Raw genomic sequence first — 144,179 nt, 5'->3', positions numbered from 1 at the left:
ACCTGGAGGTTAAAATGACTGAAAGCCGCTTCCGGATATCATGCAGACGCCCCAGTTCTATCCCCAAATTACAGCTCGTGTAGCTGCCGCGAATGACGCCCCGATGTAGAGCCACCTGTCGGCCTGGAACACTGACGTGAGCCTATAAATCTTGTTCACCCTGAAGGCCTTTGCAAGCGACATTTTTGCAGGTGCATTTCACGCCTAAGAACACGATCATTCCCGGATGCTGGCATATACGGAGCTAGGCTTCCTGTCCGTACCGATGACAATCCAGTTGTACTTGTGGAGGGTTTTAAACGGAAATAGCATGGCTCAATGAAATTTCCCATCTGGCCTCCGCGGTAGGGCGGGTGGAGTTTTGGTCGGTGTTTACACTGTCAGTCAAATGCCTACACCCTGGGAGGGAAACAAATAGCCACACATTTGTCTACTAGAATAAGCACAAGGTCTTCTGGTTTTGACTCGCTGTGGGTTGGACGAATGACATGCATTCTGAGGAATTCAACGGGGAATTAAACGGAGCTGGCCGTCATCAGCTCCGTGACCGGCCATCGGTGCCCCCCCCTCCCTTATCCAACTGCACGTCACCGTTCATATGAACCGTTCCTTCCGGCCACCGCCAGTGGTGAACGGGCTAAAAGAGACGCGACATCCGGCTCCGTCCCTTGGCAGCTGCGGCAGCAACGGGGCCACACATCTGAAGCTGCTTGTCCGACATTTGCAGGTTGGAGGCAATGCTATTGTATTTTTCTTTACGTCTGCTTTTGTTGGTGCTGCTGCTGCCACTGTGTTTGTGCTATGAGTACCGAAAGAATGCAGACGGGACATAGAAAGGGAGTTCAGAAAAGAGCACAGGGAACTTAAAAATCGCATGTACGTCTTCAACAAGTCGTTTCAAGAAATGAAGGCAGCATTAAAAGTGTCCGATGCAGAAAACGCTGAAACCAAGGCCCAAAATGCGCTCTCACCGCGGAGTGCTCCGCGCTTCGCAGTCAGGTGCTCGAAAATGAACATAAGATTCTGCAGCTGGAGCAGTACTCAAGATTCACAAACATCGAGATCAAAGGTGTACCATTCATTGAAGGAAGAAGCCTACCTGCCCTCCTGCGTAAGGTGGTATCAGCCTTAGGCGAGCCGATCGTAGAAACCGATATAGATGCCTGCCACCGCGTACCAACGCAAGACGACACAGTCAGCAACATAGTGGTTCAGTTCCGGAGTAGATCCAAGCAAGACATCTTCCTCGAGAAATCAAGGAAAAACCGGGTTTCGACAAATGATCTCGATTTTACGCACCCTTCTCCAGTGCTTCTGAATGAGCACCGTTGTCCTGACCTGAAAAGGTTGCTGGGTATGACTGTGGCACAAAAGAAGGAAAAGAGCTGACGCTTTGTATGCACCAAAGGTGGCAAAATCTTTGCAAGAAAAACCGAATCCTCGCTCACGTTGAAGGTGACACGTGTCAGCGACGTCGAAAAAATGGAAGGATTGCAATCATTCTATTTGAAACTACGACAGCTCGTCATGACAGCCGCTTATCTGACGCCACTCTAAGTGGGCAGTTCACATGTGCAAAATCAGACCACGATGTCTTTTATTCATATTAACGCACAATCGGCAAGAAATAAAGAGGATGAAATTCTTGCACTGCTTGCCACCTTTGCTTTTGAGCATGACATTATTATGATAACTGAAACGTGGCACGAAACCGATCTCGATGCACTGAGGCCTCCCGGTACACAACCTATCATCTTGGGGAACAGCGCGAACTAACAGGGACACAAAAAGAAAGAAGTGGACAAGACTAGCGCTGACTTTCAACACGGAGTTGAAAGTCAGCGCTAGTCTTGTCCACTTCTTTCTTTTTGTGTCGCTGTTAGTTCGCGCAGTTCCCGAAGATGCAAGTACACCAACTCGCCCAACTCGCCACCCTGCTACACAACCTATTTCATCAATCGTTCTTTTGAAAGGGGGGGCGCTGTACTGTAAAGGGAAGGTGAAGCGGCTTTAGAATTAAAAGAAAAGGTGACTAGGAGCAAGTACACATTGAATAGTCTATGTGCAAAATATTTTCGCAATGCATGCAATAGAAGCGGCGCAATGCGCAAGCAAAAGTGGCGCGATGCCCCGCCCCCATCTCGCCGCCCGATGCCGGAAGACCGAAGAGTGCGGGCGAAAACCGGCTGAAAAACGTCATACCTGGACTTCCGGCCGGATCAGCCGCCTCTGCCATGCTCTTTTCGCCGTGTTTCCTTGTGAATAATACTTGTTGTTGCTCTGGATGATAGCACTTATTTGTACAATTTTCGTGTTCAAAAAGTCTGCTCGAACGCCAAACGAGGCATACGTTATCATGCCGCATTCCTAAGCAGAGTAATGCCACGCCGGGATGCTTGATAACATACAGAAGCAACAGCCCAGGTGGCTGTGCTTTATGACTGAGGATATACGACACTACGTTAAATACTTTGTAAACCGCTCCAATGCGGTTTTTTTTTTTATTCGACGGACGTGAATGTTCACATTAGATTCTAGATTTAGGAAGGATGGGGAGTACTGCTGTACTTTGGCCGGAGATGTTTTGTTCCGTTCCAGAAACAAAGTCACATTTGTTCAGCAAATACCTGTTTCGTTAAACTCGTCGGTTTTCTTTCCCTATGGGCTCCGAACAGTGTTCAAAAAAACAATTTTTTGCGAAACTAAAACAAGGGGCAATCCTGCTGGAAGGTCTTTCCCGGCTAAGAGGTAAAATGTATTCCTATAAAGTAACAGAACCAAGACCACCACATTAGTTATTTTGCAAGTATACATGCCACGATAAGGTGCTGTTTGCCTGGAATTAAAAAAAAACACCCCTCCGAAGCACCACCGTGCCATAATTTGTGTTGACTGCGGGGGCCTAATCCTTTGCCCAAGATTCCGTGTGCCTGCATATTATAACCTGGCAAGCACTTGTTGTCGCTGAACCTCAACTGTGTTCCGGTGATAGTCGGTGATATATATAACGATGAGACTTCACAAATTAGGAGCGAAGAGTAAATATGCGGCCTCTGTCCGACTAGCGCGGTAAATGCTTAAATCTAGAAATGATGAAACAGGCCAACGATTCATTAGGCATTACTTTAGGCAATGGTGATTGTTGCCTAAAGTAACGTAACTACAACGTAAATGCCTTGTAGGACTGGTCTGTTAATTATAACGAGGTGGCCGTAATATTATAGCAGAATGCGCAACTCACAAGCGAAAATCAAGCCCTACTACAGCCAATAATGCTGAACAGGCACCAGTATCCTAAAGTGTTTTCAGAATAAATGCCTGTCAAGCAGTAGGACGCCACTCATCGAAGTGCAGCTAGCGATCGCTGAGGCGGCGAAGCGCGGCTGCCGAAATGGCGCGCGCGCGTGTGGGTCTGTGTATGGGGATGAGTAACGGGGCTGGGGTGGGTGACAACGAACAAGGGAAATGCGGAAGCAGGGTCCGCTTGTTGGTTTATGCATGTACCGGCAATATATGCCTCGCATATACGTTTACAGCGCATGACCGCTATTCTTTCGCACAGTGAATGTACGTGCTTTTCGCTGGTACATTGTTTATAAAACGCCGCTTAATCTTCGGCATAAATGGTTTTGTATATAGTAACAAACAGTTCAGGCAGTGCCTAATATTAACATATGGTACAGAAACCCTTATGCTGGTTGCCTAATTCAGAAATATTTTGACGGAACCCTCTAGCCGAAGCCACAGTCACTGAATTGGGGTTCACCGTCGTGTAAAGCAAGTTTAAGCTGCAAGATAATTGAACCGAGATTTCTGCGCACGTTAAAGATCCCCAGGTGGTCAAAATTAATCCGGAGCCCTCCACTACGGCGCGCCTCATCGCCTGCGTTGCGTCGGCGCATTAAACCCTACAATCAATCAAGATAATTGAACCAACAGCATGGGAAGCTATAAAATAAACTTCCAGTCATGTGCGAACATTAAACTGGAAGCTAAATTGCTGAAAAGGCAACCGTGCGATCGTTCCCAATCCTTCCGACAACCCCCGCGGCCGAAGGGTGTCCTCCTTTGACGTCATGACGGGCGCAACCAATCAGGAGCGTCAAAAGACGAAAATCGCGCGTCTTGCAAACGGGACCGCGCGTATTGCAAGATAAATGCCGGTTGGATTTATGTAAGATAAAATTCAGTGTGATATTCGGAATCAGCGCGCAGGAAACTATATACACGTTTCTTTGACTCAATTTGTTTGGAATGCGCTTCAGCTTCCCTTGAACGGCAAAAAACAACTCTCGTTGCCACTTGGTTGCGTCGCATTCTTATGTCACTTGCGATTACGAAGTGCGTACTGTAAAATCTAGGGACACTCTGTTTCGCGTTGTGCTCCGACCACCGGGAAGCAATGTATCAAATTTTCTGTCTTTTTTCGATAGCTACTTACGTTGGGTGAACGAAAGTCATTTCAATCTAATCTTAGGCAGAAACTTGAATATCGATTTCCTCAAAATTTCTAATACACAACGACACCTCCACGTCTGTTTGGCATCGAATGGATTTGTTAATGCTATTCAAGCACCTATTTGCATCCAAAACAGCTCCTCGACTTTACTTGATGTTTTTATCAGCAATATTCACGAATGTATTTCTTTTTCTGATGTTCTTAACGTACATATTAGTGATCATCTCCCTATTGTTCTTCTGCTATCTACCCCTCCTTCTATACATAAAGTGCCAGATGGTCGTGTGATTACTCGTGACATTAGCAGCTCGAACTTAGACAGGTTTCGTGACGCGATATCTCCAGTCCAGTGGTCAGATATCATGCGCACCACGGACACTGATACGGCTTACGATTATTTTCATGAAAAGTTCAAAATAGTATACTATAATTGCTTCCCGTACAAATCTTTCAACTGCGTACACAAAGGCAAGAAACCGTGAAATACAAAAGAGTGTTTGAAGGAAATCCGCATAAAAAATAGATTGCACAAGGAATTTATTCAAAACAAAGACAACGAAAAGCGCAAACAGTTCAAAGTGCGAAGAAACAAACTTAATGGCCTCCTGCGTTACGAAAAAAAGGCGATACATGCACAATTTATTCAGTCCTGGTGTCATGAAAAGATCAGATATTGCTTGGAAGAACATTAACTCTGTTTTGAATTGTAATAGAAATGGCCATGACACAATACACGGGGTTATCCGGAATAATAAAATCTTAACAAATGCCGAGCTAGAAAACGCTTTTAACGATTAGTTCATATCAGTATACAAGAGTGCTCAAAACCCCAATTATGAAACTTCATGAAAGAAAGCACCTGTGATTGGGCCTTCTTGGCCCCCGTCACATTAAACGAAATTGTGAGCGCTTTTCTTTCTATGAAGAATAGTGGTAGCCCTGACGTTGATGGCTTAGAAATCCGACCGATTAAGTAGTTCTAGACCTTATTTCACCGGTGTTGCAGCATTTGTTTAACCTCCTTTTTAATGCCGGTACTTTTCCAATAAAACTTAAAATGGCTAAAGTTATCGTTTTGAACAAGGAAAGCGACAAAAACGAATTCACAAATTATAGGCCGATCGCGATACTTCCTATATTTTCAAAAGGCCTAGAGGAGCTTATACACACTCCCATGATTTCATTCCATGATAGGCACAAAATAATAGCCACTGCACAATTTGGATTCGTTAAAAGTATTTCCACTGAGACTGCCCTTCTAGCGCCAAAAGACGCAATTCCTAACTCCTTTGAGCAACAGTTGTACACACTAGGAATATTAATCGATTACTCAAAGGCGTTGGACTGCATTGATTATGTAACTTTGCTAAAAAAGCTCAGCCGCTACGGCTTTCGTGGTACCTTTTTACAGTTACTAACCTCCTACCTTAGCAATTTCCAGCAGAAAGTGATAATAATAATCATAGTTCCTGTTTCAAGCCTGTTTGTGCAGGAGTACCGCAAGGAAGCATCTTAGGACCCCATTTATTTTGCATATATATTATTGATTTGGTCAATAGTGATAGCTCTGCTAATATTAAAGTGTATGCCGATGACACAACCGTGCTTCTTAGCGCGAAAAACTAAAGTGATGTGTTTCACATGTCCAATAAACTGCTTGATAAACTGTCACGCTGGATCCGAGTGAATTCATTGACAATTAATGCAAATAAAACTAAAGCAGTACTGTTTAGAACAAGAAACCGTACAGTTCCCTGCCAGCACACGTTGAAACTAGGTAATTCCGTAATTGAAATTGTACCTACGGTGAAATGTCTTGGAGTAGTGTTTGAGCAACACATGTCGTAGAATGCTCATGTTGACCTCGTGTTATCAAACCTTCCTCGCATTACTAGTGTTCTTTCCAAACTTAGGTTTTGTTTGCCCAATAGTGTGAAGCTTGTACTATATCGGGCCATGTATCTGTCGCATCTCCAGTATTTTCACTTAGTATGGGGCACCACAACTCAAGCGAATATTGCTAAACTTTCCAAGGTACAAGAAAGGCAGTTCGCATCATTATGAATGCAGCATACGATAGTCATACAGCCTCATTTTTTGAAGATTTGAAGTCAGTACCAGTGACACATTTCTGTAAATCCTTGCTGCTCAAACGCTACCACACCAATGTAAAAAGAAATAACAACGCACTATGCAGTATTTTCAAACTTCAGTTTAAAATGTACTCGTGAAATATTCGCCGAGTCGACCGCTGGCAAATACCGATGAACCGAACGAATTACGGTGAACAAACGCTACGTTATCAGTTGTCATTTCATTAGAATAATGTACAATGTATATAGGACTGTTCATGTATCATCCGTTTTAAGTATGGGAATTTTATTATGTACCGTGTGTGTTAATTTTATGATGTGTTGAATGTCTGAATTTTATGAAGTACCATTACTACTAATCAACCAGGTGTTACATTAGGGCGAATTTATATGTCTGTTCTGGTTGCATCTGCTTTGTATAGGGGCCGTGGACCCTGTCAAGCGTTTTCTGAGGTTTTTTGTTCACGGTCCTCAGCACTTCGTGTTGGAATAAACTGATTGATTGTTTGATCGATTGATTGATTCATTTATTGAATTGTTACGTAGGATCGCGCAAGAGCACGTATTGGAGCAGAAACAAGAAAACAATGGCGGCAGGGGGCGTTGGCGCCATAGGTTTGAGCTTTCCGAGTAGCTGCAAATTCCTCTTGTTGGAATTTGCAGCTGTTATTGGAATTCCTCTATCAAATTCCTGTTGTTGCAATTTCACTTGGCAGCAGCATCTGTTGCAAGAAGGCCACTCCGTAACTGCACGCTTTTGAATCCGCAGAACATACAGCTTCAAGGCAGCGCACCACGTGAACCATTGTGACGATCAAGCGCACGAGGCTGCGTTGTCTTCGGCCAACGCTTGTCCAACGCTCACATCACCCTGCCCCACGCCACGGTCCACTATCTGCAAGCCGGCCAGCCGCAACCAGGCGCTGCGGGCAGCAGCATGTAAGTCCCGGTGATCTGCGCAGTGTTTTACTTGGAAGTAGCATCTGTGCAAGAAGGCTACTCCGTAACTGTGTGCTTTTAAATCCGCAGGTTAGTGTTTAGTTATATTTTGTGTTTTTTCTCGTCATTGTTTCCGAACGTTTTCTGCGGCCAGGATTTGTACATTGTATTTACGATTAAGACTACTAACGCAGAGTTGGCACGTGAGGTTGAGTTCCTTCGTAAGGAGGTGGAAGGAATGAAATAGAGCCTTAGTGTGTTTAACAAAATTTGTGAAGCCATGAAAACTGAACAGACTCGTGTAACCTCGGAAAACAAAGCACTGAAAAAAGAAAATGAGCAAGTATCGAAGATATTTCGCGAGACTGAGAAATACTCACGTGTCAATAACATTGAGATAAAAGTAGTTCCGTGTACCAAAAATAAGGACTGCACTGCAATCTTGCCAGCAATCGGTGAACAAATCGCGTGCCCTGTCACAAGTGCTCACATCCACGTTGTTTAACAAGCGTTTATTCGCTCAGGCGCTCGATCGGAAAAAGGAAGAGTAAGGAAAATTACTCTGGACCTTAAACTGCCGTATCAAGGCAAGAAAGGATGAGGACAGCCGAGTGCATGTCATCACCAGCGTCCACGACCTGGGCGTCATTCACTGAACCTAATGTTCTTGCAGCTCTGTGATCCGATGATAAATGGCCTGTGACTGCCCTGGTGAGCTTAAATCCCTGCCTAACGAAACCCTAGCAACTCATAAGTCGTTCATTCACTTTAATGCCCGCAGTATTTCAAAACATTTTGACATCATCGACTTCTTTACAACTGTATATCATTGCGTCTCTGTTCGTGTGTTTTTCAGAACCATGGCTAAGTACCACCGATACAAATTTATATGGTATTCCCCGTTAGAATTCTGAATTTAGCTTCCGCGAAAACAGTCGCTTTGGCGGTTCTGCAATATTCATCCTTGATAAATACTCACACATTTAACGCAAGGTCCTTTCATTCCATTCTGCTAACGTCGAGTCTGTGTGGTTAGAATTCGATCAATCCTTTCTGAAAACAAACAACCAAAGTGCAATAGTCAGCACATTATATAGACCACCATCGTCCAACTACAGCGATTTCTGCTTACAACTTCAAGAGATTTTAGACAAGCTAACCAGTTAAAACAAAACATTTTGCTATTTGGTGATTTCAATACTGATACCACCGATCCAACTAGCTCTGGTTGTTCTAGCTATGTAAACTGCTACACAGGTTATGGTCTTGAGTCACTTATAACGGTACCCACAAGATGTTCGCTAGCCGGCTCACAAACAGTATAGACCACGTACTGTCTAATTTAAAATCCGAATATTGTGCAGGTATTGTTAGTGTTTCAATAACTGATCATTATCCTACGTTTCTACTTTCGAAGTGGATCAGATCAGAGCAGACGAACAAGCAGAATAAGCATTCTTTCGATAACGGGAAGTTTATAAAGGCTATTGCGAACACAGAATGGCCACCCGTTCTTCCGAGTTAAACCCAATTATTGTCTTTGGAAAGTTCACATTTCTAAGACAAAGTTCGTACGAAGTTGCAACTTCTACCACTCATACCACGCGCTTGTACTCTGCACCAAGAAATCCATGGATAACCCGGGCCCTTTTGCGTAGTATCAATAAAAGACACAACCTGCATAAGACATTAAAGCATCAATCCTTCAACCTAACACTAAGGACACGTTTCATAATTATTCTAGCATGCTTAACAAGCTCCTAAAAAAGGTGAAGATGGCTTATTTCGAAAGTGAAATCCTGAATTGTGAAGGCAATACTAGGAAAACTTGGAACTAATCAAGACTTTTTAATCAGCCTGCATCACAGCACTCTGTATCAAAAATTCCTACACAGGCCGGTACGCTGGCTCACTCAACTGACATCGCCAATGAATTTAATCGATCTTCTATTGGTATAACGTGATGTCCTCATAAACCTCTGGTACAGCATATACGGGCCCCTATTCACTCGTACACTCGTTTTACCTCTTCCCGCCTCACACGCAAGAAGTTATCACTACTGTTTTCAGCCTAAAAACGACGGGGCCCGGACTTGATGGAATACACCCTTTAAAAATGAAGCTTGTAGCCCATTACATTGCACCCGCTTTATCTCACCTTTTGTAAACGGTTTATTCAAATTTGGCACATTTCCAGTTGCCCTGAAGCTCGGTAGGGTAACTCCAGTCTTCAAAAAAGCAAACCCTAAAAGAGCCGCAAACTATCGTCCAGTCTGTGTACTGCCGTTTTTTAGCAAAATAAGCGAAAAATATTTGTAGCTCAGTTGTTAAGGCATTTCAATACATTTAATATTCTAACACCGCATCAGCATGGCTTCCGCCCGGTGTATTCTACTGTACTAGCATTAATATCTCTTACCGACAATATAAAACGCCGAATCGATGCAGGTGACAATGTTGGAGCAGTGTTCATTGATTTCACAAAAGTGTTCGATACCATTTCTCAAAATAAACTTTGCCAAAAACTTGAAAATATTGGAATCCGTGGTCCGGCCTTATCATTACTTCGCAGCTACGTAACTAACGGATCTCAAGTCGTCGAAATTAATGATTCCCTTTCAGAACAACTCAGTATTAATTAAGGGGATTGCCTCAGGGTTATAATATGGGCCCAATATTATTTTTAATACATATAAATAACCTGCAAGAATGTCTATGTGCTAGTAATTGCTTGCTATATGCTGATGACACAACCATCTATGCTTACAATAAATCGGCAAACGCTATAGTTGATCAATTATATTATGATGAAAGCCACCTATGCCACTGGTGCGCACAAAAGAAAATTTGCATAAATCCAACAAAGACCCATTTTCTAATATTTCATTCGCAGCTTCGCACAATTGCACTAACATCCCCGTTACTGCTACAAAACCATTTCATTCATCCCTCATCAGATGTGATGTTCCTAGGCTTGCTGATGGACCAACACCTAAAATTCAATTAGCACCCTAAACTTCAATCTAAAAAAATCGGATATGAGCTAACGGTACTTATCAAATCACGTCGCTATTTTCCGCGGTACACTATGATCTCTATCACTCTTTTATCATAGCCATTTGCAATACTGCGTGTCTACATGGGGTAACACATACGCCACTCATCTTGCGCATGTCACCCGCGGAGTCACGCTACAGCACTTTCGGAAGAGAACTCCTTGCAATGTACATGGATGTACGTCACTTCAGGCACTTCTTGGAGGGACGAGAGTTCCATATCCAGACAAACCACAAACCTCTGACCTTCGCCATCCGGTCGAACTCCACCAAATCTTCACCCCGTGAAACCCGCCGCCTTTTGTCGCGGAATTAACAACGGACATACGGCACGTGGAAGGGCAGAACAACGCTGCCGCGGATGCACTCTCACATGTCACCACAATCTCCAGTTCCCACAACTCGGCTGACATGGATTTTATCGTACTCGCATCAGCGCAACAAGATGACGCCGAATTATAGCCCTTCGAAAACAACCCGGCGCGCTGCACCTTTCTGAAGTACCCATCCAATCGTGTGCTGTCCCGGTGCTTTGCGATGTTTCCACGCAAACCCCGCGTCCACTCGTCCCGGTGAATTTCCGACGCGTTGTTTTCGATGCCTTCCATAGGTTCTCACACCCTGGAATACGAGCCACGCCACATCTGCTGACGCAGTGTTTCGTTTGGCCGGCCATCAAGAAGGACGTGCGCGACTGGACGCGCTGCGGTCTCGTATGCCAGCGGTCAAAAGTTAACCGGCACACTAGACCTCTCTCGGCTTGTTTACGGCACCAACTGAGCGTTTCGACAAGGTGAACGTAGACATTTTGGGGCCCTGGCCTCCTTCAAAAGGCAACACTTACCTACTAACTTGCGTGGATTGGTTCACGCGTTGGCCCGAGGCGTTCCCTCTTCCCGACATCCGTAGTGAAACCATCGCCAACGCCTTCGTTGCCGGCTAGGTTTCCCGCTACGGTGTCCCATCAAATATCACCTCCGACGGAGGTCGTCAGTTCGAGTCGGCACTCTTCAAGAACCTTCTGACCCTTCTTGGCACTTCCCGCATTCGGACCACAGCGTACCACCCCGATGTCAACGGGCGTGTTTAGTGTTTTCACCGCTCCCTCAAGACTGCACTCACGGCACAGCCGGACGCTACCCATTGGTCCGCCTCTTTTTCGTTGGTTCTGCTGAGTCTTCGGGCTACTTTGAAGCAGGATCTAGACTGCACGTCCGGAGAGATGGTCTTTGGTGCGTCGCTCCGCCTGCCGCGAGAGATTTTCACTGATTCTGAATCATCGCCGTGCCCTGGTCCGACCGACTACGTGACCAAACTACGAGGTTCCTTTCGCTCACTTTGTGCGCCCGCACCACGCTGTCAACAGCGTACGGATGCCCATGTTCTTAGCGAGCTGACAACGTCACCCTACGTTTTTGTCCGCCGTGACACCGTGCGCAAACCACTTCAGCGCCCGTATGATGGACCCTACCGCGTCATCCACAATGCTGATAAGCATTTGACCGTGGATTTGAATGGCATACACGACACTATTTCAGTTGATCGCCTCAAACCAGCGTTCATTGAAGAGCCGCTCCGTACACTAGACCAATCCACAATACTAAGTGCGGATCACCCTCCCCAGCCACCCCAGTCGCAACAGAAAACAAAACGCACACTACGACCTCCAAAAGTATCCTTCCAGCTTACCCCACGGCTCCGCCACTAGAGGAGGGGGCCATCCTGTAGCAGCATCAACGCAGCGAGGACGACGAAGCACCACTCTGGGGATCACTGCGTGAGCCTCGTGGCGGGAGCAGTCAGTGCTCCCGGGAACTCTGAGCGTTCGGCCAGGCATACCTGCTACTGGCCCGTCAGCTGCTGACGTGTTCCTAATATACGTGTTCTGTGGGGCGGCGTTTCAAATGCAGAGCATTTGTATAACTCACGATGTCACCCGTGCGTCGGCGTCCGCAGCAGCCAGCCTCCCCCTACACTATAAAAAGAAATAACAGTTACCGGTGCCTGGTTTCGATCCAACGACCCTGCGGGCGGAAGGCAAGGTACATGGTGCTCTACCCACTGCGCCACAAAGCCGACACAGAATGAAAGGCTACGAACGCGCCTTATATCCTTGACTCATTCAAAGTACGTCAAGAAGCTGCTGATACAACGCATTCACTACCTGTGGGCGGAACGCGAGGTACATGGTGCTCTTCCCACTGCTCCACAAAACCGACACAGAATCAAAGGCTACGAACGCGCCTTATATCCTTGACTCATTCAAACTACGTCGTCAGCGGCGTGCGTTGGCGACTCAGCGGCGTGCTAGCGGCGTGATAGCTGCGTGGTGTACACGGGATAGCACCAACCCCCCAAACACTAAACGTTAACGAAATACACCCACCCCCTATGCGACGCATTTACTCGAGTCCCCCTCGCGGGGAGATGGGCGCATTTTTATTTCCTTGTGTTGCCACAGTTAAACCCTCTCTAGCCTCCCGTGTAGAAGAAAGTGATCAGCGCCATCTACTAATTACTCGGTAAACTCTGTACACGCACATGTTCTTCGTTCACGGGATCAGGCGCCGTCCGCTGGTTGGTTGCCACTGTAGAGTTTCTTCTCGCTGTCAGACTATGCGGCAAAAGATGCTTCCAATGCACCCGCAGTTTTTTTACCAGAACGGGAAAACGCCCAACTACGAGAAGCGACAAGCAAGGTTTGAAATTTTTGATGAATGGAGTAAAAGCAGGTTATCTTTTTGTGCTCTCGAAATATCTATGCTGTTATAAAATCGCAGGAATAGAGTGCTCCCTGGTACATAAGCATAATCCCTGGTAACTGGGAGGCTAGTCTTGATAGGTGCAAGAACGCTGTGACGGCTCATTGGGACATAAACAGCGCTTTCAAATCAGTTGGCCCCAAGTTACAACGACTGACCAACGCCACTTTCAGCCGTTAATTCCTATAATCTGTAAAGCACCTGACGACGGCGGAGGTCAGGCCACCGATACAGGAGTGGGACAAATCTCTTGGCACACACAGGCTTCCTCAGAAATTGAACTTGGCAACGTTCAACGCAGGAATTTTTTGTAGCAATGGAGCTTGCAGTACTATTAGAGGAGCTCTCGGACATTAGATCGGATATCACAAGGTTAAGCCAGGATGGAAGAGGAGAAGGCTTCTTAGAGTTGAGTAGCGGGAAAATTGTGTGCTATGCAGGACCTCAAAAAAATAGCATGGGGTGCTATTTTTTACACGCAGGAAGATAGCAGGAACCGCGGAAGATTTCTTGTACTCGAGTACTACCAAGACAGCCGGAGTCATTCTGATGAAGCTAAACCTGCAATACAGGTTCAACTTTGTGCAAGCCTATGCACCAACGCCTTGCTACAATCATGAGACCTCAGGGTGTTTCTACGAAGACGTCGAATCAGAAATAAAGAAGACATCGAGTTCAGGCTTGACATGAGAGTTAACACAAAAGTTGGTGCCAAAGAGTAGAAAGAAGGCCAGCAGAAAACTTCGTAATCGGCTTTTGCGACAGTCGAGTAGATAGCCTGGCTGTATTTGAGGTGAGAAACAATCTCATGTAAATGAAGGCATTCTTCTGGAAATTAAGAGATAGAAAATGAACCCTGAAAGGTCCTATAAAAAAACTAAGAACGGAAGTTAAATAATTTTAAGTGATAACTCAGTTATTGTAAAGGCCGTTGAGGTGAGACTTGGAACAGTGATTTGGAGGTGGTTCGTTGGAGCCTAATTATGAATGTCAAAAAGAAAGAGCGAAACAAGATAAAATTAGAAACGCATTGCGGAGTGAGTTAGAGCCAGGGTGTAGCAGCTTAAAATACCCATTCGGTTCGAGCACAGGAACGAAACGATAACACAACACTTAACAAGGACTTTAGCGGACAAATCAGCAGGTTTGAGAGAAGCCGCATGTCGAATGCAAACTGAAAACTAGTACAGAAAATGAAAGCACCGATTGCGAAGGTTAACAACATCAGATTCTCCAGTACGATTGATCAAAAAAATTTGCCACGCTGTCTAAATTGATGAGCCAAAAAAATGGGCGACATTCCTCCGTTAAAGGCAGTGATCAAGGAAAGTCTGGAGAGAGCAGGAAACCCAAAAATAAATTAAAAGAATTTAACTCTGGGTTAAGCCACAATGTAAGCTCCAAAGGACAAAGAGGGCAGCATTACTCACAGCATAGTCGATATAACGAAAGCATCGGAACGATTCTACGCCGTGATATACGCCAGTTACGCTAGACAGGTGAAGCCACTGAGCCTACACGTCTAGCTAGCCATGTCGCGCTACTAGCTAAATGGGTAGTGTAAAAGGCACTCATGGCGATAAAAAAAGGATATATTACAGGCTAGGAGGGTATGAACAGGGATCTCTAAGGAAGGTAGAAAATATTGTACCAGAAAAACTTGTTATCCATTTCTATCATTCTTCAGGACTCCAGATGTGCCAATCATCTCGAAATATGCCAACATAATTCTCACTCACATGAACCGAGATTCCCAAAATCTGAAGAAGTGCAGACCCAGAAGCCCACTCCCCGTTTTATACGAGCTTTTTCGAAGATAATAGTTACCCGCAAAAAAACGCCTAGATTTCAATGAGCCCAGGGAAGAGGATAGCTTTAGAAAAAGATATGCAACGATATATTACATTCATGACCCCCATCAAGTAATAGAAACATCCCAAGAGTATAACGAACCCGTTTTTGTGGAATTTATAGACTATGCAAAAGCAGTTCATTCAACAGACAATGCAGCATTTCTGGAAGCGTTAAACTGTGAATACAGGAGAAAAACATAAAACTCCTAGACGGCATGTATAATAAATATACTAGCAGTGTAATCTTTCAAAACCAATAAAAAAGTTCCCATTTAGAAAGGGAGTACGAGCGAGAGATATGATCCGGCCAAAATTATTTGCAGAGTCTCTGGAGCGGGCACCTACTATGAAAATATAGAAGTACGGATAAACGGTGAATACGTCTACGCAAATCAACGTGAACTCTTTTGAAGCAAGAAACGCGTTGAACAGGTGTGTCAGCAGACCTACGCTTCCGGCCTACTTGTGTCTGGCTACGTTTTTTGTTCGGTGATATTTACTGTGCACGTTCAAAGGCTCAGGTGCACTGCATTCAATTGTGGCATCTGTTAGTAACACAGCTTTCTTTATGATGCTTCCTAAGGGGTTTGTGTGGAGGTTTATTGACACTGCAAAGAATGCATGCACGCGCAGCGCCACAACAAGTTGGGTGCTTTGGTCCTCTCCGCTGAGGCCAGCGAGCGCCAGCCTTATGTTCTGAGAAGAAAACAGGAACTGCAGCCTCGAGACCCATAATTAGGTGTTAAATAGCTTTCGCAATAACAATAATTGCTTCTCATGTTACCAGTTGCAATAAATGGAATGACGAATGTAGATAATGCCTCCTATCGAGAACTTCTCATGTTCACCGTTATTGTGGGAAGCTCAAGATGTCAATGATCAGACAGCGAGCCATATTTGTGCATTGTTCGGAACCCTTGTAGAAAAACCATCAGGTTCAACATAAGTCTCAACAAACAGTTAGTTGCAGCACAAAACCACTTGATTACCCACGCTAAAAAGGCCGTCGTGTTTTTCTGTGTTTTTCTGCATCTCACGATGTAGCGGAAGCGAAAACGTAAGAAGCAGTGGTGCTTTAGGCGGTGTTAAATCAGACAACACGGGCTTGTTACGCGTGTTTTGTGATTCTGTTTGGGCTATGCAGTCGTTATAACATTAGGCTCACACGTTCCAGATTTGCTTTTAGCGCCGGCCCATTGTTACTTGTTTTGTGACTTGTTTTCTGCGTTTGTGAGCTCGCCTCAGTACTCGCAAGTTCATGGAAGTCGTACTTTGCATACAAGAATTTATGGAGTCAAGAAGTGTTCCTTGTGCTCTGGCGAACACGTCAACTGGTGTTCTCATGGTGCGGAAACCTGCAGTAGTGCTCCTAGGAGTGTGGACCACGTCACCTCCCGTCCGAGCTTATATAAGTTTTGCCACAGGGATATGGCGGTAGCAAGTCTTGTAAGCATGGGTGGAGAGAGCATGGGTGGAGAGCATGAGAAGCCTAGAGAGTTTTGGGGCTCGTTCTGCACCATGCAGCGACTTTTGCATAGACTCTTAGTTTTATCGTTTTCCATGACACTTGATATTTTTTTTTTGTTTAATCACAGTGTGGCAAACAAACCAGCTTATAATAAATGGTACAAGCCAAGCGGTTATAAGCACAATCGCTATGCTCATCAGTATGTTGCCCCTGCGTGTGTAAAAAAATTGTAAGCCGGTCTTCAAGATACATGCCTTTATCATTATTTCGTGTATGAAGAAATATTGGTTGTTATACTGCTATATTATCTGGATAGAACTCAAACACATCGTTCTATATAGCAACAAAGGTTTTCCTTCATGGCGTAGGTTCTACCCGAGCTATGCTCCGGTGCAGAGGTTGGCGACAAAAAGTTCTGCAAACACTGATGCCTCCCCTACAGTTAGGTCGTCCGCATGGCGTAGCAAGACCGGAGCAAAGGCCCGGATAACATCGCCGTCATCATAAACTTTACCCTCCCTCTCTCCTTTGCAGAAAGCATGGAAGAGTAAACCTGAGGACAGCGTTCGGTAAATTACGTTGCCGCAGTTCTGCACAGAGGCTTTCGAGCCTTTCATCGTCATCCAGAAACCAACTGACTAAAGGAAAAAAGTGTTATGCCGCTTCGCCTAAAGAGATTCATTACCGGAAATCAACTGACAAGTTCAACGCACTTAAAACATGACGCATGCAAAACATTTCGGATGCAGCTGTGCTGGTTACCTTAAACCTTAGTCATACTCGCGCTATTCTGCCGCTTACCGTGAACCCTTTACGACATAAAATATTTGTTCAATAAATGATTAGATAGTAAATTAAAGCAATTAAACCTAATTATCGGCCAATAGCAGTATGTCTCAGACAACCATTCTATAGTTGTGACAACGAATCTATCAAAGTCGAGAGACCAGCCTGAAAGGACACACACTTGCACAAGCTTCTTACGAATCTGCGTTGTATTTGCTTTAATGAGCGCGTGTACCTCATTTTGAAAGTCCACGCGGCACTCCTTTTGCTTGAAACATGAAGAGTTCCAATTGCCACTCTTCCCCATATGTTACAAGTTTCCGTGAAAAACAAAATTCTCGTCTTTTGTTAGATATTTCAGATATTTCAGGAAATCTGGCGCCGCCATGGATGCCAGAAGCTTACACGCTGTATTTCTACCGCTTCTTCAGGTGGTGACTGCCTTTCATCGGACCTACAACGCAACGTGTTTTCTTGTCGATGACGTCAGCTATGCGGATTGCACGTACCCGGCCTCCATCGATGCCTGGTTTCGTCAAGCGCCAATGGACTTATCAGCGCTGCCAGCTGTCGACGAGTTTGCTTGTTGGCAACCACGCCCATCGGAAGACAGAAAACTACTTAGGATACTCCTCCTGCCAGCCACTTCGGGATCTGGCGCCGCCCTGGATACCAGAAGCTTACACGCTGTACTTCTAAAGCTTCTGCAGGTGGTGAAAGCCTTTCATCGGACCTACAACGCAACGTGTCTTCTTGTCGATGACGTCAGCTATGCGGATTGCACGTACCCGGCCTCCATCGCGTGGCCTCCGCGATTTGCTGCCGGCGGCGCGCCGTTGCTCCGGTCGTCCCATTCGGCGCGGAAGCAAGGGGAGCGGTGTAATTTGGCTAACTCCTACACACGCCGCGAGGCGGCGCTGTTAGCCTAAGGTTGAAGCCAGGCTCGTCTGGCCTACGCTGCCTGCGCTTTGAGTTGTAAATCAGCCTTCGCTGTCGCGTCTTCGGGATAGAAAACTTGAATTTATGGCCTATGTATTTTGACTCGATCCCACAAGTACAAAGTTGTTTAACGTACGTTTAACACCCAGGATTGCCTTTGCACGCAGCTTTAGTGGTCGTTTGCTTCAAAGGCGAATGCCGAGAAGGGTTCTGTCATCTCGGGCAGAGTGAATGCCAGCGTGCTTTTTTCGCTGTTACATCATTTTCGCGCGATATCGCTGCGCGAAAATATGCTTTTTTTGCCTTTTAAGTTGTTTCGAACGCTCTGGGTATCCGTTGTGTGTGTGTGTGTGTGCGTGTGCGTGTGCGTGTGCGTGTGCGTGTGTGTGCGTGCGTGCGTGCGTGCGCGTGTGCGTGTGTGTGTGTGTGTGTGTGTGTGTGTGTGTGTGTGTGTGTGTGTGTGTGTGTGTGTGTGTGTGTGTGTGTGTGTGCGTGCGTGCGTGCGTGCGTGCGCGAAAACAACGTAATACCGATAAGTTCTCGTGTATTGTTTATAGGCAGGCGACTACGATAGTCAAATAATGTGTTAGGCTTCCACGGGTACGAATCAATCATATTTTTGTGCTTTATTTAATATGCTTAGGGGTTTCAAGTACCTACTGCAATCACGCTACCAAATTATTGGCCGTGAGTGAAGAAGTCATTATATTCCGCGATGCCTTTCATATAGCTATCGACTCTACATACGTATTTTTTCGAAAGACTGTTTCTGAATTTCTAGATTTGCTAATTTGTGGTCATGACATATTAAGGGCATTATTTTTTTCGGTGAGCAGTTAAGCTGATCACTAATATCTGTATGCACAACATCGGCTGTAAGTAAGTTGTTCGGGATATTAGTGAATAAACACATCAAGTGGAGAACTATAACAATCGTAACTCGGGTAAAGATTTTTATTACATTACTTAGACCACGTCCATTTATGGTAGACTGGAAGTCTCTCTGTACGTTTGTATATGCAAGCATGCATGCCAATAAACGGCACCAGCACGTTTACCCTGCCTATTGCGGAAGAAATACCGATAGCCATTTGGACAGTATACACTTCAGATGCTGAAATATACGACGTCTCTGTTAATAGTATCGCGGTAAAAGTTACGCCAAACGTTTCAAGTAGTGTTGCCATGTCATCTACTTTATCTGTCAAATACCGCACGTTTAAAGGAGAAAAAAGGAAACGACATAGGGGGTATTTTCGTGTTTACTAATGGTTGGATTTCGGTCGGTTGAATTCCCATAATTTGGTTCTTGCTTGGAACGCACGGAATATGCGTTCCGTGCGTTCCAAACAACATGTACGAGATTTTTAGAAACAAAACCGGAAAACGTGTTGTGTTTTGGAACCATGCGTGACTACAAAAAAGAATACTGCTGTGCAATGAATTCACTTATGCATCACCCCGGGCATAGTCTACGTCAAAAATTCAAAGCACCAGTAACTACCCTTGGCACCAGTAACTACTACTACCTTTCACCTGCATTGGTGTGCCGTAACTTGTTTATTAAACGTCGCACACAGGCTGCGAAGGCCGAGTTTTCGTGCTCTGCACCCGCCCGCGCCAGCGAAAACGACCTTAGGCTACGCGCGCCGCGGTGCGGCGGAAAACGGCGACACAGCCTCATCGGAATTACGCTCTCTCCGGGCGATTGGAACGGCCGGAGCAACGGCGCGCCGCCGGTAGCCGATCGCGGAGGCCACGTCCATCGATGCCTGGTTTCGTCAAGCGCCACTGGACTTATCAGCGCTGCCAGCTGTCGCCGAGTTTGCTTGTTGGCAACCACGCCCATCGGAAGACTGAAAACTACTTAAGCTACTCCTCCTGCCAGCCACTTCGGGATCTGGCGCCGCCCTGGATGCCAGAAGCTTACACGCTGTACTTCTACAGCTTCTGCAGGTGGTGACAGCCTTTCATCGGACCTACAACGCAACGTGTCTTCTTGTCGATTACGTTAGCTATGCGGATTGCATGTGCCCGGCCTCCATCGATGCCTGGTTTCGTCAAGTGCCACTCGACTTATCAGCGCTGCCAGCTGTCGACGACTTTGCTTGTTTGCAACCACGCCCATCGGAAGACGGAAAACTACTTCAGCTACTCCTCCTGCCAGCCACTTCGGGGTCTGGCACCGCCATGGATACCAATGCTTACACGCTGTATTTCTACAGCTTCTTCAGGTGGTGACTGCCTTTTATCGAACCTACAACGCAACGTGTCTTCTTGTCGATGACGTCAGCTATGCGGATTGCATGTGCCCGGCCTCCATCGATGCCTGGTTTCGTCAAGCACCACTGGACTTATCAGCGCTGCCAGCTGTCGACGACTTTGCTTGTTGGCAACCACGCCCATCAGAACACGGAAAACTACTTAAGCTACTCCTCCTGCCAGCCACCTCGGGGTCTGGCGCCGCCATGGATGCCAGAAGCTTAGACGCTGTATTGCTACACGTTGGTTATTCATACCGTACTGTAAGGGGTAAAACGTTAAAAAAACTGGCGTCAGATCCCATTCGTCGTGTGCGTATGTTTGCTCTGCACCTAATAAGTTGTATCTGCTGTTTTTGTGAATGCACTGCGGTCATTATAAAAACGTGTTTAACCTGCTGTGGTGATATCGAGGGAAACCCTGGACCTCTCTCAGCCGAGCAGGAACAGAAAATGTTTGAGGCTACCATGCAGATACCGTCATTGGTTCAAACGCAGACAGACATTCTTAAAGAAATTCGTTCGCTTCGGTACGATCAGCAGGTGATTGAATCGTTCGCTTCGGTCTGACCAGCAGGGGATTGAATCAAAAGTAACCGAACTTGCTGCCAAAGTGGAACGCGCAGAAGCATGCGTCTTGTCTGTACCGCCCTTAAAAGAGGCAGTTGAAAATATTTCCACACGTGTCGAAACAACCATTTCATCACTGGCGGCATTGCGCGATAGCCAAGGTGATTTAGATATCCGATCGCACCGAAACAACTTTATAATTTAGGGCCTTCTGGACACTCTAAAGGAATCTTAGGCAGAATCGGAACAAAAAGTAGTTTCCTTTTTTTCTGCTAAACTAGATTTCTCAGTCAGTGAAACATCCATTGAAAGATTTGATTGTGGGGTTTAACGCGCCGACGCAACTCAGGCGATGAGGCGCGCCGTAGTGGAGGGCTCCGGAATAATTTTGACCACCTGGGTATCTTTAACATGCGCCGAAATCTCGTACACACGAGCGTTTTTGCTTTTCGCCTCCATCAGAAAAACGGCCGCCGCGGCCGGGAATCGAATCCATTGAAAGAGCGCACCGATTGGGGAAGTACCAAGCGGAATCAACACGGCCACTGATTGTCAAGTTCTTGTCACTCAAAGATAAACAACGAGTGCTTGTGCTGCTTCAAAGCTGAAGGAAAGAAATGTTTCTATTGGCCAAGATTATTAAAAAAAATGTCAGAATTGCTCGCAAGAAATTGGCTCAGTTTGCCCGAGACCGCGGTGGTTCTTTTAAATTGAACTTCAATAATCTAACTATGTGTCATGAAGCGTTTATCTATGACAATAAGAGTGATTGAGTAATCAGGGCGGGCCAATAGCCATCACGGAATGCTCCCGAAAAGCGATTGCGCCAAATGAACGACTTGAAGGTTATCGTCATCAATTGTCGCAGTATTAAAATAAAAAAAGAGCAGTTTGATTCGCTGTTAGACCTGGTTACCCCTGACGTAATGATTGGTACTGAATCTTGGTTGGACAGCACTATAACTAACAACGAGATATTCCCGTCAAATTACACAGTGTACCGCAAGGACCGTAACTTGCGCGGCGGTGGTGTTTTCGTCATGGTTCACAGCAGTCTGAATTGTAGTCGTATTGAGGTTGAAAGTTAATCATGTGAGACAGCCTGGTGCAAGGTCATCCTAGCTAATGGCATTTCGATAGCATTTGGGTCGTTTCACAGACCCCCTGGTTCCAATACTCCTCAATCTATATTCGAGTTAAATAATATACTACTGCCCTTAGATGCAACGCATTTCGTTCTTGGAGGAGATTTTAACTTACCCAACATTAGCTGGCTCTCTCTCCATCCGAAAATAACTACTTCGTCACCTATTTACTCTGCATTTCGTGAAATGATTAATGCACATTCCCTGTTCCAATTTGTACAAACTCCCACGAGAATAGCCCCCAAATGCGCAAATGTGCTAGATTTGGTGTTTTGTTCTGATCGCACTCTAATTAGTTCTGTTGATTTATTACCTGGTGTAAGCGACCATGAAATTATTCTTGCACACCTATAATATGTTTTAACGCGTTGCCATGTTCGTCCTTCGAGACAGGAGTTCCAATATGATACAGCGGATTATGTCTCACTATCACAGGAGCTTGATGAATTCCTGCCTTTTTTCAAACAACACATTTCTTCTCTTGACGCAGAATCTACATAGAATTTGTTGAAAACCAAACTTTTATCTCTCACGAAGTCATTCGTTCCGTTTCGTGTAATCACATCTAAGCGTCAAGCCGATAAACCTTGGATCACCAGAAATATTCGCGCATTGATAAATAAACGACACCGCCTGTATCATGGTTACTGCACATCGCGGAATCCTAACCTTTTCAGCGAGATGAAGGAATTCAGTAAAAATATAGCAAAAGAAATGCGCAAGGCCGAAGGTGCGTATCTAGAAGCAAGGGGCGAAAAATTAAAAACTAGCCCAAAAGAAGTATGGAAGTACGTCAGAACCAAGCGAACTGCGAAGGATACTATTCCAGATATTATAGATGACCATAACTAGGCCAGTAACCTCAAAAGAAAGGCTGAACAGTTCAATAGCTATTGTGAATCTGTTTTCGTACAGTCGATCCCCCCATCCAGAGGCGTAAAAACTGTTTTGAACTTTCCACAAATGAGTGATATATCCTTTTGCGGACAGGTAATAATAACGCTACTACAAAAAGTGAATGTGAAGTCAGCACCCGGCCCCGATCACATTTCGAATTATGTAATAAAGAACTGTGCTGCATCACTTGCCCCTTTTCTAGCGATTATCCTTCACAAGTCCTTTTATTCCGGTGCTTTACCAGGTGACTGTAAAAGTGCAAATGTAGTTCTTATATTCAAAAGCGGCAATAATACACAGACTCGAAACCACAGACATATCTCACTAACTAGTGTTTCATGCAAAGTACTAGAGCACATCATTTACTCTAACCCAATGGCCCATCTACAAAAAAACAATTTTTTCACCCCAGCACAGCATGGCTTTAGGAGAGGTCTCTCATGCGACACTCAATTGGTAGAGTTTTCTCATGATATAGCTCTGTCGATTAATAATGGCAAACAGGTCACTGTATTTTCTTAGACTTACAAAAGGCCTTCGACTCGGTAGCACACAATCTATTACTCGGAAAACTGTCTGCACTTAATATTCCTACGGCTCTTTTAAGGTGGATTTAGGCTTACCTTACGGAGCGAAAACAGTGTGTTGTTCTTAACGGGACGACTTTATCACATAAAACAGTCTTGTCAGGTGTTCCGAAAGGATCGGTACTCGGGCCTCTTCTTTTTTTGATATTTATCAATGATATAGGCGAATGAGTATCAAGCCGTCTCAGATTGTATGCCGATGACTGTTGTATTTACCATGAAATTAATACTTTGAATGACAGTGTACATTTACAAAGTGACATTGACAAAATACTACTGTGGGGAATATGACGTAGAATATGACGCTGAATTTTTATAAATCTAACATTGTTCAGTTTTCTACAGAACGACCTATTTTAGATACTACATACTCTCTTGATGGCGAAAGTCTCACGATTGTATCCAGGTAGAAGTATTTAGGTGTTTTATGCAAAAATGACCTTTCCTGGAATGACCATATTGATAATATAGCAGCGAAGGCTAGTCGGGTCCTCAACATCCTAAAGACAAACTTCAAGCAAGCTCCTCCTAAGTTAAAGGAAATTCTTTACTTTTCAAATGTTGGCACTATATTAGAAAATGGATGTTCCGCTTGGGACCCCGGTACAAAGACATGTATTGCCGTATTAGAGCGCATTCAAAATCGTGCAGCACGATTTGTGTCATCATACTGTGATTTCAGAAAAAGCCCTTCCGACATACGGGACAAACTGGGATGGCCGCTTTTACAGGAAAGACGGAAATACATGCGCCTGAAACTATTCCACAAAATTTTAACGGTGCAACAGGCTTAAGGAAAGAAACATATATGCTAGATCCTCCCTATAGATCTGCCCGCGTAGACCATTCCGCGAAGGCAAGAAAATATAGGTGTCGGATCAACCTCTATAAACATTCTTTTTTCGCAAGGACAGCCCATGATTGGAATAGTCTCCTGGAGGAAGTTGTATTGTCGTTGCCAACTTCCTTTGATAAAGCCCTCGGAGAATTCTTGTTTAAGTAGGTTTTACGTGACATATGTGTAACATTTCAGCTGTAGCTAACCATTTGCAACTTGTGTCAACCTCTTATAGTTGTGCTTTTTACTGTCTTTCTTGAATGTTATTTATGTTGAATGTGTTACCTCTTATTTTATTATTACGTTCTATTACTTTTTCATGTTGTACAACCTGTATCAACACCTTAGCGATGTGTTGTTTATTCTTATTTACCTTTAGAGTGTTGATGTTATCTTTTCTTCTTACATTGTTTGTTGCTTTTCATGTGGGATTATAACACCTGTATCTTTTGATGTATGTTTCCCCCCTACAATAATGCCCAGTTGGCCGCTGTAGGTATCTGAATAAATAAAAACAATAAATGAAAACAAAAACCCCTTCCCTTCCTCCCTCTCCTTCTCCACAGCATAGGCACATCGCCTCTTCCTCTGTTTCTCCTACTTAAAATCTCCGTGGTCCTTTCTACGATGAATAAAGTGCATCCGCTCACTCTCTGTTTCATGGTAATAATCCGCCCTCTCCATTCTTTTTCCCATTCTTTGCACCTCATCTGCAGGTAGGTAGGGAAATTTGGTTCTCAAAATTGGACAAACTGGTAGACAGATGCCGAAATACAAAAAAAGCTGGTTCTAATCCACGCTGTGCAAGTGATTGGAAAGCAAAGCTTTAAACTACCCCGACAACAATTGCCCTTGCGACGCCACTTGAATTCCCGCACGTGGCTCTACAAACAGTCAAACCAGAAATTCTGCCTTCCGTTAGCCAGAATTCGCAGGGGCGGGGCCCCGAGCGCAGAAGCGTCGGCCACGGCCGGGCTAGAGCGGCGGACGCCACCGCTGTAGCCCGGACGTGCGTCGGCAAATAGAAAACGTTGATGAGCGTCATTCCAAGGGGGAGTGAGTGGAACCTAGTCATCGTGATGTGCCACCTCGGGGCTACACCACCGCGACACACAAGCGCAGACACCTAAAACCTTAAGCATGTGAGCTTAAGGCCCAACCACATGCAGCGTATTTTCGGCGTCGCGCGAGCGTCAGCGTCGTTCGGCGTCAACGCGTGGGCCCGCAGGAGAGGGCGAGTAACCGCGTGGGACCGGCGAAATCACGCGCCGGCGTGCGCGCTCGACGCTTCTTTCGGCGTCTAGCACGAGATTGAACAGTCGCCGGTATTTGTTGCGCAAAGACTTCCATTTTTTCTGCACAGTTTCTGCGGCACAAACACACAAAAACAATGACGACTTGTTACAATAACTTTGCGCACAGGCTGCAGCGCATCTGACAAGTGCCTTACCTCCGTCCCCAACACCTGGCTCCACGGCTGCTGCCACTTCATCCCACAAAGTCTGTTTGCGGGGTTTGTTCTTGTTATCTTTGTGTTTCGCCTGCCATAGAGCGGGGCGGGCTTCGACTGCAGTTATTAATGCCTCAGCGTCGATGTTCGGCAGACGGACTGGCACAGCGGCTTCGTCTCAGCAAGACGGACTGGCAGAACCGGAAACTGGCACCAGCGCCGCTTCCGCCGCTCGCGCCGATATCTGGCGAGCGTAGATATCGGCGTCGCCCGAGCGTCAGCCCGCGTCGCCATTCATTTTGGTGCGCGCGCTGACGCTCGTCGACACCGAACGACGCTGACGCTCGCGCGACGCCGAAAATACGCTGCATGTGGTTGGGCCTTTAGTGATTCCTATTCATGCCAAATAAAACTAGTTAGTTTAGTAAGTTTGGGAATTGCAGGAAAGATGAGGAAATTTTTATAGTTTCTATTTCCGAGAACCAGTTGCTCCTTTTGCCTTCTCTTAAAACACACCCGAATCGGTATTCAACAATTAAGAAAACGGAGTCCCATTCGTGTCAACCACTGCGCAAAAGGTAGCGCTTCTCTAGCAGCCAGATATCTGTATGACATCTCTACATTTTGTTTTTCTGCCCTGCAAAGTAATCCTTAACGTATCTTTGCCGAACGATACTCAATTCTGTCGGGTCTGGGTTGCCCAGAAGGTGCTGTTGAACATGGTAGTCAAGCCGTGAGAAGGAACTGCACATGGGATGGGAAGCTGCGCCAAAACAGGCCGAAAACAATCGTGTCTAAAGCAGACGACAAAGCCATACCGCCGACGCGCCCGCCCGCGAGCAGGCCCCTCCGCTGGGGGAACGCGGGGTAAATTCGGTGCGCCTTCTATCGTGTGCTCCATGAGTGAACCCCCCCCCTCTCTCGTGCAAGCCTCCGCGGCGTTAGGGGTTCATTGTCTCACACGCCGCGAAAGAACCGCTGGCTGGTGGAAGTAGAAAGCTGTGCTTCATAAGTTGGTTGAGTAACCTGAGTGTCGCAATTGCTGAAATTATACTAGAAATGTCCGAAACGTTCTGATTCTCCTTTGGCGGTGGACATACCCCCGACACGAGCTTCATAGCGTGGCTACAACAGCATTCTCTGGGGACTGGTCTTCCCTAGAACGTTGAAAGACTGGCAAGTGAATAGGGCACAGGATTGCTTAGGCTGCCTGAGGATGCGCCCCAATTGCTATGCTTCTGAAAAAAATTGAAAGTCGTTCCAGTATGGTGAATGGGAATGGTTGCGCTCGAGCGGCAGGGCAGCTTGAATAATCTCGTTTATCCTATAGAGATTCATTATTTTAACGGCCCAGTTCTAATACGTCCACCATGGATGACGGACAACGAAGGTCTTCCTCTTTCGTGCCATCATCTGGGAGCAAAAATATATGGGCGGAAGTTGAGCCTGGCATCTTTTACGCTGTAGGTCGCCATGAGGCTCAATACGTTGAATATCGCGTAGGTTAAACTCTTTGACACATCAACTAGCTCAAACAATTGCGAGGCGGTAGATTTTACAGAGGCGCTACACTCCCTAATAGGATTTCATCACCAACGACCGTTAGCACGAAGACGTTTTCTAGGCAAAAAAATGTAGACAAGGCCAGGCAAGGACATCCAGCCGTTCTCTTTATTCACATATTTTGTCTGGAGAACGTTTGCGTGCCTCATGATGGTTTATGCCAGAGGACGAAGTACCTCGGACCAATAGGTCCGTACGATTTGGTAAACCCGTGCATGCCGGAACCGATGAGCATATGCGCTAGCATCGTCCCCTCAATCTTGTCCTCTGAGCATCCCGTGCAGCTTACCCTTGGCAGCCTAAAGATTGAAGCTGTCAGAAGCCGCTGCAATTAGCATCGCCAATGAATTCAGCCTCGTCTAGTTTCGAGTAGTGGCAGTAGTCGCATATCCGGAGAGTGGTGTAACAAATGAGAAGAAAACGGTTGCAGACAACTCACCTTGGACGCTTGCATTCATTCTGTAAATTTCTCTGTAAACATTCAGTAGCATTCATTCTGTAAACTTACTTGACAGGCTTCACTCCGACAGGCGCAATTTCATTGGTCACACACCTGATCTTTCACGCTAATTTAACATTTGCAGAATCTAGTGTAGGCTCCAGATAAACGCCGAAACCCTCACAGGGTAATTGAAGAATTGAACTTCGCAAGGTATGCTCCTCCTTTATGGCGACAGGTCTGCATTCGAAATGCCGCCCAAGTATGTGCACTTTATTCTGTACCAGCCCGCTCTCTGCGTGAAGTTTGTTTCGTGAACTGCATTGTAAACGTTGTCTGTGGTCTAGGGTAACAACGTACCGGTGAGCAAGGATAGAAGCATGCTGGCAGCTCTCGTAATCATTTTGTTGGCTTTTGTGAGATCCTGGAAGTATTTATAAGGTCCCAACGATATGCCAACACCGGTGTCGCAGCTGTCGGCGTGCTGGTGTTTTCGAAAGACATTGCTGCAATCGAATACAGGTTTTCTTCTGGGCGCTTTTTTATCAATAAAAAAAGGTGCTAACAACATCACGAGCGTTCTGAATGGGCTTCGACATTACATCTGGAGTTTTCAACCGTCGTAATGTTAAACATTTTAATAGTGACAAGTCCAGGTGATAGGTGTCTGATGCCCGATTCGGCTAACAACGAGGCGTTTTCTAGCATCCCGTCTAACGTTTTCTGTGACGGAGATGCACCGCCTTTGCTGCTCTAAATGTGAGCTCTTTTTCTTCGTTTTAGCTTGACAAATCTTCTGTACTAAGCAGTAGGAACTCAAGAAATGTTACCATTATATTAATGTTTCATACACACTGTAGTAAAATTCGGTATATTGTGCCGTGTAATAAACTCATCGATGGGTTTTATTTTACAAACAATGTTTGATACTATCCTCCTCTTCTGAGGATTATTGCTTACCCACGGTTGATTTCTTACGCTTCACCACTTATTTGTTCAGAAAACCTCCACAAATGCCAGATTAACAGCTGTTATGGCCACGCTAGCGCTGACATTTTCCTTGGTTGCGCTGTTTTCACAGCTATGCTTGTGCATAACAATCCACGTCATGGCACACGGCAATCATAGAAGCAAGAATATTGGCCTGCTTACATGGCATGAACGGTAAAGCTGCAAGAGTTTCACTGGAATGTCACACCACCTGCGCTTCCAGCTTGATGTCGTACTTACGTGGCAGGCGATGCTGAGACGACGGTGAAACCGGCTGTGCACCAGATATCGAAGCCTTTTCTATACCGGTACACGACGCCAGGTAGTCCGAAGCCGTAAAAAAAAAAAAAAAAAGGCGACTTCCCTTCGTGTGCTTTAAAACCAACAAGAAAGCGCGCTCCTAGAGCGCGCTTTATTGGCCAGCATTTGTTCCCGTTTGTTGTGTTTTATTTCTCTAGATGGCAACCCTTTGTTAGAAAGTCATGTCTCCCGTGAGAACTTTCCATTTTTGGCCATTTGCTGCTCCCAACGCCGTGTTTTCCGCCTTGTTGGGCACGTACGCCTCTCGCAGTAAAATGGCCACTTCACTGTGTCCCCATTAAGAAGAACCGAAAACACAGCTGCTGCATTATACGTCACTATGGTAGCAGCAGCTGCGCAGTAACACCTGGGTCGGGAAAAACACTTTTGCTGGATGTATCATAGCACATCGAACTACAGTGTTTCAAAAGGGCTGGTCGTAACCGTGTGAGTCCCTAGCAATGCTTTCAGAAGAGGAAACTGTGGCAACAATACTGCGCTAAACCATGTACGTAATGTTCAGTTTGAGCTTTTTTGCACATCCCGCTAACTCGCGGATCAAAAGTACACAGAACACTTTAACCTAAAGCTTAGATTTTCACAATATCATCATGTAAAATACAGTGTGTTCATGCTCCGTACAGCGTTCTTGTAGGGCAACGAGATAAGGTTCGCGTATGCACGACCTAATGTATCTAAAACGTCATACCCGCACCAATCCGTTCGGCAGTATAGGCGCACTAAACGGAGTCAGGATTCTGCCGCAAATTATACGAAAGCTGAAGCGCTTGTATACATGGCAATGTTTGTTACCTAAACTTAGCCGATTTTTACAAAAGCAAACAACATAACTTAAACTTTACTCATAGTTCATATATTGTGCCCCTTCGCTGAGCCAGGACACGATGTAACGCCGAGTAATAAATGCAAGGAAGAGGATTTGAGTGTAAGTCTAGCAGTAAACAATCCCCGGTAGCGAGGTGCGCCTCCGCACAGAACAAAGGTTATTAAATTAGCATCATTAGCATCATGGCTCAGTGGCTCAAATCTTGTGCGGCTGAGCCTAATGACGCGTGTTAGTTCCCAGCCCCGACGGCCGCTTTCCGGATGGAGGGAAAATCAAAAATGCCCCTTTGTCAAGATTTGTGCCGATGTAAAGACCCCCCCAAATGTGCAAAGTCATCTAGAGCACTCCCCTACAGCACTCCGCCTTACAGGCATTGTGCAGCTTAGGCGCGCTGAACCGGGATAGTATTACTAAGTAATGGTCGTGTTCCAGCGGTTTTAGCACCTGAAGTTGTGTAATCAGGATTGATAACGCTAACATACAATTTTGTTTACGGCTTCCAACCCGTAGGCACTTCACCCACATAAAATTCGTGCACGCCACCTCCAGCTTCTGCACGTATTCTAAACCCTCGCCAGGTGTAACATATCCACAGGGTAGCACGCAGAAGGGGAATTGCCCTGATTTTAGGCTGTCATAGAAAAGTTGCCGGAAAGTAGCTAGAAAACTCAGACTGCTTAACATGTTTTCTTAAATATCTGCATTTGTGTTTACCAGTTTGCGATAAAATTGGTATATTGATTATCGGGACCCAGCTGTCTTTTCAATGAACAGAGCTGGCCGCTTTATCATGGCCCCATTTATGACCCATGTAAACACCATCTCTTGCGCCACAACCTCAGTTGTCGTCTCCAATTTCGTCAAATATCAGTTATATTGTTCATGTGATAGATGCCCACGCGAGAGATTAGCCGCGAAATTGAGCCAGCGATGACGACAGCGGCGATGACAGGGAATAGAAGCCGCGGGTGAGTGATCGCGGAAGCTCGAGGACGACGGCTGGAAGCCAAGCAGCGGAACAGGGCGCGGTTTAGTGGAAATGACCACGAGGCATGCCTGGTCCTCGGGCCACCTTGAACGATGCCGTCGATACCCTCCACCAAGGCTCGAGGTCACATCTCGGCACCGTAATCGTGGTGCTGGTGCGCCTGAACAGGACCGTCGCTACCCTTCGCCACGGCCCCACATCACATCTCAGCACAAGTTGCTGGTGCGCTAACTGCTGACGCTCCGTTCTTGCTGTTGGGTGCGGCCGTTCCTAGATTAGCATGACTGCGCTCGATGCTTACATGGACTACAGGCTTCGTCGCCATCTGTCTACTCGTCTGGGCTGCTAGAAACGTATCCCATCGGAGCGTCATGACATTTCCTTATTGGTCACTTCGATTAGTTCTTTGACTTTTCCATCTGCCAGACTGTGTTTAACTTTTCCGGTAGTCTATTATGGTCATGTCCTGTGCTTGTGCTTCATCCTATTAAATATAGTCTTCAGCGTGTTAATCAACGTTCTTCTCTGCCTGCATGGTCCATGGCCCATTCATAATAGTTCACTTTGATGCAAGAAGCCAAGCAAATATATTGATGTCTTGTACCTTCAATGTTATTTACCCATCAATTATTGGCATGGGTGCGACTCTGTATGCAGACGAAGAAAATTTTGTATGGTTCCCTTCTGATAACATTAGTTGCCACAATAGGCTGGCAGTCATAATAGTGGAATTCAAAATTATTTTGTTAAATTGAGACGTTCGTAAAATCGGGACTGTCAATTTGCAAGCAGTTGATTCCATACTTTGACGCGATATCAAAACGGAGGCACATCAGAAAGCTACTATGACATCGTAATTGCAGCGGCAGCGGCGATTGCCTGCCAAAAACTTGGCAATGCGATAAACGTCCGTGGTGAAAATATTAAGCCACACGGCGATACCACTGAAGATGTCGGACCCCAGCAGACGCGCGAAACACTGCGTCTTGAAGTGCAGAGGTGCGCTGCCTGACACGAAACGTAGGACAGGGTTAATACCACAAAAACATACAAGGTGAGGCGCAAACTATCAACTATGTCAAGATGCTAACTATGTCAAGATGCTAAAACACCAACTAGCCCACTCCCAAGCCTTGCTGAAACACTGCGCTTTTTGTTGACCCAAATCCCAGCTAAGCGGAGAGTCCTTGGGTCCCATAACCATGACCCATGTACACAGGGCTTCCTCCAACTTAACGTGGGGGGTGATCGTGGGGTTACTTATTCCGCGCAATTCTAGACGTAGAGGAATGGATGATGGCGGCATAGGCCTTTGAGACTGTGTGAATCGTGCTGTGCGGGACGCCGTGGTCTGTGGCAAGGGTACTGCTAAGTTTTGGTCGTAGAGCTCCGTAGATGCAAAACCATATTCTTCGTTATTTTTCTTACGTGGCGCAATAGACTTCGCGGCATTCTGAACAAACAGATGCGAAATTACCCCCTTTTAAGTTTGCCTATCTCTAGAAATACTTGGGTAATGCAGCTGAACAAATTTAGGTAATTCGAGCTTATAAAAGCATTGAGCCATATAGGCATTTGCAGGGGAATCCGAATTAGTTCTTTAAATAAAGAAATTCATAAGATAGGTTTACATTAGATTGCGTTCTGAACGTATATACATTAAAATATATATATATATATATATATATATATATATATATATATATATATATATATATATATATATATATATATATATATATATATATATATATATATATATATATAAATCTAGAGAAAGATAAACTCACAAAGCGCGCAGAGATAGTATAAGTAAAGAGTCGGATACACAGCAAGAACAATAACAAACAATGTTTACTTACGTAGCGGCAATGGGACTTGCCTTCATCAGAGTAAAGTTACATGATTAAAGTTACATGATTACATGATTACATAATCATGTAACTTTACTCTGATGAAGGCAAGTCCCATTGCCGCTACGTAAGTAAACATTGTTTGTTATTGTTCTTGCTGTGTATCCGACTCTTTACTTATATATATATATATATATATATATATATATATATATATATATATATATATATATATATTGTAAGGAAGACCATCGCCAACACCATACTCGTTTAAATAATGTGGGAGCGTGGACAGCACTGGTCATTCGCAATACGTGGGTATGTGACACAGAAGCCACACATGGAAGAGGCACCAACTCGTGGATGTCCCATCGCCATCGCTGGGACGAAGAAGAAGTCTCGTCTCGTTGGCTCTCCGTCTCGACTTGCTGGTCAGCGCGACTTGGTGCTTCGGTGCTACCGCTGCTGCTGGTGCGGCTGAAGAATAAAGCCTGAAAACCCTCTTATAGTTTTGGTGGAGGTGCAACGATCTTCGTTCTCATACGCTGGAGCTCCGCAACCGGACACTCGACCCTCCCAGCATGTCTCGCAACGATGACCCCCGGCCTGCCCAAACACCTATCGTCTGCGCGGGTGCAATTCGTGAGCGGGACCCTCCCTCATTCAACGGCACCGACGAGAAAGACGCAGAGGACTGGCTTGCTACTTTTGAAAGAGTGAGTACCCATAACCACTGGGACGACCGCCTCAAGCTGAATAATGTCGAATTTTCCTTGACTGGGCTCGCAGAGCAATGGTTCTGGAACAACGCGGCACGTCTTAAAACGTGGCCTGAGTTTAAAGACGACTTCATAAAATCATTCGGTCGCCCCGCTGCTCGAAAACTCCTCTCAGAGCAGCGTTTGCGTGAGCGGGCACAGAAAAGGGGTGAAAACTTCACTTCTTACATTGAGGATGTTGTCGCCCTGTGCCGTAAGATTGACAGTGCCATGCCCGAACCAGAAAGGATAAAACACATTCTGAAAGGCATAGACGACGATGCCTCCCATATGCTGTTGGCGAAAAACCCCCAAACTGTGGCCGAGGTCGTTACTATTTGTCAGAGTTACGACGAGTTGCGGAAGCAAAGGGCTCTCACTCGGCGACCCCTCGCAGAAAATCAGTTTGTCTCCAGCTTGGCCGCTGATGACGGCGACGGTACCTTGTTTCAACGGATCCAGCAGTTTGTGCGAGAGGAAGTGGCTCGGCAGTTGTCCATCATCAACTATGTGCCCGAGCAAAAATCTTCTCTCAGCCCTGAACTCAGGACCGTTATCCAGCAGCAAGTCGCTGACTCCCTCCCAGCTGCACTGCCGTCAAGCCCCGTTGTTGCCCCTGTGCCCTATGCCGCCACCATACCCCAAGCTCCAGCGACTTCAACCCTGCCTTATGCAGACTCTATGCACCCCGTGACGATGGCCGCTCCAATACACTTTGCCGACTCTATCCCTCAACGACCTTACGCTGAAGTCGCTGCCAGGTACATGCCTCGGAGCCCCGTCGTTTTCCCCACCACCCGGCCTTTACGTCCGCCGGTGTTGTCTGGTCCCTCGCTCACCAACCCTTGGAGGACGCTGGACAATCGCCCAATTTGCTTTGCCTGTAGGGCTCCTGGACACGTGGCACGCTATTGCCGCCGCGCCGCGGTGACAGGACGCAACCCTGCCGCAGCTTCTTCCTACGCCCATTCCCCACTCATGCAGGAGTATTCGCCGATGACGTCTATGCCGCCCGATAGTCGTGACTTCGGAAGCCATCGGTCTTCATCTCCGCGACGCCGCTCACTATCTCCCATGCGTCGTCGTCCTGTTCCAACGGAAGCGGAAAACTAGGCGCCGCAGTTCCGGAGGCAAGAACTGCGCCGTCGTCGATCTGCCCAAGGCCTCCGCCCTCTCCCGCAACCGTCATTCATATTACCATAGATGGCGCTGAAGTCCTAGCCCTTGTCGATACTGGAGCCGCCGTTTCTGTCATGGACGCCAAACTTTGCCGCCGCTTGAAGAAGGTTAGGACGCCGCATCTTGGATTCTCATTACGGACTGCTACGGCTCATCCCATTGATCCAACTGGCATGTGCACTGCCCGTGTCGTTATTCGGGACGTCATGTATGCTGTTCAGTTCGTTGTCCTGCCTTCCTGTTCCCACGATGTCATACTGGGGTGGGACTTCCTTTCTGAACATAGAGCTGTCATCGACTGTGGCCGTGCCGAAGTAGAGCTCTTCCCGTTCATGGATCATACCACCGGTGAACCGCCCGCTCCTTCTGCCATCAAACTGGTCCTCACGGAAGAAGTTAGCATTCCTCCTCATTCTGCCGTGCTAGCTTCTTTATCCTGCCCACTTCTGTCCAATGCGACAGTACTCTTTACGCCTTCTGATCTGTTTCACCAGCGACGTTGTCTTCGGCTTCCTTTCTCCCTGCTTCCCATTCGTAACTGCCAAACTACACTTCTCCTTTCCAACTACGGGTCGTGTCCGTGCACCTTGCAACGCGGAGAGTGCGTCGGCTATGTCGAGACCGTTCATTCTGTTGTCGCTGTCGCTGTGCCCGACGATTCAACCCCGCTTGAAATCAGTGGGCTGTGTGCTCCTTCAGGAGCAAAATCCTCCCCGTCTGCAGACGTCTTCCTTCGCGCCATTGATGCCGACCTTTCACCGTCCCAACGAGACCAGCTTCTCGCACTGCTGAACCGATTTCGGACGTCTTTTGATTCTGTCCAGACTGCTCTGGGACGTACCACCACAGTCGAACACACCATCGATACCGGTGGTCACGCACCCTTACGGCAACGTCCCTACCGTGTCTCCCCCACTGAACGCCGCGTAATCGATGAACAAGTCGAGGACATGCTCCAACGCGGTGTGATTCGACCCTCCACCAGTCCATGGGCATCGCCGGTAGTACTTGTCAAGAAGAAGGACGGCTCTATTCGGTTTTGCGTCGATTACCGCCGGCTCAACAAGATAACTTGCAAAGACGTATATCCGTTGCCGCGAATTGATGACGCCCTTGATTGTCTACAAGGCGCAGAGTTCTTTTCCTCCATTGATTTACGCTCGGGTTATTGGCAGGTTCCCATGGCAGAGGCTGATCGCGCAAAAACGGCTTTTATTACACCTGACGGCCTGTAGGAGTTTAACGTTATGCCGTTTGGCCTCTGCAATGCGCCTGCAACCTTCGAGCGGATGATGGATAATATTCTCCGTGGACTCAAATGGCAGACGTGCCTTTGTTACCTCGATGATATTGTGATCTTCTCTCCCAATTTTTCGACGCATCTGATTCGACTTGAGCAGATTTTGACGTGCTTGACGACCGCAGGCCTTCAGCTCAACCTGAAGAAGTGCCGTTTTGCTGCCCGAGAGCTTACTATCCTTGGCCACGTTGTCTCTAAAGCTGGTGTCCTGCCTGATCCTGCCAAGTTACGTGCTGTGGCGGAATTTCCCAAGCCGACAACTGTGAAGGCCCTCCGCAGCTTCATTGGGCTGTGTTCATACTTTCGCCGATTCGTTCGCAACTTTGCATCTCTCGTCGCGCCTTTGACAAAGCTCCTCAGCAAAGAAGGCGGCATCTGTGAGTGGTCCACGGCCTGCGACGACGCATTTACTAAACTGCGCCATCTCCTCACATCTCCGCCAATCCTGCGCCATTTCGATCCTGAGGCCCCTACCGAAATTCACACGGACGCGAGCGGGGTTGGTTTGGGGGCAGTTCTCGCTCAGCGCAAGGCAGGATATGACGAGTATGTCGTTGCTTATGCAAGTCCCACGCTAACAAAGGCCGAGACAAATTATTCTGTGACCGAGAGAGAATGCCTGGCCGTTATTTGGGCACTTGCGAAGTTCCGCCCGTACCTATACGGGCGTCCTGTCCATGTTGTCACAGATCACCACGCGCTTTGTTGGTTGTCCTCGCTCAAAGATCCTTCTGGGCGGCTAGCGCGCTGGGATTTGCGGTTACAGGAGTATGACATTCGCGTCACGTATCGCTCAGGCCGGCGGCACAATGATGCTGATGCCCTTTCGCGCTCCCCGCTGCCTCATGACAGCGACCGGGTCTCGAGCTCGGACTGCTACGTGTCGCCATTGGAGATCCACTCTATGTCGTCCGAGCAAAAGAAAGACCCTTGGATTTCCTCCATGTTGGACTTTCTGTCTGGCTCATCAACGAACCCTGCATCTCGGACACTACGCCGGCAAGCGTCGCACTTTGCCCTTCGCGACGGACTGCTTTTCCGTCGCAACTACCAACCCGAAGGTCGCAAGTGGCTCTTAGTAATTCCGCGCCACCTACGCTCTGAAATGTGTGCCTATTTTCACGAAGAGCCACATTGCGCCCATGCTGGTGTCCCCAAAACATACCAGAGTTTGCGCTTGCGGTACTACTGGCGAGGCATGTACCGCTTCGTTCGTCAATACGTCCGTTCGTGTGTTCGATGCCAACGCCGAAAATATCCTCCCCGCCAAGGAACTGGGCCTTTGCAGCCCTTACCGTGTCCAGCAAGACCATTCGACCGTGTAGGAATCGACCTTTATGGACCTGTTCCTTGCACTGCAGATGGCAACCGATGGGTCGTTGTTGCTGTCGACTACTTGACCCGGTACGCCGAGACTGCCGCCCTGCCTGCTGCTACCGCACGCGAAGTAGCCTCCTTCCTACTTCGGCGCTTCATTTTACGGCATGGGGCGCCGCGTGAACTCCTCAGTGATCGAGGAAGGGTTTTTCTGTCTGAAGTCATAGAGGCCCTTCTTAAGTCCTGCCGCACGATCCATCGCACCACCACGGCGTATCACCCTCAGACCAATGGACTGACCGAACGTTTCAACCGCACTCTGAGTGACATGCTTGCTATGTACGTCGCGGCGGACCATTCCGACTGGGACGCAGTACTACCATTCGTGACCTACGCATACAACACCGCCACGCAGGCCACGACCGGCTTCTCTCCGTTTTTTCTTTTGTATGGCCGTGAGCCTTCATGCACACTGGACACCATACTTCACTATCGGCCCGATGAGTCAGAGTGCACACCCATCTCCGACGTTGCCAAGCAGGCCGAAGAGTGTCGTCAGTTGGCCCGATCGTTAACTACGGAAGATCAGCAGCGTCAGAAGTCGCACCACGACGAAACGACTCCCGCTCCTACCTACTCACCAGGGTCGCTTGTCTGGCTGTGGGTTCCAGTGTCTACGCCAGGCTTGAGCAGTAAACTTCTTTCGCGCTACCAGGGTCCCTACCGCATCGTCAAGCGGACGTCTCCAGTAAATTATGTGGTTGAGCCTCTCACTCCGTCGCCCGATCAGTGTTGCCGCGGCAAAGATATAGTCCATGTTCAGCGCCTCAAGCCTTATATTGACCCCGTCGTAGTTTCATCTCCCTGAGTCGCCAGGATGGCTCTTTCGTTCCCGGGGGCAATTGTAAGGAAGACCATCGCCAACACCATACTCGTTTAAATAATGTGGGAGCGTGGACAGCACTGGTCATTCGCAATACGTGGGTATGTGACACAGAAGCCACACATGGAAGAGGCACCAACTCGTGGATGTCCCATCGCCATCGCTGGGACGAAGAAGAAGTCTCGTCTCGTTGGCTCTCCGTCTCGACTTGCTGGTCAGCGCGACTTGGTGCTTCGGTGCTACCGCTGCTGCTGGTGCGGCTGAAGAATAAAGCCTGAAAACCCTCTTATAGTATATATATATATATATATATATATATAGCGTATAAGAAGGGGTAATGAGGGGATCGTTGAATAATACAGAAATAAGGGTAGGCACTCAAAAAGCGAAGAAAATCAAAGGCAGAATGTGGTAGGTCATTTTGATATCGTTGAACCATACATATGTTTCGAAAGAAAGTGTAGAAAAACATGCCCGCCGGGTGGCATCCAAACCCACGACCTACAGAATACGCGTCTGGTGCGATTACCACTACGCTACCGGCGGGACTGTGCTCCCCTGCTCTTTCTCGCGTATTTATGTTAAGGTAATTGTTTCCTGTGTTTAGGGTGGTGGCCAACACCCCTGCGGCCACTCGGGGTGAAGGGGACCTTCCTTTTAACCCCCCTGGCCTTGGCTCGAACGTCTACGACACGTTCATAACAGTCGACTAGCGTTGAACCCTCTTAAGCAACCTGTGGCAGCACTACTGCAAGAACCGAGACCATCGGTGAAACCCTCATAACCGAGGAAAACCCGTAACCAGGCCCGTGCCGAGAAACCCCCACACAAGCGCCTTTCTACATAAAAATTCATTGTTTGCACTGACGACGTGGCTGCTTTTCACTCCGAAAGAAGTGTTGCCTCTCCAGTTTTAAAATTAAACTGTCACCAATATAAAAAATCGCTTAAAAGCTGTCACAGCATCGAAGTGCAAATTATTCACTGGAAAAGAAATTGTAATGTCAACGACTGATTCAAAACCATTTAGTGTTACTCTCCCTGATTACACAAAGCAGAACCCGATGTATCCAAGTGATCACTGGCACTATTTGCGGGTCCACCTAAAATTTAGCGTAAAGTATAACTGTTTTACTTCTTCTATAAAAATGGTCTACATTTTTCGGACGAAATGAAAACTCGTCTTTATTTCTTTTTAGACGTGGTAAAGGGTAACTGTCTTATTACTTGTATAAAAATGGTCAACAGATGTCGGAACGAAATCAAAACACGTCTTTATTTCTTTTTCGACATATGATCACAACGCAATGCTCTTCTATTCACTCTCACTTCACATACTACGTTACGCCTTACACCAATGCTTACTAAACTCACTCTTGCCCCTCTCCAAACCATAGACAACAATGATAGGCAATTATAAAATGCTGTTCCTTTTACACAAGTGCGTACTCACCTGCAGGAAAATGCACCAGTTTTGCTTTCGGAAATCTTGTCAAGCACATCCTCAGTATGTTTTTCGTTCCGTTCATTTTTTGAGGTATTTTGTAGGATACTTGTCTTATAAACCAAAATATTAGTATATTTTCAATAATAGAAATTTTAATTTGCCTAAAACAGAAATAGTCTCGGCAGGCAGACAGTTCATTTATCATCACATATTATTTGGAACTGGCTAAGAAAGTTTAAATAATAAATAGATACCTTCCATTTGTTCAAACGCATTCAATATCTTACATAATGTACAGTAATGCGTCCCTAACTCCAACTCAGATACCTTTAAATATTGGCTAAATCGGAATTTTTTTTTCGCCGTGCATGTACCTCCGTCAGGCGCTATATCTTTACACTCCCCTTGCCCCCCCCCCCCCAAATATCTCGAAACGTTTTGTCGGGGGAAGTTGGATACCTCGAAATGTCGACAGAGATGACACAAGGTAGAGCCCGCCACACGAAGCTGATAAGTTCTCATTTCGAAGGCTTAGCACCCAATACGCGCCGAACGCAACCGTAAGCGGCACATTCACGTAGAGTGCACGCTGTACCAGACAGATTTAACTGTTCTACCGGATTGATGACTGACACATCCATTTTGGAGATAGCTTTGCAGGACGCAGTTTATCATGCGGACGATGTAGAAGCGACGGCAACGGTAAAATAAGAAACAATGCGGCTACATCGGAAAATGTAGTTTGTGCAGGTGGTGGTCAACAATTTATGCGATGCGTTGAGCAGCTCGAGAGGCTTTTCTAGTTCTAGATGTGGACTCCAAACAAGCGCGAGTCACGTAGTTCTTTCGCCGCAATAATAACAGTTACTTTTTTCTTGCGAATTATTTTAGCTTCATTTCAAAAGCTCTCCTGTGACGTAAAGCTAGCTCTTCTGTGGTGCATAGCTCTTGTTAGCAGCAGTACTAGCTCGTATTTTGGTGACCTGGCGACACATTTGTGGCATTTCGCTCAGCTCGAAACTACGCTTATCTCAAAAATTTCAGAGAAGTTTATTACTTCAACTTAACGAGGGATTGCTGCATTTCAAATAATCAATGTGGGTGTCACTAGTCATGATGACATCGTAGATACACTCGTTTTAAGCATCTTACCTTCCAGTTTATTTGTATAAGTAAAAATTATTTAGGCCCGTAATCTTTTTATCGCTTGTTTTTTTATTATAACTTAATATTCACTAAAATGGCTTGGTGGGGCAGCATGGAGGGGTTAGAGCGCACCAAGGCGATGACACACAAGGAAAAAACAGGACCAGCGCTGAACTACAATTGATTTGTTATTCCGCTATGAAAGACACAAACCAAGACAGATCCAGTAAGAAGGCCCAACATAAATGACGGAAATACTTATCTCACGGCCTGTCTTCTAGGCTCGCTGCTCCAGATACCGTTTTTCTTTTTCTGAAAGCGCAGCAGATGGCACGCTGACGCATTTTTCGTCAAGACTGTCAGTCTCGAGTGCCTCGATAAGCTCTCGCTTATGCCTGTCCTTTGCTCGGTGGTTGCTATAGAGAAACAACAGGCATACGCGACATGTTATCCAGGCACTCGAGATTGAACGTCTTGATGAAAACTGCGTCAGCATGCCACCTTTTGCGCTCCCAGAAAACGAAAAGCAGAAGATGGGGCAACGAGGGTGCGAGATGGGTGTTTACGTCATATGTTGGGCCTTCTTTTAATGCAGAGCATTTCAGTAACTCACGATGTCACCCGCGTTGACGTCCGTCGTAGTCCGCACCGTCGTTGTCCGCACCCCTCCCTACACTATATGAAAAAATACTATCCCGCACCTGGTTTCGATCCCTCGACCGTGCGGGCGGAACGCAATGTACATGGTGCTCTACCCACTGCGCCACAAAGCCGACACAGAATGGTAGGCTACGAACGCGCCTTATATCCGTGACTCATTCAAACTACGTCAAGAAGCTGCTGATACAACGCATTCACTGCCACCAACTCCCCAAACACTAAACGTTAACGCAATACACCCACCCCATATGCGACGCATTTACTCGAGTCCCCCTCGCGGGGAGATGGGACCGCCAAAAACAACGCGTTGTGGACTGCGCAGTAAGGTGCCGGCACGTGCGAGAACCGCTCGCGCTGTTCGTTCCAGGCAGGGGGCGCGCGAGCACTGCGAAGGCGGGAAATTTCAGCTGCTTTGGACAAACCTCCGTTCAATTCATCAAGAGAGAAGTGAGACAGGGAGGCGAAGAGCGTGATGGGTAGTAGCAGTAAGCGGATAACGGTGCCACAGGCCGTTATGGCGAATCACTGCTCTACATTTACGACAGCTTTCACGTTGAGTGGAACGGCTTTAATTTTTTGTACGTGTCTTGGTGTACGTCTTTCATGGAGGAATACAAAATCACTTGTAGTCCAGCGCTTGTCCTGTCTTGTCTTCCTTATGTGTCGTCGTCTTTGTGCGCGGTTAACCCCTTCATGATCTTTAGTATTGTTCTTCATTCCTTGTAAATGCTATATATTTTTCTAATCGTTGTACTAACAATTTGTTCATTCTTCTGATATTGTTCTTAATGTCCTGTGGATGCTATGCCATTTTTCCTGTGGTAGGAGGAAAGAACTATCACAATTTAATACTTGCTTTCGTAGGCGTGCCATTCACCGTTTATCTTTATTTCTGATCTGACGTCTGTTCTGCTGCTTCAAATAACATTCATTTATGCTTTTATTGCTATTAGGTCCCCATTCAATACTTCTTTGTAGCACGTTTTAGACGCAAAGCATCTTTTGAGCTCACCTTGTCCCTCCGTTGTCCAGCGTCCACTCTCCCGCTCGTCCCCCTCTCCACGCCAGCTGTGATAACGCCGCTCTCCTCCTCGCCGCTTGGCTCGTCTCGTGCCAGCTCAGGAAGACACAGGTAACACTGTCGCGCCAGGAGCCCTAGCCAGCTGTGATAACGCCGTTCTCCTCCTCGCCGCTCGGCTCGTCTCGTGCCGGCTCAGGAAGACACCGGCAACACTCTCGCTCCAGGAACTTTTAGGGGAAGCGTGCTCGTCTCATGCCGGCCCAGGAAGACACCGGCGACACTGTCGCTCCAGTAGCCACCTCATAGTCGGGGATATGTCCCTCCGTTGTTGTTGCGCCGTGCACACCACCACTGCGCCTGCGCGTCTCCCCTCCATTCTCCTCTCCGAGACACCGCCTGCGCCGGTTCTGCTCCGGTGTGGAACCTACATGGAACCCCTATTCTTTGCATCACCACATACTTCCCTTGGGAGAGGCGGTGTAATTTTTTTGAATACTCTAAGCTTGTTGCATTAGTTGTGTACATAAAGAGACCCTTTGGTCTAATTTTGGAGGGTATATGCAGCAGCACACGTTGGTGAAAAAAAATTACCCTACCTTCCCGCGAGGAGAATCCTGTGGAGATGTGACGCATCTTGGGGGTTCTTTGACGGCGTTTAGCCGAAGCTTCGGCCTGCCGAACGGCATCAGCTTCGCTACCCGCCGTTTACGTTGAGCAGCGGCTTAGGTCTGACGAACGGTACTTGGATCAGCAGCTCGGCGTTGGTGTTTAGCAGCGGCTTCACGTTGACGAAGTTCAGCATCGGCTGGTCGCTTCAACCGTTTTCGTTCGGTATCACGTTTACGAATTTCGAAATCGGCTGCTCGCTTCAATCGTTTGCGTTCAGCATCACGTTCACGCCGTTTCGCAGCCTTGTCTTCAGTGGGGCTAGCATTCCTGTTATCACAGTGATCGGTGCTTGTTACGGTGGCGCGGGCGTAAGCAGAATTGTGAGGCTCCATTCAACGCATCGATGGAAATCGGAACGCCGATGCTGGAACTACCGCGGCTATGACGCAACGTGGCGCGGCTATGACGCAACACAATCCAACACAATCCACTTTAATCCAAGCCAAGCCAAGCCAACACAATTGAATTCAATCCAATGCCCCTCGCGAGAGAGTGCTCGCTATCGGGGAGGAGAGGGGGTGAGCGGCGGAGAGCGCAGCTCGCGCGGCGAGGGGAATGGGGGAGGGGTGTGAACGGACAACAACAACGCCGTATTGAAGGACAAGGCGAGTGAATGAGATGCAGTCGCATCTAAAATGGCCGTTGCGAAATATGGGGGCCGCCGCTCATACTATGAACAAGTTTTTCGAGAATCGGTGGGAGAAAAGAAGGAACACGGGCACAAATGCAGCAGAGAATGAGGCAAGAACGCGCAAATGCGGCTTAAAAGGCTGTTGTGAGTGAAAAAATACCACGACAGGCAAAGAATATAGTCATAAGGGGTGCAATTTCTCTATTGGTAACAGACGTTTGCGATCAAATGAGAACAGAAGGTCCGTACTCTCAATACTTACATCGCATTTTAAATATGACCGGGCGAGGCTCGTTTTTTTTCTGCTCATGAATAATTTCATCTGAATGCACGCGTATGCTACAGCGGCAACCTCTTTACCACGTAGGGAGATAAAAAAAAATCTAAACAAAAGCGCGCGGCGGGCCAGTGACTACCGGCACAGCAGGAGAAGAGATACAAAAAAACCTATAAAGCCTTCCAATAAGTTTGGCCATTCCATGGTTTTCTACGGCCAAGTATACTTGGGAATTAAAAAAAACTGCCTTCTTCTTAAATTAAGCAAGCTAAAGAGATGGCGAAGCCTCAGAAAAAATGAAACCAGAAAAAAAGGGCAGAAAAAAAGAAACAGATTCCACGAGCAGTGCTTCCGGGGAGGTGTCTTGAAGTCGGTAAGATAAAGGGCTGCAGATCAACCGCCGAAATTGTGTGGACAAGTTGTTAAGCAGCCTAACGCGCGGCAGCGGACGAGCACAAAGTGCGACTAGCCCATTGACGTTCCGTGCGGGGAATTTTGTTTTGGGTAGATATTTCAGCAGTACGTTTTCCCAAAAGGAAACTATGGAGTTATTAGATGAAGGTAATTCCAGGAAACGTAAAGTACAAAGGAAAAATAATGTCTTTAAACCAGACCTCACATTACTTATTACTTTCTTTTACAACCTTGTTCTTTTAACCCTTCATCGGATTTAGTTTGACATATACGCAGCCGTATTTGCGTGAGACACAAGCACTAAACACCGCTTCCAATCAAGTTCAATAAACAAGATGGAGCATGATTATCATCAACAGCCTGCTTACAAGTGCAAAGGCCTCTCCGATCATCTTGAACCCTGTAGTCCCGCGGTTGCCCGGTTTATTACTTGCCTGCGAAATGCACTTTTTTCCTCCATCGAGTAATGGGCTTTTCTCTTCTTCTAGACTCCTCTCTCAGTATTCCCTTTGTCAACCTAGTGGTACACCGGTGTTGAATTTGCCTGCCCACGTGGCCAGACTAAGTCTGTGTATTTCTTTATTTGAACAATTATATCATCTAGTCTACCTTGTTCTCGAAACAAAAAAAGTTGTTTTCTCTCCTTTAACCTTACGCCTGTCATTCTTCTCATGGCCCGCTTAGCCGACCTACGCTCTCTTTGAGGTTTTTTAGTAAGGCGCCAAGTTTTTGCTCAATATGTCAGTCATCCCCGGAAACGCATTTGTTGCGTGTTATACTTTACAGTACTAGATGTAACTTACTTTGCAATATTTGGTAATGTTTGCCGAGTGCACCACAGCCCAAAACCTACCCTGCACCGGATTTTGTTCTCGTATCACTTATCAGCACAGACGACGTGATCGAGTAATACTTTATACCAGGAGCTGTATGCAGCAATGTGCAGGCTAAACTGTTGTCAAAAGTCCAGCCACACAGGATGCATAACTGACCGGGAAGGAAAGCAACAAAAGGTACCACTGCCTTGCGGTTCCACCTGCCGAAAGCAAAGAAAGAAATGTCGTTTCAAGGCCCCCTTCATTGTGAGTTAGGCCTGCTGAGTAGGCGGACTTTTGACAACAATGTAGCCTCCAGCGCCCTGCATGTGGAGCTTACTATATTTATGATCTTCTGTATTTTCTAGCTCTTTGCCGCATGAGCTCAAGATGGCACTTTCGGCATGTTTATCGATCCCTACATCAGTCAAAATGTCATCAGTGTCATCAGACATCAGTCATCATTAAATGTCATCAGTCAAAATGTCGTAATATAGTTCCACATATGCAGTTTTTGTAGCACTTTCCTTACTAATTTTGTATAAGTAGCCACAGCTGTTGTCACACCAAATAAAATAAACATGAAATTCAAAAGCCCAAATAAACAGGAGAAAGCTGCTTCTCTTTGGACTCTTCGGCCATAGGGAATCGCTACTCTCCCTTAGCGAGGTCGAGCTTAGAAAAGTACTTATTGTTTGTGATTTTCGCGAAAACTACGTACACTCTAGGTATTGGCTCAGAGTCGGCTACCAAAGTTTTGTTGACGCCCAGGAAATCTACACACACTCGGGTCGATCCAATTGGGTTCTTCACTGCCACTAAAAGGGCACTGTGAGGAGTGAGACCGTTTGATTATCTCTTGGGCGAACATTGATTCGACCTATTTTTTAATATCCTCTTCCAGTGGTAGTGGCAAGGGATATAGCTTCACATGTACTGCCTTCTTTGATGTTAGCTGCAGCTTGCATATTTGTATAAAGGTCCTTCCATTCACATCCGAAAATGGCTGATCAAAATTTTGGAGCATGTTATGAAGTTTTATAGCTACCCTTTCCCTCAGGATGGACATATTTCGACCTTTTCTACTGCCGTCCTTTTTCTTGCCGAATATGGGAGTACTTCATTATCCGTATCTTCGGCTAGCGCCATGCTAGGTTTACTCGTATTGTGCCTTGTTGACGTATGCCTCTCCTCGTACTTGTTCAACATGTTAATGGGGAAGAGTATCCTTCGTCCATCTACTAACAACTCGTTATCCACTTCATTTGTCTTACCTATAACCCCGATTGGCTCTTTCTATTGCCTTATAGTTTTTTTTTATCGCTGGGAAGTCACACCAAGTCTTTATGACGTTCATCTGCCGAACTACTGCTATCATAGGCCTTATTGTACCTCTACCTAGATTGTTTAGCTGTGGTGAGTGATGTGACGCCTCCCTTCTATTTCTTTCGTAGCTCCAACACCTAGGTATAAGCCGTTTTAAAGTGGGTCTGCAGTCCCACAATACCACGAGTTTCTTCAGGATTGCTATAGGTCCTCTCACAGTTCTTCCATACCACAGCTCAATTGGACAGAAACTAGATGACGCTTGTGGTACTTCAAGTTAGGCAAATAGAAGGACAGGGAGATACCTGTTCCAGTGCTTGGGGGACTCGTGGCACATTTTCTTGATCATGTCCTTCAATGTGCTGGTAAACTTCTCTACCATCCCGTTAGCCATGGGGTGGTAAGGCGTTGTCAGCAATTGTTGTATCGAGTTCAGCCTGTAATTTTCCTCGTTAGCTTAAATGTGAAGCTTGATCCTCCGTCACTGACAATTTCGTTAGGTATACCATACCGTGAAAACATTTTCAGGAGTGCCACCGCAACTTGAACCGTGTCTACATTCTTTAGTGCCGCCGCATCCTGATTACGCGTTACCATGTGCAACAAGTTTAGTGTGTATTTATTCGCGTTAGCGGAAGGCTGTGTTATTGGTCCGACAATATTTATGGCTGCTCTGTGGAATGGCGTCGCAATGGTAGGCGTTATTCAAAGAAGGGCTTCAAACTACTCGGGCTGTTGGAAAAGTCCGTTGGCAAATATCACGGGACCGCATGTACCGCTTGGTACCACTTTTCGTACCAGGTCAAAAAAACTCTTAAGCAATTCTGACCAAAGTCGACTTGTTCCTTGATGGCCTGCCATCATGCCATCATGCACTAGTTTTAATACAGTCAAACCCGGCTATAACGAACCCGGATATAGCGAATTACGCTATATATCGAACAAAAATATTTCACTTACGGAAATGCATGGGAAACATATTCCTTATAACGAAGTTCACATCCGATATATCGAACTCTGCGCGACTAGAATGGGCGCTGAAATGCATGGTCTCGGAGCGGCGATTGAGATGTGGATTGGCCGTGACCACGGAGCAAGAGTTGCGACTTAGACATGCCGCCTTGCACGGGGCGACATGACGCCCGACACTTTCCGTAACTGTTTCCGGCGCACGGCACTCTCGACGGAACCCGCGCAGTCAGCGAGTCAGGACCAAGAAAGCAACATCGGTGACCTGTGGGAAGAGCTCTCCCACATTCCCGATGATGTCGCCAGTGAAAGCCGTCCGACGCTTATATTGAAGCGCTTTCGGCAGTCAATGTGCTCCGCCAATGCTTCTGAGATTTTGGAGGACGCGGACTCGAACTGGTGCAAATAATGTTTCGTGTAGAGAATGCTATGCTAGTTGAAGCCGCCAAAACGAAAGTGAAAACAAAAATGACCACTTTTTTTCTTTGCAAAGTAGGCAGTTCAGGCGGAAAGTAGCTCTATTACTTGCAATGAACAGATTTTTTTGGGTATGGTAACGGCTACCTAACTGTGTTCCTGTCTGCATGCGGGGATGGTGGAGTTTGGGAGAGGGAGGGGGGTTTCTGCGGATTGCGAACTAGTAACGATAAGTTCGTTATAGGCGGGTTCGGCTATATCGAACTATTGGATATATCGAACCAATCGCGGTGCACATTGCAATTCGCTATAAACGGGTTTGACTGTATCGCCTGCCGTAAATCTCTAGGTACCACCAGCTGCATGACCTCTCGACAGACCTAAACGGATAGCTTCGGTAAAGAAGTCCGTCGAGCATTTGAAACTCGTACACGGTACGGATTCTTCACCATTCCGCTACTATGTGTCGCTAACTAACTTCCAGGGACGGCTCTTGCTCCTGTTGCTTTGCTAACGTACTAGGGGTAACTTGTAAGGATCCGATTGTTCGAACTTTACGTGGTGGTTTCTTCCCTTCTACCCGTGTCGATCCTGTAACGGCTGATATTTTTGCTTTGATGTTCTCTGTGTGCGGTGAACTGCCGTTGTTGTGATGCACTTCTTCTGGACCGATGCCGGAACTGCTTTGTGCGAGACCATGTGCCCTGTCTGCCAATTGGGATTTGGACGGCCAGCGTTTTAGACACCCGGAACATTTCCCAATATGAGGTCATATAACAGGTTGTCCAGAAACTTGGCGCTAATCCTTCCAAAATAATAGGGCGTAGAAATTACCACAATCGCTTGTGGCAAACACTCAATGTTACTGTCAACTGGCATGATCATGGAAAACTCATCCCGTAGAGTGCTCATCGGACACCAAGCTTCTTTTCAACACTACAGCATTTTCTCCTCTGTCCTGCAGCCCGCCAATCTTCTGACCTCGGAGTTCCCCTCTACGACGGGCACTCGGTCTAATTGGTTAATGGTCGAGCTTGCTCACAGGAGCAAGTGCTGCCTCTTCTTTTATTTTTTTGTCCTGACGTTGTTGCGCTGTTGTTCTTTTCTTACGAAAAACGATTCTAGCCGCCCTGTCTTGCTGCCTAAATCTACAGTCCTGCGTTTTGTGCCCCCTGTTGTGACAAACTTGAATAGTTAGGTTATTTTGCCACCACCCGTATTACGGCGGCAATATGTTGCTTAATGTACCACGTAATTGCACTGGAAACATTTTATAGGTGCGTGCTGGCCGGCGTGACGACTTGTCGATCATGCCTATTTTGCATTTGGTGTGGGCGGCATCTGCATGTCCAGCTAGTCTGTGGTACTACCCAGACTTTTTTTTATCCTCTGCGCCTCCGTAATCCCGTCAGTCGAGTATGCCAGCTCCTGAAGAGCAAGTACTCGTTTTCTATAAAAAACACAAATCCCTCAGGGATGCTAAAAAATAAAAATTGCTTGGTGACGAGAAGATTTCTGATAGCTGCGTACGTTTCGTCCGATCCAGAAAGCTCCATTCACCTCTCCTAGTAGTTGCTGAGCCGGGCAACGAACTCTCAACCGGTTTCGGGAAGCTCTGGATTGGAAGGTATAAGCTTTCCAAACCGTTCAACGTTTTGTCGAAACCTTTAAAGAGCAATCTTCCCTTGCTTATATTCGGTGGAGTCCGAAGCTGGCATTCGTCCGAAGATGCTGAACGCCTCTCCTGAGAAGAACAGGCTTACGGCCGTAGCCCATTCGGACCTTTTGCAACCTTCTCTTGTGGCTATCCTTTCGAATCGTTGAAGGTAAGCATCTAAATCGTCTCGGCCTTGATAGAACGACGCCATCAAGACAGATCTTCGGGGCTTGCGGTGATACCGAGCCTGATGTTTTTCCTGTCTGCTCCACCGTCCTCGGCGAAGCATCTTGGGCAAGCCGCAGTTTAGGTTCTAGTATTTTCTGTTCTAGCTCTCTTCTTTTTTCTGCTCTCATTCAGCCCTCTTCTGCTCCTGCTGAGATGCTCTTTCATACATAGCCAACGACCCCTTCTTCGTTAATTCAAGTCCATAGTTGAGGGCTAACAGTTTCTCTAGTGCTATAATCCCCTTGGCTGAACTGACAGAGACAATGAAAGTGATATTATCCTTGCGGGATCACCAGAGTTGTCACGATAATTAGGCCGGCAAACAGGACGCAGATAAACGAGACATTTAATATGCAGGGACAATAATGTGCACAACGTCACAGAACATGCGGCTCCTCAGTGCGGCAACGTTGGAAGGTTCTTGAACCAAGCGCAATTTAAAGCTATTCGCTTTCGCTCACTTTCCCAGTTATGTCCGTTCAGGGTTGTAGCAGTAATTCATTATGGTGAGGTAGTCAATGACATCTTGAGATGCTGCTTCTAGCGAGCTTGCAGGACACGCTGAAGGAGACCAGGGTGCGTAGCCCCGGGTGCCGTCAGAAGTCTCGGGTGCGCATCCCGAGTAATCAAGCGTGGCAGCCCACCTGGTTCTCGTTTTCGAAGCCGCCAATGGTGTGTTGCCACGCCAAAGCTCATGGCCTGGAGCTGCTATCTGGATGTGGGAGGAGTCGTGAGGCTGGCCACTTTTCAAGGTCCGTGGCCAAGAGCTTTATCACAGGTGTCACCATCACTCGCCCTCGTCGACGACCAAGTGCCTGCGTTTTACTTCTTTTCTTCCAGTCGACTTCCTTGCAGGGGTCCATCATGACATGCTGCTAGTCGCTAACTGTGCGCGTTCTGGTTTGGCCTAAAGTTGCCTTCATTTATGGGCGAAGTCTGGGGCTGTCGGCGTCTCATGTTGTCATGGTACTAAAGCACCTAGTGAACTTGTTTTCGAACTCCTCGAAGTACACCCTATCGCGTATCAAAGTGTATAATAGAAGCGCTTCAAAATAAACTGACATGATTTAATCATTCATGGAACGCTCTCTCTCCACTTTGGAAATACTCAAGCGCAAGAAGAAGGTGCTTTTACACGGGCTATAATTTTGTTACGCTCAAATACCCACCGGCTCTTGAAGCTATGCTTGATCGGGTGGGGTGGTCGGTCGAACAAAGAAAGGACATACTTACCTTGTTGATCACCGAGGACGAGCCCCCAGGCAAGGATTCACGTGCAAACAACCCGCCCCCCCCCCCCCGCCCCCCCCATCTGACAACCGTATGCGCGAGCATTACACTGAGCTCGCGATGACGCCTGCAGCTACCCCAAACCTGGGCAGATGGGGCATGGAAATTGCTTGAATCCGGTTGAAAGCAAGAGAAGGCGCCACCGCTTCAGCAATTGCGTGATTGAATCTCTCACCGGCGATTCTCCGGCGCCCTATCAGTGCGCAGCGTTTGGAAAGAGCGGGACTCACAATGTTTGAATACAATAATACGCTTCACGCTTCGCTCCTCCTCAAGTTTCATGTAAGTAGATATGTTCTGGAGATTTTTTACTTACTCTTAAGCTTCCTTCTAATTGCAGCGTTTGTTAGAAAAGGGAAGTGTTTTGTGCGCGATTGTCGATCGTTTTACTACAGTAATAAATTTCGACAGCTGGACTACTTCAATCTGGTGCACCGTATTTGACAGTTTTATGTTATTAGATTTCAAAATGACTTTCGCCTTTTATGATACAATTTTACAGTTTGTTTGACACCGGTAACTGGTCCCACAGCTGCTGAATACTTGTAGGTTGCCGTTGTGAGGTTGCCATTTATCGTGTTTGCACTATCCTTATGCTCTGTGTTTGGAAGCGCGAACTTGTTTTCAAACGATTCTTTAGAATCCTGCATCCTTGCGCGGACTGACGGTTTGTCGGGATTCTTAAATTTCCCAAGTCTTATCCATTCTTTTTTTTGAGATTCAAACTTACTTTGCACCTAACCAAACTATGATCGCTGATGCGAATCTTTCTTGGCGCCTCCATGTCGTACACAAAACAAGGGTTGTCACTTAAAAATTATAAACTTTGTTTTCTGGTTTACCGTTGTGGCGTTATTATGTCCCTTTCTTTTTCTTTCATTTTCAGGAGAATGTGACCATTGTTTTAAGGTTGTCTCTCTCCGAAAATCGCACCCGTGTATCTCCTCGACAGTTCCAGCTGGCCATTTTAAAGTTTCTTCCTGACCATTCTCCCATTTGCTTCCCACCTACTTCTGCATAAAACGATCATAAAAATTGTGGTCTGTGTTTTTTTCCTTATTCGCTGCCGATTCGGCGTCCTCGTAGCAACTGTCCACAGCCTTATTGTCCACAGTAAACACAACTGTCCACAGTACAAACTTTAGCCTGACTGGTTTGTTCCGCTGGATCACAACCCCTGCGACTATATCGTTACTGTTAAAGTATTCCTCCATGTTCCCTGTTATTTGCCTGTAAATGTAGAATCCTACCCCTGCATTCTATTTTCTTGATGGCGTTGGTGGCACAGAGTATGTGCGCAAGCCATTTACACTTCGCTTTCTTGTCTTGTTCTAACTTCTCTTAAGAAAACAATATCCCACTTCATGTCCGAGAGCTTTTTAATAGCCCAGCTAAGCTTACCACATTAGGGGCGGATTGTGAGTTAACCATTTTCATGTTGAGTCTCAAAGGCGGCCTGTCCAAACCTAGAGGTTTTTAGCACCCTCTGCTCTATTGCTCTTCAGACACCTGCGGCTGTGAGGTGCTCTATAGCTGCCGGGAACGGATGTACAAGCATGACATTTCTCATTCATGGGCGCTCGGGACGGCACTAGGAGGGCCACACCCTTCTCCAGTTAGGGAGGGCTGTGTCACTAAGCGCTTTCCTAGCGTGGATGCGCCTAACTAGTTTACCACCTTAGGTATCCGGTATGATGGTTACTTCTGAAGCAGGCTGCAGTTCAAACCTACAAAAGTTGTAATCAAGTGACGGACATCGCTACAGCGCACATAACTGTCATCCAGATGTCCTAGCGCCCCATTGGCTAGCGCAAAACGCATCTTACACAGCCGCTGGCGAAGGCTTTCGTACTGGAGGGAGCATAAGAGGATTACAGAAGAAACAGGAGAGTATTGAGAAAAAAAGTACTTCATAAGAAAAAGCTTTTAAAGTGTGAATGGGCGGCGGCTGAAGGGCTCAAGCCTGTACGCATGTATTCATGCACAATATACACAAAAGGTATCTCGGATGCACCCTAGTCTGCGTGCTGTCAACAAGAGATCGTGCCAGCAGTCCCCACGATGAGGTAAAGCTACCTTAATTACCCGAAGAATGCCTTATTATTTCACATACGAGCACTTTAACTTTGACCTTTAGCCTACAAAGTGAGGATGCTGTTTGGTACCAAACGCAAAATGCATAGTTAACCACGCTCAATCAAGGCAATAGAAGTGCACGGGCAAGTGCTGCTGTATCGCAGATGTAATGGAAGTTACCCTACGCTGAAACTCTGCTTGTCCGAACGGCATGAGCCTGTGGAAGGTTATGTGAATAGACATAGGTGGCGGTGTAATATGCCCAAAACGGACTGGAAACCCCAAAAAAATTATTTAAGGACTATACATTAAAGTTTCCTGTGATCCTTAAGAAATGTCCGGGAAAAAATTCTAACAATTTCGAATTTCTCAACCTTTCGATGGGAAGTTCTCTCCCCTGTACAAAACATCACTAGGCCAGCCTCCTGCGAAGGACTGTCACTCCCATAATGACAGTTTCTTGGTGAGGCACTCCGCTAAACATGCTTGAAAGGCGTCTATGTATTGAGCGGCCATCATTTTAGAATGATTAGACCGAGTGGGGAACCCTCCTAGTGCACTTCTTTTTCTCAAAAAAGCGTCGCCACGTTTTTAACTGGTAGCACGAACAGCTAGTGAGTGCTGCAGGAATATGTATCTCGTATTTCTACAAATAACGGCATATTGCATTTGCCTGTTCCAAAATATTGCGCACCTCAACGTAATATTTTTGAAGTAGTTTCATGCGCGGATGCATGAAGCAGGGTGCTTTGACGTAAGGACGCGACCAGCGGACGCGATTCGTTGTTATCTTGATCTCCATTGAAACATTTTGAACTGATACGTGACAAAAGTTCTTCGGGAGTTGAATCTGTCATAAACGTAGTATCATACGTCCCAGCGTGAACACCATAACGTAGATATCTGCAATACAAATAAGCAAATAACGCTCTGAAGGCGTAATATAATATATAATTATATATACAGGGTGTCCCAGCTATCATGCACCAAGTTTAAAAAAAAGAGTAATGGCGTAACTCGAAGAAAACCTATTGGATAATGTTTGCAGTACTGTGAAGAAGCGGTGACTAATTGTTTCGTTAATGAGACTTAACTAATTATTTCTAATTATTTATCTAACTCGATAATTACCGTCCTAATCACTGAAGTGTCAATGAGGCATTTGTAAATATCGACGAGGGGCATCTAACTGCGGTATTTTCCGCGACGAACTAATTGCGTACTTATTTATTCTGACTGATAAAGAAAACCCGCGAAATATGAAAAATACCACGTGACGGCGCATCCGCGCGCATTGTAAAGCAGCGTCCCCAAATAAGCTGATTGAAAGCAACTGCTTCCGGTGTTACCCACCCGAAGAGGCAGCGCATCACCTTGATAAGGCGCGTGTGCAGATAAGGCACAAACTCAGTGGCGATTTCTTCTTTCTTTCTTTTGTTTATTTCATTCTGGCTAACTCAGAGGCAGCCTGTTTGAGGGCGTTGCTTTACGATGCGCGCGGACGCGCCGTCACGTGGTATTTTTCATATTTCGCGGGTTTTCTTTATCAGTCAGAGTAAATGAGTACGCAATTAGTTCGTCGCTGAAAATACCGCAGTTAGATGCCCCTCGTGAGTACCTACAAGTGCCTCATTGACTCTCTAGTGATTAGGGCAGTACTTCGTGAGTTAGATAATTAATTACAATTAATTAATTAAGTCTCAATAACGAAAAAAATTATGTCCGCTTCTTCACAGTACTGCAAACATTATCCACTAGGTTTTCTTCGAGTTACGCCATTACTCTTTTTTAAATCTTGGTGCATGATAGCTGGGACACCCTGTATATATATAATCATAATTGCGTCGGTTACGCTTCATAAGGATCAATGTAGTTAGTATACTAAATCCACTGACAATCTCTCTTTTTCTTTTCAGCACAAATAAGCACCTCTGGCATTTGAAACGAATCTCGGCCGACCCCGCCTAAAGCCTCGCCTTGCATGATGATGCAAACATTGGAATACGTTGTCTTCGGAACCGTGGTTACGGCAAATATTTTTCTGGGTTTGTACTATTCCTTTCGAAAGGCTCCTCCTCGCAACTCAACCTCTTCCGCTACGGCCGAAGTGTTTCTAGGAAGCCGGCGTTTGCGGATGCTACCTTTGGCTGCCTCCTGTGTGGCGTCAGTATTCTCCTCAACGGGACTTGTTGCCTTCCCCGCCCATTACTATGCCTACGGACTAAACATGGCTTGGGCTGGCCTGACGCCTCTTTTTTACCTACCTTTGGCAACGCAAGTCGTAGTGCCGGTGTTATACAAGCTTGGTGTTACGTCAATTTTCCAGGTAAGTTACGACAATTGTATGATTATCTCACACCGTTCTGAAATCCCAATGTCCATGTTACTTAAGACGTCAGCCGGCACTTAGCGATCTTGTTCGGTAGAAAAAGTGTATAACAAATCCGCCGCTCACATCGGCTGTTCGGTTTATTGAACATAGTTCTCAATTTACGTAGGTTGCTCGGTAAAAAAGATGGCTCCTAAGTAAATTCATTTAGGGCAAATGCTGCGGTGCTCGATTAGCCGAGATGTACTCTGCACGCCAGGCTTTTGAGTGCTTCTATTCCGTGCTTGTATTTTATTGTAGGCTATTATGAAGTGAAAGTTTGCTCCAATAAACAAGATTTATTAAAAGCACCTAACATCGTTCTTTCGTGCATAGCAATCTGATTTCAGCAAAAATAACAGGGCCTATGCGTGAATGCCACTATGAACTAAAAACGGGCAATCCTTTCGCTTAACGATATCGAACGTAATGTTTTTCTAAACTCACAAGGATATTTTGGAAGCTGTATGCCACTGTTCCTGCAGACCATTGTAGTTCGCGGGTATTTTGCAGAGAGGTATCATGTGAAGCTTTACATTATTCGAACTCCGTTGCAAAGATTGCAACTTCCGTGGTGTCGTCATGAGAACATAACATGGACGTATCTTGCAATTTTAACCTTGAGGTCACAAATGCACAAAGATGAACTATATATTCGTACATTAGTAACGCGAAAGACGAAAGGTGCGGTATGCAACGTAAAATACAAGTATTCATTATATATATCGCGAACTCAGTCGTTTTATAGAGCAAGCGAATAAATAGTTTGCACGCGATGAGAGGCAACCAGCCCTTATGGAATGAAAAAAATGGTTTCGTTTTAGTTGCTATCACTACCTTTTTAAAACTGCTGCACTATATTATTATCACAATTCAAACTTTTTTTATGATTTGGACATGAGCGTGGGATCTTTTTGTTTTTGTTTTTCTTGATTGCGTTTCTTTGCCTAATTACTTTGGGCGTTGATGCGCCACTCACACTAAGTGCGCAGGAACTTTTATTTGTGTTGCCCAAAGCAAGATTACCCTGGGCCAGCTGTTTATTATCTAGAATTATTTATTATTTTTTGCTCACTTTGCGCCCTTCTTGCCCGTAGTAGCACTACAAACCGTCTGAGTGGGCGCTCACTCTCCTATAGTTTGATTCTCTTTTGGTGTGGTGATAATACACCTTCTCATGTGTTACGTGTAAACCTAAAAAGGATACCCTGCATTCTGGTCATGAAGTGTTCATTACGGAGCCTGCTTAAAACTGTTGTAATGTAAGCTTTATCTTGTAATAACCAGTATTTTCAGCAGAGAACAACCATTAATTTAAGGGCGTTTAAGTTGATACCTGTAATATTATAATACCAATTACGCCAGACTTAGTCGTGCATACGGTACTTACAAAATATACCTTTCAAAAAGGATACAAAAGAATCCACGAATTTTTGTGGAGCGCTCAGATACCTATTACTCCATAGAAATCAGTTGTTATAACAATTTCCGTACCATACCAATCCTAAAGATTCGGAATTATGCCAAGCTCACACAAAAGTTTCTGTTTTGTAAATGTCTCTCTAGCCATAATATCATTTTTAATTTGGGCCACATTCTCTAAGGGTTATTCTGAGATCGGAAGTAATGGTTTTCGTATTGGGATTGGACGACCTTACGAAAAAGATTCTGATTAGTTTTCCAGACACATGAAAAGTGTTGTTGAGAGTTTCAGTTTGGTTAGGCCGTTAAGTGGAGTGAATGCCGGTGGGTGAAATCTTATTATGTCAGATTGGACTCGCACGACCCTGTTGTTAATTATCTGTTCAGGGATATTGCGAAAACTAAACTACCCGTGCTTCTCAATCGTTGGCAATCTGAGGTCTCACTGGAAGTCTGCCCCTCAAAAGGTTAAGTACAGACGCAGTCATGAATACAAGGCATACTTATTTTCTGTAATAGGTAAAGATTGCAGCCTTTTTACGGTTCTAAAGCTGGTATCTGTGGTGTAGAATACCACTGATCGAGAAAGTGCTAGTATTGCACCATTTAATACCATGAATCACATGTACGTCTCACTGAGTCACAAATTAAAGGGATAATCTGCTCACTTTTTTTAGTATCTAAAAGGCTAGGGTTGAACGAAGGTTCTTTTACAGCTATAGTTTCCTGCTTTGTTCGAAAACAAGCAAGATTACTAAACAAATATTCCTCCAGGCGCGTTCCCATGGGCTGTGTACGGTCGGCCATGCTTGCAAGTGTCTGGCCATTCTATTTCCCTTAATTTTTCCCCGCGAAGAGCCCGAAGGCATTGTACAAAAGGGGCGATAATGACGATTTCTACAGGGCGCACAGAAAACACAAATAAGTAAAAAGCAAAACAAAAGAATAAAAAAGTCCTACCGATAGATTAGGAGAACATTTATAAAGATATAGGCGAACAACAATATGAATTTAAAGCGTTGCGGGACTGAGATTTTTTAATTGCCTTACACGAACACTCGCTCTAAAAATACTACTGCCTTCCAGCGGTAATTCGAAATAGTTCAGGAAAATTCAGCGTTTTTTGGGGCACTGGAGCAAACACGAGACACCAATTTTTGTGGTGGCCGTTTCACGCTCCTTAACTGGGGCCAGCGTACGCGGCTTCCTTACAAAGACTAGTTCATTTTCATCCCTGGCTGTGTTTTTTTGAAGCACCACCCCGCAACTGTGAGGTTGCAATGCCGGTGAGCTAAGATTAAGTAGAAAAAACGCCTACATTTGGAACCTTTTTGCGTCACAAGTGCCTATCATTGCTATGAAGAGACGAAGGTGAGCATAGGTTTCAACCAGGTGTCGCGAAAAGCAGATGGCGCTCAGTGGAAATGAGCGACGGTAACGATTGTGCTCTGCCCTCAATAATGTAGCTCGAGATAACCCAACAGTTTAAGCAATGAGCCATTCTCTCGTTTGAATACAAATAAAACGCGAAATTCTCACCTGCAACAACGCACTGTATGCATTTGTACAGCTTCAGCTTCCGTTCGCTTTGCCCTTGTTCTAGTAAATGGTTCCACAGAGAGCTATGCATTATACAGCACAGCTGTTGTGTCGTGGCAAACAGAAGAATAGTGACTGATGCAATTAGTACACCAAATATTCAAATTTTTGGCACATAATTGAGTAATGAGTAATTGACATTGAGTAATGCACTCAAGAAAAAAGAAAGCTCCAGGCGTACATAGTAATAGGGAATGGCCAACCATTGTCGACCTCGTGATAGAGAATCATTGCCCTTATTATTCTTGTCCAGGGATCTCTGGGTTTAACCTTCTCAGCATTGTGATGACTGGTAAGCGTACGAGGTGTGTGTTCGTGTGTAGGTGTGTTTGCGCATTCACACATTCTTCGATGTTCGCTCTCTACCTAGTAACCAACGTTTAATTCTGTAATTTTGTGCAAGCTATGCCGGCGCAGCCCATTCAAAGTAGGCCTGAATTTCTACAGTAGGTAAAAGTAACGGACACGTGTTGTTCCATATATTTTACGGTGCTATGTTAGGTTGCGCCATAGACTTTGTACATCAGTTTTAATTAGAACTTCATCAATGATGTTTGGTTTGTCGCTCCAAAATCTTCTATATTTGCCATGCTTGGTTTTGCTTTTTTACAGTACATTCGCCTGAGGTTTAATAACATCATTTCTTTGACGGCATGTGCTATCTACATTGTTCTAACAGTAAGTACATTTGCATATATGTTTTTATACCAACGGGAATTGTTATAAACGCAATCTTTAAGTATATTAAAAAAACTAAGTTTGCACATGTTTCAAATACCATTGGCTTTAGTTCAGACCACTTTATTAGATTGGCTCCACTGTAACCAAGTTTAGTTCCTCCCTCATTTTGCGAACTTGAATTTTTTGTCCTCATATAACTAAGCACAGAAGTTGCAACGATCATTCAATTTTTTCGCAAACTTTTTTAAATTGCCTTCAATTGCGACCAAATGTTGTTGCCCTCTTCATGTGGCCACCTAAATTTTATTGCCATCATATAAGATTAGAAAACTAATTGCCTGCAAAAACCTTCGCCGTTTTAAAGCAATGTTTGTTGTATTAGAAAGCGGTCGTAGGAAATAAACCAAGCTTGCAGAGGTAACTTCTTGTCAGACCACAAGAAATAGGTGTGTTGCTGGTAGCCACCGGTAGTACCCGAGCCAGCTACCACTTATGTAACTACCCATTCACAAGTTGCAAGTAGGATACGACTTGCTCTAGAGTAAGACATGAAGAACACTTCTACAAACCCTATTATTCGAAATAAAGCTGCAGTCTACAATCCAAACGGCAACCTTGGAAATATTCCTTTTAAACACTTTTACAGCAAGATAACTATTCAGTATTTCAAAACTCCCTGTTTAGAGTATGAATTTTCATTCCATTCACAACCCATTTAAGGAAAGCCCTGATGGTGAAGCCGCCGTAAAAGAGCACTGAAAGGGAGAATAGATTTTTTCTTTGAAAAAATGTACTTGATCGTCGGGGCATTCTTTGAACCGCTCATCTAACACTTCCGCCTCACTCGCTTTTTGCTGTTCAATTGTTCGCTGTAGTGATAGAAATGGCTTGCGCCCTGGTTAGCTCAGCCAGTAAAGGTACTGCCCTAGATAGGCAGTAATTCACAGTTAAAATCTTTGAACATGACAAACTTTTCTTCTGCTAAGCACTTTTACAAAAAGATGATTAGATCTGCATTAAATCCGTATGGTTGTAATGGAGATAGATATAAAACTTTCCGTTCGAAAATTTTCAAGCTGTATTGATGACGTTCAACCGACTTTCCTTCTTTTCTACAGCAAAGCGTTGGAGCCGTCTCTATTTTTGCTGCTTCGCTGACTCTCGTAACCGGTAAGGCACTGGCAAACGTCTGGCGGTTTAACAAATCAATTCCTCACAAAAAAATGCCGTTCTCGCTTCGAAGTACCGTTATTTTTAAGGTGAAATTTGAATATCATGGTTACTCTTTAAATTTTAGCAGCAGCCCAAAATAAATATAGGTAGGAAGGGAACATTTTAGTTCTTCCAATGCTCTACTACAAAAAAGCATAAATAAGCGGTCGAAATTGTTTTTCACCACCCCACCTTATATCTGTAGTAGTTAAAGTAATAACGAATAGTCCTTGTTCTCTTCCCTGTCTCTTTCGCTATTTGACCATAGGGTTACGAGATTTAAGGATGAACCCCCCGAAACTTCGCAGCTTCTGCCCTAACAATATCGAAATAAAAATGTGAATATGTCGTTGAATAATCAACAGCTATAAGCGCTAAGATCAATTTGAGTTGAGTTGTGTTATGTACACCGTTCAGTATGGAATGGGTATATTCCGATGCTTTTTTGTCTTTTTAGTGTTTGGAGCACCCCTCTTTTGGTGTAATATCTGCATCGGGTTATGTGGAACCATTTATACAACACTGGTGGGTACCATCTATTAAGAAAACGATCTTTGCTGAATTCAGATTTTGTTTGTTTCCTTTTGGAAATTTCCTAAACTGTATCTATTGTTTCTCAAAGAACTAGCTACATTTTTAAGTACCTTTAGTTTACTTTGAAAGTTTTTAGGGGCGCAGCATCGCAGGTTTCCAAAAGTAGATTTCTCAGTCTTTGAGAAAGCGCTGCATAAATTTCCCAAATGAGGTAATATTTTTGAAGAATACAAAAGGTATTAAAGAACAAGAGACCGGCTTTTTTACACCACCATTGTTTTGTAATGTTATGTAATGTTCGGTCGGCTGTAGAGAAATTGGACGCTGCAGCATTAAAGAGTGTGTGCTCGAAGATTATGACGGGAAATCGTTGGTACGATCAGACGCAGAAGAGAAGTGCCGTCAGGGCTCCGTTCGTCTCCATTGTATTTTTGAACACACAGCACAGCTTCGATTTCCTACAGACAGTTTGAAAATGAACGAAAAAAATTTCCAGAACTCCAAAACGTCTGCAGAAGAAACAACCCCAAGGGAGTTGAATCAATTAAAAGAATGCCGGCACTAAAGCCTAGCCTTTTAAGCAAGTTCGTTTTGGAATGGTCGGGTCTAAATGTGAACCTTTTTGACATGGTTTGGCGATGATATGGACTTTGCAAGAATGTCAAATATGAACCCACAGCTAAACATCCGTTCTGCGTCATTCAAACACAATTCAGGAGGCTCTCACATAAAAAACTATGGGTCACTTGGAGGTTTGTAGGCTTATTAGGCATGTTTGCATGTTTTAAATGGAGCAATATGGTTGAGGTACTTTTGTTTTATACAATCTGCTTTCAACGCAATCTGAGCGACATATCTTGCCGGTGACTCGCATATCTGCATTTTGTAGCTGTAGTTTTGCAGGCGTAATCACTTCGAAGCAATATAAATGACGCGGTTGTAGCGTTATATTGTTCCGTTGCAATAAGTGCAACAGGCGAAGTTTGGGGCAAAGAGAAAGAGAGATTTTTTAGGCGAACTTGTGCCTCTAGAAAGAAAGCACCAGAAAGACGTGGTCTCACCAGAAGCGCCCATCAGCCAAATCAGGGTTCTACAGCACGAGCCGCTCCACAAACTCTCTTACACGCGCCGCGCGGAGGAGCCTTTCGTCGTCGTCGTCTTCGTTGCTCCGCCTCATGGCATATGCACTCTTGACATTTGCCCCCCTCTCTAAAGGGCATCGTCCCGATGCTCAGGGTAGTAGCTACACGCAAAAAATTGTAGAGAATGGGCACAGTCCCTGAGTGCGACGGCGTGGTACGTAGGCTCATCTTGAATAGTAGGGTTTAATACGCACCACGTGAACGGTTTCAGGCTGAAGACTACGACCTCCTGCGGGTACAGTGCTGACCGGGATAACTTCACACGTAACGTCGCTCAGCCGACGCAGAACATTGTATGGTCCAAAGTATCGTTTAAGCAGCTTTTCTGAGAGCCCGCGGTGACGAACAGGATTCCACACCCACACACGGTCACCATATTGGACGTCCGCGTACCTGTGGCGGAAATTGTAGCGGTCGTCGTCATGACATTGCTGATTGCCTGTGCGCACGCGAGGAAGTTGCCGTGCCTCTTCTGCTCGCCGTGTAAACTCTTCCGTGTCGACACGGTCGTCGCTGTCGGCATGTGGTAGCATAGCCTCCAACATAGTCGACACTTCGCGACCGTACAGTAAACTAAAGGGCTACATTCGGGTCGTCTCCTGTCACGACGTGTTGTATCCGAAAGTTGCGTACGGCAGAATGGTATCCCTGGTTTTATGCTCAAGATATATATACATGCAGAGAATGTCCGCGATCGTTTTGTTCAAGCGCTCGGTGAAACCGTTGGTCTGTGGATGGTATGCGGTTCTCTTCCTATGGGAAGTCCCGCTGAGCGTCATGACAGCTTCAACGAGCTGCGCCGTGAAGGCTGTTCCGCGGTCTGTGATTACAATCGATAGAGCTCCGTGTCTGAGCACGATGTTCTCGAGGAAGAAGTGGGCCACTTCTGCAGCTGTTCCTCCTTATAAAGGCCTTGTCTTGGTGCAGCGGGTGAGATAGTTGGTTGCAATGACTACGAAATTATTCCCGGAAGATGAAATTGGGAAAGGTTCAAGAAGGTCCATTCCGACTTGTTGAAAAGGTTTTTCAAAATTCTGAACTGGTTGACGCAAACCGGCTGGTCCTCCGGGTGGCTGTTTCCGTCGCTGGCACTCACGGCACGTCCGGACATAATGTCTAACAGTGATGGAAAGCCATGGCCAATAATATTTCTCGTGGATTCTGGCCATCGTGTGAGTGAAGCCAAGATGACCCACCGGGGGTTCGTCATGACACGCTTGTTGATTGATTGTAGGGTTTAACGCGCCGACGCAACGCAGGCGATGAGGAGTGCCATAGCGGAGGGCTCCGGATTATTTTGACCAACTGGGTATCTCTAACGTGCGCCAAAATCTCGTAAACACGAGCATTTTTTTTCCGCATCCATCAGAAAAGCGACCGCCGCGGCCGGTAATTGAATTCGCAACCTCGTGCTCAGCAGTGCAACGCCTTAGCCACTGAGCAACCGCGGAGGGTCATGACACGCTTGTACTATTTTATTGCGTTGCGTTGTGGGAATGAAAAGGAGGTGGGTATTACCATTAGGGGTGAAGTTCCTCTTTAGGAGCGATTTGTTCCGCAACGAGAAGGATGACAACCCTCTTGCAAATGCTTTCAGAACACTACTCTTCTGTCCCTCCAAAACGTCGATGAGTGGCCGCAGTTCTGGGTCTTCGCACGGCTTCTGGGACATAGTGGTCGTGTTCACAGCTCCTAAGAACGAAATGTCGTATTCTTCATCGTCTGCAGGCGTTACTGGAGCTGGGGAGAGACAGTCAGAAACGGAGTGCTGTCGCCCAGATTTATAAACGACGAATATGTCGAATTGTTGGAGCCTCAGGCTCTAGCGCGCAAGGCTCCCCGAACGCTTTCTAAGGCTCGTCAACCAGCATAGTGAATGATGGTCTCTTACGACTTGAAACGGCCGTCTATACGGGTAGGGCCGAAATTTAAACACCGCCCATAGAACCGCAAGGCATTCTTTTTCAGTTTCGGAGTAGTTCGACTCCGCACGAGACAGCGTCCTGCTTGCGAAAGCAAGAACGGTTTCGTCACAATATAGCTTTTGTACTAAGACTGCCCCTAATCCGATATTTTTTGCGTCCGTGTGGATATTTGTCTTTCCGTCTTCGTCAAAATGGGCTAAAACCATCAGTGTTTGCTTGCGCTTTCAACTCAGTAAGCGCCGTCTGCTGTTACTTGTTCCACACAAGTGGGTTATCATCTCGGGTTAGGCGGGTTAATGGTATTGCGATGTGGGAAAAGGCTGGAATAAATCGGCGGTAATATGAGAAGAGTCCCAAAAAGCGACGTACGCCTTTTTATCCGTAGCTCTCGGCAAATCAGTTGCAGCTGCAATTTTGTCAGGGTCTGCTGTACTCCTTCGCGGTCAACGACGTGGCCTAAGAAGCGGAGCTTCTCTAACTGAAGTGGCACTTCTCCTGCTTGAGTGTGAGATCGGCAGAACGTAATGCCTGGAGTACCAAGCAAAGTCTTTCCATATGCTCCTCGAAAGTGGCGGTAAAGACAACAACGTGATCGAGTTACACAAGGCACTTTGCTATTTCAGGCTGGTCAAGGCCGTGTCCACGAGCCGTTCAAATATTTCTGGAGTTGAGCATAAAGCGAAAAGGAGAACCTTAAATTCATAAAGTCCATCCGGTGCCAAAAATGCAGTTTTCTCCGGGTCCCGCTCATCGACCTCGATCTGCCAGTAACCACTCCGGAGATCCGTCGACGAAAAAGACCGTGCGTGGCGCAGTCTGTCACTGGAGTTATCGATTCGCGGTAGCGGGTAAACATTGTTCTTGGTGGCATGGTTTAACTTGCAGTAATGGACACAGAAGCGTAGGCTACCATCTTTCTTCTGCACCACAACAACAGGAGAATCCTACGGGCTTTGCGATGGCTGTATCACATCGTTCTACAGCATTTGTTTTATCTGGTCCCGTCTCGTTCCTTTGGAGAGATACGATACGGCTTTTGGCGAACAGGTCTCCCATCCTCCACGGTAATGATCCGATGCTTCGTAAGAGGCTGTTGTCGTACCTTGGTTGTAGAAGAGAAGCAATCAATAAACTGTTGTAAATAAACTATTGTAATAGCTCCAGCAGGCATTGTTGCTTCGTGGCTGGTAGACCAGGGCATATGTCGAAGGTGGAGCGTTCAGCGCCACCTAGCGCCACCTAAGGCTAGACATTATCAGTTTTCTTCAATGTTCTCAAAACATGCTACAGCAGTTCTTTTGGAGATTTGCTTTTGTTCATTGCTGAAGTTTTTTAGAAATACTTCGGTGCATTTTTAATTTAGGTGCACTACTCTTGAGGTGATTGAGATGCCACGGGTAAAAAGAAGGTCACTTGTTGCTTCAACTATCCCTTTGCCACACAAGGAACCCTGCACTTCAAGGAAACCAAGGTGCGCGACCTCGGTGGCAAGACGACGTCTTCATCAACGATACGCAAGGTCAACGAACATTGTTCATAATTGAGGTCTCGAGCAGTGACGTCGATAGAGAATGTGACTAGGCGCTCAGGGATATTATTAATGGCGTGATATTCTCGCAGAAAGTCCATTCCCAAGATAAAGTTTTTGCAGAACTGGCAAAGGATGACGAAAGTGCCGACAAAGTTCGTATTAATAATACGGATTCGCGCAGCACACTTGCCCATCGGCGTCATTACGTCACCGCCGGCGGATCGAATCTGTGATTATCGAAAAATCTGTGCCGATGACCAACAAAGCAGTTACTTCCTGCCCGTCGATCAAAACAGAAAGATCGGCCCTGACCACTTCATCGGCATATTCTTCTGCCATACGCCGATCTACTGCCGGCTAGATTGGAGAGTCTTCGGAGCTTCCGTCGGTAGCAACCTTGCCTCCAGAGGTGGCCGGATCTAGCTTCTCCGGTGGGGACTCAGAGACCTCCCGCTTGACGCATCCTGGAAGCTATGAAGATTGAACGAAGGGTTCAAGCGAGCTGGCGACAGTCAGCGCGGCAGCTGTCTCACAGACTGTTCTTTCCTCGCCGGGAGATAAGCGTCGATTTCAGGTAGTGGTTCCCCGAAACGCGGAGGGCGACTAGTGGTGGGCGAAAAACCGGCAGTCCAATCTCGAGGTATGGGCAGTGATGGTACACGCGACCCGCTTCACACGAATGGTAGCATAGCGGAGTTTGGTCTGTGGTGAGCCGTAAGTTCGTCTTGCGTATCGGTGGATGGAAGATAGGCTCAGTGCGGGAGCATGTTTCAGAAGGCGGCTTTCGTTGCGCCAGGAAAGAGTGCCGTGCAGACGATGGACGACCGAGGGCATTCGCATGGCTCACTTGTAAAACTTCTTCGCTGGCTTCTGGTAGGACATTTGCTTGACGGATATCTTCGGGGACGACATCAGCGATGGTAGCAATGGCTGTCTACGAGGAACTCGTGGTAACCTTTCTTAGTACTTGAACAATGCTCCGGACGAGGTTACGCGACGAATTTTTTCGGGTGATGATAGAATGGCGGCGTGCGCTGAAGTTGCGTTGTCCAGTCGGTTGTATTGGCGGCAGCGATCCCGCAGCACCGTTCGATGGAGGTAGCTCCTTTTATAAACTGCGGCACAGTCTGTGGCGAGTATCGCACGAGTACAGCAAAGAGCTGCTGCTTCACGCCGTGCATAAGGTACCGGAGCTTTTTCGGCTCGGACATGTCGGTACCGGCTCGGCGAAAAAGACGCGCCATGTCCTTAGTGAACCTTGCCATACTTTCGTTTCGCTTCTGCACGCAGGATTCAGAGTCGCAATGCGTTGTCCCGATGATCTGCGTTCGGGAATGCCTCGCGATGGTCGAGGCGGAATTCGCCCATCGTTCGAAAGGTCACATCATGGTTGTCAAACCATATAGGTACACCGTCCTTTAGCAAGTAGTAGACGTTCCTTAGTTTGTGGACGGCATTCCAGAGATTGCACGAAGAGACTATTTTAAACTGGTCTAGCCAGTCGTGACGTCTTCGTACACTTTGCCATGGAAGCTGGTTGGCTGCCGAGGCATTTGGAAAATCACCTGTAAGTTGCTGAACTTCATGCTTTACGTTTCGCGAGCTCGACGCGCCTGTGCGTTCCTGGGGATGAAGCCGAATTCATGGGTTGGGCCCAGAAGGCGACGCTGCTGCGATGGACAGCCGTGTCGATAAAAAGAGGCCTTCCCGGGGCTAGATGAACGGCTGCCGGCAGAACTGCTGGACATACGCAGCACCTCACCAGTGTTTCGTTGCAAGAAGTGCAAGAGGCTAAGTTGGGAGCAAAGGCAAACGGAGATTTATTTAAGCGAATTTGTGCCTCTAGAAAGAAAGCACCAAAAAGACGTGTTCTGACGCGAAGCGCCGATCAGAAAATCAGCGTTCTAAAGCACGAGCCGTTCCACGATCTCTCCTATCCGCGCCACGCGGAGGAGCCTTTCGTCGTCGTCGTCTTTGTCGCTCTTCCTCATAGCAAACGCACTCGTGACATTTGCCACCGGATGTTACGTGGCGGCAGAGGACACGGACCATGTAGCGATAAAGCGATGTATTTACATAATGGTGAAGAACTATTTACATCACGCTATAATGGAGCCCGGCCTGGCTGCGCCGCGCACACAGCTCTTCTTCATCCTCATCCTTGGTGATGGGCCATTGCGCCCCGGGGATTATCCACTACGTTCTGTGACATCACCCCGCCGGTCGAGGACGACCGTCCCGGTCGACGCCGACACAAATTGGCAACGAAATGCGGATGAGTGTGTGATGAGAAATGCAGACGAATCGCTTGCCGTCACGGATGACGAATATGGGGTTGATGATGCCTGGCCCAGCAACAGCAATGACGTCAGCCGCGATGAAGCGCCAAAGGTCCTGAGGCCCCGTCTGAGGGCAGGGCGGGAGAATCCAACTTCGGCTTTTATGGGCACGGCTCATCTCGGCTGGTCGTCACGCGGGTCTTTCGGGCTGGGTACACGAGGCAGGGGTCATCATCGTCTGGTGGTTTTGGCTGGGCTAGGGTTGCCCGGCGCGGCTTTGTTTTCCCTGGCGGCAACGTCTATGCCGATGTGATTCGACGCTGGGACAAGGATGAGGATGACGAACCCGCAACTCTACCAAATGTTACGGGGCGGCAGATGACACAGAACATGTAGCGATGAAGCGATGTATACACATAATGGTGAACGAGTATTTACATAAGGCCATAACGGAGCCTGGCCTGTTGTTGTTGTTGTTGTTGTTGATCCTGGTAATTAATGGCGCATACCCAATCAGGGGATCGGCCAAACAACAGAGGATTGTAAAAATGAATGGTACTCTTATCAATTCACAACACGCCTAGGAAGGATAATTTAGATCAGTTGGTTTTGAGAAGAAAAAAAAAACTGGAAAATTAAAGCGAGGATGACCAATCTCAATCATAAAGAGAATCGTTTAGAATTTTCAATGTAGCGCAGGAGAGCAGAGCATACATCCCGGCGGCAAAACCCCGTTTCGGATGCCCCGAACGATAGTATAGCCGGCCCTGTTAGTGATATCCCCAAACTGCAAAGCGGCACCTCCAGGGACTGACGTCTCAGTCGGGAAAAACGTCGGCATGTCAACAGGTAGTGTTCGACAGACTCGTCTTCGTTGGCTGCGCCGCACACACATGTTCTTCTTCGTCGTCATCATCCTTGGGGCTGGGAGATAGCGCCACGGGGATTATTCCCCACGTCCCGTGAAAATATAATAGAAAAGTAGGTTCCCAGGTCTGGTCGCTCTGTAATTTAGACTTAATTAAAACTATCTAACACATCTCTAGCAATTTTTTTTTGATGCGGAGACCCCGAACGTATTGTTCCTTTACTATAGAATTGTTCTCAAACGTTCATGAAAATAAACTGTCAGTAGCATTTTTAACTTTTAGGCCGTTTTGTTAGCCAAGGAAGCCACGTTTCTGCACACAATAGTCTCTGAAGAGCTGACTCATGTAGGCATAAGTGCTCAGGTTCTTTTCCTAAAACTTTATCTGTAAAAGTCGGTTTTACGCAATATTGAAGCGCCCTTGCCCTGGTGTTGATGGCGAGCAACGAATGTCTTGTTAAAAATGGTGTTTTCGTACTGGGAACGATACATCTCCGTCCGTGAAAAATGTGCAACAACAAGCTAAGAGGTGAACAAAGATTTCGAGGAAAAGTTTACATTTTTTTATTACAGGGAGGACTGCGTGGCGTCGTCTGGACGGACTGCCTTCAGCTGCTCATCATAATAATTGCCCCAACTACAATTATTATAAAAATTCTGGTCGACTCTTTATCAGATAACGCAAGAGTACAGCACTTGACCGATCTTAATTATAAAGAGTACATGGCAGAGTGAGTACAAAAGTTGCATATTTTTTTTAATTCTGTTTTAAACAGTAAGCGAAAAACTGTATATAATAATACGCGTTATATACGACTAGGAAAAAATCATAGTATGTGAAGCCACTCAGGCTTCGCAGTCAAGAATACTTGCAAATAGCAAAAGCTAGCTCAAATGAAGGTAAAAGATGGGACTGACTTATGGAATAAATTTTATAATCTAAAATCGCGACATGTTTAGATCATTTCAGGTGGTCCTAGGCTTTTCAATACGCAGCAGAGATGCGAAAGCTGGGGTTTTTAAATAGGCTGGTATTTATTACGGAGAAACACTGTTTGGCCGAGCATTTCCACCAACGTCAATTTGCATGAAAGCCACTAAAATGCAGATCCTTTTTTACGTAGGTTCTAGAGCCGATAGATTTTTTTCATTGCGGATGGACGCATGCCTATGGCAGCTGCAAGGCAGCAGTTAAAAGTTTACCTAATAAAGCTGTTAAAAACAGTGTGTTGGAAATACACCAGCGCAGAATATACAATATCACTGAAAAAATTTAAGGCATTGAGGCGTTTTACTTGCGGGACATTAAAATGAAGAGAGAAAAGCCGCAAATCAAACACTTGGTTTTATCTTATATACTGTTACCAAAAGAGTCAAACTAAGTTAACCAAGATTTAAACAAGATAAATCCATAAACTCCACGCACAAAAGTTCTTGCTTGAGCGAAAGTAAAGCGTGATTATTTTCAGAGGTTGTCGTACTAGTCGATAATGTCCTATTCGCACGGTTTGCAACCAAAGTATACCCCATGGCAAAGTAATATTGCAATTTCAGATCACCTGACGCTAGTTTATTTTTGCAGTTAAAAAACATCGATACAATGTACTTACAATTGAGAGTCTGCGGCACCAAAAAATGGCTCAGGTTCCGCACTTCCAGACCACAATACCACGATCCAAAGCAAAGATAAGGGACATATGCTTTCCAGAAGCTTTTTCTTTGCCTGAGATTGCCCCAGCGGCCGTATAGCTATACATAGAAAATGGACATTCGTGGTTTTGGTGGCGCTGAAAGGCACGCAGCGACAGCCCAGCCAGCAGGAAACCAAGGACTAGCAAAGGAGCCGTTAAACCCTCGCACATGACGTGGTTCACTTCTGCTGAAGCGCGAGCATGTACGGCCCTGCCTGCACTCAACGATCAATCGCCGGCGAAGTAGTCGTTTTATAACCGAAGCAGCTTATGGTGGCGCCTGTTCCCTCCGCCGTTGTGTGGGCGCCGTTGTGCGACGTCCTCACCCCCACTGCGCATGCCTGACCAGGCACCGCTGATCCTGATTGTGGCAGGATGACCCTAGTGATTGGCCAACCAAAGAATCCGTCGCGAGATAGCTTAGCGTTCAAGCACCGTCGTCATCTTCCAGTAGGGGAACCTCCTCTCGCAACGCCGCGATGAGTGCCACGGGAAACGCCTCCGGTAACGCCACCTGCAACGCCAGCGTCAACACCAGTGCCATGTCAGTGCCGCGGACAGCGCCGCGGAGAAGAGGGCACAACCAGAAGAACAAGAAAAAGAAGGAGCAGCACCTCCTCTTGTCGTGATCATCCACCCGGAACACGAAGACGCCAATCTCATCCCGAGCGAAGACTTAGAGCGCCTGAACAAACACGCGAGTCCGTGCACAAGCGCCAGGACATCATGGACCGGGACGAATACTACAACTTGATGAGGATGACAAAAGCGGAACAACATGAGCTACTGCGCATGATCATCCACGGCCGACGACGCCATCAGCACCTCCGTTGCAGGTCTTCTTCACCGGACCTGCCGGTTGCGGCAAGACGTTTCTTCGTCGGACTTGCCATGGACCTCTACAATCGGTACAGCAACACCGGCAACAACACAACCTATAACACGTTCGTCATGTGCGTGAGCACCGGAAAGACGGCTGTGGCAGTGTGAGGAACCTCAGTAAACGCGGCTTTCAAGCTCTCTCAGAAGACCACCGGCTTCAACAAGGACGGAGGCCTCTGTTCCAGCGAGTTGAACACCTTCCTGTGTGGCCTTCCGCAACGTAAAATTAACAACACGAGGTGAGCATGATGTCGGCGGACAACCTAAATGAAGCCGATTTGAGTCGACCCAATGGCTGCTTCGCATACAACTCAGGTTTCCCCTACCAGAAGATGGTTCAAATTTTTTTACTCTCCACTTGTGAAGAGGTTCTGCAGCGACGAGGCTCGAATCTTGGCAAGCGATAAGAAAGGCGCAGTTTGCGCGCCGTGGATGAAAGACGCTAGTAACGAGATGAATGGTCTTGTAAGATTTAGCGCGGTGCAGCTCTAGCTCTACATATACAACGTCTTTGCAAGGTGCGAGTGTAGCTCAGTGCAGCTGACAAGGTTGACAACTGTGCGTCTTTATCTAAATCTCGCGTATTGCCAGAGGTTAAAATTGACACCAACGAATAGATCGCGGCCACCAATGCCGTTTTTCGCCTGTCGAGATTGCTACCCAGGAGCGTAAGATTACTTCCCTGGGTGGGTAAAGTTCTAACAGCGGTGAAATCGTTTGTGTACGTTAGGGGCTATGGGGAGAGGGCAGCTGCAGAAAAAAACAGGACTCAGTAGAATAAGAAGTGGGTGCACTTTGCGGAGTGCGTCACCGTATTCCGCAATTGTCACGAGTAAACCACGTCCCCTAGCTAGTAGAAAAGCTCATACGGAGACTGCAGCAAAGGTGACAGAAGGGATTCTCAAAACATGGGCTCAGCGCGATCTTTGAACGACTTGTGTTTGTAAGTGTTTCCGTTTCTTAGACAACCATACAAGAGAAGAACACGATACACTAACTATTAACAAAGGAGAAACGCAATCTCAGCGACAAATTATTAACGGAAACCAAGTCAAAGCTCACTCCTAGACACCGCATGTCGACCGATTGATTATATTTGAAAACTGTATCGCAGATGGGTGGGCCTTACCACTTTTAGAATTACATCTTTCTCATGTACTACGATAAGAAGCATTCAATTTCATTTTTAGACCACGTCAATTTCGGATACGTTACCATCGTTACCAAAAAGGTAGCGATATATTGCCGCGAACCATGAATTGTGTTTACTTATATTTTGCTTTTGCCGCCCGGCTGCGCCGGTCTGTCATCTCTGTGCCAAGGGCCAGAATGACAACCAGAATAATCTTCTTGGATTTACAATGTTGGAGATGTGAATCGACAGTTCGAGAACCACGCGCGCCGAAAGACAAAAAAGCCTGCAGAGCAAACGCCGGGGTATTCGACTCGCCGTAGCTCGCATGCGTACGTCCCTTTCTTGACTGCTGCTTCGCCGCCTCTGTATTCTTTGAGTTGTTAGGGGAGCACAAGTTCGCTCCAATAAACGTGTTTTCCTCGAATACAACTGCGTCGTCTGTGGCTTCGTGACAATATTGATGGCTGCTTTTATAGTAGGAAGGTACCTTCCTCTCAAGAACGTTTATTGGCAATTATAACCACTTCAAGCCAACCGACAACGTTCTTTTACGTATATATCTCAAAGAGGAGTAAGATTTTCCGTACGTCCTACCTAATATAGCAAACATGCGTGAGTGTGACTAAATTGTTTCGGTGGCATCCTTAAAATAACACGAGGGTAAATCAAGGCTAAATGAGGTTTACCTTGTCCTGAAGTGTTATTGTAAAGTTTGTGAGGAGGTGTACTAAATACAGCGACGGAAACGCTCTTATTTAGGCGAAAGACGTTTCCTACTGCTCAACCTGCTGATGTTAGTGAGGACGAGCTCATTAGACATTTTAATGTGCAACTCACGCTCCAGACGTATTATTCTCCTAAGAACCTTCCTGCGTAATACATAGTCGAGGTCCGTAGGCAGAAACCACCTAAGCAATCTTGAGCGCATTTGTGCTGAGTCCGCACACATGAACGCAGAAATATTTTGAGACGTGGCATAGAGACGGCGACTTTGACCTCGAACAATGAATACATACCTTTTTTGCCTTAAAGCTGCAGAGGCTGGAATATATTTCGTTAACTGAACGTTTCTCACACCGCATTATGTTAAGAAGTAGTCTTTTCATGGCTAGAGAGGGAAATACAAACAGAGGTAATGGCCATTCCTCCTCCATGCCTCTACCAACAGTCTTCGTATAGGTCCCCAATTCATTGAAATTACTCCAAAAATGCCAAAACATTATCGTGCAACGTATCTAGAGTAGTGAACTACATTGGCCACGCGTAAAAAGAGATACGAGAGAACAGAATAGTTTTATAGATTTCTTGTGCAGTAAAAAAATCAAGAAGAAATTGGACTGAGTCACTTTTAGGAACCACTGCAAGGGACATTGAGAAACCATTGTCTCCAATTTACGCTGTGAAGGTGGTTGGAAAGCAAAGCTTCAAACGACATCCACAGCAATTGCACATGCGACCTCGCTTGAATTCACACACGTGGTTCTACAAAGCGTGAAACCAGGTAATCTGTCAGCCATTACCTAGAATTCGCGGAGGCGGCGTCCCGGCCATGGCCGGGCTAAAGCGGCCGACGCCGCCGCTGTAGCCGGTCTTCAGTCGGGAGAAAGAAAACGGAGAGCAGCGTCGTTCGAAGCGTCAGAAAGTGGAACCTAGCCATCCCGCTGTGCTAGTTTGGGGCTACATCACCGCGAGACACAAGCGCATAAACCAAAACAATTCGGCATGTAAGCTTAGTGATTCCAATTTATACCGCTGTAACCTAGTTAGTTTAGCAAGTTTTGGAATTTCGAAGAAGCTGAGAGAACTTTTACAATCGTATTTATCAGAACCAGTTGCTACTTTCGCTTTTTGTAATAGCTCTTCAAACACAACTAAGTTGGTAATCACCAATTTATAAAACAGAGTCCAATTCGTGGCAAGCAGTGCGCGAACGGTAGCGTTTGACTGGCGGCCAGATGTCTATATGTAGCTTGTGAATTTTGTTTTCCCCTAACGGCAAACCAACCCTTAAAGTATGTTCGCCGTACGACGACTTAATTCCGTCGGGTGCGGGTTACCCTGAAGGTGCTTTAGAAAATGTTAATCAAGCCGCACGAAGGCACCGCGCAATAGAGGCGAAGCTGCACGAAAACAGGGCCAAAACAACCGTCATTATAGCAGACGACCAAGTCGTACCGCCGACGCCGGTGCCGGCGAGCAGGAAATTCTTCGCAGGGAACGTTGGAGAAATATTCGCCGCGCCAGCTCTTTTGTGCTCCCTGAGTAAAACCCTGCACGCCTCCACCCCCCTTCCCCCCCTCTCTCCCACCGCCGCCGCCTCCGCCGCGTTGGACGTTTGTTGTCCCGCACTTTACTAAAGAACCGTTGGGTGGTAAATCTAGAAAGCTTTACTTTAAAAACTGAAAGATGGTTTATCTGGACATTCCATTGCTAGTGATATAAAAGGACCAGACTCTCTTTTTTGTAAAGCGCTGTCCGATATAGCAGTGCGGGTTTGTGTTACTCATTGATTATACAATACGTTGCTAGAACATGCATAACACCTGTGAGTTTCGCCCCAAGGTTGAGTTTTCATGTTCGTTCCCCAATACCCCAGTGGGGTTGGAGTAGTGTGGGGGTACTCAATAGTTTTCTAGCGTTACAGCATCAACTCTCATATCTGGGCTGTATTTCTAGCTTGTGGTACGCTTCGAGATCTCATGACGGCGACTGGTACCTACGGCTTAGTATACAGTAATAGAAAGGCTAGACTGAAATAAAATAACAGTAGACGAGAGATATTGGCAGTGCGGACTACCCACGGGAACGAAAGGCTGCCTCGAGTCGACGACGAGCTGGTGGAAGTCCACAATGCCGAGGATGACTTTTCAGCCACCATTCGCTGCGAATAAGACGATGACCTGTTCGATGCATTGACGATGATTACTAGCACCACACCTAAGAGAATAAACAATGATACCTAAACCTACCTATGTGTCCAGCCATGCTCACCCTCAACTGCTCCACCATTCGAGTTTTGCTAGTGAGTCCAAGTTTCCCTGAATATTATGTGGCGTAATCGCATGAGTGAATATAAGCGAGAGTCGGGTACATCATGACGCTAAAAACAGATTTTGTAGTTAAGCCGGAGACTGCAGAATATAACACTTTCTTTGGGAAGCAACCACAAAGTCGCACGTACCTAAACGTCCATTCCAGATGAGGGAAATTGGGCGAAACACATATGTGCTCGCAGAAAGGTCCATTTTGAAGCACACGACGCAGGCCGACTCGCACGGCAGCAGAGAACAGCACTCTAAAACACGTTTTGTCTCGTCACATCTTCCACGTTCACTGCTGGGCCGATACACCTGTGTCTACCGTCTGTTGCAATTTCTCTCAGCGTAGGGTATGCACGACTGCTCAATAGATACAGTGCCTAGCCTACCTGAAGTACCTATGAGGTTTCTCCGAGGGGATTATGCCGAATGTTAGAGTTCCCGGTCTTATCAAGTCAACCATTGAACGCAGATAAAGGTACGCTGGCTACAATAATAGGTTCGGGCAGCAGACACCAGTTGGAACTGTGGCATCTTCACATCTGCAGGAATGCGCTGGCCAACGCCTTTGTTCAGTGATACGAAACAAACGACCAGTAGGAGGGGAAATCCTTCTCAGAGACTGCAGGACCCGGAGAATGATTTAAATCGTAATCGACAATATAATAATGAACAATTTCAGTATTTCTTCGTCGTGCGTGGACATTACCACAGTGAGCGCGTCTACCACGCCGCTTTCTTTCGTTAGAGATTGCTGCGAAATTACGCGTGCTGATTGCAAACAACACTATCCCTCTTGAAGAAGGACATCCCGTCTAAGATGATATGACCTTTTTTGAGCCTTGAAAATTCTGCAAACAGTGGCGCACCACGCCAAATAGTTTACAGTCCTTTGGCGATTCGAGGAAATGAGCTCATTTACATATCATTTTGATGCTCTTGTGCAAACCTTTACCTCGAATCTATAAAAAACAGCGAAAAAGCTCAGAATGGAATTGTTATTCATCGTTAGTTAGCTCATGAATTCTAAAAAAAATCACCGAAGCTTACACCAGTGGTACAAGGCTGGAGAAACAGCAGAGCTGGCGGTCCCTTTACCTTTGTCGAGACCCGGCTGTTGCTCCTCATATTTCTTTCCGAAGTTACCTCCGAAAGTTCACCATCTGTCGCCTAGCCGGATCGTTTCGTGTGCAGGCTTGCACACCTCTGCGAAAGTGGACTGTGTTAGCACGCGCGAAGCCCGCGCTGTACTCCCAAGCAAACTTCGAGCTACGAAATAAAAGGAAAGGTTGTGCCCCCGGTGCGAAATGATAGATCAATCGTAGAGACGCCAGTTTTCTAACGCAAAGGATCCAGGTTTCACTGCGACAACGGGAATCATTTTTTTCTGCTTCCAATAGGCTTCACTTGTTTCCGTTGCCCACCGCTGCTAACATCTAGCTCTTTGGGCCTTCGGGGTGGCCCAGTGGTTGGGATGTCGGTTTCACGGCATAAAGGTACCGGGTACGATTCCCGGTACCTCCCAAACAACACCTTTTTTGCTTGAGGATTCAAGGCTTTTTGGTGCCACGGATGTAATTTTGTTGGTATAAACAACTCTGCTGTTAAAAATGGGTTTATGCTCTCAAGAGTGGGGTATAATACTGCTTATAACAGGATTCCTGTTGAAAAATGTTTTGCGTAAATTTCTTCCCAACAGTTTCAGCCTGGATCTAACAAATGATGAAAATGTTTGGACCTGCTTGTTCGGTGCCTCAGCACTAGCGATATTTCGACTATGCTTTGATCAAGTCGTGGTTCAACGACAGATGGCATGCCGAACTCTCGAAGAAGCAAAAAGGTAAGGTCCACTACCGCACAAGAATATGCATTTTGTCGGGAATCTTTATGTGTGTTTAACTCTTTATTAGGGTATGTGTGGGTATTTGGAGCCATCAAAAGCCTTCAATATTCGGCCTTCAATTCGGCTTGCATGGGCCTGGACGGCCCTATCTACTTCACTCTAGATAGTCCTGGCCTGTTCATCGCCCCGTCAGCTGATGGTCTGCGCGCCCCTATCTTCCGTGGCGTCACTCTGGCCCCTCCAATCATCGCTGACTTCGGCATTGTGACTGTCCCAGCAGAGCTTATAAAAGCGTCCGCGACGGCTGCCTTCTTCAGTGGGCAAGAACACAGCAGCGCTAGCGTGACGCTCACCCGGTTTCTGCTTTTTGCGCAGGTAGGTTACCTGAACAATGCGAAATACATTCGCTCCGATAATCGTTTTATGCTGCTGTTTTCTTGCCCACACGATTGCACATGTTCTCAGGGTTGTGTGAATTTATGCTGTGCGGTAATTTACTGCGTAAGGAGCCTTCTTTTGTGTGGCGATTTTGAACTTAACCCTGGGCCCAATAAGCAACACAAGGGAAAGGGTGTTCCGGCCTCTGATACTCGTTTGCGAAACTGTTCTACGGCTGAGGAAACCGTGGCCCCAGAAGCCAAAGCTGTTGACCTGTCGGCCGTTCCTAAAATGCTTGCGGAATAATTAAGCGGCAGAAACGCATATCGCAGGAAATAACAGAAATCCAGAACTTTAACCAAATGATGAACTCCCGGTTTGACGCCCTAGAGGCACGCGTCTCCGCAATGGAGTCGGTTCCTGCCGCCCTTCCATCTGCCGCGCTCAACGGCAACGTGGAAAGTGAGCTTCATCAACTAAACATCAAAATCGACCAACTTGTGTCGATTTGTGTCAAAGTCGACACAAATTTTAATTGTGTTAGTAAATGTCAATTAGGAATATAGTTTTATAATCTTGCACTTCTAATTAGACATCACGCCTCTAAAACAATAATTACTGGCACCACAAGCTGAATATCTCGTTTGTAATCCCATAGGGTCCTAAAAGAAATGGAGACCCAAAGAAAAAAGTTCCTTGTTTGGAACAAGAAATACTTTGCAGAAAGCGATAAGTGCGCCCTGGCAAGCATCAAACCAGCTATTGTGTTTAGATGCAAGTTGAGTTATAACATTTCACCAGCACTCTATGTTGTGGGGCAAGCGTATTCGGGAATAGTAGGCTGTTTATGTTTGAAAGCCATTCACCCGCAATTTATTGAATGCAATCTATATTATGAAATGTGTGAACTGACGTGGTAGGGAGGCTTATTTATTAGGACTGATCCGACGCAACGCATGCATGAGGAGGGCTGTAGTTTAGGGCTCCAGATAAATTATGACTACCTGTGATTTTGAACGTGCTCTGAAATATCGTACACACAGGTTTTGTTCCTTTGGCTTCTATTAGAAAAACGGCCGCCGCGGCCGGGAATCGATCCCGCGTCTTCGTGCTCAGTAGCACTACGCCTTAGTCACTGAGCCACCAGGGCAGGCATTTATTATAACTGGATGAATACTTTCTTGGTAAAACACCTTCTACCATAGACCCCAGAAAGGAGTATAACACTTTCTAAAAACGGGAGTGTCTACTTCAAATACCATAGGCTTTCTTGGGCTACTGAAAAGTGAAAATGTTGGTCTGTGTGTCCCTCATTCTGTCGGCCGGGTAAAAGGTAATGACATGCTACAACGGTACGTTTGTATAGGCTGAATATTTCCAAAATACTAAATATTCTGGCAATGTTCAAACTTATGAACATTACAGTCAAACCCGGTTATAGCGAACTGCAATATGCGCCACTGTTAGTGCGATATATCCAATAGTTCGATGTAGCCGAACCCGCCTATAACGAGTTTATTGATGCGAGTTCGCAATGCACGGGAATCCCCTTGCGAACCTTCCATACAGACACGAACAAAGTGAAGTATGCCATTACCGTACATAAAACAATCGTTGTATTGCAAATAATAAAGCTACCTAATGCCTCAACTGCTTACTTGCAAAAAAGCGGTGATTTTTCTTTTCCATTTCGTTTTGGTAGCGTCAACTAGCACAGCATTCTTTACACAAGACAATGTTTGCACCAGTTTGAGTCAGTGTCCTTCAATGTCGAAGGAATATTGGCGGAGGACATCGACGGCTGAAAGCACTTCATTAAGCGTCGGACGGCCTTCACTCGCGACATCCACTGCCTCCTCGGTGCTTTCCATCGGTGCTTTGCACAGTGGTCGCTGCCAATGAACATCTCAATCACCACTCCGAAACCATGCATCTTGGCGGCCATTCTAGGCACGCCGATTTCGATATATCATATTTGATATTCGGTGGAAGAATTATGTTTAGCGTGTAATTATTTTTGTTTGATATATTGCACAATTCGCTATATCTGGGGTCTTTAGAGTCGGGTTTGACCATACGGAGCAAGAAATATCTGTATTGGAGAAAAAACATGAAGTGATATTTTCAGTGCTCTTTAATTTAAAGTTGCATGGCTCTTTGGGTGTTGCAACAGTAACTATAAAATACACCCTGAAAAAATGTTTCGACTCAAAAATGCACAAAGAGCTCGAGCGCGAAACTAGTCCTCAAGGCGGCATTATAAAAGTCCAACAGTAACGAAACAGTTCATTAGATAGCGCGCTATCAGTGGAACGCCGTAACATTCAATTCACTTGAGCAAACCTCGTCTCTGTTTAGCGTGGGGGAATTGAAACGGATTTAACGAGCATGAGAGGTGGCCAAGGGGGAGAAGAGAGGAATGTACTTGGCAGAGGCGGTGAAAAACTATCGTCTTTTGACAACGTTTGCGTCTATGTAGGCAGATGCACGGCCGTTTTATTTTACTTTCTAAGGATAAGTCTGCATCCAATGATGAATAGCAACATCATATGTTGTTGCTCCTATGCTTCGGATAACGTAGGCTACGCGTACTTTTTAGCAGAACTGTCGCAAGCGGGAAAAAAAGGTATTGATGGAAGATGGTTTACACAATACCACAACGTCAATAGTCAGATGAAGGCCTTCTCTACATCATAAAGAGTGCTTAGGTGCTCTCAATACTTCCACCGCCTGCCCTACGCATATTTACTACTATCAATGCTACAATTCACGTGTAAGCTTTATTCACTTTTTTTCGTAGAACCACGATCAACGGCTCATTGATGCTTTTTCTGGTGTATACCGTGGCGTGCGCATTGGCATTCGCCCTAATCATCTGGTTTCGAGGCTGCGACCCTGGATTGCTCGGTGAAATAAAGACCATTGATCAAGTAAGGTTCAGACAAGTTCAAATAGTTTTACCGTAATAAATTGGATCTTGCTAAGTGTCATGCCATGCAGTACCCTGCCAGAGTTTTTTTAAAGCGAAGCTTTTTATGTAAGCGCAAGCGAACGTGTGCACGGAGAAAACTCTTCCTTCATAGCACGGAAAGCATATGTGAAACATACACTATGGTGAGAAGTGAAAGGGGAAGTGAGAGAGTGTGGCTGGCTTTTTCTTGCTCATTCCAAAGCAGTCGCACATTTAGCTATTGCATGAAGCAGGCATAAAGCGATAATAGCTTGCAGGGGCGGTAGGTGATCCTGACGGAATAGTGTCAGAGTGGCAATTGCAAGCCCGGCGCTCATGTTTCTTCGAAATGGGAAGGCCACGGGTCATACGCTATTCTTAAGAGCAGGTAGCGTAGGAATAGCGACCGCACTAGTAAGAACGGGAAGGAAAGAAAATACCACAACCACACAACGTATAGTGAAGAAGATTTTAACAACCTATTTTGGGAGTAACAGACGCTTAAACACCAGCCACGCCCTACAGCTTGGCTGGTTAACCCTTTGTAGAGAGTGTTTGGCTGGTTATTTTAAAAAGCATTATTTTTATTCTGCCGTTGAATTCGCGGGTGGTTGCTTTAGTAGCAGATAAACTAGAATGATGCAAATATGTAGACCTTTCATGCATAAAATTTCCACAGCGTTCCAATTCACATTTTATCTCACATTTAAAGAGTGAACGGCACAACGGCTGTGGCAGGATGCAATAAAATTCGTATGCAAAGACAATTTCACTTATCTTCAGGACTAAGCACTGATTCTATACTTCATATGACATTTATTAATTAAATGTTATTATCAGAAAGCCCCTTTTCAACAGTCATGAGAGCTCTGAATTTTCTCAACACCGCTTTGTTATTTTGTGCCCAACTTTAACCAAACCAGCTTTTCTAGAGAGAGCATTATATTTACCAAGAAGCCGCATTTTAAAGATACCGTGTAGGGGCGAACTCCTTAGCGGCTGGGACTGTTGGCGTCTAATCTAGTCATTGTCGTCGTCGTAATTATCGTCTCATGTAGTCACGGTACTAACACAGCGGAAACTCGTTAACGCCTCGAGCTACAACTTAACCCGTACTAGAAAAACACCGGGACACACGTGTACGAATTGCGCTAGAGAGCATCCTGCTTCAAAGACAGCAGACTTCTACAGCTCAGCTGTATACCCCTACAGCCCAATACCTCCGTTTCATGTCCGTTGGCAAAACCGCCAAGGAGCCTAGAATACAGTTGTACGCCACGAGGCATCGCAACTCCCGGTTTCACGTTTGTGGAGATGACCCGGGGTCTTTTTTTAATGTGAAAGTTTTCTGGCAGCCTTAGGTATATCCTTGTGTCGTTTCCTCTAACATATTGGGCCCGAAGTGTTGTAAACTATTGTTTTATGCAAGCGAAAGGGGCCGAACTACGAAGCTTTAATAAAAGAAGTGACATTTAAACGCTGCTCCTCATGCGGGGGACGAACTTCACGGCACGAATGAGGGCGGGGGTGAGAGTCATTGGGGGAAAAATTACTTCCACATTGAAATGTGACATTATATTACCACTGTTATATTATCACCACTGCGCAGCCCTATTTCTTCTTATATTGTGTCTTCTGATATAATTACTGCTTCTTAAATTGTTACAGTATCAAAACGCCTATAAGGCGGCAATTCATGCGCTGAATTCACCTTTATGTGGTGTCCGAAATGGCACTTTGTCACTCGAAATGCCACTTGCAGTAAGGTTAGCCTTCTTAGGTAAAACATACCACTTGAAAGCATTATTATTGGTCGACTTGAAATGCCTGATTGTCACGGTTTAAATTATTGTTAGGTTATAACACATACAATTATTCCTGCCTTCCGCCTTCGACAACGCATCATTGGGCTAGAGCTTTCTGAATGATAAATCACTACCGCTATCTCCCGTCAAGAAGCTTAAGTTACACCAAATTTTAATTTCCTGATTTCTGTCTTCTAACCCGGCGCGTACGGGTTCTTTTGATTGTTAATCACCGAGCTTTTCTCTTGCATATCCCCCAACATAACGTGTACTCCCCCACTTATAGAAGTTTTCTGTTTTCGTTTTAATGTGGTCTACATAAATCAGCTTTTGTAACGATACCAGAAATCTGTATTGGCACACTTACTGTTACTGATGCCTTTTCATTCAGTGCACGTTTTGTCACATTTGGGTTTCCATTTGGGTTCTTAGAGGATTCATAGGACATTTCTTACTTGTTACCAGACACTGCAATGTTAGGTAACTCCTCAAAACGTTCCTAATACGTGAAGCAGCTGCTTTGTTATACGTAGTTATATTAATAATGTTTCAGATCCTGCCCTATTATATCACAAAATACTTGGTAGATATACCGGGACTTTCTGGCCTATTTCTTGCTGGTGTCGTCAGCGCAGCCACAAGGTAACACTGCTTATATCTTGGTCTATACTCCTACATGAATGCTGCGTGTTGCTTACAGCTACCTGTGCAAATGAGCCAATGGCTATTCCAAAAATGTTTGGCAGTACAGCTATCAAGGTTTCTTGAACAATATCCGTGATACACTTTCATGGGCAAACAAATTTCGCTGCAGCTGAGGTTGCAGCTGCGACGATGTATAGGTTCCGGAACGATCGCCGGGTGGCGCTGCACTCTCCCCGGAGGGGGAGTACGCCGGGACGGCGGCCTATTCGGCACGTGCTTTTTTCGCTGCGCGCGTGCTGCATTTCTCGCGCTAGGAAGAGGGCTGGGTAAAATTTTCTTTCGACTTATGAAAGCATACACATTAGCACGTGTACAGCAAGTTCGGTTTACACGTAGAGTAGCTACTGGGTCCATTTTTGCCGGTGCTTGTCTTGTCGTCTGCTAGAGACGCGTCGTCTGCTACGCACCAGTCGAACGGCCGTGCGCCCCGGCGGTTTCACGGGATAAAGAGTGCTCTTGTGGGCGACCCTTGGCTGGTCTAACCACCTCAGTCATCGCGAAACGACTGCGTCGGGTGAACGGCTTTTCAGCGCCCTAAGCAGACGCCCCCGGGCCCGCTCCTCCGGGTCTGGCAAGTGCACGCGCAGCTCGCAGCTCGCGCTGTCTCCCGCACCGCCTGAGGCATCCAGCCTCCTACTCATGAATGCGAACAAAAAGCGACCGCCGGCTGCGGGAGCCACTTAAGCCAGCACGTACAAAGAGCGGCGGGAACACTCCTCACTAACCCGAAACGAAAAGATGAAACTGAAAGCGAAAAAAAAAACCCATATTGTTGCATGGTCAGCTGCCACGACAGTAACAAGGCGAAAGAAGAGGATCCATTCGTTAAATTGTGCATATTCCCCGCGAAAGCTCACCAAAAGGATAGACGGTAAGCATGGATCACTGCAGTTCGAAAGATGAAATAAGCTGACACATTTTTGTTTGTATCTGTGTTCTTTCAGTGTACATTACCAGGCTTTGAAAATGCGAACTAGTGTTCTAACGAGTACTCCCCTCTACACTTTTTTTAATGCATGCTGCCAATAATTGTTTTCCGCTATAATAAATGAACTTCGGAGTTGTTTAGCTGGTGCCGTTCGATATCGTCCATATATAACACAATAGGTTGATATTTTGCATGGGTGAAAAAAATAGTTTCTAGCGATTTACCTGGCTGTAGTAGCTCTGGTCCGTCTTGTCATTGTGACGTGTGTTCTGGACGGGATTACTGCGTTGTTCGCATTTTTCCCACATTTAGAAATACTGATGATTAAAAGAGGTATACACCAAATTCTGTATATTATAGTAATTAAAAGTTATACGCCACAAGATGTTCTGTTGTTTGCGCGAACTGTAACGCTAACCAATACTTGTACTCCAAGCGGGTGACAAACATTGCGAACAAAAATTTCTTAAAAGACAAGTAAAATGGAAATGCGGCGCTGTCAGCGCACCCCTTAATTAGCGTGTGCCTTTCTAATGCGTTTTTATAAGATGCAGCTGATTGTTTCAAGAGTGAGAAATAACCTATTAACCATAATCAATCACGTTTATCTTACATTTCTTGCAAGCGTCAGTGTGTCTGCAGTCCAGAAGGTCCGGATGTCAGAAGCGTGATCACGCGAAGGGAGTAACAAACAAGAGAAAAGTACGCTGTGACCAGCTGAACAGCTGTCGCCTTGCAGAAGAAAAGAGCAACCGACGACCGCCGAACAACGCGTTTCCCCCCTTAAAATCGTCGGGGCAGTCTGCCGGTCCAGCGGCGGGAAGCAGGTGGCGCGTCTGTAGCAGACGACAAGACAAACGTCGACAAAAATGAACTCAGTAACTACTTTACGTTTAAACCGAACTTACTGGACACGTGATAATGTGTATGTTTTCATAAGTCGAAAGAAAATTTTACCCAGCCCTCTTCCTAGCGCGAGAAATGCAGCACGCGTGCAGCGAAAAAAGCACGTGCCGAATAGGCGGCCGCCCCGGCGTACTCCCCCTTCCGGGGATAGGGCAGCGCTTTCCTCGCCCGGCAAACGTTAGCTTCGCCTCCCTATACATACGTAAGACTCCGAAGTGGTTTTTCTCTCTTCTGTCTCTCTCTTCCTGCCTCTCTCTCTCTCTCTCTCTCTCTCTCTCTCTCTCTCTCTCTCTCTCTATATATATATATATATATATATATATATATATATATATATATATATATATATATATATATATATATATATATATACACACGTGCATACACACCGTGGTCGTGGCTCCACGTAGCCTGTGGCTGTTGCACCACTGTTCAGGTGCGAGTATCTAACACTGCGCCTATTATTTCCGGCTATTAGCCCAACGCTTTCTTCCCAATTGTTGTGTATTATTTCAAAAAAACAATCAAATAAAAAACACAAGCCAAAAAAAGTCACGACTGCCACGAATACAAAATCTAATGCATAACCACTGACCACTCTACATATGCCAAGACCCTTATTCGGTTTCATGGTACGTAAAGCTGAGGTCAAGCCAATCGGCCTGCAAAGCGATGTCAAAACCATTATAAAAAGATATCTTGGCTTGTTAAAACAATTGGATATTAAAAGATACTGTTTGGCCTAATGCCACAACAATACATTTCTCAAAAGACGTTTTAAGGTCGTTTGTATGCCTTACCGTACGTAGCCCGATGATTAAGCTCAACTGCGTTGAAGGCATGCCAAACTTTTTTATGTGAAGCTGTGGTCACAAGGCCACATGGCGCAAAGATTGGCCAATGTCATGTCAATAACACGAAAGCGTTGGTCAAATCACCTCCGCGGGCATGTACTACGCGGAGCAGGAAATAGAACGTTTAGGAGCTGTTTTGCTTCTACAAATTTCCGATGTTTGACGTAGACTTTCCTTTTTTTGTTTATGGTCCCATTGATTATTCCCGCATTAGAAATGGTTTTTATAGCTCAGCGCTGTACAGCACATTGACAACTTGGTAAAGTGGTTAGTTAAGTAATTCACTTAGAACAACCACAGTGCGCCAAATAAGTGTATATGTAGAATAGAAAAATACAAGCTCTCCGAATTTCAAAGGTTGAAATTGTTAGGTGTTTAGCAAGACGGCGCTAAATCTTGGCTAGCAACGTGCGTCGTTGTAGGTCGCTGCCAATTTACCTGCCTGTCTTGGAAGTGCTTAAACTGAGCTGAGATGTCAACGCATCGTTGTGTGTGTCGCCTCCATTAGAAGAGCGGTCGCGGTTACCACAAACCTGAAACCTTGGGCTGAGCAGTGTGACGCTTTAAATATTTAGCTCTCGCGGACGGTCTAGCACGTCGTAGACCTAATTTTAGGAGCTGCTTTAAATGTAGGCACAAGAAAGTGTCACAATTGACAGTTAACCGGAATTAGGTAGTGTTTACATTCTTACAACGCTCCTCAAAATAAAGTTTTGCTGTCTAACGATTGAAGCATGTCTTGCACGTCTTTGGAACGTCGATTTTTTTGAAGTATTTCTGTTTCAAAGTGACACATTGCCTAACGGCTAAAATCTGTGACAGGTGACGTCACTCTTTCGGTATGCAGTGTTTCGATAACGGTGCTTGACATCAAAAAAGGAGTTGTCAAAACGCAAAATGAGCGCAAATGTTCTTTCTTTAGGTTAATAACAGGAACTTAGCACTTTTTATTAGTCCAAAGGAGTGCAATTTCCGTCGGTGGGCCGTCTGGTGATACATACGTGCAAGTTCCGAAAATGTATGATTCCAGACGTGGTGTTTAGACTGACCTCACATGTTCTAAGTGGCCTAATAAAATTGTCACAAACGACGCTGGAAGCCTGATACTCGCGACCATTTTTTAATTTTTTTTGCAGCGAAGCTGTCGTACGCTAGGTTCCTACAAAAATTGTCTGCGTCTATCGGCTCGCTTCGACAAATAATCACACATGCTTGCTCCGCTGATATAAACGCTACAGAATGGTTGTCTCCTGCCAAGAGATGGCCATCTACCTGGAGAGCATGGTTACAAAAACAACGGTTGCTCTTACTTTATCTAAACAATGTCAAACCAAACGGCATGTCAATGATTTTGTGTCCATTCTATAAAGTAAATGTGTGTGATTCTTTATTGAATAACATAGTGTGTCCCGATACACCACTCAGCTCAACCACAAATATAGTTTCACTTGTCTTTCATTCTCACAATAATGAAAGGTCTGTGAATCTCTTAGTTTGGATATTGTTTAGCAATTGGTTTAGAAAGGCGTCCTTTGTGGATGCAACTGCCTTCACTGGATGCAGCTGCATTTAGTTGAAGCGCATACAGAGGGGCCTAAATTCTTTTTTTCAGTACGGTGTCGTCGATAATAAATTCGCAGGCAGCAATTTTATATATAGATGTCATTTCTCCGCTGTACAAGATGGCCGAGGCCCAGGCATTGAGCATCACCCGTGGAACAGGTCAGTTCCGATCGTTGTAATCCTTTGGAAGTAGCTATTACCAAGGTGACAGCGGTCTGTATATATTTGCACGCCACATAGTGTCTTCCTTCAGCACCCTTCGCATATTTTTAATGTGATATTTTATGGGAGATATTCGGAACTGCATTGGCTTTTTATGGGGAGTACAATGGTTCACCTTGTACCATCTACATTCAAATTTATACAAAATTACAATAATGACCCCGGGACAGGACCCAAGATAGGTTCTAGTAAGACTACGAAAGAAATATGGCGCTGGAGGTTTACAACAAGTCAACTGACAAACAAAACAAACAAAAAAACCTTGTAATACAAGACTGAGTCTTAGCCTCTGAATTCTTTCCACGTATGTCCCCGCACTAGAAAGTGTGCGGCGAGATAGGACATAGGAGTAGGAATTAATGACAGGACAGCACAAGAAAGCCCAGGAGGTTAACCAGAAAATAGTCCGATGAGCTACCCTGCACATGAGAATTCCAAAATGAGCGATTTAAACAGAAAGAAAGCGTACTAAAAAGATGAGGAGTGGGGCCTGAGGAGCAAGCAAACAACTGGTAAAGTTAACTACAAAGATAATAACTATTGTCGATAAGAATACCTGAAACCAATACCAAAATGGGAAAATTACAAACGGCACACAGTGTCCTTACAAACGTTCAGACAAGACTGTTGCCTTTTCAAAACGAAATAACGCTTTTGCAGCGTTTCGGGACTGCAGCGGCCATCGCGTATGACATAAAATAATCTGCGTGGTAATGTATGATTTCGAAGCTTGAGGAGTGCGGTTGACCGGAGCTACCTCTGCGTTACAAAACCGGCACAGTGACACAAGAAATGTTCTATTGTTTCACCCGTAGCACAAACGTCCCAAGCATGGGTGTTAGTCATGCCGCTAGTGAAAGAGTAAACGTTTGTGGAAACGACACTTTTGCATAGGCGGCCAAGTAAGGTTGCGCCAGAGCGTGGCATGTAAATGGGTAAGTGGTCCTGCGGGTCGGAGTCGAGGGAGTAGAGTCGAGAGTTTAAAACTCAGGCGTATTCCAGAGAGCCAGCGTGATTTTACAGGGACTGCAGCCTAGTGGCCTGGCATAGTCAGAGCTTAATAACGCGATTCAGACCGTTTCAACACATTCATTGCTACAATGCGCCGCTTTATTTGCAAATTCATGCCTATAAATACCCCAGTAGTGGGGACACATTTAAAAATACAACTATGCCCATGCCTGACTAGGAGGTCTTAGGCCTGACGTATCTCGGCGTCAAGCTGCTCCTATGAGCACGGTGCACAGCAAACTGCGTTATAATCCTGAAGGATCTCGTTTAGAAGCTGTTGGAATGAGTGGTGTAGCAGAGCAAACTGCAGGAACTCAAGAGCTGGCCTACAGTCGCCGAGGGAACCCCATTTTACGATGATTTTGGCTTCGTACACGCAAGAGCCTCATGAATAAGTGTGAGTTCAGATGCTGTTCACGTCATTTCTGCCGGAGCTGTAATCCTTCCAGCAAGATCTGTAGATATCTGTTTCAAGCTGCAAAACGAGTAATTGCCTAATCTGACGATAACCATTTTATACCTATGGATGGCGTTCCCCGCGTGAGAAATGTTATATAAAAAACTGTCCAATGACAGCCTTTTTTTAGGTTCGGCTAACCAAGTGGCTATCGTAATTAAAATAACACAGTGAGAAAGTCGTTCTATAAAAAATGCAGCATGTACAAACCAGAACTGTGTTTTGTCTCCATCTTCCATAGTCCCTGTTTCAAAAGCTGGTTTTCAAAAGCTGAAGTATGTTTATTTATAGTCAAATTTTTACTGCTCTTTGTGTTTGTCTTTTGATAAGAATATAAATATACAATAGATGTTCTGAGCTCCCGCTCTGACCTTTTTACTTGCAAAATGTTGTTTTATGTGTATTTTTTTTTCTTTTCAGCTCTTGTGGCAGGCCTCACAATGACGGCTTACAGTTCCATTTGCGTGTACTTGGGATCCTTGACAGGGGTAACACTCATAAAATATTTATTCTGTTAATGCTTGCGGTAATTTTTACAATTGATTTCAAGCCCACGAATGAGATAACGCATCGGGAAAGGAAACTTTTCGGTGAAGTTATTTGGGGATAAAGTTCACACCCTCCCCCTCTAAAGACGACATCGTTTGAAACGCGAAGCTCTCTTGTGTGCGAAAAACAAATGGCGAACTAAGTCAAGGCCGCCGCGATCCAAGTACAAGAGTCAACGATCGAAGTGCAAACTGACTCCGAGTCAACGCCCAAACTCAGACGAGAGTAAACGAATCCCTCAGCAGGAAGCTGAGCGGCCTCCGCTCACCCATCATCGTTGTTCCGTGAACCTCAAGTCCAAAACCCAAACTGCCGAAGTTCGAAGACAAACTTGACTTCAACTCAGCTAAGGTCCAATGCCACCGACAGCGCAACGAACCCAAAGAAAATACTGAGTGACCGTAATGCGATGCTGGCACAATCGGATAAACACTCGGGTTGATAACACGAAGGAATCGGGTTCGATGCCGACCTAAGGAAGCGTTTTTGTCATATAGGGAAGCGTTTTTACCATCATTGTCATATGCCCTATCACTTGGAAAATTGTCTTCCCTACAGTGTGTTAGCGTTAGAACGCCCGCTTCAATGAGAACAGAGAAGCTTCGCTCTATTAAAATGGTCTTATATTTCTACCCTAGCGCACTGCACGGGCCCGGCGTGAACCAAAAGCCGGTGCACGGCTCTGCCCAAATCCGGGCTCGGAGCCGCTTGCCGGTCCCTGGCTCGTGCTTGAAGCGAGGCGCCTGGGCGGAACTTTTAACCACTTATTAAATGGCGCAAGGGAGGCCTACGGGCACGTTCGAACGTTATGGATAGCATGAATCAAGGCCATCTCTGAAGGAAAACGTACAAGTGCAAACACGTGCAACGCCTTGTTTAAAAACGTTTTCGCTAGGACTGATATTCACAAAGATTTGAATATTTTAGGCTAAACGTAGCCAAAATATCAGTGCTAGGAACGCTGTAGCGTTGAAGGAATTATTTAAAACATAAAGCTCTGCCCCTACGTTTATGTACCCGTGTGTTTTACATGTCTCACTAATCTACATGCACCTGTCAGGGCCTGAAATCGAACTAGCGTGCTACTGAAGCCTCACCTAAGAGTAACCACTGCACCTAAAACATTTTAATTCACGTACAATACTCGTAGACTGAAACGTGCCATCAAACATTTCAGCATACCAAATATTGCCCGAGCCAAGCACTAGATATCGCCAATAATGTGGTCAAGAAATGGATGGGGGGGTGGCTGTGATGTTAGAATACGAGCTATTATTACACCGATCTGACGTGTACTGAAAACAGTGGAAGATGAAGGACGTGCGCTACTTAACGGAACATTTAGCATTTATACATTACGCATTCGATACTCCATCGTATTGCCCGCAGGGATCTCAACCAAGTATTATAAATATTTTCCATCAGCATCTAAGCCCGGTCCTGGTCACGCAGACGCGACCTTACCTTAGGCTCACAAACATAAGACTGGGCCCGGGTCGGGCCTGGTTTTCAGACGACGGGCCTGGCGTGGGCCTGGCAGTGGATCCTTTTTTCAGACCCTCAACGGTCTTGGTCCGGACTAAATGTTACGGGCCTGAGCTGGCAAGAGCTACGTAAAGCGGGCTCTTACAGTGAACTGAGCTTAAAGCTGGGCACGTGCGCTCACCATGCAAGGACATTCACAGTGGATCGGGAGGAATTTTTGTTAAACTGGGAAGATTCTGAAAAAGTTCCGCAGCATAGCTTTTGATTCTTCAATACTGCAGTAGCTAATTTTGCGGAGAAAGGCGTACACTTGCAATAAATTTTCAGGAACATTGCTCTTGGTACAATTCTTAAGAGTGATAGCGTGCGATGACAGCGAGGCACGGGAGCGCGTACTGTGATTTTTTTTCTTTTGGGAGGCAATTATACAGACATGAATGAAATCTCGGCCGGATTACACAATATTATAGTATGTGATCACAGAAAAAGTAACATACGTGCTGTTTGAAAAATGTCCCCCAATGCCACGCCAAGCCAAAGGGAACCACAGAAAAGTTACTGCTAAATAGAGCTGTGCTTGTGAAATATAAATTTCACGGCTTTTTATAACTTTTGCTCCTTTTTCTCTCCTTCTGTTTCAGGTCTTTATGATGGCATACGCCGCCTGTGCGGCCCCTTTTGTTGGAATGTGCCTCCTGGCTTTCTTGTTTCCATTTGTTCACAGTAAAGTACGTAAGTTGTTTCGAAGAGTATTTCTTGCCATGAAACAGCAAGGTTTGTCATGGTGTACGCAAATTTGGCGCATTGATAATTTGGGAAGGTACACCCGCTAACTGGAAAAAGGATTTTTTATGAAAAAACGTGCCGCGGCATGTTAGGTTTTCAGGTTCATAAGCCTTGGAGCCATGGACCCCTGTATGTCCATCTGATGAATTATTCTCTCAGCGTCGTCAAACCCACCTCCAAATACAATCCCCCGATAACGTACCGCAGGGGTTTGCAGCGGTTATAAAACGCCCGCCCGCTTAAGACCTATAAACACCCTGTATAACCACCATGAAAGCTCAGTCAGAGAACATATGCCCAACCCGTCCTTCAGACTCATCCTCCAACTGCCGGGGCTACAAATTCGCATTTACCAGACGCCTCTTGCGAGTCGTGGAAGTTGAGGTTCGTCCACGCAAACCCATCAGATACCCCTTCAGATACCCCTTCAGATACCCCTTCATACCCCTTCATTTTTTCCAAACCACGCGCCTGAACAAATCACGTACTCCTAAATAATGACGCAGAAGTTTCCATCCTCCACAACAGGGCTCCTTGCCGTGTGGGTTGAGCTTACCACAAAACTACGTTTATTTGGTGAACTTCAATTGACAACTAATCGCATTGGTTCATCAGGGGCTGTTCTTCTGGACTCACACGTCAAATGCGCGACCCTACTAACTCGATATATCCCAGGCATTTATACATTCCTTGTTCTTGCTAGATGGTCCAAGCGCAATACCCGCCACGGAATGTAGGCTGCAGATGCCAGTACGCACGCCAGCAGTATAAAGTATGCCAACCCTCCTGCACCTTACCCGAGATCTATTCGCCTCTTCACTGCTGGGAAACGTCTTCGGCGCACCGCGCATGCGCTCATCTGCCGCCCGGTACTAGCCTCTAGTGCGGGTTCTGCCGTAAACTGGCGTGGAGCTAGTGCAGCTCCGCCGGGTGCGACTCTCGCGCCACTTCTGACGGAAACCATGCCATATCAGTACCATAGCCGCGTTGTTTCTGTACCGCTGCTGCCAGACAGTCTACCGCAAAACACCTACAGTGTAGATGTCCGGCCCTAAAAAAGTACTCATTATGCACCTCGTTTGTGGCTGCCCACCTAGCATGCGTGCACCCTAACTTCCTCATAAATTCGGGGAACAGACCTGGGTTTCCTCCTCTCATTTGTTGGAGAAACGAGAGTTGGTTTGTTAATTCATTTTTGTGCCTTATGAAAACTTCGTTATATTAACAAAACATTGATGCATACCTGCAAATCTGGCTTTACATACCCGCAAATGATTATTCACCAGCAGTTTCCTGGTGTTTTTGTGACACCAAGCCTAAGTATCGACATTCTCGTCACGTCGTTGCGGGCAGCGTTCGGGCTACCTACCGTTAAGACGAACACATACCAGAGCGCAATCCCCCGAGGGGTACTGGCCAATGTTTACCACCGGTTATAAGCAAAAGGTTTTTATCTTTGGCGCGTGTCCTGAAGCGCACACCATGCACTAACATATTCTTCCAAGTGTAAATTCCGACCTTCATGCAAAAGCGTTTGAATGCGTAAGGTCAGAGCATATAGCACCAGCGAATCTCGCACAAAGAATGTAAGGTTGAAATGAAAATCCCGGTATGCTGTACTGATGCCATTACACGTTAAATCTATCAAAAATGGCATTGAAAGTTTCACCACAGCCGAGGCGACCACAATCAATCCTAAGCCCATCCCAAAGCATAAATAAAAATGGGAAGGTACGCTAGGTAGCGTTATCTGCATGTCAACCGCTTTCTAAATGTTGTAGACGCAGTTTAGAGGTAATTATCATAATCAAGGAACATCGGCGCGGGAAGCCCTGCTGCCGCATAGTTGCATTCGTGAGTCAGGCCAATATTTACACAACTAAACCGCCTTCCGTAAAGAAGTACTGCAAGATAACCGCTGATTGGAGTATTTTGGGGGTGACGACTGGAGTCATAAAGACAACTCAAGATCGGCTATTTGCTCAAGATCGGCAAAGGGCTAAGACTGGCGGGTGCTGAGCTCAGGGAATGGTTGGAGAGAGACGCAGACGCTGCTCGCGAAAGAAGGGCACGCGCGAGAGACGCAAAAGTGCGAAGACTCCAACTCGAACTGGCCGCTCTAGACCGCAAGATGGAGCTCGTGAAGAATTCAGATCAGCTTTCGATTGCGGAGATAGACCGTAAAATATTAGAGATAGACAGTCACCTTGAGGAGAAAGAATGCAGAAAAGAAGACATCGAACTCCAAGCACGTGATGAAAGAGAAGTCACGTGGGTCGCAAAATACGATGAGGCCACGCGGAAAAAAGAAGATAAAGAGAAGGATTTTGAGCGGCAAGCCGCAGAGGTGGAAGCCGTTGTCCAGGCACAAGAAGTTACACGTGCTGAGTGTGGCACGAAGGCAGACGAGCCGCGTGCTGGAACGATTATTGTGAATGCGCCGAGTGAGGTCAGCGGTGCGCAGCCGTGTGACATGCCATTCGAGCAGTTTGGCACGCGCTTTCAGTCAGAACGCTTTGCTGTCGGACGCGAGGCGAGAAAAAATGAATCTGGCAGGGATGGCCTGCAAACGCACGTGATCTCGGGTAACAAGCTGTTGCTAGCCGAGAGTGACCGAGATTATAAGCATTTCTTCCAGCCGGAGCAAGCAAGGCCTCTCAAGGAAATGGTTCCCGCACGCGACGGGATTGCAGTTCAGCCGCACTCCTTCAGAGCTCAAGTACCTGTGCCAAGGAGCACGCACATCCGCAAAACAGCGGGTGCAATCAAAAGGTACCGGTCTTTCGAGATACGGCTGCGGGGGCCATCATGCGGCACCCTTGCTAATGACAGAATCCCTTGGAGAAGCCAAGCCGACAACCTAGACAAAGGTGTCCAATGGACGCGTCGGAAGAAGGTGAAGATGAAGTGACGTGTGAACAAACGGGACTGAAGACACGATTTTGACATGGCTAGAAATCTCATGCCTAAACGAGAGGAACAGGTTTTAAAATTATTTTAGGAAAAAAACTGGTAGATTGTTACATGTTAGGTTCATAGGTAGTACTCTGTTAACTGTGTGCGGGCTACTCGAGCAACCTTGAACGACGGCCGCCCGTATACAGTGCTGGACGGTTTTGCGCGGTGGTAGTTTAATTATTGTTTGGTATTGTTTAAAACGTCCGTGACTTCTTAGTTTGGTTGGAATAATTCTGGTTCTATTAGTCACTACTTATTTTGGGTGGTTTGTGTAAGCCGTGACTTAGGAGATTCATTTTGTGGTATTGTAAGTACTTGTATTTGAGTTTGATTGTGTGCTGTTTGGATTCATTGTTTTGCAGTGTTTTGGAAGTGTTACTATATGACGTGAAAGTGTTCTGGTGGTAGTGGTGATACGTGGTGCCTTGCGTGTAAGCTGACTGGACATTCCACAGTGACCATCGACGGACTTTTCACCGAAAGTGTTTTTTCCCCCAAAACACTTCTTTCGATGGGGGCAATTGTGAGGAGGCGCTGCTCATCGGACAGGGGTCGGCAGGTCGAACCGAGGAAGACGAGGTGTGTGCGGAGGCCGAAGAAGGGGCGAGACAGAAGGAGGAGGAGGAAGAAGAGGTGGCGAGTGCTGGAGGCAGGAAGCAGGTGGTTCCAGAAGCTCTCGGCTGGGCGAGAACGCCTAGGGGGTCTTCGTCACGGAGCCGCACCTTCCTCTTGGAAGCTCTCAGCTGGGCGTCAACGCCGAGGAGATCTTCAGAACGAGGAACACCTGGTCTCTTCCAGACGAGACGGTCCACAGAACACACGGGCCAAATACGACGTGTTGTTCACCGGCACCGGCGCAGCACCGGCATCGACAAGGGCAACGAGCCCAGCGCACCGAGCTCTGCGCACCGAGTCAACGCACCGACTTGGACCTAAACGTGAGCGCGAACAATTTGGAGTGGGTCTTCTCGCGGGGGACATTGTGATCATAGGACTGTTCTAATTAGATTAGCTGGATGTTCATTTGTGCACGTTATTTTGTAATTTGTCCCGTCAATATAATTTGGTCCTTGTCCGTAGCCAAATCGTGTCTACTCTTTTCCGCCCCGTAAATTTTAACCTCCTCATTTACAAAAAACAACCTGCATCACATTGGGTTTGTACAATCACCCTAAACCCACGGGTGCATTTACAGATTTTACACGTCATTGAAGGATGATGAAGATTGTTAAAGTGCGGAATTTCGAAAGCTGTAATCAAATGTTCGTAAGGGGACCGAAGAGGAAATAAAGCCAGAGGGAACCGAAATTCCCGGCAGGTATCAAGACAGAGGTTTTTGTTAAACTTGAGTCACCAGGGGCCACCACTACACACGTAATTGACTTGTGTTCAGAAGCAGTGACGTCATGATGCAGAACAATTTGCGGATGGGCCAGTTGGTATGTGTCCCATAGAGGAACTGTAAGAGTACAAGTTATGACTGTCACCATATAATAGCACCACCGAATTTTCGCTCTAGGAGGCTGCGCACATGATTTATTGTGAACTCGAAAGGTGGCTTTTTGCCCTGCCAATATCACTTGTTTGATAAATCTTCGTTCTTTTTTGACGCATGTTTCGGTGTCCCTGTAAACCGCCCTGAGTTCTTCGTCACTCGTTCTGTTTTCTGCGTCTCTTTATTACCACAGGGTTATGCATTTATACCGCCAACTGTTTAGTCATCATCACCATCATCACCAGCCTATCTACGCGCACTGCAAGGCAATGGCCTCTCCCATTATTTTCCAATTATCCGGTCAAAGCCAAGATCGAGGCGACCATACGTAAGGCGTACAAGACGGCTGTCGGCCTCATCAGAAGTACGAACACTGACAAGCTCGCGGCGTTGGGGGTGCACAACACCCTCGGCGAAATCGCGGAAGCACAGAAGACGGCGCAGTTTGAGCGCCTGTCGGGCACCAGAACGGGACGGTACATCCTCCGACGCCTGGGGTACGTGCCCAAGGAGGGAGGACAACCAGCAGGGGAACCGCTGCCCGAGGCAGCGTGGGCACGGCTCATCGTCTGTCCGATCTCTCGCAATATGAACCCAGAACATAACAAGGAACGAAGGACCGCTCGGGCCAAGGCCCTGGTAGACCTACACGCAAACGACAACGGAGCAGTGTACGTGGATGCTGCGAGACACCAAGAAGAGGAAGACGTCTACGCGGCGGTGGTGGTGACAGCCATGACGGGAGACACGAAGACGGCGGCGAGCGTTCACGCCAAGAAAACACATCAGGCCGAGAAGGTAGCGGTGGCAACGCCCTAGCAGACCCCGGGTGCACGACGGTCCTCTGCGACTCGAAAACGGCGATCCGCAACTATGCCAAGAAAAGTGTGTGCGGCGAGGCCGCGCGCATTCTGCGCAAGGCCGAAGACAACGGCTGCTTCAGTAGAGGCAGTGTGGTGCTCAAGTGGTTCCCAGCCCACATGGGTAGAACTGTGGCGGGCCAGGTGGGCAACGCGAACCACAACGAGACGGCCAACGCCGTCGCGCGAGGGCTTGCACGCCGCGCGGCGAACAGCGACCACGCCGCCTCGGACGACGTGGACGCAGGCGCCGAAGACTACGACGGAACCAAGGAAACGATGACCAGCTACGACGACGTTGTGCGGTGGTACAGACTGTGTCGACGAACAATGCCGCCTCCCCACCCGAGATTGACTCGGGAGGAGGCCGTATTATACAGACAATTACAGACGGACTCCGTGATCACCCCGGTGCTCGCGAAGTACATGCGCCCAATGGTGTACGACAGTGATGTGTGCAAACTCTGTAAGTGTGAGCGTGCCACGCTGACCCATATCATGTGGGACTGCAGGATCAGCGCGACGGAGGCAGCAGAAGAAACGACGCTTCCACCACCCTTAGAGGCGGCGAAGTGGACTTATGACTACGACGTGCCACTCGAGGCAGTCCAGCAGGTCTTGGCGGCCCTTAGTTTACAGCGACCGAGCGACACCACAGAGGGGAGGGGGAGCGGTGGCTCTCTCCGACCCGAGCGGGGAAGCAAGGGCGCAGGTCCTAGGGTCAAGCCGGGACGACGTCCAGGCCGCGTCACGGCTAGGATGAACGTCTCGTGAGAGGGTCGTCTGAAACCGCTCTGCAGGCGACTAAATAAAGTTGTTTCTCTCTCTCTCTCAATTATCCGGTCCTGTGCTAAGCGACAAATTTATTCCGGCAAACGTCTTGATCTCATCAACCAATCTAACTTTCTGCCTAGCCCTGCCATGCTTACCTTCCCTAGAGATCCACTCTCTTACTCTTATTGAACAATGGCTATCTTGCCTTTACATTACATGTCCTGCCCATGTCCATCTCTTCTTTCTAATTTCTACTAATATGTCCTTAACACGCGTTTCTTCCCTAGTCGACTCTGCTCTCTTCTTGTCCCTTAATGTTGCACCTATCATCTTCCGTTCCATTGCTCGCTGAGTCGTCCTCAATTTAATTTAAACCCTTTTAGTGAGCCTCCAAGTCTCTGCCCCGTAGATGAATACCGGTAAGATGCAGCTGTCCTACACTTTCTTCTTGGGGGCAATGGTAGGCTGCAATTTATTATACGGTTTCATGGCAGAGGGAAAAAAGCAATCTCCATGGGCAAATACTTCAAAGCGCCAAGACCTAAGACCCCTAACGCATACGTAAGGCTCGACAAGCATACAGCATAGAGCTCGCAATTCGTTTAGGAAAATCCCAAAACATGCAGTGAAAGAGCATTATGGATGATAAGTCGCCTGTGAACAATTTTACCCCCACCATGGGTTCCTGGTTACGATGATGTTTGCAGACGATCGTTTGAATTGTAGGCAGTACTAGTGTCTCCAAATGTAGCAGTTCTTGCCCAAGTTGCCGAGCACGTGCTTCAGGCTAGGAAGGACGTATCATTTGACGCCTCTTTGGACACCATTCTGCAGCTGAAATGCTGTTACACACGTTATATTTGATTCGCGTTCGCAACGATATCAGTCGCGCGCAGCCGAAGAGCAGAGACTACAAGCTAAACCTACCAGACTTGACCGACTAAAGCGCATAAACAAAAAAATGGCAGCGCCCATGAACCCTAACAGTGTAAACAAATATGGCGTAAGGGGAACTGACCAATGATCATGGGGGCGGCACGGAACAATAGCAGAAAAGATTGTCTTTACTCTGTACCCTTACTAGGGACACTAGCCGGGTGCAAACGGCAAACCCGCCTAGACGACAAAAAACAATTCATACCCTCCTCCATCACGGTTCGTACTGGTTTACAACAGCCTTGCTGGCCATCCACGTTCGCAGGGCGGTATTGTGACTGATTTTGTCACCCTTCTGCCTTCTGCTTTCCACCGAGGTATCGCGAAATACAAAAGTTTTTAGCAAAAGGTTAGCAAAAGCTTCGTACTTCCTCCTTTCGCTCCTCCTCACCACCACCACCACCACCATCATCATTGCCATCAACATCACAACCATAATAATCATCATCTTCCTCATCGCCACGATCACGATGTTCGTAATCATTATCACACCATCATCATATTCATAAACGGACTGCCTACGCCCACTGATGGGCAAAGGCCTCTCCCATCGATCCCCAATCATCACGGTCCTGTGCTAACAGCGACCAATTTATCCCCGCAAACTTCATCTCATCTGCCCACCTAACATCAGTCGCCCCCCGATCCACTCTGTTACTGTTAATGACCAGCGTTTATTTTTCCTGCCCATTATATGACCTGCCTACACTCTTTTCTTCTTTATTTCTACTTTCTTCCCTGAGGCACTCCGCTCTCTCGTGGTACCCTAAACTTACACCCATCCTTTTCTCTTATATTGCTCGCTTAGTCGTCGTCAATTTAAGCTGAACCCTCATAGTGAGCCTCCAAATTTCTGCTCCGTAGGTGAGTACCGGTAAGATGCAGCTGTCATACACTTTCTCCTTCAGGTTTAGTGCTGAGCTGCCATTCATTATCTGAGAATTTCTGCCAAATGTACTCCACCTAATCTTATCCTTCTAATTATCCCTATGTCGTTGTTGGGATCCGGAGTCACAGCCTGGCCTAAGTAGATGTATTTGTTTACCACTTCCACTGCCTCGCCACCTATCTCAAACCGCTGTGCTGTCCCGAGGTTATTCATTATTACTTTAGTTTTCTGCATATTAAGTTTCAGGCGCACGATTCTACTCTGTCCATTGCAGTAAACATTGTTTGCAATTCGTCCCCCGAGTTACTCATGAAGGCAACGTCGTCGGCAAATCTGACGTTACTGATGTATCCTCCATTACCCTTGCGTGCACCTGTTCCCAATTCAACGTCCTGAACACCTTTTGTAAACATGCTGTAAATAACTTTGAATAGATTGTGCCTCGTAGTTTGACGACGGTCCTGGTAGGTATTTTGCAGCTTCCCTTATAAAGTAATAAGTAAGCTGTGAACTAGGTGTAGATATCCTCTAGTATTCTTATAATGCTCGTTTACACCCTAATTCCGCCATTCCTGCATGACTGCTGAGGTTTCGAAGGCGAAAACGCGTTCTCATAATCTATGAAGGCGGTACATACGGGTTGAGTGTACTCCGGGCATTTCTCTTTCACCTGATTCATCGTTAGAATATGGTCAACAGTTGAATAGCCTTCATAAACCTTGCTTCTTCATTAGGTTGACGGAAGTCTACGGTCTCCTAGATGAGCACTTTGTCTCGTAGACGTGCGCAAACTCGCACTTGTACAATCTTTTACTATGCATTGCATGTACGAGACACAATGAGGCTGAATATTACAGCAGTAGATGCAAAACCGATATTCACCTCTCTGACTGAACGTTACTGGCCTACAGGTCGAACAATCATTATTTGAAAGCAAGAACAGTATTGAGAACTTGACATGTAAATAAAATTGTCGGTTTATTCACGTGAAAACAGGTGTTCTACGCTACAATATATTTTCACTGAACGAAACATAAAAACAAGCTTTCTCAAAATAGCATTATTTCCGCAAACTTGCGCGCGGCCATAAGCTAGTTTGAAAATCCAAACGCCGGTGAATGGAGGTGCGCAGAGGAGCATTGGCAAATTGAATGCCGTGGATTTCTCCCTTCGTCGAACAGAACTGTACCAAGAGCATTAGCGAGCATGCAAAAAGTATCTAGCGTAGTGGCCGCTGCGTTACACCCTTTCCGTATATACATTCAGGTGCGGCATGTGACGGAAGACGGAAATGCCGGTGCTCCTTGAAACACCAGATGAGAGAGACAAGCGGTGCGTTGGGCTGGATGCACAACATAAACAAACAAACGCGAAGGCGTGGTTCGAGTTAACGTATTCACTATTTTCGCAATTTCTGCAGAATATGTATTCAATCAGGCCGCCATGGGTGATTTTTAGCTTTTAGAATTCTAATAAAACATCAGGAATAGCTCATTGCAGCAAAATTCCTACTACGAGGGGAATCAAGGATTCAAATGATAGACATGTTTTCTTACAGAACTGACGCAATTAACACCCTGAAAGTAGTACCGAGCGGCCATCAGCGTTGAAGCTCTCTTTCCTCGGGTAGCGCCGCCATTGTGAGAAATTTGGACATGCAGCCTAATGTTTACAATGCAGTCCCCTTGTAGTGCACAATAGCCTTAAATCTCAATGCAAAAATCAATCTCCACTGCATTCTTTTCCAGGGTGCAGGCACGGCGACGCTACTGGTTGCTGTATATGAAATTTATCACATGGTACAAACAATTACGAGTAGAAGAAAACCTAGAAGAATGCCAGTGTCCCTCAAATTCTGTCCTACCAACTTAAGCAGCATTGCTTCAGCGGCTAATGACACCTACTCTGAACCTATCACAAGGTAAAGCCGTGCTGGTGGCTCTATTTGTCTATTGCTTCAGCGGCTAATGACACCTACTCTGAACCTATCACAAGATAAAGCCGTGCTGGTGGCTCTATTTGTGTGTTTTTATGAGAAACTATCTACTTGACCAGTTGGCTGGAGATACAAATTTTTAAAGGCATTATTTTTATCGGTACCTCTGGGACAAATAGAAAAACGTAATTTACTATGCAGGCATGACACTGCTCTACCTAGAAGTTATATTTAATAAAACACGGCGAGAAGCAGAAAGATAAGTTTATATTGAAACTTTATCAGAAGATTATGAGGGTGTGGTTCGCCATTCACAGGAATGTATGTGTGGTCTTGGTGCGGCTGCCCTCTTGACGAGGACGATGTGGTATAGGAGGGAGGGGCTGGACAGTAGGGTCTACCAATGGTCTTGGTGGTTAAGCAAACTATTACGTATTTTTGAAGCTGTAACACCGATTTTAAGCATATAAGACAATACAGGTGCTGGGACTACGAACATATATAGCTAAGCTAGCTGAATTTTCTCAGGTCAGAAACGTCCCTGTGCGGTTTATTACGTTCTTGCTATGCGATCAGTCTCAAAACCGTTCGGATGAACCAAATAATTTGCTTCAATTTCTCTAAATGTCGTGAGGCTGCGTTTATAAATGTAGAATATTAGTAAAATTTTGGACGTGCCTTGAAAACATTGCACCTGTTTCACATTTTTCAGGTCAACAGAAGGGTTTTTCCTACTTCGCTTGTCCTTTTTTTGGACCAGCTTCTTTGGAATTATTACGGTAGTTCTGGCCGGAATACTTATAAGTGCCATTACAGGTAAATATTCATATACTGATATTGTTATTACACGGCAGATGTGTAAATCATACCTTCATGCAAAACGATGCGTTTGAATTCTGGGCCCCCTATTTAGGGAAAATACGAAAAAAAGCGGTATAGAAAGAAGTAATAAAGCTCGAACTCAAAAGCATTTTTGCATTAAATTATTCGCATACAGTGAATTGTTAACTGAAAGCACGTCTCCCACTTTTTGTAGAGTCGTGTATTTGTGAAAATGCTTTGTATAGGACCAAACGTCACTTACAAGCGGCCGTCACTACAGGACTTAAGTTATGCGTGTTTACCTTTTTAAGCCACCCACATACTATACCAATACCTTGATTGGCTTTTTTTCGCGTGACGAATACAGGGTCCATGTCTTCGCATTTCTTTTTTTGTAATACCAAGCGCAGCCGTGCCTCCCTACATTAACAGACAGTTACTAATGCTGAAGTGGGGCAAGCTGGTTACAACGCCGCTGGTGGCCCTCCACACGAGCTCGCAAAACACTCAACTGATTTGGCTAAAATCCACACTAACGATTCTACCTGGTATCATCGTGGTCACCATATTTTATGCACCAGGAGGAATTCCTCAAAACCTGGTGGATGTATTTCAAAGCAAAGCCTTACAGATTTCGTCGACGGGTTTCGTCGCCGCGATTAATTTGACCTTTACATAACCGCAGCTACGCATCATGTGACTTGATGGGCCTAGCTCCACAGATGGTCGCGTTCGCCTCTGCGGCTACCTGTTGTGTATTGGTGCATGCGCTCTCGGGAGCTGGTTCGCGCCTGACCTCGTAACGCTCCGCGGTCATGCGAGTTTTGCCAAGAATGAGAGCGAGCCTGGGGTGTCCTCTCCCGGCGTTGAGCGGTAGCTGCAACCACCCCGCAGATATCGCCCGGTGAGCCGTTCGGTACGGAAAAGGCAAAAAGTGGTGTCGATGTGTACAAGGACATGCTTTGGACGCGTAGTGTAATAGCTAAAGCTCAATAACAGGTTAATTAAGTGAAACCAAGACTTAACCAGGCTTAGCCAAAGTTTGGTGTTTGCACACCGAGGGTTAGCCAGGCTAAGCATTTTCTACGACCATGTACTTCGGGCTAGTGTACTAGGTTCTACCACTGACGTTTTAGGCTGATGTAAAAAGGGCGAAGAAACAAGGTGTGTCCGACGACGAAGGATACTGCGTCATGATGAGTAAATATGTTTGTCAAATAATAGGCCCGAGAACTTGTTGACTAGGCCTTCGGAACGTGCAGGCCCTCACGCCGCTGGCAACGTACAAAACAATAACGGGGTAACGACAGCGTCCCCCGAGAGAGTTTTCTCTCGGGGGACGCTGTCGTTACCCCAAAGGAACCTCCCACAAAATAACGCTCAGAATCCTGGAAACCAACATCCCTCCTGGGCCAACCTGCTTACGTAAAACATGAGAAGCCAATATCCCGCCAAATACAAACACTGTCACCAGCCAAGCACACTTGGCGAATGGTCGTAAAGTGTAAGCAGTACACACGCGCACGACGCCTTCGTCGCACCCCCCTAAACAAATTTTATTCGGAAATTTTCGTTCCGCTCCTGCCTCATCGAGCAACTCCCACTCAGCGGAGAGAGGCCAGTATTATAACGACGAATGGTTCCCACTGACGGGCAAACCACTCACATGATAACGTCTTAAAAGTCGTAATAAATATCTCTGATCTCTCTATCACGACAACGCTCTGGGTACGCTTGAATAACCGCGATAAATTCTTTATTATCAAACAAAACTTTAACGCTGGTATTCTATTTGTTATTCGCATCGCATTCAAAGGACAGCGTGAGCGCCAATTAAAACAACAATGGCAAAGGGATGTTCATAATGCGAATGATAATTTTTGGTTTCTGAACCGTGCAGGTATGCTAAAGACATTTTGCCCAAAAATGACTTTCTCCCGAAGAAACAGTTTTATATTGCAATAGGAATTTGCGTACTTCTATTGTGATTTTTGTGAATTGTCTGTTCATTTCTGTTTGTTTACGATATAATTATTACTGCATTCCCTTGGGATAAAATGCAGGGGCAAATACCCGGGACCCGACTTTCTAAAAACTTTTGGTTGGAAATGGCTTGTCATGAACACTTCTTTCGTCGCCCTCCATTTTCTTGGGTTTCGTTTTATGATTCCAAATGACTGGCATGTTTCTTGCTATGCGAAGTTATGTTACGTGCAATTCTATGACAACCTGTGTTATAATTGTCGATAACAAGCACTGCTTCACTTCAACGCAGTTTGTACTAGCGCAAGAGAGACGAAAAAACAAGAAATAAACCAGCGGATGCTGGTGAATGGCAGAACCTTTTCTCTGTGCTGCTATTACGAAAAAATGCATCATGTTCTTGTTCGAAATAGTATTGCAAATAGGAAGAATAATTTGGGCGTGTTGGATAATTATTCGTAAAAAATGGCTTACCTCTACGTGATTTTACGAACCTGTATTTGCTTAAATGCGGTTACTTTTTAACATTTGCGAGTTTTATGCTTAGTGTTATTAATCGCCGATTTCTTGATCTCTTGTGTGAATTGAAAAAAATTTTATCCAGGGGAACTTAGGACGAAGAAAGAGCAGCGTCATCTAAGCAGCGATGCTCTAATGCGAATATGGCAGAAATGTTGCCCGGAGATGGTTACAGACAATGCCGAGGTAAACACATTGAGGAGATCCATTTGTTTCAATATTATGCCAATATTGTGCTGCCTTCTTGCAGGAAGCCACCGAAATCAGAGGCAAGAAAGTGTCGCCATTGACCAAGCTTGAAAATACGAACCTCCTAATGCGCGATGTTGAGACGGAAGCTTGAACCAATTGTATAATAAAGACTACAGGAAAGTAACTGAGTGTTCATATGCCATAAAATATGAATATGCACATTTGTTGACATTTATTGTGGTACTATTTTTCATTTTTTTTTTGGTACTAAAGGTAGCAACACGCGTTTTTTTTTCTTCTCGGAAAACAGTTTTTCTAGTGTTTACGAATAAATGACAACTGTTCTTAAGGCAGTTTCGGGTTGCGTCACCTGTCCTAGGCGACCAGAGCATGAACATCTTCGTATCCCCGCTGTCTCTCTCTCACCCAAACAGGTAGTAGTGCTCCTGCAAAGTCTGCTCACTAGTGTGTCGTGGAAGCATTGCGAATCGGTGAATCGGTAATTTGCAATTACTAACCAATCAGCGCAACCACAGCTTGTCACATAACACAAGGGCGCGTAACGGCCAAGTGAAAACTGAATGAAAGTAGTAAGCGGCTGGCCACATACAGATCAGAAGAGAAGGAATTAACGAGCAGATTGCGGTGAGGACAAATTCGTCTCCATCTCCTAATGCCTACGGCAGCGTCTTCTAGGACGGATTCCATTTTCTGAAATTACACGCCAAAATGGCATTTCAACGGGTAAATTTGGTCCTAAAAAAAAACGGTCGCATGCCATTTTGAACAAATAGAACTACCATTGTTTACATGGACGTCAGTAGGCTTGGTGTCAGTGCCGTCCCTGTGGTGCCTAATGCGGATCTTCGTCAGGGCACCATAGGGTAAACTAGTCATCCTTTTAAATCAGAAGAAAAAAATACGATCACCTAGCAGGACTTTATGGCTTTTGGTGTGCCGGTGCAAAGATTTTTTCCCTACCTTTGCGGTAGGCACTTCAGAATTGTGACAAACCTTCAAGCATCGTGGTGTTTATATTTCCTGAAAAAAAACTTTAAGGACATGCTGGTTGTTTTACCATCTCTTTAGAAGAGCGCGACTTCGCGGTGCACTACAAACCCGGAAAGAACCACCTGTAGGAGTGCAGGCTTTAACATTACGGAGGGTCTTATCCTCTGCTAAGTATCCATCTCTTTCGAATAGGAGTGGTTTACCCCTGGAACCCGTCGACTACATCAGTTCATGAGGCAATGATACCTTCGGGCCAGTCAAAACAAAAAGTACTCTCGGACACTAAATCTTCACCTTGGGTAGCACCACGCAGTCGTGGAATCACTTCGATTACTTCGATTCCGCGCAAGAGGCACTATACCGGTGCACCTACCACCATTTTCGCCGCACATAGCAGCTTGTGATGCCCGGCTGATTGTATATATGGAGGTAGGCAGCCCTCGGCAACGACGCCAACTCTGGCCACTCGGAAATTCAGCAGACATAAGGAGACGCCCGTCACCAAATATTTTAGCACACTTTTTAACCACTGTCACCTGGTACGTCGTCTTGTGCACAGGTCGTCAGCGGCCCGAACACCAAAAAACATCTTCACCTTTCCGACTGCTCCATCTAATATCATGGTCATCCAGGCCTATGTAAGAAGTTGGCATCAGCTTCTATGGCCTCTTGACTAAAGCTGCCACTTGCTTGAACTGGATAGTTACTGCAGTTGACCATTTCACGCAATGTGCTGAACCTTATCGCGTTGGTTTGGGCTTCATTTTGGAGGCTGCCGACTTCTGTGCATACTTCCGCGTTACGGTGCCCCGAGTTTGTTTTAGTTAGTGTAGCATGAACTATGCTTCCACCATTACTAAAATAACAAAATTACATTCATTATTATGCTGGGACAAACTCAATGAAGGCTTTCATCACCCTTTATTACACCACGGAGAATTGAGCCCAGACTAAACACCGCAACTGAGACACAATTTCTTTCTTCGTCAAGTGTGAGTTTTGCATGGCCCTAATTTTAGTCTCCTCAAACAGCAGCACATTTTTCTGCTAGTCGTTGCTTTTTCTTTTACCCAGAGACCCCTCCGCCCCCCCTTTAGCTTTTTTATTCCGCATCAGCAGACATTTTGTGTCTAATCGAGCACTCCCAGAAACTTCATTTGCTGCGAGCGAAAACAAGCCAACATGACAGCAAAGGTTGGTACCACGCTGCTCACCGTAATGATCATTGTAATCCCGGCAACGACAACTTCCCCTAAGCCACTTTTATTCTTCGCGGCTTCTGCGAGGAGTTCCCCCGTCGTTTTCTCTGTCAAAACATTGTTCGCGAAGAGTGCTAGGAGTCAGTTACAAATTGGGGGTAGTAGTCCCATCTATTGATCATCGATTTTGTGGAACTTTACCACTGCCCGTTTCTTCACTCTATCTCTTTACCCGTCAGTCGGCTCTCTTTATTAGCCGGATAGACACCGCTCGGATTTTAGGGGAAAAGGAAGTAAGAACTAACACGTATGCTCCTCAGGTCACTTCCTACAATTTCTGTACGCACTCGTCGTCATTATTGGACAAGTCAATCGTTGTACTTCATCAGTATCCTGTAAGTACACTGCCAACTAAACTTTGCATTTCGCGGCAAAAGTACAATGATGCGTAATTGTCTGTTACAAAACTCCCTCGGTATCTAAAATGCGCGGAATTATCAGGTCAAGTAATTTTGTTGCGTACTGCTGTTGCGTACAGCTTGGATCCGCTATCATTTACATAGTCACACAAGAGGCTTTGACGGTCCTCTAACTCTCATTAAAGGTACCCAGTACTTATTTGGACCCCGGGTGGTTTGTGGTTGACTTGTTCAACAATCCACTACAAGGAAACAAGTCTATGACAGATTTTAGGCGAACGGGGCCAAAATCTGTCACTTACAAACTGAACCTGGAAGAAAACATTCCCGATTTCTCGCAATAACACACACTCTTCACTTCAACCTCGTTGCAGAGAGTTGACGCTCATATTCGGGTGCCGTGTAAACACTCTGTTCTTGCCCGTATTCTATGCATACTCTCTCACTGCAGGTATTAGTGCAGTATTTTATACAGTCGCACAAATCTAGGAATTGCGAGCTGTGGAGTTGAGCTTGCAAAATATTACAGAAGTATTGAGGACCCCTAAAGGCAAGTTTAACAAAGGTATGCAGTGTGGCTACTGGTAAAGAAACAACTTTCTTCTTCAGAAGAACTCCCGCGCTTCCCTAGCTTGTGCAGCTGAGCACATTAACGCCGGGTTCTGTCCTTTCGCCGGAGGAGCAGTTTTTAATGAAGGCAAAAGGGATCCCCAACACATTTTTCTTATTCCCTCACACTTGCTACAGTACTTCTCTTAATATAGGCGCATACTCGGCAAGAAGAATCTCCTATTTGCAATGAAAAGAACAACGCAATTTGTTTTCAAATTGTAGTGCTGATAACTAAGTAGAAACATCCAGTAGACACACCTGTTGTGTGTTCCACGTGTTCCTTGTTCCTAGTCATCTGGGCTAGAGTTTGAACGTTATGAACAAAGAAGCCCTTTTTAAAAGAACTCCCGCGTAACAGAACAGAAACAGCAGCAGAAAAATCAATTTAAAGTATGACGGCAACAACGTCTGGAATATGTTTTTAAGGGAACGAATTGTTACCTCCAACAAAGCCCATGACAGAGTGCTCAGTCCGCATTGGATAGGAACCTTTAGTGTGATTCACTACTGCATTTTTTTGAAATATTCTAATAAACCCATGCTTTTGGGAAAGTCTGAGGTGCTGTATGGTATACCGCAGAAAAAACACTGCTTATCCTATCAGAACTAAATTTGTCGAGGCAAGCCGTATCGCGTACTGAACACAAAAGCTAAACACCACATGCTAATCTTCTTCTGGTGATTCTTTGTTCTGATCGTTGGTATGGGTAACATGGTTTCCATACAACTCCCTTTGGCGAAGGTCGTGCCATGCTTTTAAGTGTACTAACATGGGGCCAGAACGTCCGTGCGGCGAGTCCCAAAAAATGCACTTTCATGTTTGGATTAAATTGCACCACACCTGGAGGGCTTGAAAACGCGTGCGAAGAGTGCATCTTTCTCTGCAAACAAGCGTGGTGTCGTCTTCATGCGAATTTAATTCAACCGTCGTTGGAGATCTGGACAAGTTATTCGCCCTTGTGCCGGTGGTAGGCAGCACATTGTTTCATAATTAAAGAGCTGTCTTCGTATGGTGGCTTCTTAAGAACATCCATAGGACTTGTTCATCTGATTAGGTGGGGTGCGAATCTCTTAGCTTTTAACTCGCGTTCCATATTTTCCGCTGTGTCTGCGCAATTGCCACGACGCCTTACTGTCTCCTTATAGCTGAGTCCTCCACTGAAGTAGACAGGCAGCGGGGTTGCCCAGTAGCCACGATGCGTAAAGTAGCCTTCGAACGAACACGAACCGGCGTACGTTTGGAAGGTTCACCGAACTTGATAAGAACACGGCCACGAGGCAGCTGAAAGAGTCGGCAAGACCCTCACAGCGCAACCTCGTCTGTCTTGTAAAACAAAGGTGAAGGCGTGAAGTAGGAGTAAAATAAGTACGACGCTTACAATTTCCCCACAACTGACCATTGCATCGACTACAGAAAGACTTTGCGGGTCGCCGTTTGTGGCACAGATTTTTTCGTAAGCAATTTGAATGCCTGCGAAGTCAAGTGCTGTTAAGCACTTTGTAACTGTTGTTACAGCTGTAACGAAATCAACGCATCCAAGGTGAAATTTGTAAAACTTATCACGTAAGTTCCGGGAATCGTTAACATCACGGATGCATTCCTTGAGAATATTAGGTAGAGAAAACGTTCTATGCCAGGAAACTGAGAGGTACGGCGGCCGGGTGAATACAAAAAAGCCACTCATAATTGTATTCGAGAAATGCGAATATCTCGTGCAGTTGAGAACGCTGTATCACTCACGCAATCTGCACTAAAAATCTTGGCCACCCCCCAGCTTTTCTTTCAGACTTTAAGACTGCTTCGATGGAGTCGCCTCTGATGAGAACACTCAGCTTTTGAAACAATGCAAACTTTGACAGGGAAACCCGTACGTGTCTCTTGGTTTAGTAGTGCTTCGAGTGGGAGGTGCCTAATATCTGCATCACCCACAGAACTTTAAATTTACCAAATGCGATCTCCGAGTATGACCTTACTGCACTATTTTGCCGTCCCAAGATGGTATTTTCGGTGGCTCGATGTACAAACTCGGTTGCATCCAAGCGCCACATTGTCCTAGGCAGGTGAATCTTGCGGGCAAGGAACATGTTTCTGTCAGTCCAGATGCGACCCGTGCACGCCCCCGTAGCTTCGGATACACTTTCACACAGCTTTCCAATGTATGATGGCAAACTTTCTGCGAAGATTATGGGGGCATAGTTTAGGCAGTGTATAAGTAGTAAGAAGCAAAGGCTGTTTCCTGTACCTAACGTCATTAGATTTCGCACCTTTAAGGAAATTGTTCCCACCGGGAAGTTTACACGAATCTCGTTTTTGTTAATTTTGAAATATCCAAACTCTTACACAGACAGTATATGAGGAAAACAATATTTGGTATAGCATTTACAGGTCACTTCCAACTTGTTATGAGTACGTCTCCTAAGCCCGACGCAAGACTTTTGCATGTTTCTTGTTGTGGTTTGGGACTTCAGCCTTTATAGGTCACACCTGAATTGTTGGAAAACAGGCCCCTATCGGATGGTACTTAACCTAATAAGAAACATTTGCACGCAAGGCAAAGAGTGCGGCTCTTAAGAGCAGCAGCGCTTGTAATCGATTAATCGATAACAGTCGTTTCACCTACTTGCTTCCTTTTTGTTATCGTGCTCGAAAATGCAAGTATCCACAGAATGCACCCCGCATGTTACGCACTTGGACTCGGGCGTTATCGCCCTAAGTCGAAGCTTCGATTGGGTTTTGTTCTTCGTGCCTTGTTCGTTCTTATATTACAGAGACCGTTTCATTTTGATAACTTTAGAATTATCTGCGACAACGTTTGAAAACACTGGGAAGCGCAACCCGAGTTTTTTTAGTTGGCCCTTTTTAATTTCATACATTAGTCTGGAGCAATATATGTTCCAATCGCGTGTAACATTGAGTTCTGTTGCTGGGCATCACCAAAGAAAAGAAAGCGAGGACGCTACTAAAGTCATTTTTGCTCTTTCGTACCCAATTAGGCGTTACGAGCATGCATGTCTTACCAGGCGTTGACATGGCGGGTAATGTCACATGAAAATGTATAGCATTAGTGCATAGGTATTATTGTAGTGCAGATGCAAACCATAAATGTAATAAGAGAAGGTATGAAAACTACTATGGTTTATGATTCTTATCGTTAATGACAGACAAAAAAGAAATATTGTGATGAAGACCCGGACGGGACAACCGAGTTTGGGGTACCTCTTAAATTGGGAGAGCAACGGCTGTTTTGCCATCGTGATGATAGTGGGAAGCAGCAAATGGCAACAGGCATCCCCACTGCTCTATTATTACCAGCATTTCGTGCGATCATTAGTGACTGGTTCATTTGTTGTTACCCGGCCATTCAGCTTAAAGCGACATCATCTCTACATTCGTACAGTTGTGGGGGAACTAAGACACCTATAAAACTATATTCACGCAAGAGTTGCTGTTTCTGGTGACGTAGGCACACTCATCAAGCTGAGGACGAAATGCTGAGAAAAAATCGTCGCATCTTCTTACTGCCAATAAACCATGAACCTTTTGATCATCCAAATGCGATTGCCGTGGAAGCAAGATGTTTTCCCCAGACAACGACACACACATGACAGCTTGCTGCAATGTACTCATGTAATGCCTTGGTTCCAAGGACTCAAACACGCTTGTATTTGCGTACACAAGAACTAACGGTGAATAAATTGGCGTGCCACTACTGTAGAACGCATGAGAGAGAGTGGAAGAACCTTATTGATGCTGGAATTTCGGCTAGCAATGAGGTTGCCTGGCTAAATTCTTTGGCAATGATGAAATGTGGAGGTGAGAGACGAATCGTAACCACAGAAGAATGCGCACAAAAAACATCACCAGAGGAACAAAAAACCAACATACGTAAGAACGCGCACATAACACACACAGGAATCTGTTCGAACATAACTTGCACTTGTTTTGCTCTGAGCCAGTGAAGCAGCAGCAGCCGAATGCCATGGAGAGATGACATTGCTGTGGTTCAGGCGTGCATAACACGCAGTCCCAAATAACCTTTATTGTACGTTGTAGCGAAATAACGCGAGTACATACACACCGGATATGTTCTATGTCTTTAGGAAAACTGCGTCTGACATACAGGAGGGCGGGGTGTCATCATGGTGTCTTGTAGTGATTGATTGATTGATTGATTGATTGAATGTTTATTAGCATTTGTCACATGAAGTTTACAAACACTGATTGGACCCATAGCCAGAGGCTAGTGCAGGGTCCAATAAGAAAAGTAATGGACAGAAGCGGGAACTATCAATTACACATAATACAGATCTAGCTATACAGACACTGTAAATATATACTTCCACGTAATTATGAGCATACTCATTTACAGAGTAGAGAAGTCTCTCTCTTTAAACAATCGGGTCACAAAAAAACAAAACTACACGTGTGCATACAATCAAAAAGTTATGACAGGTCACTTTGTGGACACACCAGCAACATCAGTTAAAATACAAAAACACTAACTATCACGGGTTTTAGGAAGAGGGAAAAAAAGGCTAGGTTTACAAGATTCACCAGTGTATAATTATACAAATATAAGCGTTTACCACAAGTAAAGAAGCAGTTACAGCCTGGTCAAGAATTCATTTTTTAGTTTTACCGCAGTATTGTGTGATGTCTTCAATTCAGTGGGCAAACTATTCCAGATCTTTATCCCTGTGAATTGCAACAATCTCTCCCCGTAAACGTTATTTCTTGGTGCCAAGTTAAAGTTGCCGAACGTGATACTTCTAGTAGGGCGAAAAGAGGAATAAAATAATGAGACATCAAATGGGTTATTGTATTTTACAATACTATTAACACAAACAGTGGTCTTGTATTCACGCAAAAGATCGAAGGGTAGTATTTTTAGCGATCGAAATAACGGCCGGCTTGGCTCGTTGTGGTTACTGTGACTTATTATTCTTATGGCACGCTTTTGTAACCTCCGAAGGGGATCCAGATAAGAATCATAAGTCCAGGCCCACGATTCAATGCAGTAAGTTAAATGGCTATTCACGAATGCGAAGTAAAGCGCCCGCAGAATGCTTTCATCGAAGGAGCCTCTAGCTTGTAAAAGCGCGTGACAGCCAGAAGCCAGCTTTACACCGACGGCATTTATTTGACATGCCGAGTGAAAGTGATTATCTAGTATAATCCCAAGGTATTTAAACGTGTCCGTACGTTCCAGTATGCAGTTGTCAATTTTAATCTGAAGAACTTGGTAACTAATTAATTTCCTGCGGGAATGAAATATAATGTACTTCGTTTTATTGGCATTAACCGTTAATCTGTTAGCAAAAAACCATTGGGAAATTTTTTTCAATTCTGAGTTTACTTGTGTTTGTAGTTCAAGAACATTGCGGCCGTACATATTAATGCTGTATCATCGGCATACATAATAATTTCGGAAGAGCTTAATACATGAGGCAAGTCGTTGATATAAAGTGAAAAGAACAGCGGCCCGAGGACCGATCCCTGCGGCACCCCCTGTGTTCAGATATTGCAGTGTGGAAGTGATATCGGTCATCACGACAGCCTGCTGTCTATTTTTGATGTAATTAGAAAATAACTCATAGGATTGATTACGTATACCGTAGTGCTTTAATTTATGCAAAAGAAATGAATGATCTACCGTATCGAATGCTTTTTGTAAGTCAAGGAAAACAACTCCCACTAGCTTGTTGTTGTTTAGGGCAGTGTTAATCGATTGAGCCAATGTCAACACTGCAGATGACGTAGAATAATTAGACCGAAATCCATGTTGCTGAGGACAAAGAACCATGTACTTGTGTAAAAACTTATTTATGCGGTTTGATAGGATTTTTTCAAAAATGTTATTTACAACGCTAAGAACAGATATCGGTCTGTAACTAGACGGATCGGAAATGTCACCGTTTTTGTAAACTGGGATTACTTTTGCAATTTTTAGTACGGATGGGTAAGTTTCGTTCTGTATACAATGATTAAATAGATTGCATAAGATTGGGCCAAAGATATCTACGTTTTCTTTTAACAACCGTGCTGTAATTTGGTCTAGTCCAGCAGATTTGTTAGTTGAAAGATTAATAATAGTGTGAACAACTTCAGAAAGTTCAACATCATACATCACAAACGTATTGACAACTGGTTGTGACGCAATGTAGCTGTCTACAGAGCGGGGAATTTTGTCTGCCAGAGCTTTGCCTATACCAGAAAAGAAGGTGTTGAACGCTTCGACAGTGTTGTTGTCAACGCTGTCAGGAGTAACGCGCTGTGATTTACGGCCCCCAGTAACCTCATTTATGATACCCCATATTTTGCGTGTATCGCCAGATATTTTGCGTGTATGTAGTGATATTCGTAGGTAGAAGCCGCATTGATCTGTATGGGGCGTATGACTGCTTCCGCCCTCTTGTCTAGGTTTTATTTCTAGGTTATTCCTGCGGTTAAATGGATTCTGCGCAATCCGAATCGTCTAAAACGCACTCGATTACTTGGAGTATGACGGTAATATGCTTTTATAAATCAGATTGGAGTATCACTTGTAGCTTGTACAAGCGCCTATTGCGGCGCAGTTTCTCGCAGATAAAAGTAGAAAGAAAACGGCTGAGCTGATCGAGATGCGAGTTGCAGAATTTTCACGTATACACAAAATTGCCCGACGATTTGCTGCATTTGTTTCAGCGTCCTTCTTACGGCAAACTGAACACCAGGGAGGCGTATTGAAGTCCATTTGTCAAGCAACACAATGCTGCGGTCACGCAAAACAACTGACAGCAATACATCTGCTACGACAATTTACATTGTACTTCTTAGACAATAAGTCAATGTTTGCAAGCGATGTCCTACTGCGCCTTAGCACTCACTAGTGCTTCGGTCAATGCATCTGATGTCCGTAAACAAAAAAAATTAGGGCAATTGGAGCGACCAGGCAAAGAAAAAATCTCGATTATCGTCGATATTTATTAACAAAAAGAGCGAAATTGTCGCGCGGAATGCGCCGAGGAACAATTTCTGCGATGAACGCGTACCTTGAGCAGCTTGCTCTTCATTATTTTGCAAGTTATGTTGTTGGAGCTCTCGTCTTTCCACCAAGGATCAGGGGGTACTACATGCGGGCTTGCTTCAGGTTTTTAATGGGTTACGTTTGCCTGCTCTTGCTATTGTCTTCCGTTGCGAGGTTGCCACTTACCCATCCCATATGATGGTCCGCAACTGTTCCTCGAAATCTACTTAGGTGAGAATAAATTTCATTTCAGCTATTGCATTTCGGGCTGAAAATTTTGTGTGTTTTAAAAATTCAGTAGAATTCCAACTAATTGACTTTGTCAGGACCGTGAGGAAGCGTCGTGAAATGCGGGCGTCGCGATATCTGCAAACGGCGCCTATAAATACAGTTTGAGCAGAAAATTTGCAAAAATATTTATTGTAAACCACAAACTGCTGCTTTGCGGTTTCAAAAACACAAAAATTAAAAAAGGCAATACCAAAAAAACAGTGCAGTGCAGTCCCCTTACACGGGTAAAATTTCATTATAACTGCCTTCATTGTGCTGTTTAAAACAAACCTTCAAACGCAGTGCACTCCTGCGATTCCCGACAGCCAGTGCGACTCATGGCACAAGCGATCACAATGAATACACGTGGAATCCGAAGCCTGTTCGTGTGACGTCGCTGGCAATCCACTGCTGGGTGGGAGAAAGGAACACCGGCATAGGGATACCGCTGCGCCACAAGACAAAAAGAGACGCCACCGAGGACAGAGCTAAAGGTATTGTGCAGGGAAGCTGGTCGCTGCTAGAAGGGAGACAAACGAAAGATGACACGAAGATGAAAACTTTGGTGCAGATAATCGACTGATCGGGCCCAAGATCCGCGGAACAGGCCCGCGGCAGTTTAATTTTTTCAGCGCATTTGTCACGGCATCTAGTGGGTCGTCAGGTAACGAGAGTGAAGCCTGAAATTCCATTGGATGCAAGTTTTTAATGCGTCGTTTATGCGGGGACTTCGCCGGGAGTTGATTTGTCTGTCGTAAAACCAAGGTTATCGTAAAACCCGGGGACATTTAAATGTTGTTACACTCCTCTGTTTAGTAACATACTCCGGATTAACAGTCTGAATCACCGCATGCCAGCAAGAAGGGACGCAACTAAAATGTCAGTGGGCCGACTGCTGGTGAAACGCATCCAATTTAAAACTTAAAATATAGGATATGTTGACTGGCCGGATATCAACATATAGGATATGTTCATCAAGCTGGCCCTACCATTGATATAGCCAAACATATTCTAGTGTCGTCAAAAGTTAGGTCGATGCAACCTTCTGTTTGGCTGCGGGATGGCTAAAGTGCTCGAGAAACCACCCCTGTGCACTGCCCCGGTACAAAGCATTTCCGCACCGGGGAGGTGTACGCGTATGAATCGAACAGTCTTTGCTCTATTTGCTTGCCTTATCTTTTACCGAGTGTTTGCAGCCTCTCCCATTTCCTCTCTTTCTCTGTCTTTATTTTATTTTATTCCAGGTCAAGAAACTTCGCCGGCCTGAAAGTGTGCTCGCCCGGTGTTTTTAAAAGAAAAAACACAGAACTTAAAATTTAAAGTACCTGATTGATAGAACGTTATTTCCTCGTCTTATCGTGAGGATTCTGTGTACCGTAACGCTCCCGATTTCATGTTTCTACATCAAATACTGGCCTTCTATTTCAGCGCTGCCGTTAATGGCAGGGCTAAATTTGGTTTTGTCTGTAATAGGCGGTAGTTGCTCGGATTTATGCCCTGTGTATGCATTTCTTCTGCAAAGCTTCCAGCCTTCCTTTACTCTCCACCGCTTTTCAGATCATATCCTATTTATTACCCTCGAAAAAATTTAAGAAACTGAAAATTTTCCTAAGATATATTTTATATATACCGTCACATTACCACGGAAGTTGTGCGGTCATGTCAGTCTCATGCATATTTTGTATAGTTCCTTGTGAAGCCAGTATTTCTCGGAAGGTAAAATAAAAAATGCACAAAGCACATAAAACTTCTATTCCAGTATTCTATCTGAGCCGTGCGAGTGGACTCGTCTGTGTTTTTTCTTTCAAAGCAAATATATAATAGGGATTGGAGATCACTCAGATGACCAATGTAACAAAATCGCCTCCTCATTAAAATGTTATACCTGCATGCAAAGCTGGCTCTTTTGAGATTCATTCCTGGAAGAGGAAGACAATTGTTGAGAAACACAAGCCAGTGAAGCAGCATGGGATCAGGATACGGCCGTTTGGCACACGGCTAGCATTTCCGTTGTTAATACGATGATGAACGATGGCCACCTGGCTTGAAGGCCGATCAGCGAAGTCGAAGATGTCGCTGTATGACTCTCCACAGCAGCGCAGTTCTTCCGCTTGCTACGGAATTAGATCTACGGCAATCATACTTGAACGTTCGAGCGCATCCTGCCGTGGAATACGTCGTGCAATTTCAATATTGGTTCTCGGTTCATGTAAGGTTGCAGCCGAAATGTTGTAGCCACGAACCGGCCCCACACCGTGCGGAACAACCTGCGGGCCGTAGCTGAAATTCAGCACGGGCAAGCTGGCCTTGTCATTGGCAATAGTCACAGCGGTAGGAGGCAGGCTATACCTGTGCGTGAGCAGCACGTCAACGATTGGTAACACTGAGTAACCCCGTCGAGAGTTTGTGAGCTGCATGACCGGGGAACCGGGGAAGTTACGGCGCTTGGTGACAAGCGAATGAGCTATTCAGAGACGTACCTCTCGTTGGTTGCGTCGCTTGAAGCAAAGAAAATTGGCAGATTGAGGCGAAGGACACCAGTAGAACAGCCAATTATGGAGGCATGGTCACATAAAACATCAACGATAAGGTCATGCGATCAACGTTCAAATAGAGCAAATAAAACTGTCGTTTCACCGCGAGCTACAGTCACGCAAGCAGAGCACAATTCTCTATCGACAGGCGTCCTTCCGTCAGCGACTCGAACAAGATCTGGCGTCATAACGTTTGGTAAACGGCTATGAAGCTGAGCACACATAACAGATAAATGCCGTCCTGCATCGGTATCAGTACTGACCGGAACACCGTAACCGTCAATTCGCAGTAAATATGTCCTTGTAGCCGAGGTCAAGAGGGGATTTTCGGCCGTGTTCGTTGATGCAGCGTCACCTGCGGGAGCTGCATTTGTTATGTTTTCGACTTGAGATGGTCGGAAAAACAGGGCGACGTTGTTGTGGTGAGCGGGACTGGCGCCTTCGCAGCGACGGAGAACGTGTGGAAAATCGGGTAGTATGGGCATGGCAGTTATCCTTGTGAGAGCAAGTGCAAAGCGAGAGAGATGATCTTAGAGTCTGTACGAATTTCCGTGTTAAGATATGTGAAATATGGGGGGCGGGGCGACAGTATCCAGCGACTCCCGCAGTATCGAGCAATGTGGCCTGCTCGGCAGCAGTTAAAGCAGGTAGGTCTGTTATCGGTAGTTCTCCATTCAGACGGACGGCGTGTTCTGTAAAAGTGAGGCACAAATTCCTTGGGGGGGTGCCCTGGGCGGCCAGATGTGTAGTGGTGGCGCGCGACTAGACGAAGAAACAGAAGGGGGCCCATGATCAAAATTTTCTTACGAGCAACAGCTTGTATAAACGAAATGATAAATAGTCTGGCTTCGGGTGTGTGGAAGGGTGCCGAAATTGGAGTTATGGCGTCTGTTTCCCGCCCTACAATCTTGGTGAGGTGATCTGGCATAGCGGGATCAAGTGGGCAGGTTGGAATCCCTTTTCATGATTACTTGGCAGCCGGGTTTGTTAGGTGGGTGAACTTCTAAGCACGTCAAAGCGTCGGCACTCTTTCAAAACGAAGACGATGGTGATGAAACCTTTACAACCGAGCAGATAGAAGGCGTCCTCAGCAATTCCTTCCAGCATGTGAAAAACCTTGTCTGAATTGACCATGTTTGGCTCTATCTTGCGACAAATTGTAGGCACGTCGTGAATTTAGGTGATGTCAGATTAAGTGAACATCCGTGCACGCGATGCCAGTTTGTTTTGAGCAGCGAGTTTGCGGCCGATGAGTTTGCCGAACGGCTCCGGCAACTTGTCTTTGCAGACATCCATGCTGGTGACCTGGTGTTAGTGCGTCCGAAACCATTTTCTAGCTGTTCCTTTGAAATAATAGTCGACATTTGCCAGCATAGGATCGCATCGGTTATGTGCGCTCACCCGCTCGTAGATTGCAGTCTTGCGCATCACCATCGTCCATGCCGGAAAAGTGACCAGATCGTGGGGCCGAGACACGATAACGATTGGTGTGGTCGGAGCGTTTTCTGAGTTGTCGTTCTTCGTGCTGTATCCAAGGTTGCGTCCAATACGAAGAATCGAGGCGCGTAAAGTCGACTCCTAGAGAGGTGCCAGGGGATGATACTGTGGGGAAACGATCACCAGGTCGACTAGCTGAGAGGTAACGTAGTGTGGCGGCCGGGATTGGCATGAACTAGCACCGGCACCATGGTGTCAGGTTAGAAATAAGTTGTATTTAGGTATATACTCTATTTACAGGAGTAGGGAGTACCCTAGAAAATATTTGGATTTTTCGTAAGCCTGTAAAGCAAAAGCCTCTTCTTGTTCCACGATCTCAGCACCAACCGCGGTCCCGGGAGGTGCTGCTACTTCGTCGTTTGCAAGTGCGTCTCGAAGCGTCACATAACAATATTTATGCGCGCTTCACAATGCATAAAAAAGAATACAATGAAAAATTTGCTTAAAACTTACAATGTTGGGTGCGTGGGAAATGCAGCTACGCGGGACTATAATACGAGTACATATCACTGCGTGCCCCCGAGAGAAGCCACTCCAAGGACCATCTGTTACAGCTCGGATCGAGGTTGTGTGCCCCCGTTCAAAGTTTTTTTACATAATGAACGTACAATGATCATCATCAAAAGCACTCACTGCGCGATCAAATGGAGACAGTGACGAGGAAACTGCACTTTTATTTCTTGCAACAGCGCTTTATTTATCTTATTGATTGATTCTGTGCTACTGATGCTGTGCTTGTTAGGCTCTCACAATCACTGTGATTAGAAAACGAGTAGACCAGTCAACCGAAAAGTCGACCAGCACAAATTATTATATCATGCGCTTTCTCTGAATGAGCACTTGCTCTGAAAACCGAGATCAATTGCCTGTCTCAATAGGTTCTGAGGTCTGTCGTGTAAGCTGTACGGCATGAGCGAGGTGTAGCTGTCTTGCAGTTGATACGCATTCCTGAATTTTTTACGTTGTTTTGACAGATAGGGTGCCGAAATATATTTGGCCACACGGATATTGTATACTGTAGACGCCTAAACGGGAGCTTCGCTTACGTGATGCCTTTGTTGTACCTAGGGTTAACACAAACTGTGGTTAGCGGTTGCGTACTTTTATGCTCCTTTCATACTGAAATTTCTTCTCTCCGAACTGTTTTTTTGTAGCACCCGTGCTCAAATTAAAGCTTGCATTTTTAATTATGTCGTTGATGTACATGCTGTTAAATGTGTTCGACGGTGCGTTTTTCCCAACTCCGTATGTACACAATTCGTACTTTCTTTGTTTCTGCCTTAAGCCTTTCGTTTCCTTTTTGAATGACGTCTAAAGTATTTGTATTGCTGCGTCCATGATCTGCAGCAGCTGCTGAGCACAGCCCCACAAAGCATTGTGGTTTAGCTTGGCCCGCACATGTATCCAGTGGCAGTGACATCAGAAAGCAAAGATTATCAGCATGTTTATTATGTGGCTCAGTGTCTTGGCCACTTAGGGGAACTGAAGAGTGTAGATACAAGGTGAGGAAATTTCCACACCACAGAGAAGAATTTCTATACAGGTTGTAAAAGACATTTTATGCTCATTTCTCGAACCTTTTATATATCAAGCGAGCAACTATTCAATGTCAAGCTGGTTAGTGTAAAAGAATTCAACTTGCGGGAAGCAAAGTTATTCTACTGCACCTTGCAATTTGTAGACCACATGTTGAATTCCTTGCCTTGTTAAACGAAACGTTCGTAGAGTAGACTAAAACGTCTTCCTCAAATGTTTGTTTGCTTTGAGGGAAGGTGCAGATGATGCCAAAGCTATTTGGTCAACGACATTGCGGGCTAGCTGCGACTAAGTGCCACATCCTCCGAAGCAAATTAACTGCTTTTTATTGGAGCACACGTGATTGTATTACTTCGATTTGAATTTTTTGGGGATTGCGTTTTGAAGACAGTTTTTCCTTTTAACAAAAAATACGAGCAGAGACGTCGCGCTTTTTCTTCGGACGTCGGGAATGGGTTGGTATGCTGCAGGTAGTGAAGAAAGGTATCTATTGCTTCAGCTTTGTTGCCGGACTTCCAATTAAACTCCGCCAATATACCCTTGGCGTAAACGTTAGCAACGTTACCACTCAAAAATCCTCAGCAATAATATAGTTCACCAGAGAAGGTTTTTATCTATTTTTCTTCACATTTCATACTGCCAACAGAGCGCTGGAAGCCAAAGCAATAGTTTTAATAATAACAATATGCTGCCGGGATGACTCGCTTGCAGCATCGAAAATAGTGTAAACAAGGCAGGGGCAAAGCCTTCCTTGGTGTACAAAGAATTTGCGCAGAAAAACAAAAGTCAACGAGTTATTGGGATAACGACATACAGGTCGACATGGCAGAGCGCACCAGAGCAAAGCCCAAGAACGCGTGCCCGATGACTTGCGATACCATTGGAATGTTGCCAGCAAAAGAAATTCGAATTTTGTATTCCAAAGAGGTATTAATCATCAATAAAAACGTTACTATTGCCGGCCGGGTGTCTCAATCGCATTGAGTTAACAAAAAACGACACAGTATTTTTTAAATGAGGCATGTAGTTTGTAAACCATGGAGGACAGGATTGAGGCGCACTTGCCAAAATAAATACCGCAATGATTTTAACTATGCTGAGCAAAGGTTTCAAGTTACGCAGCTTACAGCAGCAATATAAATTCAGTATCTGATAGTTTAGGGACTTTACTTTGAAACATTTCCAGGCAGTATATGTCCTATTATGTAGACGCTTCTATATAACATCTACATATTCCAGTGATCGCCGTCTGACCACATGTATGCTAACTATTTTTTTACATGTTGAATGCGATATTGTTTCCTTAATAAGAATAATTTCAGCACCGCGGCTGTTGATATTTGTTGGGCTGCATGATTTTAGCGTAAGAATAACTGCAGTGGTATAGTGAGATACCGAAGTTCGTTCACAGCTTGCTGGGTAGACCTATTCAGTTTGTACGCAAATTAAAGACAATTGATATTTTCCGGTTTCGGTCTTCTGGGCACACTTTGTTAAATTAGGACTGATATGTATAGAAATACACGTATTTTTTTATATAAATACTAGTTCAGGATTATCTGACACTGTCTCACAGAAAGTTACTAAAACCATGTCAAAAATAGGCGCGCACATTGTTCACAAAGAAAGGGAGATGCGAAAACACACACACACAGAGCGAAACCAAACTATTTTAGCAAATAAAGACAACGCATTGGAATTTGTCAATACAGGTCATTGAGATAAATCAAAATGTTATGATTACAAGATAAAGCCATAAAGAGAGTATAAAAACTCAACTAGGCTACAAGGGAGACGTTCTTTAAGTGTGAATCTAATGACAGGATAATAGTTTTGGTAGTAACAATTATGGGTTTCAGGCGTAAATTACAAATAGAAGACTCAATGGAACGCTTCTTTAAATGTTGCAATCGACATCATTTTCCTCGTATTTTTCAGGCGTTTTAAAAAAACAGTAATGGTGAGAACCCCTGAGTGACACTTCAAATGCCCTGGCTAATCATTGCAGTCTTTTTTATTTGAAACTGGTTACATTCAAGAAACGGGGTCACATATTTCCATCAACGAGGCGAGCCATGCAAATATTCGCCGATATGCTACCTCGGTAAAGACACTGCAAGCAATTACGCCTAAATGCAGGATGACGATTGACATGCCGTTTGTGAAATACCTACGCATGCTAGAAGGCTGATTTTGTCACAAACTGCCTATCTCAAAATCTCTAAGCCTGCGATGTTCCGCCTACAGGAAAGTGAGCAATTGGTTCTATAAAATTATCGAAAGCAGCCCCGCAACAACCCAAACAAAGTTGTCATAACTGTGACGAGGTTCAGCTAATATACTACAGTCAGTCTTTCAACTTCCCAGAGATCAAATATGCCAGGAATCTATCTTTCTACCTTTATACCACGAATCAAATCCGTTGAGCCCTCAGTAACTTACCTTGCGAAAGGAAACTCACCGCCTTTATGATATTACCACCTTTTTGCGCAATGAGGCCTTTGTATACAAGTGTCTGCTCTTGCACTCTCGTCCACCCCCCCCCCACCCCCCCCCGTCCTAGGGCATCTATTTTCTAGCTAGTAGTTCAGCATGAGGTCTCACCCTTTAAGCATGGACTCGTAGTTTAATTGTTTTATTATGCTGGTTACTACTCTTCCTCCTAATCTGTTCTAACAATATCTTTTTTTTCAGTGGACGGCAGCTTCCGGTGATCTTGCTACACGCAGGACTTTCTTTTGAAGAGCTGTTGAGATGTGGTCTTTGTGCTTTTTTCCGGCAGTACCTAGGGGTTTCGGGTTAATAGCGCCGGGCTTACAATTCCACTCTCCCCTCCTGTGATTTTTTTGAATTCCACCTCACTACATCCTCCCCTATTATGCGCCCAATTAGCCGCCCTTTCCCTAACAGCAAATAACACAACCTATAAACGGGTAGTTCCCTTCGGCCGTCCGTCGCTTTATATAGAAGAGTATGGGATTCTCACTCCCTACATTGCTCCTAATAAACAAACTTCAGATAAACGATTATTCCTGTCACCAACCCTCGCTCTTACTCTGTCCGTTTTTGTGAGGGGTCTCATTCTAATAAAAGATGTGCCAAACGTGATTGCTGTCGTTATGACAAAAACAAGTCCTCATGGGAGAACCTTAGCATGAAATAAAGCTTGTCCTCATGATCCAATAAAAAACTGATTGACTTTCTTCACTTGTTTCATATTTTATTTCTTTCTGCCCCGTTCTATGAATGATGTCTTTACGTGGCGCAATCATAGTGACAGGACTTTCATCACAGATGTTCCGAATGCAACGTGTTAGAGACGGCGCCTGACAAAACAGAACTCGTCAGAAACATTACAACGATGTATGAATACCTCTCCAATCAACACTAGTGTAGTAGCGGCCAAAAGTATTGCGTACTGAGCGAAAAAGCTCCATAGTTCTAGGTCAGTCCCTTCTGAGAAGCTCTCCCTTTCTTCTCGTGGACGTAACCCAAAGGGTAAAAGAGCGCCACTTTCCCGAACAACTTGCCAGGTTCTGCGTAGGACCTTGATGTGGGGCACAAACTTTCGTGTGGCGATTCCCCACAAATGCAAGTTGAGAGGTTCTTTAAATTGTACAATATCCGGGGGACCTTCAAGGGAGTACGTATGGCGCATTTGAAGTGCGAAGCATACACGGTCTATTTTCCTGGCACACGCTAGGCACTCTTTCATAGATGACACGACCAGCCCCTTGCTTTTCTCGCGATGGTAAGCAGCCCGTAGGTACCTCATTATAACACTTCCTTCGGCTGTAGGCATCTCAAAAATCTGTTTAAGGCCTTGAGAATCAACCAGACAGGGTGCAATCCTGTGAGCCCGTAATTCGGCTTCTAATTCCTCTGCAGTGTCTAGAGAATTGGCTGGACACCTCACTGTCACTCGAGAGCTCAATTCGCCGCGGAAATAAACAGACAGTGGGAGGACCCCTAGCAGCCAAGCTGCACACAGCATTCTTCGAACAAAACGCCGTCGAGGATTTTCTCGTATGGAAACCGCGGTAGATAAAAAGGCCGCAAGAAGGTAGGTGATCTCGTCGACAGCCGCGTTAAAGCTGAAGATGCCGCGTCCCGCTGATACCAGAAAGGAGGCCACCACTAGGAGAGAGATAATTGTAGCGCCTACAATGCGCCAGGAAGAGACAATTACAGAAATAAGAGACAGACTGTGACTGTCACTTTTTCTGGCGTACACGATTCTGTAGGCAGCTTCGACATCTGGATATGAATATCTCGCCAAAACGTGGGATGAAACAGTTGTAGGGGCGGATACCAAATCAATCCTGCCATTGATGAGCGCACGAAACATGTTGTTAAAATCTCCAAAGTAATGGGAGGTGAACGATATATTTTTTATAATGAGCATTAACAGCAAGTAGTGCACTCTTGGAGAGCTGCAAGTGTTTATGTAGAATTGTGATGGGTTGTGACTTCCGAACAAAACCACTGTGAATACAAAGCAGGCAATCTTCAGATGTTCCTGATAATTGCTTCCGCGTAAAGTTAGAGCGAAAGTAGTAAAATTAACTTTTGCGCAAACCAGCGGTGAAGTATATCCCAATTTTCTTTCGCAAGACAATATTCCCACTAGTGAATTCCCGTTCACTACTAGAACTGTCAGTCTCCCAATCGATTTCACGTTTTGAAAAGCTTCCTTGGAGACCTCCTCTTTGACAAAGATAAGCAGATGGAGGTACAACGTATATTCATAACCAACATACTTCAATTCCGCCAGAAATCGGAACAATTGCTTGGAATGCATCATAAATGCTATAGACCGCCTGCCAAAAATTGCATTTTGTGCTGTTCTACTAATCAAATTCTTAGCGTTTAGCTGCCAGGTTGTCCGAGAGAGGGGAAGTTGTAGAGAGAGCCAAGTCTGTTGTTCGTTCGTTTCGTGGTGCGAATACATCAGCATAACGTCATATAAGTTCCGAGGAAGTTTTCCCAAGAATGTTGGGAGCAAGTTAACCGTTATGCTTATAGTGAGGTGGTTAAGGCAACACAAAATTATTAGAACTCTCATTGCTTTTTCTGTTTTCAGTATCATTTCAAATTTTTGTTTCTGGTGTCAAAAACCATGAAGATGGCCCGCAAAGAATATAAGGGAAGTCGGGTATGTTGAATTCGTGCTTCAAAAAAAGTATTAGCAAGGAAGATCGTGCTCAGATATAACCATGCACCAGAATTTGTTGGCGACTCCTCAGCTGTGTCAGTACTTCTTAAGAGACTTGTTGGCCTTGTTTCGTGTCACGGGTATGTAGTTCATCCAAGACGTCTGTGCGACTCACTGCTTTTCGCTTGGCGACGTCTCTTGAGAAATCTCCAGATGGTCCATTTCGAGCACTAAAGGCTGCGGCGCGATAGACCGAACCGGGGTTGCTTAAACATCAAATTTGCGGTCTCTTGTGCTTGACGATGCCGAATGAGGACAGCGTTCTTCACCTGCTCAAGTAATTGCTGTAATACCTAGCTTATGATGCTCGTTTGATGTCATTTGATGGCTTCCATGCCCATACACTCCTAATTTACAACATCAAAACAAGCCATTCACATTCGCCGTGCGAATGGTTGCAGTCGACTTGCTGGTCGAGGGTGGGTTTCTACTGAGGCTGCTCTCATTTGGTCACCAAGGGCAATTTTTTTATGTAGCTTCGACCTGTTGTGGAAGATTTATTGATAAATCACCTGTCGGCAAGAGTACTTTGAACTATCCCTATCTCAGCAAGGAAATTCCGATTACTTGAAGTGGTGCATATGGTTGTTTCGATGTCGCTATGTTTCTAGGTGGGATATGTTTACAGCAATTCGATGCGTGCGAGCACAGAATAGCGTGCAAAAGCATGCGTGGCCATGAAATCGTGTCACTGCACATTTTTACTTTGAGGTTTTTTTTCTCTGGAGGAAAATCTTCGATTTGGTTGTTTTGCTCATAATGCTAAGCGAAAAGTGCATCACACACGTTGTGGACTCAGTGCCTTACTAAGCGTTTCGTAAAAAGCTTCAGCCGCCACAAGCGCTGTGACGGACATATGGGATCTTTTGAAAAACTTCGACAGATCCTGTGAATAACGAATATTGTGTATTTAATTATTTAAGTTTCAAATCGAGTCGCAGTAAACGGCATACAAAGGGCATTCGGTGCCAGGGTTAAAACATTGCTCCTATTAGTCATCTAAAGTAAGTTAGTAGTCATTGGTACTATGGAGCTTATCCGAGTCATATTTATCTGATAGAAACATGTTAATAGTAGGCCTTCTGGTTTTTTGGTAATATATTTGTCGCATCCTTTTACCATATTATAGGGCCTGAAAACGGACTGACTTATTTGTTAATTTATTCCTTCAAAAGGGATCCAGCCGGCGACGTTACCCAAGCTTGAGAGGGTTACAAAAGGTGGTTTGACAATGTATTTTCAAAGGCACCAGCACTTGTACTTTTCATAGTCGAGGCGAATAAATAATTCATTTATTTCATGTTCACCATAACAAGGCCTTCTGGAATATTTTATCTTTGGCGTTTTACTAATTTGCTGCTGCACATCACTTGTGTACAATGTCACCGCTCTTAAGCACCCAAAGCTCTGGTAATACAGTAGTCATTGGCTATGAACTGTAAATCTGGAGGTCTGCTTTAGTTTGCGGTTTCTCGACACGGGGGGCTGCTTGCTTGTATGTCGGGGCAAACTACAGTCTATTTTGTCGCTTGTTGAGGTCACAGCAACCTCCATAAATACACAGCAGGCAGTAAATACTGGCTCCTTGTGAGTCTGAAGGGTTTTTTAGTGATTGGAAGAAGGATCGTTTGCGCAGTATGTTGAATAGTTACCTTTTCTTGTGACCAGAGAGATTTCTGTGGCAACTATTCAATTCCGGGAAACTCCTTGGGCTGAAAACAATTTCTGATAACAAATGGAGTGCCGACCGCAGAAATTAATGGCATCACGTATCTGAGTCATAAGGCGCAAAGAACCTCGCCGCTAATGAAAACTTCGCTGTGCCGTTGTAGTTGACTAAGGCAATACGATACAAGGAAAATCTTGGTTTAAATTATTATCACACAACGCAAGCTGCGGTCTCTAGACAATTGCAAAAAACGCTCTAGCTCGTACAAAATGTTACTCCACACAAGTCGCGTCCCTCTACCCACCTCTGGGAAAGTATTACCCCCACCGTGGCACCCCCTACCATCCAGCAGTGCATCGCCAACTAACTCCATCCCTTGCTCCTAAGCTCACTTCCACGTAAGACCTGTTAGCGGTCAGCTCACAACTTCCCGTTTGCTATCACGGCGTACCTGCTATAAACGGCCGGATTAGAGGGTTAACCAGGTAAACCTTTGTTAGTTATCATCTCAACTGCCTCCCGCCCTGCCTCCAGGCCAGTTAGTAAATCTGCATTGCTGAACCCATTGTTGCCGTTACATCTAGCGCTAAATTCGAATGGGAGCAGTTTTCTCCGTCTTGCATACCCTCCTGCTGCAATGTTACCCTTGTTTCTTTGTACAGTGAATTCTCTTTTCATCATCGTGGTTACCGACATCGCCATCATTGCCATCGTCGACGTCGTGTCGTCATCAGGCTGTGTTCGTCACAGGGCAAAGGTCTCCCCAAAATATTCACAAATACTTTGTTTCTTACTTCTACGCTCTTTTTTCAACCAAAATATTTTAGATGATCTTTTGCAGAGAATTTTATAATTTTATGTCTTCCCCTACTTTGTGCAGCACGTATTAGTAGACGTGATGTTACACCTATGGGCATCCTATTGTTAACATTCTTGTCATACAAAAAACAAGTAATTATGGCATTTACTCTCATATAGTTTAGCATGGCCAAGCCATATGAATACGTCTTTCGTATGTGTCAGAGTAACTTCAACACTGAGTTCAAGGCCAGTGCTTTGTAAGGGTAACACAGAAAAAAGCCGCAGCTCATTAAAAACGATACATTTTGGTAAAATACGTAAACGGAAGTGTCCCCAAACTGGCTTCGTTCTTCTTGCCACAAAACACCTCCAACTGTATCCCCTCCTGCTCCCGATGTTCATGCTGCACCTCTCTCCACCAACTGAACTCCGCTTTCTATAGCTCCCCTTGAATGTTTATTATGCTTGATCTCAGTATATCTTACCCTTCTTCCCTCTAATCATTCACTTCCAGCACTTCTCGACTCAAACCTCATTGAGTCGAGACGACCCCATTGAGCCGATTCAAAGACCAGTGCAATATCAAGAAAAGCGGCAAATCGCAAGAGGTGCGTATAAATTGAAGGAGTACAGACCAAAAGTTTTGAAGGCGACATGAATTGGGAGATTGATTGGTGTAAACACTCATACATCTTTTAGAAAATACCAATGGCCAATACATCCTAGAACATATTTAGAATCACTTTTAAAGTGTGCGAAACGCAACCGACCAGCAACCGGAGGACCTCGCGCAATGAACATTGCCAAGATGTGGAATAACTAAACAACCTCCAAATAAACAACATTCAAACACGTCACGACATTGTGTTGACCGCTTCGGCACTGCCGCCGTTTCTCGACGGCTTCCGCTCCGATAGGGGGTCCGAACTTTTGATGTCGATCAACCAACGATCGATTGTTGGCAGCCGAGGCTCCGGGATTTCGTTGGCTCATCGGGCACCTGGCCGGGGCCTAAGTTCTACAGCGATTTCAGGCACTATCTTTTTATTGCTTTTTATAACACTGAACGAGAAAACGTTCCGGGGAGACGATAAGCGCACTGAGATAGCCGCACGCTCACTCCGCAGGCGTTGGCCATGGTTGCAAAGTGGCGCACGCCGGTACAGGTAGCTAGAAGGATCAGCCGCTGCACGAAATTAGGTGAAGTCACAAAGAAGGCAGCACATACATGAGGTAATGATGTAATGCGAATTTCATTCGAAATCGGCATCTGCGCCGCTTTCAAACGCGGAAATCGACTATTTTGCCGCAGTGACAAGCCTAACGCATCTGTAGACAGACCTGTAGGCACACCGGCCGGCTGCTCCCAGCGCGCGTCTCCCCACACTGTTGCAAGTTTAGCTGACCGTTTTTAATGGTCTGCTCCACTCCGAAAACAAGTGGGAGCGTCATTGCGCATGCGTGGCGCGCCTGTCTGCGATCGGCACTCGCTCCGGTTGCGCTGACAGGGTCGCCAGTATCGTAGCGGACCGTCGAAAACGGTCACCTAAAACTCTCTCATCTCTCGAGCTTCCCGCGTAGTGTTCTTGCAGCGGCAGTGATTTGCACTCTCAGCGCATGCATCACGTCCACGGTCGTTTTAAATGCAGAGCATTTCTTTAACTCACATGTAGCGCCCGCCGTGCGTCAGCAACAGCTCAGCGCGCAGGCGCGCCCTCTCCCCCACTCCTCCTCTCCCGCATCACGCTACCCTCCTCGCTCTCAACAACAGGTCCGCACTCCTCCCCCTACACTATATTAAAAAGTAATACTTATCGGCGCCTGGTTTTGAACCCACGACCCTGCGGCCGGAACACAAGGTACATGGTGCTCTACCCACTGCGCCACAAAGCCGACACAGATTGAAAGGCTACGAACGCGTTTTATATCCTTGACTCATTCAAACTACGTCAAGAAGCTGCTGATACAACGCATTCACTACCACCAACTCCCCAAACTCTAAACGTTAACGCAATACACCCACCCCCTATGCGAAGCATTTACTCGAGTCCCCCTCGCGGGGAGATGGGCCCATTTTTTTTAATTAAGCGGTTACTATATCAATACGTAGGGGCATTAGCAGAAACTGCCGCCGACGCGGAATCGACAGGGCTACGGCAGCTCTGCTCTTTGATATCCGTCCGACAGTCACGTGGGCACCTTTGATTATGCAAAATCCAGCTTTTTGCAGCACCCGCTGACACAGAAATTGTTACTGACCACGTAAAAAACGGCTTTATTTAAACAACCATCGCACGCTATAAAAAGTAGGTTTCTACACGTGATAAATAGGTAGTTAGCTACTTATCGCTACAAAAAAATAAGATGCATTTTTTTGTTTCAAAGCTTTTTTAATGCTGCTTCAGATAAAGGAAAGTTGGTTTTGTTGACTCTATTGTTTTGAAAACAAAACGGAGAATAAATGACCACAGTTTTTCTAGAAGATCGCAAAGTTTAATCTGGGCTTGATGTGTTTTCAATGTTCATTTCAGGTTAGATGCGAAGTAACCTGGCGCATCTTTCCCCGCGGATGTGGGGCAAGTATCAACATTCACTGCCCTTATGAAGCAACAAGGTGAGCAGTTCTGTTGAGAGGCATTTATTGTGGCATGCTGTGCTTGTTTTGTGCCTCCAAATTCGTCCTTCAACGTGAAAGGACCTTGCAGTACTTACCGAGGAAACCCAAAACACAAGGCATAATGTCGAGAAACAACCGGATATTACTGAGAAAATCCAATTAGTAGCTGCCCGTAATACCACCGGCAAATTCGTAGGGCAGTATTTAATGTTGATGAGGAGGACCTTTTGCGATATGGCACATTTATGGCCTGACAAAGGAAGCCTGCAAAAACAGTGATTGTCTGGCAACTAAGATTACGAACTTTTTTACTGAAATGCTGCGGATGAAATGTCCCCAGATAGAACGTTATCAGAGACTCGGCAGAAATCAATAAGATTGTTCTCGCCCTGTCACACTTAAGCTCCTTGATTATCGTGATAAATTGATCATATTTAACAGTTTGAAAGCTCAAAAGAAATAAAATTTATAATAAAGAAGATTTCTCTTCACGAGTTCGTACTCTGCGTAAAAAACTGGGGACGCCGCTGCTTCATTTTGTGTTATAGGTTGTTCTACTAGCTTGAGGTTTGATTACAATATAATAAAGAAAGCTCGGTACTGGTGGGACGAAGCTCCTTGTCAAAGCACCTGGTGTGCCGAATAATTCCGATGCGATGCCCTCGTCTGCTGCATCCGGTTCGGAACTCCGTTTCTCTCGCTGTGAACCCTCCCCGACAGCAGTGCCTTCTGTCTCCGGTTGACGCCGTGCCGGCAGGAATAAAAATTTCCTTCTTCTAAATTTAAACACTAGGAGCGTAATAAAATATTACCCAGCCTTCTGGCCCTGGTTTCCGCGCATTCCCCTACATCATCTGCATAACTGAAACGTGGCTGCATGATGGTGTTCTCGATTCCGAGTTCACAACCCCAGGGTACACGGCAGTTCGCACTGATCGACTCGTAGGGAAAGGGGGTGGTGCTGCTCTTCTCTTTCATCATCATCATCATCATCATCATCATCATCATCATTATCAGCCTATCTACGTCCGCTGCGGGGCAAAGGCATCTCCCATTATTCTCCAATTACCTCTGTCCTGTGCCAACTGTGCCCAATTTATCCCCGCAAACTTCTTGATCTCATCTGCCCATCTAACTTTCTGCCGCCCCCTGCAACGCTTGCCTTCTCAAGGGATCCAGTCTGTTACCCTTAAAGAACAATGGTTATCTTGCCTTAGCATTACATGCCCTGCCCACGTCCATTTCTTCTTCTTAATTTCTACTAATATGTCCTTAACACGCGTTGGTTCTCTCACCCTCTCCGCTTTCTTCTTGTCCCTTAACCTTACACCTATAACCTTCCGTTCCATTGCTCGCTGAGTCGTCCTCAATTTAAGTTGAACCCTCTTAGTCAGCTTCCAAGTTTCTGCCCCGTAGGTGAGTACCGGTAAGATGCAGCTGTCATACACTTTCTTCTTCAGGGACAATGGTAGGCTGCTGTTCATTCTCTGATAATGCCTGCCGAATGCACTTCACCCCAATCTTATCCTTCTAATTATCTCTCCCTCATGGTTGGGATCTGGGGTCACAACTTGGCCTAAGTGGATATATTCACTTACCACTTCCACTGCCTCGCCACCTATCTCAAACCGCTGTGCTGTCCCGAGGTTATTGATCATTACTTTAGTTTTCTGCATATTAATTTTCAGGCCCACGGTTCTACTCTGTTCGTCCAGTCACAGAACAGGGAGGATTTTAGAGAAGCAAAGGTCTAGCTTTGCCTGTAGTGCCAGAAAAAGCGTAGTGGCGGCGTCGTGAACTACCGAGAAAGCCCGCTTGATGGCGCTGTAAACAAGGCTTTGTAAACATGGCGGATGCTTTTTGCACAGGCCGCTGGAGCTCCTTAATAACATGGCTGCCCTCGCACGGCAGCCGCCGGATCGCTGCTCCTCCTGGTTCCTGGCATTCCTGGCTGGCACGCATGGCCGCGTGTTTACTTGCGCCGCGCTAGTGAAGTGATGTTACGCCAGGTGACCAGATGGCCTCGACTGGCACAGACCACAGTGAGCAGCAAGTGAGAACAAATCGTTAATTGACATCCGCAAGATTACAGAAGCCAGGACATCATTTTATTTCGATCGCTGCAATTTTACGTCGATTTCGTGAGAACATTTTTTTTTGCCATAACAACTCGTTTACTTGCGCTAAGATTTCGAAGGAAGGGCACACACTGCTTCCAATATTCTGCTGCCCATATCTTTTTTTCTTTTTGGACGTCGCAACAAGTTACGAAGGACACAGACGCTTGGAAATTCTCTCGGATTAAAGCGATAGTTATTGCGAACTCCATCGCTTACTGCGAACATATCTGCATTTGAACGTAGCAATGGAACTAAAATCCGTGAGCGAGTGTTTGAGGCACGGCGTTTTTTTCTCTATCTCTTTTGGGGGGTGCGACAGGCCCCAAGCACGCGCTAAGCAGCATCACAAGTTTCAAGAAAAAGAATAAAAACACCTACTGCGTTAAAAATATTTGTCTGACTTTTTTTACCAACACTAAAAATTTTAAAAGTACTTCGATATGCTCTGTTGCGGGAAAATTGCTAAATACCTAATTGCTAACTAGTTTAATTACAGTAATGCTTTTTGAATGTCCCATTATTATACTTGATGCTGGCATAAACAGTAGCTTTACCGTTCAACAATAGGATGTACATAACGGTGGTAACAGCTGTTTATTACGCTCTAGGGTGGTTACGAATCATGTGCGGTAATTAACACTCATGAATGAGATATTTCACTTGCCGATGACATATAGAATGTAATTAAACATGTTCGGTCTAAATAATTTTATCTTCATATTTACACAGTAAAAATGCGACATGAAATTTAATTTCCATAAGCAAGAGAGGATAAATATGATTTCAGAACCCAGCTGCCCAATAACGTATTACACACCCTGTGTTGTATCGCACTTGGACGTCGAAGAGCCACATTGTTGGTTCCATTACCCTGATTTACACCGTTTGCTGCAAGTTGAATTTCACCTTGTTATTCTTGTATTCTTTTTGTTCTCATCGTCTTATTTTTTAGTATGCGTTGCAACGCTGACTATACTTCGGCCAAGAGCCCCCCCCCCCCCCTCCCCTTATGTAATGCCCTTTCAGGTGTAAATAAATGAACTGAAATGTTGAATTTTGCCAGTAGTAATATGGATGGCCTGATACTGTATTGACAGTACAATTTTAAAAGCACTTTTTATGCTTCAGTGATTGATAAATGCGAAAAAAACATGCACATCAGTAAGCAAGACTTACAAATACGATTTGGCGCTGCAATGCATGGACTGCACTGCACAGTTCGGTACACGACTTAAAGTTCTTAGTCTCTTTGTAGGTTCAACCAATAGTATCTACTATCTTCAATTCCTTACAATTTAGAACAATACCTGCCTGCATGCACTATTTTTGCGAGTGACATCATGGTGCATATATAGTTTTCACCAACTTGTGCAACAAATTGCACTCGGTGGCTACATGTAAAATTGCGCCCTGGAGGGAACTGAGATTTTCACACGCTTACTGAGTGTAGCAGTGGAACCCTTGTTATATTTGATACAAAAAGCCCTTGCAAGGTATTCGCAGGCAATCCAACCAACTCGCTAAAGCAATCTGCCCTTGAGGTACAAAGCCCCACACCTCCTCATTCTTCACTTTTGCCACAAGCTTATCCCTGTTTCTAGATGACCCGGGCTACTACATCTCCAGACCTCCAAGACAAACTCTGACCCCTCACATTTCTTTGTGTACAAAGGTTTAAAGGCCACCTGCAAGGTCCACACAGCGCTATTAACAAAGGAGACACCTACTCGATCACCAGAGCATAGAATCATAGTGTCTATCAGAAATGAGCTGCTCCAATAAAGCTTACTTCCTCTCAGCTTCTTGCACGAACTTGCTTTAGGCTAACAGGAGCTGTACAGTTGGTCTTACAGCAATTTTTTGGGGCGAAGTGTTGTAAATGTACAGAGAAAGTGAAGTACTCTTGAGCAGCAGTGAAAGGGAATGGAATAAAGTAAACTAGAACCCGCATTTGCTTCCTTACATTTGCCAATGTGTACACATCGTGATTTATTAATAAACGTTGAATTTCGGGGCTAGAGTGAGCTTAGTGGCTAGCTAGATAACAATATCACATCGCACATTTTGATGCATGTCAATTTTTGCAGTATACAGAATACTCGCCCGAAGTTAAATATTTTTAGACACCGAATATCGTGTTCTTGAATTGAACAACTATTCCATTCATACCCAGAAGTATGCACATCACATGTATGAACGCATTGATATATGCTGACCTTCTTTTTATCATTTGGTGAAAATACCTGGCACTTTGTAACATTTATCTACAGGCAACATAATACATTTGCTCGCGCTGAGAACTTGATCTGGTCGCCTTCCGGTGTGTGCTTCCTTGTTCTTTGGTTGTATCTGCAAAAAAAATCAAGGAATGAATGAAAAATGTAAATTAAATTGGAAGAACGAATAGTTAAGAGAATCATGTCACACAAATTCAGAGAAACAAATATAAGTGGAAGTTAAATAACATAAACACACCAGTCGGGCGCATGGCTGTCATATCAGGCAAGCACGAAGAGTTGAAATGGCCTGCCAGTCCTTGGTGCAGTTGTTGCGTGCGCCGACAATGTTGAAGGTTCAGCCAGAATGTCTAAATTAACACCGACCTTTGAAAAAAAAATAACGCAGTATTTTTGAGTTCACGCGTATTAACCATGACGCAAGCATCATCTGTAACAAGGCATGCTAATATAACCTAACTCGCATTACCACGTATCTATGAAGGCAAACTTTAGTTGTAGCAAAGCGCTGTTGACTATATGCTCACGAACGCGTCAAAGCAGAAAGGCAACAGTTAGGTAAAGCTCAGGGGAATTACTGTCTTTTGTCAGCCTCAAAAGGTCCTGCCGAAATAATGCCACACCTGTTGAGGCAAATGCGCCCACAACTTTTCGGGTTCTAGATAGTCAGAAATCTTGGAGAAGGGCCAGGACAGTTGAGAGTAATAAGACAATATTCCAGCGGAAGTCATGCACAAATGAGGTATTGACGACGACAACGGTTTTGTTTGCACCGTCTTTCTAGCGCAGTGTATAACACTCACCTTCTGTTGGAAGAATCAAATATTCTGGCCTCGACAGCTGCCTTCCGATGCAGAATTTCCCGCAGTTGTCACACCACAAGCACTCAATTCCCGTGTTTTGCCAATCCTCTCAAAAACTGATGGACGCAAAAGCACATAACAGCTATAACAGTCACGAGACCAGTGCTCCGAGCACATAGAAACGGTGGGCCGTTGCAGCGGTTTCAATTTGAATTGTCGGCTTTGTGGTTGCGAATTTAGAAGTTAGGTGGTGCACCAGTCGGCTGTTCGTAAAAACTTGCGCACATTTTTGCTCAACGGATGTTTGATGCGAAACTTGTTAATAATATTTTTAATCAACACATTGTAAACGAACTGCGTTGGCTCTTTGAGTCACGGAATGAATGTTTTGTATTCTATACCAAAAGTAACCTTTCGCTTGCGCCGTCTGGTGGACTTGATGGTCGAAAACTACGTTGTAGGTTGGTCACGTGGGGCGTCGATTTTTACGCCGCCTATAGGGAAGACAGGGAACGTCCGAGCTTGAGAGGCCTGGTCCAGTGCGGAAAGCATGCTTTGCTATTCGTCCCCCGAGTTACTTAGCAAGGCAATGTCATCAGCAAATCTGAGGTTACTGAGGTATTCTCCATTAACCCTTACTCCCACCTGTTCCCAATCCAACGTTCTGAATACTTCTTGTAAACATGCTTTAAATAACATTGGAGAGGTGTGTCTCCTTGTCTGACAACCTTCCTTATAGGTATTTTGCTCCTCTCCTTATGGAGGATGATGGTAGCTGTGGACCCATTGTAGATATCCTCTAGTATTCTTACATAATGCTCATCTACCCCCTGGTTCCGTAGTGCCTGAATGACTGCTAGAGTTTCGACCGAGTCAAATGCTTTCTCATAATCTATGAAGGCTATATATAGGGGTTCAGTATACTCAGCGCACTTCTCTATCACCTGATTGGTCATGCGAATATGGTCCATTGTTGAATAACCTTTACGGAACCCTGCTTGTTCTTTAGGTTGACTGAAATCTGAGGTTGCAGAAATTCTGTTAGCGATTACCTTGGTGAGTACCTTGTAGACGACTGACAGTAAGCTGATCGGCCTGTACATTTTCAAGTGCTTCATGTCGCCTTTCTTATGCATTAGGGTGATGTTCGCGTTCTTACAAGATTCCGCTACACTTGAGGTCATTAGGCATTGCGTATACAGGTTTGCCAGTTTTTCAAGTACAATTTCTCCGCCATCCTTCAAGAGGTCTGCTGTTATCTGATCCTCACCAGGTGCTTTGCCCCCTTTTATTTCTTTCAAAGCCTTCCTTACTTCTGTCGTTTCTGGTGGGATGTCTATCTCCTCTGAACTACTGTCTCGTTCGGCATTATCCTGAATGTCCCGGCTACTCTACAGGTCCCTATAAAACTCCTCGGCCACTGTGACTATTTTATCCCTATTTGTGATGACTTTGCCTTGCTTATCTTTAAGTGCATACATCTGATTTTTGGCTTCCTCTTTTTTGGCTACCTCCAATTCTTTTTGGCTACCTCCGTTCTCTACAGCCTATTCGATCCTCTCCATATTATACTTCCGTATGTCAGCTGTCTTACGCTTATTCATTAACTTCGAAAGCTCCGCTAGTTCTATTCTGTCAGCTGCGGTAGAGGGTGTCATGGTTTGCCATTTCCTAATTAGATCTTTCGTCTCCTGTGAAAGTTTACCAGTATCCTGTCTAGCCATAGTGCCCCCGACTTCTACTGCACACTCCGTGATAATGCGTGTAAGGTTGTCGCTGGCTTCATGTGTCGAAAGCTCGACTTCATCGTTAAGAGCTGAATATCGGTTCTGCAGCGCGATCCTGAATTCTTCTGCTTTACGTCTTACTGTTAGCTCATTTATCGGCTTCTTTCGTACTAGCTTGTTGCGGTCCCTCTCAAATCTAGCCTAATTCGAGATCTTACCATACGGTGGTCACTACACCTTACCCTTCCGAGCACTTCTACATCCTGCACGACGACAGGGTTATCGCATAATATGAGGTCTATTTCATTTTTATGCTCCTCATTCGGGCTCCTCCAGGTCCACTTCAAACTCTCCGTTTACAGAAGAAAGTATTCATTATGCGTAGGTTATTCCGTTCTGCAAACTCAACTAGTAGGTCCCCCCTGCTATTTCTACAGCCCAGACCATAGTTCCCAACTGCCTTGTCTCCAGCCTGATTCTTGCCTACTTTAGCATTGAAGTCCCCCATAACTACGGTATATTGTGTTTTTACTTTAGCCAATGCCGATTCCACATCTTCATTGAAGCGTTCCACTTCTTGGTCGTCGAAGCTGGATGTGGGCGCGTAGCCCTACACCTCCTTGAGCTTGTACCTCTTTTTGAGCCTAATTACAAGACCTGCTGTCTTTTCGTTATGCTTTAGTATTCTTCTATTTTGCCAGCTATGCTTTTATTGACTAGAAGTCCCACTCCCAGTTCTCTTCTGTCCTCTAGACCCCGGTAACATAGGACGTGTCCATTTTTCAGCACCGTAAATGCATTCCTGCCTTCCTAACCTCGCTAAGCACTATTACATCCCATTTAATGCCCTCTAATTCCTCGAACAACCCGTCTAGACCCGCTTCGCTAAATAAGGTTCGCGCGTTAAACGTTGCCAGGTTCAGATTCCACTGGCTGCCCGTCCAGATCCAGGGATTCTTAGCACCCTCTGCTGCGTCACAGGTCTGACCGCCGCCGTGGTCAGTTGCTTCGCAGCCGCTGGGGACTGACAGCCGAGGGTTAATTGGCGTATTCATGGGAGGTTGTGGCCATTACTACACCAGGGTGGCCAATCCTGCTCTGGTGAGGGAGTGCATTGCCGGCAATTGTTGCCGGGGTCAGACCGCACCCCAAGCCCCTTTGTGCAATTCCGTCAATACGCGGATTTTTTTTTATCCGGTGGGAATTGTCCGGCACCGGGATTCGAACCACGGTCCTTCTGCACGCGAGGCGGATGCTCTACCTCTACGATCCCTGCCCTGATCCCTGCGATCCCTGCCCTGATCGTATACTGGTTAGTACCTTGCGTTGTGCTCTTCTCTTTCGTTCGGACTTAAAATTTGCTTTGATTCCAGGCCTCGCCGACACGCAGTCTATTTGGTGTGATAATTTGACTCGATAAATGTGCAATTGTCATTAGCATTTTCTATCGGCCTTCCACCTCTACTATTGAAACGTTACAAATTCTAATAACTTCATGTATGATAGCACTTTTAGTGCATACAACTACGCTTGCATTACTGATTTTATTGCCCCAGGAATCCACTGGCGTTCCCTTTCTTCTCATGGTAGGAAATTGTATTTGCAGAGAACGTATTGACTTTAGAGTATCCTTCGGCTTAACTTCAATTCTACATGGTGCCATCATTTTGAATGCTGTTTTCGACCTCGTAATTTTAAGCTCCACCCTCTCGTATAAAAGCTTTAACTTTGAAAGAATTGATAGCTTGTCTTACCATCAGACTTACCCTTGCATGCGATATCAATAAACCGTGATAAATTTTCACTTCGTTTCGTTACGTTTTAGATGGTTTGGATGATGCGCACGATGACTTTGTGCTACTCAGCGGTTCAGGCGAGATGATGCACTAATTACCATTTTTGGAAACCTAGTAAAACCACGCATTACAGAGTATATGCCTCTAAAGACTAACAAAAAAAACCACTGACGTCACCTGGATGAACCGCGATCTTTACACTTATCTCGTAGAGTCCGGAGACTTAGGCGCTGCAAATCGTCCAGCAGTCCTGAAAGCATTATCAGGTCTACTCAGTCCAAGGGGGAACTTCTAAAGCAGCAAAATATTGCCAAAGCCTTTTTTTGTGTTCAACTACAACTTTTACTATCCGATAATCCCCGCAAATTTTAGCACTCCGTCTTGCCTCGTGATGCCTCATGCAATTCTTTCAAAATTCCACGGCAGATTCACAAATATTCCGGCGGCAATTTCAAACACTTTTATTTCGTTTTTTCAGTCTGTTGTTACAGTCGACAATCTGGTTGTTTCTTCTTTTTTCCACTTTGAACTCAACGTCTCCTGTTCACAATATAGCGGTCAGTGAAGAGGCCATATTAGCTCTTGTAATTATTGTGGATACAAAAAAATGTAATGAACCCGGTTGTGTAACTAACATGTTTCTCATTCCCTACTCTCTGTGGACCTCTTGCTACCTTACAATAATTTTTAATAAATCCCTAAAATCTAGTAGCGTTCCCAGATCTTAGAAAAACGGCAAAATAGATCCTTTAAATAAATATTTTGACAATCCAGTCTTCAGCAATTATAGGACCATTTCGCTTACCCGTCATTCTCGCAAGCTATTAGAGCACAATATTTACAAACACATCATTCAACTTCTGGAATTTAACAATCAATTGTCTACGTACATGTATTCAGGCATGGTTATGGCACCGTGACCCAATTAACTGAATTTGTGCACATCGCTAGTCACGTAGATATTGGTAATCAAGTTGACGCATTATTCATTGACTTTTAGAAAGCGTTCGACAGTGTACTCACTCTAAATTACTACTTAAATAAACACCATAATGAACAACCCACAACAAGTTGCTTGGATTTCTAGGTTTCTTTCTGACCACTCCCAATAAGTTTCTTACAACTCGGCTGACTGCAATGTTGTTAGTGTTTGTTCAGGAGTGCAGCAAGGTTCCGTACTCGGACCACTATTGTTTCTTCTGTAAAATAATTATTTGTCTATTAACGACAGTTCTAAAGTTCGCCTGTATGCTGATGATTGTGTTTTGTATGAATCCATTGACTCTCTTGAATCTCATAGTCGTTTAAATGATTCATCTACCTGTACAAATCTGTGCCCATGTCTTTCTCAAATAGCAAGTTCCCTTCTTGCTTCGCGTATTCTTTTAACGGATCCCACCCAAAAAAAGTAACAGAATACAGATATCTTGGTGTTATTCTTTCTAGTGATCTATCTCTGTCTCTACACATTAATTCTATATGCCTGCGATTTTTTTTTAAAAATTGGTTATACAGGGCGAACGCTGTCCCAATCCCCAAAATGCACTAACTTACTAATGTATAAAACATTAATTCGGCCCGTGCTTGACTACGCATTCCCCGTATGGAGCCCTATACAAGAAGAGCGATATCGATAAAATTGAGGCCATTCGAAAAAAAGCCATCAGATTCATTTGTATTCGTTATGACAGTTACTTCTCGCCTTCCCCTGCCCTTTCGCGATTCTTCAACAATGGTTTTACGCGCCATGAGCACTTCAGGACTCGTACCATCACCCCCTTCCTGCCTACACCTGGCGTCCATTTTTGGCCTCGCCACCCAAATGGATCCATCTGTTCGAGAATTTCCGGCCCTCATCGGGAGCCACGCTATTCGTGCCGAACTGTCGCAAGGACCTTCTACTTCACAGCTTCGGTGTAGAAGGCCAGCGGATACTTCACACATTCTCGCTTCCGTCTTCAGACAATGGTAAACCCGGTGAACCAAAAACTGATAATAAATCAGGTGATAGCAAGGAAAGTAGGGACACAATGCCTGAAGCTTTGGTGTACGGTAACACTGTCACAGCGTTCCATGGGAACTTCGCCACAAGTCTGTCAAGTACTCGATGCGTACGTTACATCATTACGTGGCTTTCTGCTACGTGCAGTTTTCCTTCTCAGCGAGATTCACTGCGGGACCATTTAATTCCGGGTGTTTTATCTCCCAGCTTGTGCAAGCGGTTGCTTCTTGAAGGGTTTTCACTATCGTTCGCTAGAGCTGTATTTATAGCGACGCATATTCACTAAACATCCAATGATCCCCAGAATTTGCAACTGCAGATCCGACAGGTAAATTCTCGCAAAACTACGTCCCGCCCGAAACCGTACTCAGACGGCGTTTTGAAGTGTTCACACAGCCAACAGGCACATTGTTACCGCAGTGATTTATCCCAGTACAATGATGCTTCATTTCGCTCTCCCGCCAAAATCAACCGTTATCATTGTTGCATTATGAGGAGTCATTCCACTCTGCATGGAATATTGATGTCACTTCGGCTCGTGAAGTAGACGACGAACATTCGCCCACTGAGGAAGAATTGAACATTCTAACTGTAACGACGTCCACTCGGCATACAGTAGCAGTAGTTTGAATGAACATAACTTTCTTCGTATATGCAGGGCATCCGTCTCGATATGAGGCATGATCGGTTTAGCAAAATTTTGATGGGCAGGGGCTTTCTGCCCCTCGCCATTGATTAGTTTATTATTGTAAGGAATCAATTCCGGTGTATGATTGCTTCTTTGCAGATTCACCGTACAATACCTGCACAACGTCAACTTTTTATGTGGTTGAAGGGTTTTATGTGCTCTTCGGTATTCATACAATCAAGGCCCTCGGTGTGCAGATTGATGGCTGGCCAATAAAGTGCCTAGAAACGAGACCGCTACATACAAATGCTCGAAAAGTGCCGTCCTTTGTCATGTCAGAGGGGCCGCAGCCCCTCTGACGCAGCCACCTTCCCTCGGAATTGCTTCGTGCGTTTGGTGCGATTTTGAATGCAGAGATTGGCCTCCCGCAAGGTTTTGTGCACAGTGTGAAAATGCGATCGACAGTACTGCCAGTTGCTTCAAAACTCAGGCACCTTTCGCTCTCACTTCTGCCAAGAGTCTCGGGAGAACTCCGCCCCTTAAAACAAATAGACGTGATAGCGCAAGTAGAGGCTTCGGAATGGGGGCCTCCGTTTGCTGTGGTTGAAAAGAAAAATAGAGTCTTGCCTCCATGCGAAAATTCTTGACAGGTAAGCAAAGCTGTCGGAGCTCGTTGCATTCCTCTTTCTCACACAATTAAATATTGCATAATACAGTGGGAGCAGCTCGCTATCCTAATCTTAACGTCGCATCTACTTACCATTGCCTCATGTTTCACCCCGAGAGCCACGATATAACACCAT

At 45.6% G+C, this 144,179-nt stretch overlaps 1 protein-coding gene across 2 annotated transcripts; it reads left to right on the top strand.

Moving 5' to 3' along the window:
- The first annotated feature begins 29,774 nt into the window (after nt 1-29,774).
- Nucleotides 29,775-105,860, top strand: LOC144151665 (sodium-coupled monocarboxylate transporter 2-like). Of its 2 annotated transcripts, XM_077682781.1 has the most exons (16): nt 29,775-29,903; nt 55,480-55,889; nt 59,565-59,630; nt 60,752-60,803; nt 61,303-61,370; nt 69,698-69,855; nt 77,570-77,710; nt 80,892-81,021; nt 83,400-83,488; nt 87,852-87,961; nt 89,913-89,980; nt 92,168-92,254; nt 101,973-102,145; nt 102,873-102,976; nt 105,570-105,670; nt 105,735-105,860. In XM_077682781.1, exons 2-16 carry the CDS (start codon nt 55,545-55,547, stop codon nt 105,825-105,827), a joined length of 1,785 nt encoding a protein of 594 aa, XP_077538907.1. In that variant the 5' UTR covers nt 29,775-29,903; nt 55,480-55,544; the 3' UTR covers nt 105,828-105,860. The 2 variants fall into 2 exon arrangements, 1 of the variants encoding a protein (XP_077538907.1); XR_013318934.1 differs by lacking the exon at nt 102,873-102,976 and having other exon boundaries at nt 105,735-105,746.
- Nucleotides 105,861-144,179: the final 38,319 nt, after the last annotated feature.

The sequence above is a fragment of the Haemaphysalis longicornis genome, unplaced genomic scaffold, assembly GCF_048455015.1.
Source record: "Haemaphysalis longicornis isolate Haplotype H1 unplaced genomic scaffold, Haemaphysalis longicornis Haplotype H1 scaffold_9, whole genome shotgun sequence".
Classification (NCBI taxonomy): Eukaryota; Metazoa; Arthropoda; class Arachnida; order Ixodida; family Ixodidae; genus Haemaphysalis; species Haemaphysalis longicornis.
Note: the sequence above shows the minus strand (reverse complement) of the source record. Positions and strands in the feature narration are given on the sequence as shown.

What these genes read in the sequence shown, in the direction of transcription:
- LOC144151665 (XM_077682781.1), top strand. Translation starts at nt 55,545, where the DNA reads ATGATGATGCAAACATTGGAATACGTTGTCTTCGGAACCGTGGTTACG. An exon ending in GAGCATCACCCGTGGAACAG is followed by an intron (nt 87,962 to 89,912) that starts GTCAGTTCCGAT and finishes TTTTCTTTTCAG; the next exon opens with CTCTTGTGGCAGGCCTCACA. An exon ending in ACTTATAAGTGCCATTACAG is followed by an intron (nt 102,977 to 105,569) that starts GTAAATATTCAT and finishes AATTTTATCCAG; the next exon opens with GGGAACTTAGGACGAAGAAA.